A 106,809-nucleotide genomic window follows, 5' to 3' on the forward strand; every position below is an offset into this window, starting at 1 on the left:
TATGGCTCCTGGCAGTGTAAATTCACATGCGTGATTAGCTTCATTTCCATTACCTACGGTGGGCTTCATACACACATAGCAGATTCTTGCAGGAACGAATGCAGCATCTCTAAGGAAAAATGTTACTGATCTGGGAATAGATAAGCAATATGACCAGTGTTGCAATGTACTCTTTCTCTTATTCTCCACCAGCTCTTGTACTTAATATAAGAACCAGTGAATCAATTAATAGAAATAGTAAATCTGCTTATTCTTACAAAAATAGAAGAGCTGTTTATTTATCAAACAAAAGCCATGTTCAACATACTGGAGGAAAAAAAAAAGGTTTTCAAGATGGAACTGAGCCTCTGAAATGGATTCTTTCCCAAGTACCAGGAGAGCCAATTTCCCAACTGCTTATATTTCTGGTTCTTAATGCTCAAGTGTGTATGCACATTCTGGAATACAAACACAAACACAGCTCTGATGGAAAACCTTGCAAAGTTTCCTGGGAATTAGTGCTGTTATGAAATGCGATAGTTTTTCAGGTTAATTTCTGCAGAATGAGAAGGAAAAACAGAATTCAAGATTTGCAAAATATTCCCAACATAAAATGACCTCTTAATTTAAACTCCTTCACATTGCTTACTAACTCCGAATTTCAGAGCAATCCATGAAGACAACTGTGTAGCCACTAACATTACTGTTTCACTGTAGCCAAAACAGGCAGCAAGTGAAATTTCCACCTACCATAGAGCATATTCAGCCCTTGGCAACATTTGTCCTTTAAGTAAAGCACATTAGATATTGCCACAGTGAAAAAGACCATTATCTGTCAGCTTTGTATGCTGCCAAAACACTGTGACACATTAAATGAGGTCTTTTAATTAGAAGCCTGAACACCTACAGTGGATCAGTTCATCTCTAGGATCTCCATTTCTTCTCCCAAGTACAGTGCTAGTTTCTTGTAATTCCTTCTAAAGAATGTTGAGAGAAAAGTTGGTTTTAAGGGCTGATTTAACTTCTGAGTTAACTGCAGGGCCTGACTGTTAAATCCTGTCTGGAGCTACCCCAGTACAGCAGCCACACAATCCTCAGCAGAAGTTTGTTCCAAGGAAACTTGGACACAGTGCGCTGGAGCAAGTTCTATGAGCAGAGAAGCTGCCTTTGGAAATTTTGTCTTTTGCTATAATTCTGTCATTTAGCTTAGAATTTGTTTGGTTTGTTTTTTAGTTACATAAAATGTTTTTTTCCGCATGGTCATGCCACAACCAAAGAACCAAAGCAAAACCTGAGATAAATCACATTTTATAACTCCGAATTCATCATTTTGAGCCATTTACACCTGTGCTTACACAGGAGTCTCCTCTGTATGAACACAAACCTATGAAACACAGAGCTGCTTGAGAGGGTGATATGCGTGTGAACTCTCTTGTTCAGCTGCATGTTTTTGCTGATTCTTACTGATTCATTAATGCACCAAGTTGCCCACACTGAAGAAGGGCTGGCGGTGCTCGTCGCATTGCTGTCCTCGCTCTGAGCATTGTTTTGAAGCTGAGGGCTCTGCCAGGAATGGCGTGGGTCTGGCTGGCCAGCCTGGGGCAGACAATGGGCTGGGTCACCTTGGGGAAGGCACATTCCAGCCTTATTTCTGTAGCTTCCTATGAAAGAAGCTTATGAGTTCACAGAAAATCAGATAAATACAACTTTTGAAAGCAAATTCTTCCCAATTTTCTTATTTTGCAGAAATAAGGGGTGTGTGAGAGAGTGTTCTTAAACGTAAATTAACCATTACTCTGTCAATCACAAGATGATAAACCCCTTGTTCTCAGGCTTTGCTCTATTGACTTAGAAACTTTGTAACTCAATCATTAGTTTGTTTGAAATGCAATTTCAGCATGACATTTAACCATTCATTATTTTCATACTGTTTTTCACTGCTTTGTTGCAGACAAAGGTACTTCACTAAAATAATTCTTACACTGATGGATTTTTGAAGGAGAAAAGATTACAGTAACTCTCTCCAGACAGCATTCGAAAACTATGTGAAATTTACAGTGCCTTTGTAGTACTAAGAAAATCTAGAACAAGATGTTAAGAAAACAACCAGAATAGGTGTGTACTGTTTAAAAAGACACTTAATCAAGTATTAGAAAGGAAATTAGAAGAAAATAAGGGTCTATAGTTTAAAATAGTACTGGAAATTCAAACATTATGCCAGTGGTTAACAAAAGTACCCTCTGCTGGAGTAGCACAGCTGAAAAGCCTGCAGATGAAGCATATAAGAGCTAAATTATTGCAAGGCTTCATTTGCCTAGTGGTCTGTTGGATGATTTTGCCGATGAAGCAGTGCATCTTTCTGCCAACTACGTGATACTTTACTTTCTCAACAGCTCTCCCAAAAAGGCTGAGAAAAGGCAGGGAAATAGGGCATTCCCAGCAGGATGTTTGGGATGATACACACCTGGGATCCTCACAAGGTCAGACCAGAATTCATTTGCCACTGGCCACGAGCATTCAAGGAGCCCTGAGTTTAGATATACACAGTCTGCATCAGGTAAGTCTCTTGCTTAATGACGTGGGTTCTACTCAATTTATATTGCCAGCTTGAGGTGTCAATTATGCTTCTGTGGGGAAATAATGCAATGAGCCTATTAATGTTCTAATAATGTAATAATTCTATCGCATGTAAGTCTTTGTCTTACATAAGTCTATGTGTTGCTCTATATATGCACTTTGAAAAATTTAAGTTTCTAAAATATAAGCAGTATTTTACTATGTCAAAGATCATGGCAATGCAGCTTATTTAAACTGTCAGAGAGATACATCTTACTTACAACTATCCAGTAGGAGGTATGTGCAAAGGTTCCTGTGAAAACAAGTCACTAATGGTAAGCAAAAGCTTAGATACTGGATAAAAAAAATCTGTATTCCTAACTACTAAAATATCATGTTTCCAAACACGCCTTTGCCGTTGCCAACCTTACAAATACATTAAATAACACAACTCTTTGAAACATTTCAGACAATATATAAGCTCTTAGTCTCACAAATACAATTTTATCAGTCCTAAGGAAGGCATTTGTTTATTTCTTTAAGCACCTTCTAATTACAACAGAAAATGACACTCTTTCTAGACCAGAAGCCTAAGAGAGAAAGATTTTTTGTGAAACCCTTATTTAGGTTTGTATTAAGTAGTTGTGATCTTTCCTCTGAAAGATGTGGAATTAGTCTCTCACATTACGGATTCACAGAATAGTTGGAGTTGGAAGGGACCTCTGCAGACCATCTAGTCCAATCCCCTGCTTACAGCAGGGCTACCTAGGGCAGGTTGGACAGGAACACATCCAGGCGGGTGTTGAGTATCTCCAGCCTCGCTGGGCAGCCTCTTCCAGTGCTCTGCCACCCTCAAAGTAAAGAATGTTTCCTCATATTCAGATGGAACTCCCCGTGTTTCAGTTTGTGCCTGTTGCCACTTATCTTGTTGCTGGGCTCAAATGAAGAGCCTGGCCCCATTCTCTTGAAACTTGCCCTTAAGATATTTGTATGCATTGATAAGATCCCCTCTCAGTCGTCTCCTCCAGGTTAAACAGGCCAAGTTCTCTCAGCCTTTCCTCGAAAAAGAGATGCTCCAGTCCCCTCATCATCTTCATAGCCCTCTGCTGGACCCAGCTGCTTCCCAACAGAAAGGCTCTCCAATTACTTTTATTGGGAACCTGCTACTTGGGGGGAGGTGTTTTTGATTGTTTGGGCTGGTTTGAGGAGAGTATGTTAATCATCTCCTCGTAAGACCTGTGGTTTAGGTTTAATTTCCCATTACACTTTTCTGGGGTCACCCTGTGTTAATTCTGTATTTGTTTTTATATCAGTCCATCTACAGCAAGAAACAAATAGTGGAAAAAGTTAAGCTAAGGGATGGGAAATCAATGCTTGCTCCAAAGAATAAGTTCGCCTTGTCAGAAGACAGCAAAAAAACACAGAGTCCTTGTGTTGCTGCTCACCCCTACAGCAAAGCCAAGATGTGATTTCTCTTTTGAAGCTACCAACACGAAAGCATTCTAAAGATGAAGAGCACTTCATCTTCTAAATGAAGAGCACTGATAAAATTATTTGATAAGGACCAAAAATGCCTATCTCCATTCATTGAATTCATTGCATTCTTCTGTCAATCCAGCTCCACAGGTCCTGGCTTCCCTGAAAATTCCTGCTTTTTCAGAAGTGCCCTGAAGAAAATAGTTCAAAGGAACCAGCAGCACAAACCCATTCCAATCTCTGGTGTGACTCTGCCTTCCAGGTCCAACTGATCTTTGTGCATTTGTATCAGGGACACGAAATCTGTGGACTCCTCTAAAAACGATGTTGCTCCCTTTGGTCTGTGATGATACTTTATGCATGAAGAACTAGCCCACTGGAATGTCTGTGTCTCTGTTATTCCCATTATTTCCTAGTTGCTAATTATATGACTTACAAGCTTTTAGAAAGCAGAAAACTACCACCAACACATTTGTCTGAGGAACAGAACCATTCCCTGAGATTCCTATGTCCCACGGGAAGCCTCCTGTGCAATGAAAACACTGTATCTCTTTCAGCAATTTTCTGTATTTTGCCAGCATCTTACTCTGCAGAAATCCTGCTTTTGTTTCAGTCTGCACATTTGAGACAACTGCAGACTGCCCAGATAATCACTGCCTCCCGTTGCTCTTCACCTTAGCCAATGCATCCAGAAAGCGCCTTTGGCAAGAATGGAATCAGATTTCTTAGCAAGGTGCTCCATTTGCCCAAGGGCTTTCTAAACACATCCCATGCTAGTCTTTTTGAAAAGCTTTTTCCTCTGTAACATTTGCCCTTCTGTGAACTAGAGGAGTCAGTGTCCCCTCCTAAGCATGCCTGGGCAGCCATTCCCACTCTGCTGCTGCTACAGCCACCAGCCTGTCAACAAGCTCATCTCCATAGGGCACCAGCACAACCATGTTTTGCCCAGGCCTGATGGTGCTGGGATTTTTCCAGCTATTTGGAAACCAAGCTTTCAGATTTTTCCCAGGCTAATGAGTAACTGTGGGTGTTCTTATACATTTGCTTTCAAAACGGAAACGCTGCACAGCTGTAGCCATTGCCAGGATTCCCTTTTGACTGGTGCAGCCATTTATCCTTTAAAAACTCACACTTCAGCTGTAATCAGCTTCCACAGTTTTAAACCAGTCCTGCCTTGTTCTCACATCAACCCCACACCCACAGCCAAAGCATCCGTGATCAGCAGGCAAAGGGGTTTGGAAATAGAAGCAAGCTAAGACCGAAACAGGCACAAGACCCTTTCCAGACTGAAAAGAAAACCCAAATTGTATCATCCTACTGGTGACTGAAAGCGCTACATCTTTTCACCCACGTTCTGCCATGGTTTTGCAACATTAGCAAACTGGCAAGTGGGTTTCCTGTCACCAGAGAAAGTCAGCCAGCACCACACAGCTTCTGCTTCTCTCTGCTGATAAAAAAATCCTCCTCCCCCACCGACTCCAGGTTCACAACAAAATCACCCTGTGTGGAACACACTGCATATCCCTGGCTTCACTTCCAGATTGGCAGCCATCTGTAAATGAACCGGTTCTTCAATAGTGTTAGTATACATCAAGCTGTCGCACAGGAGGGAAGCCTTAAAACAAACTCCATTAGCATTTCTGGGAGGAACCGCTGCCTGCCATGAAAGCCATTATCCTCCACAGCTATACTTCTATTCTGATGGGAATATTTCTTTTCCTGACCATCTTGTCTTTCTTGGAAATCCAAATAATACGGCTGCTGATGTGCCAGCATCTGGAGGCAACACAGTGGGTTCACTGCAAATTAATTGCCTTCCAGCCACCATTTTTTTAATCTTTTTTAAAGATAATTTTCTCAAATCAAACCTGTATGTGTTTTTACTGCCTTTTTTTCCCTGTTACACATAATGATGATCATCAGATTTGATTCATCATAAAAACAGTGTGATGATGAGTTAATAGAAGGCTAATTTTCAGAAGCAGTCTTCCCCACTTGTCGGCGGGGGTGTATGTTCGCCGTCACTATCTCCTCTTGAAAGACAACCCAGGATAAACTGTTCTTTAGTTAAGAGATTTTTTTTAAACATCTGAGCCATCCGTTTAAGTTTAGTAAGTGTTCACTCACGCATTTCACAGCTCCTGATGCAGTATCTCTACGAAATGGTAGAGCATCCCTACCGAACCCCAACCTTCCAACAGCAGAACCAGGCCACCTAGGTAACCTGGCTTCAGAGAGGCTCTCACAGCCTTGTTTCAGATGTCCTATTGAAAAAGAAAGAAGCACAGTTGGTTTTGCTATTTCTCCTGAACAGGGAAGTGGCCACAGTCACTGCTTACAATGAAGATTTCCTCAACCTGTAAATAATACTATCAATCATTCTTCTCCCAGATTAGCCACACTGGTTTTCTCCTTGGAAATCGAGCATCAGATGGTGTTAACTTCAAGACAACTGGATACTACGTGTATCATACAACCTGAAAATAAAGGGAGTGGTTGGCATGGCAACTTCCTGAGCTGCCCTGGAGAATAGCAGAGTAAACAATAGAAGGACAAAAACCTCCTTGGTCACAGTAGTTGTGTGAATGCATCCCATTTCCAGAGCTGGTGCCATTAACCTTCAGTTATAACGCTCTCCAAGGAGCACTTCAGTAGCAAAGAGAACTATTGTAAGACTTTTTAGGCAGTCCACTGAACCAAGTACTTCATATCAAATCCTTCAAATTTCATTAGATTTCACTCATCACACATAACCCTGGAATGAATTGTGTAGATATAGGATAGCAGAGGTAGATTGCTCAAAAAGTGTTGTCTTAGGCATACTAAGATCTGCAACTTGCTGCCTGGATGCAAACTGAACCTTTGGGAAACTGAGCAAACATGCCTTTTTCATATCTGAGCAGGAGCTTCCTGCTATTCCCTACTTTCAGCTCTCTATGCCAGCTGCAGTACAATTCCTGTTCAAAAAACAGGAGCACAAGCGTTCTTTTTTCCTACCACATTCTCTGAAGATTAGCACCTTCAACCTAGCTACATTAGGACCATGGACACTGGGGGAAATAAAAATCCAACAGATTAATGAGACTTTCCATTTAGAGACTTCATGTTCAGCGCCTCAAGAAAAACATCCCTCATTTCTTTGTAAGCAAAGCTCACAGAAACAATTTGATCTCAGATGACCAGGACCTAGAGACCAGTTACCTGAGTAGCCTGCAACAATCCCCATCCTGAAGTAGATGAGTAAGGCTGCATCGCCTGCATGGAGACAGCTATTCCTGAAAGAGAACCTGCCACATTAGGTAATTTTTAGCAGAAGTTTCACACACTGTTACTAGAATGAGGGAGAACTTACATGAGCATTCTAGATGAAGTGCAGTACAGGTGTTTATACTCACTGAACAAAATGCAGATGTCCACAGATCCTGAATTGATATGCTGCACTGGCTGTCCACCCAGTAAAAGCTCCATATCAGCAAGCAGTTGTATTTGACTGCTGCAAAGTGGTCTTTATCCCAACTGGAATTCAGCAGGGTCATCATTAAGGCTTCTCCTTGTACCTCAGAGGCCAGCTCTGCTCTGCTCCGCTCCCTGCTAGCCTAGTCCCTGCTGATTTGTATTTACATTAACAGTTTAACTACGTAAACTTCTATTAGTATGCTCAGTCTCACTGCAGATTTCTTAAGATGCAGAAGCTTTACCTGAAAATAAGCCTAGAGAACCACCCGCACACACAGTTGTGCTGGTACTTTTTCATACAGAGACCCCAAGATCCACGCAGCAGCATACCAAAACCAACACATCCGGGCTAGCACCTTGAGATTACCACTTGTTTGTATTGAAATAAATACAATGTGGCAGTAAAGAGATTCTATCACGGCTTTGCCCTTATTTTTTTCCCCACATAAGTAAATAGATTCTATTTTCAATTTTAGGAAGAATACATTAACTGCTTCAATTCTTCCTGAACAAGTCAGCCTCATGTTTCATGGATGCAGATCCCATTATCAAATATTAAACTCCATTATCAAGTCAATTTTTCTTTTCAGTTTGCAGTTGACTATTCACTACAAACAAAACCCTGAGGCATCTGTTGAGTCATAAGAAATACATCACTGAAATACATACAGTGCAGAATTCATCTCTCCTATTCACCAAGCATGCAATGCAGTATTTACACACCACAGATGTCTTCAAATGTAGTTTTATTCCAGTGATCTATTTGCAGTCTTTACACACATTTCAAAACAACAGTATGCAAACATATCACAGGACAATACTTAAAGACTCTTTAGTATAATACTCCTTTATAAAAGGTTTTGACACAATGGAAAAGTCAGTCCAGAAAAAGCTCACATTACCAGGTTTCTTGATAAACAAAATTCCACGAAGCCCTGCAACCTGCATGAGGACAAGTATCCATCACAATGGATCCCTCTTCTAAATCTCTCTTTTAAATAAAAAAGTTTACATTGTTGTTCAGTAGACAAGTTTCTATCACGACACTGTCCATTTCACTTTGTGCTTTCCAAAAGGCAAGCATACTACAGAAATAAAATTCCCTACCCAAGAGGAGAGAGAAATTCAGTAAACATGGATTTGTTTCCCACTCCAGCAGAGGAATCTGAGTTCATTGAAGTTCTCACTATGGTGAAATCCAACACACCCTGCTCATAACTTCTTCTTCTTCTTTGTCTGCTCCCCAGAGTCTAGTTTACGTTTCTTGGCAGAAGCTGGTTCATCATCTTTTTCACCATCTTTAAATAAAAGACAGAGTTAATCAAGTCAGCAAATCATCCTCGTCTCAGAGCAACTGGCTTAGCCACATCTGAGATGCCTGGGAAAAAGACACAGTAGTATTATCTGACAACATCCTCGTTTATGGAATGTGGACAGAATAGAATGATTACTTGTTATTCCTACCACAGGCCATTGAGGATAACTAACAAGAGGCTTTGTTATGCTACTGTGCAGTACCTGTTCTAAAAAACAACCCTTATTATTTGAATAGGTAAGACAAAAGGTTAGAAAAACACATTTTAGAAGTAATGTCCAGGTCAATTAACAGTTTATCTTCTTAGTCTCTGGATGAAAGCTATGAGAAATGTGTAGGAGAAAACCCTAAAAAGCATCCAGAAATGGAGCAAGACAGAGACAGAAAAACTGCCCTGGGGAAGGACACCCCCAACAACAAAAGAGCAAGACAGCAAAAAAACCTTCCTTTGCTGACAACTTTGCTGGTTGTCAGTGAATACAAAACATTATCATGTGTTCTGAAAGCCCAGAATTTCTGCTTCTGGTTTTGTTCTCTTGATTGTTACTGGCTAGTATCTTTCTGCAGATAACATAACATCAGAAAACATCACATCACATAACATATAACATAACATAGCCTCCCTCCTGTCAAGTATCTCTTTACTTCTGAGGTTGCCATTACAGCTAGTACCAGGATGACAAGTGATAAGGACAGTAAATATCTTCCTCAGTAATCTGTCACATGGACATTTTATTTAACTCCACTCTTGGCCCCCAAGTTTTGCAAACATTATAAAAACAATCAGACCTACATCTACACCCAGGGCCAAGGCAGCAGCACTTAAGGAAGCCCTAACATCATTTTGTTTTAGCAGTACCATAACCGAGCCTATTTCATATAACTACAGCTCTAAAGACTCTTGAATCACAGAATTATTTAGGTCAGAAACGACCTTAAGACCACTGAGTCCAACCGTAAGCCTGATGCTGACAAGTTCCTTCCCAAAACATTCACCCTGCAGGATGCTCTCACAGACTAACACTGAGGTAAAGCCCTGCACAGCACTGGATTTCCACTGACTCTAAGCCTGTGTCCACCATCCAGCTCACATCCACCATTTGAACAAGATGATCATTGTAGGTCCCTTCTGATGGAACAGTTCCATTCTCCTCTAGTTACCATGCCCAGAAAACACTTCCTCCAATACAGGGAAAGGCTCTATAGTTGAGAAGTCCCTGCTGTCCCACTGGTGTTGAGACAGGGAGTCAAAATAGAGACAAAGACCCGCTTCTACTAACGACCCTGGACGGGGCGCAGGGAGGTTGCTGGAGGGGCTGTGCTGGTTCTGGGCACACCAGCACACACTCTGCACTCACCATCCCCGCAGCCACTGGAGCGGCCGGCAGCGCTTCATACAACCCCAGACTGGCTCGGGTTGGAAGGGACCTTAAAGCTCAGCCAGTTCCAACCCCCTGCCGCGGGCAGGGACACCTCACACTAGCCCATGTGGCCCAAGCAGAGCTCCCAGCTCCGCGCGGGGAGGGCTCCGCGCACAGAACCCACCCGCCTCCCGGTAAACACGCGTTCCGCGTCCCGGGGCCGGGCCCTCACCCGACTCGAGGTGCTCCTGCTCCTCCGGCGGCAGGAACCTGGCCCTGCCCGCCTGCCGCGGCGCGTCCTCGCCGTTGTCCTCATAGATATTGGACCACTTTATGGCCATGTCCACGCCGGGGGGCGGCGGGGGCTTCCTCTCGGGCGGGCTGTAGCTCTCGGGCGGGGGCACTGCGTTGGTCTTCCACACCTTGAACTCCTTGGGGGGCTGCAGGGGAGAGCACAGACCCATCCCGTTACACCAGCCCGCGGTGCCGGCAGCGCCCTGCCCAGCCCCGGAGGCCGCCCCCCGCCCAGTGCCTGCACCTCCTCGGGCGCCCGCAGGACGCGGCTCTCCCAGTCGATCTGCTTGTTGAGCGGGTTGTAGAGGAAGGCGGGCGGCTGCGACACCTTACGGAACAGCTCGTCGGGCGGCGGCAGCCTCGCCCGCCGCCCCGGGCTGCTCCCCGCCGCCGCGCCGGACCCCGCTTGCCGCTCGTCGGGCTGCGGCTCCTCGGCCTCCGAGTCCGAGCTGGAGCTGCCGTAGGCCGCGAAATAGCCCAGCGGGTCCCCTCCCTCCGCCGCCATGGCGGGGCTGCCGCCGCCACACCGCCCGCACGGAAACGGGCCCCGCGACGAGGGTTCCGCCTGCCGCCGCCCGTCGGGGCCAGCCCCACGCGTGTGTCCGTGTGGGAGGGCCCCGGTTTGCACATGGAGAACGGGATCCGGCAGCGGCAGGAGGAGAAGGAGGGAAAAGCGGAGCTCTGCGCGCCCGCGGGTTTCTCCGCTCCATGGATGCAGACACGAACTCAGGCATGAAACCGAGACAACCCCCCTTTCTCCTTTTTTTACACCTGCAGGCCCACGTAGAGAGAAAAAACACAATTTCCTTAATGTTCGAGCCGTGGCCAAGCCAGGGCAGGTAAAGCCACAACCGTCACCTCCCAGTGCTGAACCAGACGCGCAGGCTGTGCTTACCAAAACAAGGCTTCCCAAACCTGGTTGAAGAAGCCTGAACCGGACTTCCCTTGTAAACAAGGCCCATGTAAGTTACCACATCAGCTAAAATATATCTATGAGGAGTGTTCAGGTTGTTTACAGTCCCACGGAAGCAGGATAAGGTCTAAGGAATGGGCTTTGGTTATATAGGATTAAATCCTTTACTGTAAAGATGCTAAACGAGCTGATCTCCCATAGGCTATGCTATGATCATTAAAGAAACCCTCTACACAAAGTTCGATGAAAGCAATCCCACAAGGAAGCCTCCATGGTCCCTGCAACATTTGCAGGTCCTTTTCTAAATCAATGCTCCTCAGCACTCAAAGGTTTTCTTTCTCCCCCACTATCAAAAAAACAAAAAAAGTCTGACTTTAAGAATGAAGTCAGTGTATGCATGGCTGGAAGCAGCACTTCTTACAGCTTCAACAAGTTGAACAATTGAGTCATTTGAAAAAAAGAAAAGCAAGAATCAGGTTAGCAATACTCATCATGAACCACAGAAAGTGCAGTTAGGCAGCAAAGGCCCTAATTTCACACGCATGTTTTCCCTATACACTGCTCCTGAATGCAGCCCTGTGGGCAGAGGTGTTTCACATTAAGTCAGCCTTTGCACACCAAAGACAAACCTCTGTAACAAGACAATGAGAACAAAAGCCGCCTGCACACACCAACCCAAACCCGTGCATCCAGATACTGGCATGAACTGCTCTTACAACCTGTGCATGTTCATGATGAGGAGGGCAGACAGGAAAACAGGCTGTTATACAAAAGAATTTATTCCAAAAGTTGTGATAAAAATATTTCCATTTTTAAAAAAGAAAAAGCACGTTACAACCATTTGGTAAGATAATACATTCATTCAAAGCCTCAGGTAAGCAGGCTGCGTGCAGGAGCGATCCCTGCACGGTGCGCTGGTGGTTGGATTTCTATCTGCAGGGCAGTCTTCACCCCGAGCTGATGCTCTGTTTCAGTTAAGGCCAAGCTTGCTCACTGTCCTCCGCTGACAAGAACCCATGGAGGGACCCAAACCTGAGCACAGCTCTTCAAGTGGTTACAGTGGGTATTTAGACAAATCAAATTCTAGACATCCCAAGCACATGTGACTACAGTTCAAGTTAATGGAAGAGGGTGATTTAAGCCTTCCCTTAATTTCATGTTAAGAGAGCAAAATTTTGCTTACATATTTAGGCACTTAGCTTCCAGAGTACCTTCTGAACAAATCACTTTTGCTAAAGAGCACTTTCACCATCCAGGCAGCCTCATGACCTTAGAGGTATATAAGAAAAATGAGGATTTTTATAAACACTGAGCAGAAGCCCACATCTTTATCGAATGTAAGCTATTCATATACTAAGTATGGAGGGTAGTTGGACACTGCAGTTTATTTTAACCTACTTCCAAAACCAGAGTAAACATTATGAAGAAAAAAGACGCTGTATTGAGGTCCTGCTGATGGCCTGTCTCCACAAAGGGAGAACACAGCTTAGGAATACTACCTGGGTTTGAATTTGAATAGAATTACACGGCTATAAGCCCTGCCTGAGAGCCAAAATAATTTAAAGCCTTAAACAGAAACCTATCCTTTGATATGCTGAAAACATCCCATGACTTTAAAGTGTAGCACTGCAGAACACAACTGTACGCATTTCCACATATGAGTTTGTCTTTGCCAAGTAATTTTAAAGTGATTACAGGCCAACTTTGGAACAAGAAGATGACAAGAATAGAGTGTGAGAGGAATAAAGAATGTTACACTGTGTTAAGAAATGAGAACCTTCCCATGTTGAAATAGTTTAAAATGCATTTGACTCTAAACAATTTGAAATGTAAACCTGTCTATCTGCTTTTAAGAGTAGGTATCTGAAGTGCAACATTTCCAAGAGTCCTTCAGTATGGATGTGTTCTTGCTACAGGACTCTTCTACTTACCTACTAGGACAAAACATACAAGCTTTGCTCCTTAAGAGCATTATAAAATAACACTGTCTTATAGCCCACATGATGCTGTTACAGCAGTTTACATTCCTTTTCCAGTACTAATGAGAATTTAAAGTGCACGTCAAATCAGAAATCTCTAACAAATACACAAGAATAATATGCCAAGACTTGTGGAAGTATATTTGCCAACTCAAATCACTACGATACTGAGTGCCTTTTGGTTTACTAGTAGGACAAAGTTGAGACAATTACAAGACTTCTTGCAAATAAGTGTAACTACAGACTTTGATTTTCAGTTTGGGTTTTGTTTTGCAAATGGAGCTGCACACACCTATGTAGAGGGCAAATGTTTCTCTGTAAGGTAAATTCTAATTTGGTAAATGAGTTCAAGCTGTTTGGTAAGTAAGCTTAAGCTTTTAGTTCAGGAATTTATTTTTCAATACTCAATATCTTTCCTAACCATCTTTCCCAATTCACCTGTCACAAAAACATTAAGAAAAGCAGACTTGTTAGTTTCTGTAGGAAGAAAAAACCACATATGTTCTGTATCTGCAGCTAACTGTGAAATCTTAAATACACTGGTTTAAAAAATAACCTTTTGCTGGTATAATACCATGATCTTTTGGAAAAAAGCTCCCAGAGAACATTAAATCAAGCAGCTCCAGTCATCAAATTATTAAGAAAAAAAAAAAAAGAAATTACTCCTCAAAGCAGTAAATGGATTGTTGCCTCTGATTTTCCTAGTTAACAGTTTGAAAACATTGCTTTAACCTTTACGAGCCATCACACCAAGTTTCGGTACCATCTGAATGAACAGACAAAAGTCACTACATTGACTGTGGCTGAAGAGAACGTGACCTTAAAGGCAGAAAGCAATTTTCACTTGAACTACTACACGGTTCTTGCTGCTCTGCCTGGAGCTCTGGCGGGAGCGGGGGAGCCCCGGGGTCTCCAGGCCCTGGAAGGGTGGCTGAGAAAACAGCACTCTCTGCATTTCCCATCTCTGCAATTGGTAAATTCATTGAATGAAGAGAGACGGCAGACACAAATGCGGCAGTGCTGTAATCTTCTTCCGGGTGATGTATCTGGGTAGATTCTTTGTCTTTTGTTTTATCAAAAAAATTAGATTCATCAGAATATGATCTAGAAAGATTATTTGTTCCTCCATACAGTGAAGTCATACAGGTGCTGCAGCTCAGACCTACGACAAAAAACAAGAGACTGGAGTTAATTACAATGTGGTGCACTCTTAAAACTGTGCTCTGATTTAATACCAGTAAGTATACCTGTCAAAGACTTACTGTCTGTATTTTTAACATACCAACCTCTTCATCTCACCTGTGACATCCCAATATTATTGACAAATTAAAAATACATGCAGGTTATCCAGGCTGATGTGAATGATTTCGTCTATCAGCTATGACAAAAGCGTATCATAATTTAAGCTTCACTTTAGGAAGTCACTTTAGACCTCTAATCCATCTTTTGATAGATTTTTCTCACCGTGTTCTTCAGACTTCTGGAAGCTTCAGCTACATGGTTCTGCTCCAAAGTGGACTGCACTTAAAGGCTGTTTTACCTGAAGCTAGAGAAAACTTCAGGCCTTTCATGTCTAGGGTTAGAATGTACTTCTTCCTTCTTCTTTCTCTTCTGATGGGTGCGGAAGGGGAAGTAAGGGTTTTGGTTTAGAGGGCTTATACTATATTTGCCTTAAAATATGAGTACATATAGTCACTTCAAGCTTTGTGTGTCAAAAAAATCTCCCTGTCTGTTTCAAGCAACACCTGCATACCTTTACAGCATCTAACTCTAAGTTCTGGCACTGAAGGCACACAGGGGAATTCCCCTCAGGTTGCATTTGCTGGCTTCTCTTCTGATGAGGCACCGAGCTTAACAAAACCAGAGCATCCTGCCCCTGCAGTAAATAGCTTCAAGAGAAATCCAAGAACCACCTATTTTGAGTTCCTCATAGAAAGCAAAACTGAAATGTGAAGGAAGATATCATAACAACACGATAGGTTTTTTTTTTTTTGCAATTCGTTATTTATGCTGTGTTCGGATAGTAAAAAGACAAAGTCAGAACATATGCACTAGGATCTTCAACCCAAACAAAGCAGTGATATTTCCAAGAATGTTGTCCCAGACACTAGAGCAGAAAAAACCCCCAACCAACCAACCAACCCCATCTAAGAAACATGATTTAAATAACTGCTGCAGATTAATTTTGCAGACCCTCAAAATAAAACTTATGTCTTAGAAAATATTATTATGAACTTCTTACCTTTGAGAGCTTCAAGTTTTTCATTTTTGACTTTCAACACTACATCAGTTATCTTTTGTAACAGGAAGTTTTGTGTTCTTTCCCGTCTGATAGATTCAATCAAAACATCTAGTCCCTTTGGGTTCTCTGCTAAGTAGTCCAATAACTTCCCAGTTTTCTTCCTACTGGAAGATCGAGAAGAAATTTCTTCCGTGTCCTCTCTAGTGAGTATTTTCCTTGAACGGAGGTAATCAAAGTGTCTCTCAGCTATGATTTTATCACACAGGTAAGGACGCATCCTTTCTAATGCCTGAAAAACAAAACAAACCAGTATTAGCCAGTCTCTCCATTTATTTAGAAGCCTGTATTTGAAACCTGTATGATTTTGATACAGGTTCATGAAACAATTTTGAAAGTGTCCCCTCCTACACCGACCAACTTATTTTTAGTTATCAAAACAAAAATAGTCTTCCTCCACCTTGTTCAGAGGGTGCATACATGAACGTCACCAAAATGTAAATTCTGTTCATCTTATTTCGAGCTGTACATTAACAAACCTGCTTGATAGCAACAGAGAAACAGAATTAATGCATGTTCACAACTCTCTGGTTTCAGTATCGACTGTTCTATAAAGATGAGTCACAAATGACATCTCCATGCTTGAAAAACAAGCCCTCGTTTCACATAATACCACAAAAATTGGCAGTTTCTCCCACCAACATTTTTCAGTGTGTAGAATTACAAAAGTGAGATACTCACGAGCTGATTATTACCAATGTGAAAAAATATTGCCCCAGTGTCATTTGATTTAAAAGAAAAAAAAAAACCCCAAAATAAACCCACAAAAACTTGAGACCCAGAAGGAAAAGCACCTTTACATAAAGTCATGTGAAAAGACGGAAAGAAACAAAACTTCTTTCCTGAATGAAGTATTCAGATATCCTCCTACTTTTTGAGATTAGATTCCACAACAGCAGCATTTAAAAATTAACAGTTTTTAAATGACTGTTTGCCTTGTAGCCATTTACTAGCTCAGTAAATAGAAGCAGAGGAAAAGCTAGATATAAAGACTCACTTTAAGACAGATTATTTCAAACTGCAAATTCCTGCCTGGCACACTGGTGCTAGGGAAAGCACCAATAACTCTTAAAAAGCCACTTTTCTGGACTGCTCCACAAAATATAGCAGAGCATAAATGTGTTCTTCTAGTTGCTCGTTAGGATCCAACAAATACCAAGCTAACAGCCTGTGGTTCCACAGTTGTTAAAGAAAACATCGGATGACCATGCGTGGAAGATAAAGGAAAACTTTTGGCAGTAGACTATCACCACTAGATTGAATACAATGTAAACCCAAAAATGAAAGCTGCAGCTCCACGGTGGCCCATTTAAGTGCAAGAAGCACTCCCCCCTGCACAGCAGCTGCCTGTGTACTTTCCCTTGTCCTGGTGGATGAGAGGATCCAGTCAAGAAACTGAATCAGTGCTTTTTTCCCCCCTCCCACAGTCAGATTAATTACCCAATCCAGCTGAATGTGCAGTCACATTGGCACTACTGGTGGCATAACAACTACAATAAGAGCAGAATTGTGCAACAGTAAACATATCAATTCAGGCAGCTCTGGAAGAGTCCAATTCCAACAAGCCCATGATGATGGTTATGAATTTAGAAGACAATACAGATTTCTTCAGTTCCCATGGAAATCTTATCCTATCACCAGAAGGATCAATCAACAAACTCTGAAACGTAAGCCAGTCAACGCTTCAACATTAGAAGAATAGAGTTGTTATTGAATAGAAAGATTGTGTTCTCACTAACATCTTCCTGTAATGAGTCTTTCACTGTATTAAGTGAATATGTTCTGAATTCCCCTCTGCACTGTCCTCACATGTTATGAGGGACAGAAAGAGTAAATGGAATGGAAGCTTTAAATGTACTTTGCTCTGTATCGATGATTTTGTATGGCTCACTGCCTCCTTCACAGCACTTGAAGGTAAGACTCCAGCCTTTACAGTTCCTCCTCTACACAAGCTTACCCAGACCAAGTTATCCTTGTAAGTCCCCTTCCTGAGGCATGCTGTCACAGAATGCACACAGTACTTCTGGTAACACAGCACTTGTGTTTGAACTGATTCTACCACAGGTACATGAATGGCTCTGAAACAGCAAAGTGAGTTTGCACTGACCCAGCACTTTATCTCATGAAGCTGCAACATCTAAAATACAAGAGAAGCAGCTCTGAAGTCAGATTCATTGGACTGTATTTTGACGATAAAATTAACGTTATTTATTTCTACAAATGAGGCTTCCACCAAGTCCTGCAATTACTATGGGAGACTCTATTAGATTAAGGATGAAGTGACATGCATGCTCTTCTATGAGATGCAGCCATGAATTCGGTCACTGACACAGTGACATACATATCACATTCACATACTCATACATATCATGTTTATATATATGTCTGATTTATCTTGTTCTTTTATATAAATGTTTTTTGGTGTAACTACCAGATGCTACCTATTGCAGTATTACCCTGTGGCTCCACAGAAGCAAGCAGTAACTTGAAAAACATGCCTCACAAAACCATGACAAAGCATTTAAAGACAATTATGCATGCATAAAGCTAGCAAGAAACCATACCCGAACTCCAAACATTCTTTATTGTACTTTAAAAAGCACATAAAACCCCAAATATGTCAAAGACACTGTAAGTTTACAAACGGATAGTAATAATCGATAAACTGCCTTTTTATTTCATTATTAAACAATCTCTTGTTGAGGTTGGTTAGCACATTGCTTGCTTCTTAGGATAGCAAAGAGATAACTAATTCCGGACTGAATCAGGATGAAGTTTTCTCCCAGATTCCAGACATCAGTGAATAAATGTGGGGTGTGTGTGATTGAGAACAAAAAGCCTCACAAAATTATCAATACTGAATCCAAATACTCACGCTCTATGAGAGAGACTCTTACTAACACCAAGAGAAGCATGTGCGTTTGCAGCCGCTGCCCACGGGGCACCACATCTCTTACCGGCAACCTCCACTGTGCCCCCGTGCCCGCCGCGGCTGGCGGGGCCGCCGTGAGGACCAAGCCCCGGCTGTCCCGGCCTCCGGGGAGCGGCGGGGAATCCCGGCCCTGCCCGGCTGCCGCTCTGCCGCCTCCGCGCCGGCCTCCCCCGCTCGGGCGCCCGCTCCGACACGGCTTCCGCTGCCCCCGCCCAGGCCCAGGCCCAGCCCCGCCGCTCCGCACGCCGGCGCCGGGCACCGCGGCCACCACTTACATCCTTCTTCACCTCGGCCATCTCGTCCTCCGTCAGCAGCCGCCCCGCAGCGCCCGAACCCGAACCCGGCCCCGGCCCCTCCATAGCGGAACCCTCCGCCGCCACTGCGGGAAACCGGTCACGGCCGCGCTTCCGCCCGGAGCCCCGCCCCGCGCCCTCCCGACCACCAATGGGCCGTCGGGGGAGGCTCTACCGGGTTGTGGCGGTCCCGTAACCGGCTGCGGCGAGCGGGAGCGGCGGGGCTGTCCCGGTCAAGGGCTTCTTCCCTCCGTGCCGGGCCTTCGGCGGCGGCAGCGATGCCTGTTCCACAGCGCTGACTGAATGTGTGAACATTGGGTAGCAGAGGCGCTGTTCCCCGCTGACAGGGCTGGGCAGAGCCGGGTGTCAGGAGTCACAGCCAAAGGGCTCCGCTCCCTGCCCCTGCCGCTCACCGAGAGGTCCCTCTGAGTCGCCCGCACCAGCCCTGGTTGCTGGCGATGTAGTAGCATGCCTGTGCTCGCATCCCAAGTCCTTCCGTGGCGTTATTCCCGCCGCCTTGGGAATTGCTGCCTCTATTTGCTGTAGTGCATTTGGATTGCTCAAAGCTGTGTCTGTATCTCTGGATTAAACATCTAATACAAAGTAAATGAGTGTTTGTCTCCTGCTCGGAGGGCTGCAGGGTAGGCTGGTGTTTGCAAGCCGAAGTGCCTGTGCTGATCCTCCCTAACCTCCTAACCCAAATACATGCAAAGGTTTCAGATTCCCTAATGCTTCCAGTGAGCTGATTGTGGCACATCTGAGACAGAACCAGGCATCTTTCCAGCCCCTGACTCCCATCTTTGCTCATTTAACTAAACGCTTTACAGGTCCTCCTCTTCAAGGTGAATTATACATCATAGATGTTGCTGGCTCCGTTCAATACTGCTGATAAAAACAGCAATTGTGCATGCTGGATTTAGTGTAATTAATAACTGTGCTCACTGAGAGGTGCAGTTCAAAGCCACGCAACGTCCAAAGAGTTAGGCTACTGGATTCCTGAGCCACGTATGAGACAAACTGAAATGAATTAACTTTAGCCATCAGGAAAAGAGCATGTGGTTAGAGAATACAGGAATAGAATATATTTTAGCAGACTTAATGCCAGTAAACCCTAACAGGATTTAACGGTCCAGACAGCTGGAAGAAGACTGCTCTCAGCATGAAAGTGGTTTCAGGAGGTTAACATCAGTCCAGTATTAAGAAGTGAAGCTCAGTGAAGAGCAAGTTACAGATAATTTCTTTCAAGGGAGCAGGGAAGTTTTTGGACACTGCATTCGTTTTATGAGTGTGTACATATGTAAATGTCCATCTAGGCTAAATTTCTAGAGTAAATTTCCAAGTAAGCTTTGGAAACTGCTTACAACTCAGAGCTCTTCAAATCTTGCATGGTATTGGTCCTAGAAAATGTTATAACGCTGTCATCACAGTTTGTGAAGAAGAGCTTGGCTGGCTTTTCAGAGCCATGACTGGCTCCACGATTTCTTCCCCCTCTGCCCTTATTGATCACCCCATCTCCAGGCAGCCCATCCTTGCTTCAGAGTGGAGGCCTCCACTTCGGAGCTTCATATGTTTCCATCCCATTCTGCTTCCTGGTCCTTACCCAAGAGCCTGGGTCCTGCCTCAGAACCCCCAGCCCCTGTGTGGGCAGCAGGGCTCTGCACCCACAATTCCTTAGGGAGGAGAAAGCAAGCTGCCAGGCAGGGAGAAGGGAGAGTTTGGTTCACTTACAGATCCAAATCAGGATCAAGGGCCTTGCCCAAACTGGATGGGTATCTACAGATACCAATGGCAAGTTTTCAACTACAAACCTATAGCAATCGATCTACAGCTCATGGATTTTTGGGATGAGGTTGATGAGAGCATCAGAATGATGCAGGAGACTGACTGATGCTTTTTCAGCAGGAGGTACTTACGGTGGAGAGTGAATTTGTACATCCAAGGGGAGAAATCTCTCTTTGCTGAAGTAATACTCTACACTGCTTTTAAAGTAACAATTATGCTTTTGTTTTTGAAGGTTTTGATATCCTATGAGGAACTTCTTAATGTGGCAAGTGGGAGTGGCTTGTGTAGCTTTTGTTATTTTTAATATTTAATATTTAATATTTTTAATTTTTGCCATTTGGAAAGAAATTCAAGTAAATTGGTACCAGCTCTCTCCTGTAGATGTGGGTACACAAAGATGCATGTAAATGCAGTAATTTACTATATTAGTTGCACCAAGATAAATGTATCCACATTAGGCGCAGCACTAATTTAAATACGTTAGTATAAAAATCATACTTTTAACCAGCGTAGTTAAATCTAGATCACCCCTAACAAAACCTTTCCTCGTCCCTGCTTCTCCAGCAAGAAGACTATTAGATTGTGGTTGTTTAAAGTCCTACTGCTAGCAAAGCTGTAGAGTCTGAAAATGATGAATTTAATTTGGGTTTCTTAAAAAGTTGAAGCAACAATATCGAGGCCTTGAACAATCCTGGATTGCCACAAGATGGCACTGGAGGCTCATCAGCACTTCCACGAGCGTCCATGGAGCTTGGAATAACTGCATTGACTCCCGAGATCCTTAATCCTAGTATCATTACCTAATGGTAGTAGAGCACAAGTGAACAATCAGAGATTAGCCCCACGTGCAGTGTTTGTAGCACACAACAAGCAGTACTTAGATATAAAACACGCGACCATGTGTCACGTTAGCACAAAGCTATGTCTGAAGTGTAGTCACCTTTGTTGACATCTTGAGGGACAAAAGACACAAGAGCTACGTGAATAATTTAACCATAACGGCCGTGCCACTAAACCTTTGTAGTTTCACCTTTTGTAACTTACGGTAAATAGAGGAACTACAGACAAAATACCACACAACAATAACATCTGTTTAGTTATCTTGGGCAATAATAAAGTTGACTCACAACCATTGTATCTAGAATTCACAGGCAATATCCCCTCTCTATACATTATTCTTCAATGTAGAGTCTAAAATCATTATTTGTTTTTAATCAGTCGAGGTTTCTTCTAACGGGCTTAAAGATTTTAGCACTAGTGTCTATAATTGGCTTTATTTCTAGGCATGTAACAAGCTTCCGCATAAAAAGAGATGGCATGAAACAGTATTAAATTAAATGCATATGCTTTCAATTTCAAAATAAGAGGCAAAAACTACACAGTGCACAGTACAACTGACACTTTATTCCTTCATGATGGGGATATATAATACTGAAACTGCAAGAGTCACAAAGAAAAAAATAAAAAATCAAAGTGCAAACCTCTATTAGAACAGATTATGGGATGTATTGATGGTTTTGGCACAAAAAGTGGGGGAATATATACTGCAACAAGGTTTTAAGTTTAATGAAATGTAACACTTCTGTGTTCAGTAGTCATATTTGTGCACTGCAGAACAATACAACGTAGAACAGTGACTAACACGATTCACATGCAACTCTATTCAAGTTACATCACACGTCCAGTTAAAACTTCTCTGAAAATACACGTGAGGTCCAACAATACTTTATTCACAATCACTTAACAAATACCATTCTTTAAGAAGTCTTATCTTTTCAGCTTCCTTATTGATAAAAGCAAAAATAGAGAATCTTAAATAGTAAATTATTTTCCTCACACGGTTCCATGTGAACATTAATGTTTTTTATTGAAGCAATTTGGCTCTGACCTCATCGATATAATGTATAAGAAGCTGAATGAAATCAAAAGCCAGTTCATGCCCAGTTTGCTGTGAACAAACAGCATTCTGTGCACTGACTTTTTGGTTTTAAAACTGGACATAGTGTTGCCTATGAGCTTGGTACCTATCACATGGAAATCACAAAAAAAAGCAGAGCATAGCTTCATACAGTGGCATCTATTGAATACCAAATAGGAGTTGTATTAGCATGGAAAAGACAAACATACTGAAATGGAAGAATTCAAGTCTACCTTAAAAGGTACAGTATGCATTCACATTTTTGTTGCAGAGAGAGACACTGTATTCACATTCTGGTGAAGAAACCCACATATCACAGCTCTCCCTAAACTCTTAGCAAAGATAACACCCATAAAAGATCTATAATGCACATTGTAGCTCTTTCATTTGAACTGAACTGATTGACCAAAGGAAAAAAAAGAAAACCCAACCAAAACCAAACCCAAATACCTTTGATGAGTAATTCAAGCCCCATTTCTGAGTTATTAACCACCACAGGAACTTCTGCACTGGCCTGACAGTTATCATTGAGTGCTTTATGTGGGCAGCTATTAGTGTTCAGTGTCTCATCTCCTTTTTTGGTTTGGGATTTTATTTTATTATTTATATTAATCAAGGATGATGATTTATATCAGGCATCTGAGAAATGTTCTGGTGACAAGTTGTACAGGATGCCCATTAGATGCATATGTATCGCAGCAGAAATGTCCTCACAACTGAATTCTTCGTTTGGGCAACATTAAAAATAGTAAACAGCAAGAACAAGAAGCACTTGGCATGGTTTTAGTTTTAGTTTTTAGTACCATACTGCAAACACACAAACTGCAGTGCTCTTAATGTTTTTACTTTATAATGCCAGAAAAGAGTAACAAAGCAGAGAGGTGAGGGCAATCCCACTAAGCAGCTTAGGTAACTTTAGGCATCAGGCTAGGATGTTATTCAGAGTGTCTATGTTAGGAGGCTATTATATCTACTGAGACCAACAGAGAGAAAGGAGGTGTGATTTAGAGCACCTAAATTCTGTGCCTGAAGTTAGACAGTTTGAATACAACTTGAAATCGTCACCTGAAGGAATTCAGGAATCCCTCAGCCACTCCCTGGCTCATTCTGTATACCAAAATGCAGCCTTGAAGGCAAGGAAATCTAAATGGCAATAGGTGAAAGACCAACTCCTCTGTCAATACAGATGTTTCTCAGCTCTGAGATCCTGACTCCCCCTCTCCCTCCCATGGGGAGCCAGGGGAATTAATTGTCACCTATTCTATTGCTTTCGGGAACAGAAGATATCAACAATGTCCACCACAAATGTTTCCCTTTTCTGGAGTAATCCTCAAGAAGAGGAGTCACCCTTGCCACTCTCTGGATCTATACCTCCTGTTGACAGTCATTCGTCCAGCTCAAAAGAAGTCACTTGGAGCCAAAGTGGTCCCCTTCAGCTTCTCCCTCCTCAAGGAGGGATTGAGTTTAAGGTAGTTCACTGGGGGTTGAGATACACTGGACTGAACAGTGAAGGAGGAGGAGGACAGAAAAGGAAGACTCAAGTAGGATAACTGAGACAGCAGAAGGCAAAATCACTTGGGGTTAAAAAAGTGCTCATCATGGTATAAACTAGAAATGAGAGTCTGAGAAAGAGAGAGGTGAAAGGATGGAAGAAAAAAAACCCAAAAAACCAAAACAAAAGCACAACAAATTTTGAGAGGTAAATGGAATAGAAATCCCACAGCTTAACACTGTCCCAGTGTAGCTGGATGCTCTGGCTCCCTAGTGAGAGGAGGGAAGAGGACTGAAGGACATAGAAGGGGATGAGGCCCCAGGAGGTGCATGGAAAGGTCAGGAAGGATTCTGTTCCAGCTTTGTCTGACAGCTCCCACGGCTGCATAGGTTTTTAACAGAGTACAGCTTGTCCCTAGAAGAGCACAGTTAAATACTGCAGGGTCACTTTTTGGCACAAATCTTTAACATCAAGTAATTCTAAAATGCACCAAGGGAAGGTAAATAAGAGGTTCCCCACTGCAGCGTTTACACTGTTGGAGCCTGATCACCTGGGTCAGGCATAAATGATGGTGCATGGGAATGGAGAAGAAAAGGAGAAACATTAGGAGAACCCTTTGGAAAAGCACGCAGTCATAAAAACAGCACTTGCCCTTTGGCTGGCTAAAGACTTCCTTTGGGCCACGCTGTCTTTTCACATACATTATATTTGCTTATCATTGCTCTCTCCCTTGTGATATCTGGTGTCATCACAACATACAGCATACCCACAAAACATGAGATATATTGCCAGGAGGTTTTCTCCTCATTAGCCACCAAGATTAATTGAGAGATACACTGAGAAGTACCTACGGATATGAGTACTTCTGTTTCCTCCCTTATGACTACACAAAAAAGCATGCAGGTTTCCAAAGGATATCCAAGTGTGCTCTCGGTTAATACTGTTTGCTTTCCTGCAGACCATGTTGCCTGAGCTCCCCCTGCTCGCTTCCTACTGTACCTTAGCAACACACCACAAGTGGTTCAGGAAAGGTGGAGGAGATATCTAGGAAGTTGATAACATGTTCAGACTATTTGTCAGTCTCTGGAGAATTCCCACTACTGCCTCTGTTTGGGAATTTCTCCATCCTTAGTTTACAAATGATTTAACAAGAAGCATGTGAGTACAATGGTGTATGCTTCACTTTACTGTGGTGAAAATAAAGTATGACTCAGTGGGTAAAACATGTTGTGGAATTTGGTACGAAAAATGTATTTGTTTGAACTGAATACCACAGTAAATATTCATGCAATTAAAAAAAATAAGATGGTTATTGTTCCAAGAAAAACTGCCCCAAGGACAGATAAAGTACAAATGCCAATCTTTCAGGAAAAAATAGCTTCCCTTATTCATGAGCATAATCCAGGAATCGCTGTCCTTCAACTCCTTTTATCACCCTTTTCTTTTGAATTTTGCTATTAAGTGGCCTTCAAGAGGAGAAAACAGAGAGATAGATATGAATAAAAAAGTTAACAAAGATAATTAAACCCCTCTACATTTTAGATTACTTTTTCAGGTTTAATTTTTCCAATAGCATCTCAGTCTTTCATTTTTGTGGTCTGGGTTCTCCTTGGGATCTGGCCCTTTTAAAAACTCCTCTTCCATTCTCACCAAATTGAAAGTCACAGCATTAGCAGCAACCGGGATCTGAACTTGCAGGATGTATCTTGTGTGGCTGCACTACTCTGTCATTCAAGTTTCCCAGGCAGACATTGCACTTGAACGTTCCCGTTGGAGGGAGCTTTTTCCAAAGTTGCTACCTGGTGTCTGAAAGAGATTCCAGCCACAACTCTGCCCAGCAGCATCAACATGATATGGCTGAGACAGTGAGCACAGGCCACTGCCCACTTCCAGCTAGTGTACAGAAAGCTGCTCTACCACACAAGATACCAAGTTCACAAGCCCACTGAGCCTTCTTCAGTGCCCCTCTGATACCTTGCATCACTGAAAGTAAAGAGGACTAAGAAAAGAAAAGAAGATGCAGAGCAAGAAAGCAAGAGGAAAAAAAGACAGGAGAAGGGAACAGTGTAAAGACAACAGAGGTGCTTGAAATGTTAGAATTAGTTGGTTTTGATAAAATTTCCACAGATATGTTAAATCACTACAGCTGGGGGATAGCCACTATAATTGTCTTCTGCTAGCCCATGGGACTAACATACTTCAGAGTTATGTGCCCCCAACAAACCGTACAGCCACCTTAAATACCATCTGCAAGGACATCATAAAAATACACAAAGCAAAAAATTTGTAAACAAGGGTTAGTAGCACAGTGGTACAGTAGATTGTCAATAAAAACAATAAAAGTGTGGATACAGATTCGTCTACCTTGTGTGTAACATTATTGCCAGTTACAAGGGAGGGACTCTGTAAACTCATAATTCTGGAGTTTTGTTAATAAGCACAGAGCAACAGGTGAGTGACCCATCTACTTTCTCCAGTTCCGTGTTGGCTATTGGGATCAGCATGTGGTCCTTCAGTTTTTCAAATACCTGTTCAGGAAAGAAAATGGATGAGAAATTGTTACACTTCACACCTCTGCTTTCCCTTTTCTCTAAGGATTTACAGAATGAACAGGATTTATCAGCAGGGGCTAAGCCATCTCGTTATCTGTAATCAACACTAAAGTTTACAATGTACGTGGCCTTCTGGCTATGGGATTCACACACATCAATCCTGCAGTGAGGGGAACTGCTGGTACATCTAGTTATGCAGAAGAAGCACCAGGGGCACAGGAGACAAAGTAATTAAATCAGTAGTGGAGATGAGAACAGAGCCCGGGCCTCCCACCTTTTGCCATCTGGTATTTCCATGACCGGATACAACAGCCCGTTCTGGAAAGCACCCGGTTTCAATTCCCAACGACTTCCCAGCAAGGCCAGGATGCTAGGGGTCTCCCAGGCACCTCTCACCTTTGCACTCTCTGGGTACTCCTCAGGGGCTCGGTGCAGCAGGACATGGCCTTTGCTGGGAATGTTTAAGTAGATGCAGTTAGCGGCAGCATCGTCGGGCACTGTCAGCTTGTCGTAGCGGTGGTCACTCATCTGTTGCATGGTCTGCCAGAAGACACAAAGCACAGCTATTTAGACCAAACACATTAGCAGCCCTAAACAACTGGGAGAACAGAGCCTTCAAAAAAATAGCTTGCTGTGATTGCTAAGTCAGCCAAGGGCCATTTTGCTATGCAGCAAGTAAGAAGATCTCTTTTCATCTCTGCCCTTCAAGGAAAAATCTACTAACCCTAACTGAAATGAGCAGTAGAAAACCTTTGTGAATGGTTGCTGCAAGCAGCAGGATTAGGCAGGGCATGCAATAAGCATCTTCTGTGGGGTATTTTCCTTAAGGAATGCACATTGAGTATGCAAAACTCCTGCTCACATTGATGGAAACTATAGGTACTCAGCACCTTCAAAAAATAAAGCAGCCATCATTCAGTATTTATAAAGTGAGTGGGAATTAACACAAACAGGACAGGAACAGTTCCCAGCTTGGATATCAGCCCAATCTTCATTCTTTTCAAGGACTTCCTTTCTGTTTTCCAAGCAGTTACTCTTTCACTAAGCACCTGTGCTGGGGAGTGAGAAGGCACGTCTGCACTAATCCTCATTCCCAAGGGGACAACACAATAACCTCATCAGAACGGTGGAGCTGGTGGGTTTCAGAGGTTTAGTTTATAAATATAGGGCTTATACAAAAATTTGGATCCTGGCTGGAATTTCAGAGGCAGAGACTCTCAGCACACGAGGAGTATGAGAGCCCTTGTTTTGGATCAGGCTCAGCTCTTTAATAAGGATGAGAAAAGCCTTTTCCCCATTGTACCATTCCAGCTTTACACCAGCTTCACCCTGACAGAGACTGAGACTAAGACAGAAGCAAACAGCTCAAAGTCAAAACTTCAAGCCCTACTAAAAGGCTAAGCAAATACAAGTGTTCCAGTTTTTCTCCTAGCCCCGCAATGTCACCGCACACATTGCAAAAATGCAAACAGGAAGAAAAGGAGAAAAGGCTTTTCTTTTCTCTCCCCTCCCTTTCCGCTCCCCGGCTCAAAAATGTTTTCTTAAAAATAAACTGTTATTCTCTTAGCAAAATTTTTCAATTCCCTTCTCAGGGAATCCCCACAGATGCACAACACATAACAGAGCAGACTTTAATTTTATTCACAGTTAAGTTTAGCATGAAACCATTTGAAGGTCATTCATTTGTACTACTTCTCATTCATAAAAAAATACTATAGAGAACTGAATTATATTGAGGATCCTCAATACACTGGGAAGCAACGAATCAGCTCCAGCCTGCACACACCTACAGCAAGTAATTCCTTTCTAGGTCTGGATACATTTTTCATGCTGTAGCCTGAGTCATCCACATCCCACAGAGAACATGAAACTCACAACGAAGAATGCCATGCATTCTTGGGGACGCGTTATCAGATTGTCATTTCTTGTTCCTTCTGAAGTTATGAAACTCTCCTGAGTTCCCAAGGTCACATCTACCTCCATAAAAGGTTAATGTGTTTTTCTGGGGAAAACTCCTTGCACCTTTACTTCACCGGATGCGTTTTTATTACTGTGCTTACCGTGGTTGGCTTTCCCACTTAGCATTTTGTTTCTATTACGTTGCCAAGATGCAGTTTATTATGCTTCCCTTGATGCTGCAGACATCTAACAGCAGGCGACATGCCTGCACCCAGTGTGACTCTTTCTCCCTGGTAACCAGGGCCAGCAGACTTGTCCTCTACCTGCAGCTTCTCTTTTCTTCCCTACATAATTGTTTTAAGTCTTGATTAAAGAAATGTATTAAATCTGCACTAAAATACATGTATCAGTAGAGGAAAAGCCACCATGCCTGGATTTCTTTCAGCTCCCAAACACTTGTGCTTTCTCCAGTCCTTGTTGGAAACAGAATCCTGATGTTGTAGGTTTTCTGTATGAAGAGCTCATTCATCGGAAATACATTGTGAATCACTGTGAAACATTTCCATATGAAATTACGAATGGATTCTTAAGCAGAAGGGTACGGACACATCTCCCATTCTTTCACTTCCGCAAAATGCTGAAGTGAGAACACCAGCAGCAAGCAGAACTGAAGAACAAGTGACAGAGCTCTAACTGTGCCTCAGGAGCCAGCTTTGGGGAGCCTGGGAGGTGGTGGCAAAGGCACGTTAGGAGAGTTGTTTTCAAGAATGAAAAGTGCAAAAGTGGTGGCTGAATTATTCCAGAAACAAATGAGGAAAAACATGAGTGGTAAATTGAGATGAAGCAGCACAGGAGTTTGAGCACACAGCTGCAGGAGTGGGAATGGGATCTCTGCTAGCTTGAACACCACCGCTAGAGAGCATTTATTAGCAACTGGGGGGTTGACAATACAAGATTACCCTCCTCCTTGGCTCTTAAGATAAGAGGGAAATGGCATCTGCAAGCTTTAATCGCTGTTACAACTGTGCCTGCATGTTAAAGTGGTATTTCAAAAAGCACTTTGTTGAGAGAGCACCCAGGCACTAACACCCCAAACCTGCGCCACAGGCAGGCTCTGGATGCAGCAGAAATGCACCAATACGGTGTAATTTTAAAGATCCACAGGGTTTTCTGTATTTCTGCTATGTAAAGTCACTGGGGAAATGTAACTGGCCACATAGGTCTCCAGTGCAGAAAGAGAGATAAAAGCAAGGTCTTTTGATTGCATGTTCTATCAGATACACCCCAAAAATACACATTTTTTGGGAAATCACGAGTTTACAAAGACTGTAGTGCTCGCGCAACATGCCTGCGGAGGGCTGGCTTTCTGCCCACAAACACTGTACAACCAGCTACGTGAAGAGCCAGGCATTTCCCGCATGCCTAGTTTCTCTGGGAATTTTCTTCTGCCTGAAGAGGGTAATTCTTACTGCGCATTCTCTCAACCCTTAGTCATGCTTTCCTTGTGTTGAAGTCATTCACATAGCCTAAAATGCCTTTTCTATAGTTTTTTACAGTGCGTCCTCAGACAACTGAGGTAATGGATAAGCTCAATAATCCTAAATATGAAGCAGCATTATGCATGAAGGAAAAATGTGTATGCATTTAGGGCCTATTATCAGTGACAGAGTTAAGATGACCACATGCACTTTTAAAACAGGCCAAGCCTAGTTACAGATTTTCCCCCTTCATGGAGAAGGACCCAGCCTGAGCCCTGCTGCCACCCAGCATCCACATGCTGCAGGACAGAGAGCAACCAAACCCAGCAAACCTTCAATGCACCTTTATCTCCAACACCCATGAGCAAAAACAAACATACAGTGAATATTCCTCTGCCAGCATGGCAATGTATACTGCACTTAAAAATGCCCATTTGTGATGACAAAGAAGCGGATGTGTAGACTTTTGGGGTCTGATTTTTGGCTTGATTAGCCCCTGGCCCCCAACATTTAAAATAAAAAAATCAAACCTAAGCCCAAGTCAAACTCACGTACCTCTACACTCACAAGATCATTCCCTCGCCAGCTTTCAGCTACCCTTTCCTAAATCTTTCAAGTCACAGCACTCTTAAAAGAAAACTATTCACTTAAAACTATTTAAGATATTTTTTTCATCCCATCCCTTCTCTTTCTTTCCAAGCACATTAAAGTTTCACCTGTTTTACACTGATGCTTAAGTAGCATTTGCCTGGGGTACAGAAAATACTGCTGGTTACCCAAACCTGCCATTTCTTTTAAATGCTCACAGAACTTGGCAGAGCTTCTTTTTTAGTGCTGCGTAATGGGGGTCTTCAGACCATGTGAGAGATGACAATATCCCACTTCTGAATCTTAAGACAAGGACAGGAGGTGACTGAGATTTTGTATGTGTTTCCCGGGAACCTCAACTCATCAGCTGTCATACAGAGCCATACCAGCTACACCACTACCCCAGGAGTCTGTTCAGCTCGCTTTTGAACCTGTAAGCAAGGTAGCTTCAGAGTTCAGACACGTACTGTGTGAGGAAGCATTTCTTTTCCTTTCTTCTTTGAACTTGCCCCTTGCCTTTAGAGCTCCCCTGCTTCTCACACTAGAAGGGACAGCCAGCAATTGATCCTTGGTTGCCTTTTCCACATCATTTCTAATTTTACAGGCACCTATTATCCCATCTTAGTTGTTGCTTTTTCAGGTTATAGTCATAGCTGGCTTAGTTAGTCTCCTCAGGCAAGCTGTTCCAGGTATCTCTCTTCGTTGCACTTTTCTGAATCTTTCCAGTTCTACTCTACCTTTTTTTGGAATGAAGGGATCATGCATGCCAAGTACACAAAACAGCCAGCACGCAGATGCACCACAGCTTTAATCAGTGGCATAATGATGTTATTCATTAAAGTTATACGCAACCATTCTATGATTTGTTTTTCAGCTAAGCTGGCAATTTCAACAAGCCCAGGATCTTATTTCTATAGCAATGACCAGTCAGAGCACATTACTTCATATGTGATGTTCACATTGTTATTCTCCCTGCCCCTGCTGCACATCACTTTACACTTATCTACACTGAATTCCATTCATTGTTTTATTGCCCTGTCTCTGTCTATTAAGTTCCTTCCTCGCTTCTTCATATTTGAAGAAACAATTGGCACTGGAGAGAGAAAGCAGCAGCCTTAGGGTTCAACACAAGAAAGTGCAGGACAGAGTGGCGCTGGCAAGCTATGCCAGTGCTACACGCCTGGGTGGAGGGACTCAGCCTGTCATACCAACCATGCTACTCGACAGCTTCTCAGAGTTTCCTTCAAGTGCAGCAGTGCCAACAGTGACCATAAACAGTTGGCCAGCCTGACCAGAAGGGACAGAAGAGCAGAGCTGGAAATGCCAGTGATCTTGCTTGAATGTCAAGACCTATCAGGAGTGTTGCCCCTGAAACACAGACGGGCAGGAGAGACAACAGTGGATAGACTCAGTAGGAAGGGGACAAGACAGCCACTTTGAGCAGCATAAATCACAGTGGAATTATCTAAAGCTTCTTGTCAAGTACCAAAAAGTCTGCTAGAGATAGAGGAATAGCACAGAGCCTATGGATGCAAACTGCATTTGAGATCTGTTTGAAACCAGCAGTGCCCCAGTCTGCCATGGTCAATGCGCCAAATTTCTTAGCCCATACACAGCCAGAGCATTAGTCTGATTTCCACCTACCACCCACACTCTCAGCAGCTGGACTTTGGGCTTTTCCTCCCTGCTGCACCCTCTCAGTCATGTTTTCCAGAACATAGAGTTCTTTAAGCAATGTCTCCCACCCTGCTCCTCGTCTTTTCCTGGCGCAGGACACCTTTTGCATCACCGCAGATGTGACGGGTCCCATGTGCCATTCACGTGCATACCTGTGCTGCTCTGCCCCTCTGAACCACATTACATCACAGCCATGCTGTCACCCGCCTGCCAGCTCTGCCCAAGGACCGCTGCAAAGGGAACCACAACCTGAGGAGGGGAAAAGGAAGTGGCTTACATGTGCTATTGCGTTCAGTCAAGGCGGCGAGAGGACGAACATTCTGTCTTTTGGAACAGGAACCCAGGGAGAGAATAGTCAAAGGAAAAAAAAGCAGCAAAGGAATAGAAACATGAGTCCCCATTTACGCAAGTCAAATGACATCTTCTCAGCCTCTGACCCAGCTCCTGTGGCTGACAGCCCTGCTGGTGGTGACAAGTATGTATTGAAAGGGACACTTTCCTTGCCCTTTAAAAAGAAAAATAAACCAAAATAGACTAATCTAGTAGCCTCTCTTCTATATATACTTTTGATTCAGTATCTTCCAAAAGACTAGATTCTTCTGCATATATGCAACTAAACAGCACTGACACTCACAGTGTGTTTATTATAACATCTAACTTTTAATTTAAAAAAATCCTTTTAATTAAAAGAAAACCATGACCAGTTGCCTTTTTAAAGTAGCAGGTCATCTGGTACTCTGTGAAGACCTGTGTCCTCTGAGATGCTGTACACTCCTAACAAAGTAATGGAAAATCAGAAGGAGCTAAAAGGAAAATGCACAGAATTTATAGATTTTCCTATCATAAGGCTGAGAACAGCAAATTCACATTTTGTAAAATTGGGGGGCAAGTTGTCAATTGTTCTCTGGATTTTTCTACCCTTTCTTTGTTGCTGCATTACAGGAAAGTCATCATTCATCTGCACTTGCTGCTAATTCCCTACCTGATGTCATCCTCTTTGGGTTATTAATATTAGTAATCATTTCCACAGCAACCCATTGTGATATCGTAAACAGAGGATTATGACTTCATGTGGGGAATAAGCAGAGGCACAAATGATGAATTTTTAAGGAAGAAGAGATAATGTTTTCATGTAAACTTGTGCATTACTAGGAAAGACGGACACTACACAGACAATAGGAAGAGCAGATTTAGCTGAGCCTTCCCATGCTGCCCGGAGGTACAGGCTGCTTTCTAAGAACACCAGATAGTTGGAGTTTTCCCTTTGGTGCCCCTTCTGGAGGCACTTCTGTGGCAGAGCTGGGAACCCCTCAGCTTTATGCAGACACTATAACCCTGCTCTCATGCAGGGAAACAGTACTTGGCTTTTTAAAGCTGGCACACTGCAGAGACTTCAGTTATACAAAATGGAACAGGAACAAAAGGCATTTAATCACAGAAATGGGGGCAACTGCCAATGCTAGAACAACTCCTAGCACCCAAGTCTTTAAAAGCACTGCTCTGATCATAGCTTTGGATACAGACCAAGGGCCTAGTTGCTCAAAAGAGCCTCCTTTCTATTTTATCCTTATGATGTGGTTTCGATAAACCTCCCCTGACCTCTGTCAGAACAGCTGCATTTGCAATAGCGTCCTTCAGGGAATAATTTAGGGGATGAATGAGCAGCTCCACTCCCAATAGAAGATACTGAATGGGAGAGTTAAGAACAAGGCAGAGCAATCATGTCCAAGCTTTCATCAAAAGCGGATGGAGGGAGTGGGTGTATTCACTGAAGTCATGGTACTTGCACTACTGCACATATTCTGATACACTCCTGTCCACAATGAAATCCCATTGACTAATGAGGTCAGAACCTTGGGTTACCAAGGACAAGCTCAGAAATGCAGATGTCACCACTGCTCCAGGGGACATAAGGGGTTACAAGCTCAGCTGTGTTACCTGCTCTGCCTTGCACAGCAATGCAACTCAGCCCTGACATCTGCCACAGCCACGCTGCCTCTGCAATCAGCATCCAATTCCTCTGAAACGACCAGCTGAAATCCCAGACATTTCAAACGCAACTCCATTATCCCAGATCTCGGAGGGAATACTGCAGACACAGCTGGCCACAGGGATTAAGCTCGGGCCATATGGCAGTATGAGTGCTCTCCTCATTGCAGCCCTCAACCCTTGGAACCATGCTGGGTTTCCTACCTTCCTTCCAGGTCCTCTGCTCCTCTCTGAGATCCACCGGCAAACACCAGGCACCTGGCATTACCCCAGAGCAACAGGCTCACACCAAGGCTTTCTCTACCAGTCCCCTGGGAAGACCCTGTTGTCTTTTGGAGAGTGCCCAACATCAGAGCCTACCCAAAGCACAACATTTCCCAATAGGTGAGAACAACTTCATTAGCAGGCACTTGCTACAAATACAATACGTACTGCTTGCAACAGAATAGTTGAGTTTGCTAAAGCTGGGAACATGTGTAAACCCTCAGATCCTTTGGGATTGTTACCAAGTTATCCAAAGGGTGACATAGAATGGTTTGAACATAGACGAAGCTGCTTAAACCAAGGACTGCGTCCACCATCATCTGCTTCTGTTCAAGTCTTCACTCCTCACAGAAAGTGGAGGGGATCTGTGCTCTGTACAACCAACACAAATACCAAATGGCTTTTCAGGACTCAGTATAGAGTGAGGGAGCACAGCAACAGATGCTATGTCACAGTTCCTATTGTCATCTTGTCTAGCACTTGCCTTTGCTGTTGGAACCTGAACTGGATTACATCCAGGGCCAGTTCCTGCTCTTCTGCTGTCACAGCAAAACCCCAGGGCTGTGTCCCTCATTGTGGTAAGAGCCATGCAGAGCGTTCTCCTGCAATGCTGCCCCATCACCATCCTGCACTGCGGCCAGCACTGTCACACCCCAAATTCATCCTCACTCATGCTCACGGTAAAGGTCAGCGACTCCAACAGTGCAGAAGCAGAGCCCAAATGTGACATGCTTGGAAGGAAATCCTGGCCTCACTGGGGTAACAGAAAAGTAATCCCAGGCTTTACTGGCTCAACAGCCATGGCTAATGTTCAACTATGGAATTGCGTGTATGGAATTATGAACAGGTTTCTCTACAAGAAGGAATTAAATGTATGCTGAAAACAGCAGAGGGAAGTTAAAATTTCAGATGTAATAGCCGCTACAGGCCCTGGTACTTTCTGCAGTTCATTTGTCTCTCTCTTTTGCTCAGTTTCCTCAAGTGCCACTTTTCAGCTGCAGCCCAAATAAATATTCTATACTTGCCAGAGCCTGAAGAGGATTTCGCAGTTAACATGTCACTTCTGATTTATTATCTGCTTCTAGCATGTGCTCTATAATCCTAAACTCTGTGCACTCATTTCCTAGCTCACTTGCAGTGCTTTACATTACACACACCGCACTAAACTCATGATCAATTGCACTCTGCCATATGTGAACACCAGATGCAATTTCTTTTTCTATTTTTAAAGTATAGTAAGGACACATGAGTTGCACCAGTAAGAACAATGAAGGAAAATTTCTCTTTCAAACAAGATTGTTAGCAGGAAGATAAATCCTATTTTAAATAAGAAATGTTAGCACAGCATGATGTAGCAGTTCACTTGTTGCCTAACAAGACATGCTACAGAATGAAAACAACTCAACCAGAGATGGTTAAAGACAGCTTAATCATCTTGCTTGTATGACTACATTTCCAGACATGAAAAATGGCAACAACAAAGGAGAGGTTTAAAATAACAAGCTATCACAATAAAGGAGTGACATGCTGGGCCGTGCCAGACAAATGACCCAGTGGGAAGGTCAGGGGACCGTACTGCCACACAGACTGCGATGCGTAACGAGAGGAACAGCTGACAGCACTGCTATAGCTCAGCTGCCCTGCTAAAATGCAGGGAGCAGCTTTTAATTCCGAGTATCAGAATCCTACAGATCCTCTTGCAAATGCATTCCCACAAGAGTGCAAGAAGCCGATTACCAACTGACATCTTTTTCTTCAGAGGCAAGTGAACAAAGAAATCATTGAGGTCAAAAAGCAAGAATACAGACGTTAGAGGATGTTCATGATCAGCAGCACTGCCAACTCCCTCATTTCCGAGATGGATGTTTTACCTATTTATTTTCCAATAATTTCTCTGAAGAGATTTAGACTGGAGGAACAGCTAGAGGTTCCTCAGGATGAGAGTGGAGTTGGATCCAGCACACTGAGCAAGAAAAACACTCTGGGTAACTTCATATGGTTCTGACCAGGATGTGGTTGCCTGGTGTAACCTCTCAGCTCATTAGGAGCATGAGAAGGACACGTGCTATGGCACAACACTGCTGCTCCAGGCCTGAGTCCCTAACCTCAGCTGGCAGGGTGTGAGCAAACATGACCATCACACACATGTAAACGTGCTGCTGAATGTCCAATGCAGAGAAACACACTGAAAACTGACATAGTTGATCTATTTTTAAAAGATATCCACCAACAATCAAAGACTACTAGATTATCTTGTTCATTACCATCTTCTTTTAAAAACGTATCTGCTTTTTACTATACCTTGACTAATGCTGGTGTTTACTTGACACTTAGTTACCAGCAACATTTAATCAGCTTATCCAAAAAAATATTTTTGGCTATGATAGCTGAATTGATGCACTGCAACAGTGAGCAGAGCTGTGCAAAAGGCTTTAATCACACTGATGAGTTCTCAGATTAGTCCTGGCTCAAGTTCAAATAGCAGCTCTGAGCAACCAGTATTGTACTTGAATTTTGCTCATGTTTATAAACATTCTACACAAGTGTAGGGCTGTCTGGATATCTGCAAAGTTCATCAGGCTGCTGCTCACAATGCATTTAGAGTTTAAGCCTGAATATTTGGGATAGTGCGTATTTCACAGGGAAAGATGCAGGGCACTTTCCACCCCAGACTAAATCAATCGAACAGCATCGGGAACATCAGACTTCTACAACCAAAACCATTTGTCATTTCTTAGGGAAGACAACATGGGTGATAAGCTGGGAATGCGCTCCCAGAGCTTCATGTAGTGATTTCTAATAAGAGAGTAACTTTGACAGCTTGTTCAAATGAATGAGCAAACTTAAAGCCACTCCAAACTGGGAAGTCAAAGGACCATCCTCTTGTTTAAGAGCTCAGGCAGAACAATCAGGCTGCTATCCTGATTTACCCTTAATTGCTGCCAGGCTGCAAGTCTAAGCCAGCCAGGAACACACTTTCCTGGCCTCCATAATTCAACCCATCTCCAGCAGGGCAGACTGAGATTTGAAATGTTGGGTTTATCTTAGCTGGCAACTGATACATTTTAAATCATAAACTGTCGTAAGATTAAAAAAAAAAAAAGTAAAAAAAATATATCTATATATATAAAAAAGAAATAAACCCCCCCCCAACCTTGCTGCTGAGCTCTCATAGTAAAAATGATGCTGCTGGGAAATGAAAAGTCCTAAGATTATGCCCATGAGGAATATGTGTAAGCTCTGAAAAGCAAATGTGCAATGAATTATCACAGCATGGCAGTAAGGACAAGAAGTCTCTTGGGCCTCCGTCTTGCAAATATTTAAGGATGTTTTATAGTTATAAATATCACTAGCTTACTGAAGCTGAGGAGGTGTACAAGACATGCAGGATGGGCTCCTAAGCTCTTTGGGGGCCAGGGATGTTGATTTCAGAGTTACATATTATTTCTGTTGCAAATGCTCTGCCTGGCACAGATTCAGTTCAGTAGCTTTGGGCACCGATAGCAGTGCTGCTCTTAATTCACGCTTTAGAATCAGGGCAAGAGATGCAAGTCGGGTTGCATAAGTTGCATTAAACTAAGCGGATTTCAGAGGCTTTCTCACTAGTACACCAGAGCTATCTCCACCACTCCTCATTTATTATAAGGGACATACAGCTGGCTTCCTCCATGAGTTAGCGATCATGTTGTATCACGGAGGCTTCTGCACAGCCAAAGAGCAAAGCCTGCACTTAGGTTCTTTTTTGGCAAAAGAATCAGTATAATCATACGCTGAGAATTTAGGACTTTCTGCCATCACTTAGAAGTAAATTTTGGTTTAACCTTTCAAGTCCTGAGAAAAATGCATAAGGCAGCAGTAATGCTTTCAGACATGCTCTGGCTTACCTGCATCTCAAACCAAAGTGGGCAGGATGGTAGGTCCTAATTTACCTGAAGCTTCACTTCAGGTAAAGTCTCAGCTGCACTTTGCTGGTTTGGTGCCTCAGCCAGTTTCTGCTGCAAAGCATCAGTGCCTGCAGCTGCACTACCATGCAGGAGCAGAGACGCTGATCTCTCAGGTGAGCTGTCTCATTGCCTATATGCCTAATGAGATTCATGGCTTCAGGCGTCTCTGTGCCCACATCTCTAAAAAAAGCTTAATTTGCTGAGAACACACCCAGCAGGCAGGAAAGCCACTGAGCCCAGTGCAAACCACAGCAGCAATAAAAATTTCCCATTGAGGATGGTGGTGGTAGTACAGCACTGACCTGGTACACAATGGATTACTGGTTTCCAAGCCTGCCAAGTAAAGAGAGACCCAGATTCATGAGGCCTCTTAGCCTGAGGGTTCAAACCCACACCCCCAACTCTAGAGGAGAAGGTTCAGAGACTCAAATTATTGGCCAGGCTGGGATGAGACTACACTTCCTTCCTTCTGTTGAAGCCATGCAGTCATGAGACCATCTTGGGACCAGAGAAGAAAACGCATGACCAGGAAGGAACTTGACTTTGCAGCCAAGTGATGGAGAAAGGAGGGATGGGGAGTCCTGGATGCTGGTCACTGCAACTAGAGTTACTTCCCGATTTTCTTCCAGGAAGTCTACACTGCAAAATGCATACACAGGTCATCTTCATAACAGGGAGCAGACCCTTTTCCCTCCTTCTTTATGCCAAAACTTTTACTTCCCCTCTGGCAATTTTAAAAGCCACATTTCCTCTGGCAACATCTGAAGTAAATATCTCCACCATTCTGATATTTCCTTCCTTCTTCCTATCACCAAATTATCACCTTTTTAGTCAACAAAGTTGTAAGTAATAACCTGTATAATCCATTTATTTCCTGAAGATAGCTAAAGCCAAATTAACATCACTGTTCTCTTGCCCGATATAAACATTCTTTATGGTTTGCACACGAGAGACCCCGAGATGTACTGTTTCCTCTTTCACTGATCTTCATCTATTTTAAAATTCCAGCATTCTTGAGCAGAGATTAAAAAGAAAAATACCCAACAAGTTTGCTGTTTAGAAAATGTTCTTATGTGCCGTACCTTAAGGGCTTTCTGTGCAGCTTCACTTGATCCAATAGCAATCAAGTTTGGTCCAGCCATGCTGCAAAAGCTCTTCAGATGCAAAGAATCATGCACAGGGACTGTGGAGACAGCATAATCCTGCATGGAAGCAAAGAATGGTTGCTAAAAATGTTTTTAAATTGTCCTAGGCCCGTAATTCTATTGAGACATTCCATAATTAATTTTACTCTCTGCAAATTAACAATAGCCACATATCCCAGGGCAGTGTCAACTGTTTCAGTACAAGATACCCCTCTGGACCAACTTGCCTTGTCTGGTGCAATGGAGTAAAACCCAGAACATGTTTAAAAGATTACTATTGTTGCAACTGTAAAGAAATACATTAAAAAGCATAATTAAACAGTATGTTCGTAAAACCTTTCCAGGGACCAGCAATGAGAACATGTTGCCAGTATGTGAGAACACTATGAACATGAGTGTTGATATGCTCTCAAATAACAACAGCCTCCCAACATCCAAGTTACTTTTATGCAGTAATCTCACTCTTGATATGCAACTTCAGCATCTGTCACTTTACGGGAGGCTCAAACTTTCTCAGTTTAACTTGTACTTTACTTTTCTATAAGTCCTAAATAAAGCACTTGCATCTGACAAACATCTTGGTGAGTATAAATTTACATTTGTTCAGTGGATGATAGCTTATATTTCCCATGGCATGAATGAATCTACAAACCTTAAATGTGTCAGCCAGAATTTCTGCACCACGTTGATTTGTCCTCCTGGAAAGACCCACAAAAAATTCTCTGCCTGGAATGAAAAAATGAAGGGCAAAACAATTACAGCATTTTTTTAAAGCCATCCCCCAAAAAAATCACATCAGCCCCTTCATCAGACCACACACATTTTAAAACCAGTCCAGCTTTATAGAGGCATTCTGAAGCAATCTTCCATGGGTTGTCATTTTCTATCTTTCTTTTCTCAAGTTGAGTAGCAAAACTGAAAATTCAGCGTAGAAGAATGCAACCTGCAATTCTGAGCTGATAATTTAAAGCAATTATCTTTCTCCAGAAGACACATTTCACCAGAAGCATAAATAGCTTCCTCTTCTAAAGCTCTGCAACAGTCATTGAGTCAGGAAAGAGAACAGCTGGGCTGGATTAGTACAGCACTGATTGACCATTTCTCTCTCCCTCTGAGATTTCCTCTGGTCTCAAAGGCAGCTCTGCAACCACCAGCATCCTCCAGCTCCAAAGAAAATCAGTGCTAGATCTGCACTGTTTTAGAAAGGCCTCCCTTCCTGGTCTGCCTCTTTTGAGATCCTTCTTTCTTGGTGAACTAAGACAAGCAGCCAGTCTACTATGATGCTGATCAAAACGAACAGGCTCATTCAGCACAGGTGGGGAGCAAGCGTGTGTGCAGCCGATGTGAGAAAATGCCTAATGGGTTTAATGACACAAAAACCAGAGTCAGTATCTTCATCTTTGAAGGCAACCATGCATATAAGTTGTCTAGCAAATGACATCTGGCAGGCAACTCCACCACTTTCTCCAGAAACTGAAAATGCATTTTTCACTTTTGATTCATTTACCTAGTGACAATTCTCTGCATCAAGCTTCTACAAGTCCTGAAAATAGGCTGGATGAACTTAGCTGCTTGTAATAAGGAATATGAAACAACTGCAGCCAGTTGACTACTGAAAGCATTTTTCTTATTGGCACTTTACAAGCTAAAGTAAAATTTGTATGCGCAGTGCTGCTCTTTGTACTGTGTGTACTGCTACTTCATTTGTTCAGGCGTTGGACAGAACATTGAGGGTTGCATTGAAAATTCATCTCAGCTGCCTCCGTGACATTCAGTAAACAACTGATTTAACAAACTGCACAAATGACATTTTATTACGCAGACAACAGAGAACATGTGGTCTTCAAGGCAGTTGGAATAGGCAAACAGCAAATTCATTACCACTGTACCTGTAAATAAGACGTCTCCGCCATCCAAGGTAGCATTTTCATCTACCATCTCTACTATATTGAGGTTGAGACTTTCTAGTACTCTCTTCATGGACTCAACCTGTTTAAAAGAAAGCTGTTTAAGATACATTGTACCACTGAAAAACTTAAAAACAATACCAGAAATATATATCATTAATAAGAACTAAAGTCCTTTAATTTAGCAAGACAGATAGCAGGGTCCTTTGTGTCCCTGCCCATTGCAATTCCCCAACTCTCTCCAGAGGCCTTTGTGGTCTGCATGAGATGAGGTGTCAGGCAGCTCAAGTCTGATCTGTTCTCTGGAGGTTCCTCTTTCTCCAGTCACTTTACAGAAAAAGCCTTGGACAAGCACACTGTTAAAGTAGGTACCTCAGTTTGAAGTTGAATGGGACAAAAGCAGGTCTTTGTGCAACCTCGAGAACACTGATGGGTTAATGCTGCAATGCAGAACTGTACTCAGGAGCTTCCCGAGACCAAGGGACTCGTCCTCCCCATGCAAAATCCCATCTAAGGCTTTGGCACACAGACTGGAGTGAGCCTGCGGCATGCCCTTTACAATTATTAACGCTTCTTTTTGCTCCTCTTTCACTTGATGCTAAAATTACTTCAGGCTGAAACCTGGCACTCAAGAGTCTCCAGGCTCAATAGTAACACTTCATCCTTTTTAGTCTTGTTGCTCTATCTCCAGTGATCTTTAAAATTAGGCTTATAGGGAAGACTGGACCCACACAGCATTTTAAAAATAGATGGGAAACAGCTGAATTAATATTGGAAAACTGACAGTTATACAAATACAGCAACGTTTTATAACATCTATGTGCTAATAGCACAAAGCTTTCTTTTGCCTGTGAAGCCCAGTGGTTTTTACCATCCAGGTGCTATGTGCTTAAGAGCCATAAGACCCCAAAGAAGAAACCAATTGCTTAATATTGAGTAATAGCATTGCAACATTATATAAGAAGGTTCCCAATCCAAGAACACACAGACTCACTGTTTTGTGCTGACACGAACCAGACAAGCAAATTCATGACTGGGACACCCTGATACGTGAGTACACCAGCCACAAGCAGTTGGAATAAATAAATAACCCCATCTGATGGGTATATTTAAGGCAGAAGGCCAAACCACAGGAAAAAAATAGTATTGCCCAGCCTGTTGTGTGGTCACCTACCTCCAGTTAATTTACCACCCCCAGCACCTTCTAAAACCAAAACATCAAGAAGAGAAAGCCCTTCCAGGACACCTGCTGCTGATGGTCCCAGCACAAGCGGTTTGGGCTTGCAGAGGAAGCCAAGCCAGTAGCTGCTCTTGCTGAGTACCCACTCCCCATGCTGTTCCTGTCCTTCTCCCCAGTACCTTGTTCCCACCAGCTTGGAGCATCAACAGAGCTGTGTATGCTACTGCAGCAGAGGAGCACCCCTCCTGCTTTCTGTGGGGAGAGCCAAAAGCAGCAGCTTCTCTGGACCACAGAAGAACATCTGAGAGAGCAGAGAGGTGTAAAACCCAGGCAGCCTACAGAGAAGACATGAAGGTGCCTCATGTGCTGCAAGGCTGTTTACAGACCTAACAGGGCCAGGAGCTGTGCAACAAGCACTGTAAGCAAGATAGGCACTCTGGCTGGAAAAATCCGTGTCTGTTAATGGCTTAATAAACTTAATAGTCAGAAGGCAGCAAATTACTGAGTGGAGAAAAGCAGCATCTTGGCTATGTGTGACAGGTTGGGGGTACAAAAGCCCAAAGGTGGATCTGCTCATGACGAGAGTAAACAAGCACCAGTCACCAAGGCAGGTGTAGGATCCCTCTAGGAGGTGGGAAACCAACCTTTAACCCGAGCACTGCAACCATGCAAAATGCTTGTACCATTGGAGAAGCAATTCCAGCACAGCCAAGCAAAGGTGCCACAGAGCTTCCCAGGAGACACAGGCAGGGAAACAGCAGCACTTCACATCCCCGGGGCCAGAACGGCCAATTAATAACACTTGTGCTAGAGTACCAATTAAGCAAAGTGCCTAACTAATGAGAATAGTGGAAGGTAAATGCTGACTTTGGATTTGTGATTTGAGTCATATGGATGTTTTAATCACCAGCTGCTGAGTACCATTTAACCACCAGGCTATGTCAGAGATGCCTCGAATTGTTTCTTTATTTAATTTACAGGGCTTGATGCAGCTGTAGCACAGACATTAAGGAAAGTTATCAGAGCTAAAAGTTGTCCACAATCACAGAAAACTAGTTTAATTTGCTTTGTGATTGTTCCAGGCTTTGAAGATATTTATAAGATGCTCAAGATGTTTCCCCCCAACAGTTGAGCTCATTTTAGCTTATGAAACCAAATTTAAGTAAATAAAATGACTGCCATATAAATAGCTGCATCTTTTTCCATGGTGGGTGTTAATGGATTCAAGTCTACAGTTCAATGTTTTGCAGGGTTTTTAAGCAGCCAGTAGAAATTCCTAGAGTTTTAATTGGAAAGTGCTGTTCACACGTCTGGTGACATATGCTAGGAATATCTTTCAATATCCTCTGCTTGTGTAAAATAGAAGTCCCAAGTAACTGTTTGTTTCCTGTAGGCAACACCGGGAACTTCATTCAGTAGAAGCAGAAAAGAAAAAAGAACCACAAAATGAAATGGAGAAGATTGGAGGGAAGACTTGGTGTTATTAAAAGGCAACTGGAAAAAAAGAACTCGTAAATTCATGATTCTGGAAAACACAAAACCAAAAATGAACAGCCCATCTGCTTCTGCATATAGCTGAGTTTTCTGCATGGGGATAGCAGTGTCTTGCATTGCCCCCACCACATCATCTTTAAAGGCATTCTGCAGTAGTCCTGAGCAGGGCCTCCAATATAGTATGTCCACGGTACGTCTGACAGACGACGACCTTGGAAATAGTGTACTGCATCATTCAGAGTTTGGGTTAGTATGTGAAGTCCACACAAATAGCTTGAGTCTATATCTCATCATCGCAAAAGGAAATAGAGAGCTTGGCTCCATCCTTAAGCCTTCTCACATTGGAAGGACTGTGGCATTTTCCAACAGAACTCCTACTCCAGAGAGAAAACAAGATAGATAGATAAAATCTTTAGCCAAGGAGGGAGAAGTGATTGCTATCATCAAGCAAGAAGTTAAAAATAGGGATGCAGCAATGGGGTTTGATTTTATAAAGTCCTTTCTCCTCCTTACATTATCCTCCCCCAACAACCTCTTTTTCTGAAGGATAGTCTGATGAAATTTTACAATGAATGAAAGACTAATTCACAGCGCTAGCTTTGATGTATGAACAAATAACCACCTCTTGCTTTTTTTTTTTCCTTCCCCAGGACAGAAATGAAAAAAGGTGGATGGAGAAAAGTCCTCTATGAAGCCACAGTTACCCAGGAGACACCAGTAAAATACACAAAGCATTTGGACATGACCTGATCACAAGCATATTCACTATGAAGAAGACTCACTGCTTGCTTTTTTTCACAAGCAGCCAAGAGGAAAAGTCACCTTCCCTTGCTTTATCTCCTTTATTTGAAAACTAAAATCCCAGGTAGTCACAATTGTAGCACACAAAGAAAACACTCATCAGTATCCTTTTAAGATTTCTGTGTCGTATTATCTCAGGTCAGCTTAAGGTTTGTAACACGATATTGGGTTTTATTGTACATGTACCCATTAGTACAGCGGTTGAGTGTTAAAGCTTGTATGCTTTGTGTAGTGATATTTTTTCTAATAAGCACATTCCTGGTGTGAGACGGGATGTGTCTAATCCATAGCAAAGCTGATTGAGAGACAATGGGCTCCAGCCAGCTCAGCTCTGTTTCAAGGAAAGAGGACAATAACTACGTTTGACATTTATAAGAATCTAATTTCCTCATGCTTTAAAAATGGAGCTCATTACCCTCCGGACTGGTGCCTTCCACCAATTACTGTAACTGATGTGTGGGACTTCTTCCTTCTCTATATTAGTATCTGATGCACTCTAAACAGAGGCTGCTTCCTAAATTATTTACTGGTCTTCTGTGTACTAACCATGTAATAGGATTTATGTTATTGACAGTAAGAATTAAATTATCTTTTCAAAAGACAGTGGAAACAAGGAAACAAGAAAATGATTTTTATGAACCACAAGCTCACCCCTGCCAAAAGCAGGGCAGCTTTTCCCCTGGGGTGCCAGGAGCGGGCAGACTTAATATATGCAGAAGTTAAGACTATGATATCTCCAAGGTGACTATTTCTGGAGCCATTAGCTCTGAGTTCACAAAGTGCCACTATCAATATATAACGCATTTTTCAGCAAGGCTCCGAGTGATGGCTATAAATAGAGATGGACAAATCCAGAGCCACGAAAGGGTAGAATTCAGTTTTGCAAAACCAGATACCAGTGTTGGTCATGATCCAGGTTCTTGTCTGAATGTGCTCCATTTGGGGATGAGAAAAATCTCTCTCCTCTTGATGATAAGCATTGCCCTTCTGGGCTTGCAGAGGCTTCAATGAAAATAAAGCAGCACTGTATTAGTTTTGAGAAGAAAAACCCACTACTAGATATTTTCTTGCTTTAAGTAGGCCAGATACACACCCTAGTGTATATTGATCTCGAAAATCTGCGGGATGTGGGTTATGGCAGAGTTTCCAACTCTGGCTCCCAGTGTTGATAACACAAAGAGCCCTGGCTTTAAAGAGGTCAACAGGAAAATGATGGAAGAACAAGATGCTCCAGCACTGCTGTTCAAAGCATATCACACTGTAGGAGTGTGTTAAGTGCAAGACAAGTAAGGTCAGCTCTGTCCCACAAACAGCCTGGTAAGGACGCCCTGTTCTTGCATTCCCACCCCTGCAGCTGACAGGCCACAGTTTGCTTTGGCAATTGATCCCCCTTTCCAGCCACACAGGGTCTTTGTGTTTTTCCCACCACCTCCTCCAGGAAGGGGAGAGAAGGTGAAGACTGGCAGCAGCCTGGCCCCAAAGCAAATGGCCAGCTGCTCAGCATCGTGCTCCTGGATATGGGTGGATATGCTGCTCCCAAGGCACCTGGACAGATCACATCCAGACTGCTCAGAGTGATCCGAGCACGACTTCGAACTAGGCTGTGCATCATAACACGTGGAAAACTTAGAACACCTAGAAAATCCTTTCTGGGATTTTCAGTTGATCCTACCCTGCCACTCTCTGCCAACACAGAGCTCCAAGGCCAGGTCCTCAGCCAAATGGTGGGGCAGTTGCACCATAGCATCAGTCAGACTTGTAGAGCCGCGGTGGCTGTGCCAGAGCACCAGCACACAGCCAGCACTAATCTCTGCTGGCAGATGTGGTGCTCTTTCCAATCTGCTTAGACAGATGTGCCATCCAGTGTGCATGCAGCATGGCTCATCCTCAACCATTTTTCACCAAAGGAAGCCACAGGAGGGCTGAGAAGCAGCACTGAGGTACTCCCAAGCCATACCTGCAAGCAGAACGCAACTTGTTAGTTGCTCCTGATACACAGATCCCATGCCAACACTTTCAGGTTGCAGCTCTGAGACAGTTAGTTTCACCCTTGGACAAAGCTTGCACCAAGCAGGCACTGCTTTTGGCAAAGTTTGGGTAGTTTATGAACCATGGAGTTCAGGAAGTGGATAATTATCCCACTTGTTATTGCCCACACACTGCTAATTATGGATCCAAACCCACTTACTGCCCTACTACTGAAACAGTTGCAATGTGTATGCCTAGAGCTGATGTACTTTGTGCCAGATGTCCACTGCCCCTGAGAGTGAACCAAGATCATGGCATGTATGGCAACACTAGGGATTAATGGGGAAGGGGAAGCATGGGAAGAGCTGACCAGAGGCAGCACAGAGAGGGACTGGCACACAGAGGAGGAACAGAAAGTGGCAGGTGGTGTCCGGAGCTTCTTGTCGCAGAAAAGCTTCTCTGCCACGCAGGAGCCTGGCAGGTCTCAGAAGGTCATCTCCTCTTCCAGGTACATGCAGTTAAATACACAATTAATCTGTATGTTCTTGGAGCATATTGTGCTCTAATAGCTAAACAGAATCAAAGCACGTGAGAAGAACTCTACATGGCTCACCAGCAGTAAACCATGCCTGGGTTTCCCCTTTGTCTCTTCTACCACTTAGCCTTTAAAATGCAGGGACACCATTTCCCACAAAACAGGAGCCAGCAACCTGCTCACTTGCTGCAAAAAGTTGGGCTGAAATTTCAACCCACAGCAAGTGAAAATAATTTCAATTGGGTATAAAAAAAACCAAAAAAAAACCAAAAAAAAAAAATCACAGAAGATGAAAAAGGGGATGCTTAAAAAGATGGAGATTGAAAGTAGAATAGAAGGCTCACTAAGATCCACTAAGCATAAAATCAGGTTAGTGGAAAAGTTTAAGCGGCATGAATGCATTGTTACAGAAGAACAGTGGAGATTTTGCCGGATAAAGACGATGACATGAAATTTAAGTCGTACGCAGGCATGCTGAGAAAGTAATGTTCTAAATACTTTCTGCTTACGATTACAAAATGATCAATTGTTAAGTGTTGGACAGAGAAATATATTCCATTCTGCCTGGACATGCACAGCGGGCCAAGAATGCACCTGGATAAGCCAAGCATTCATTATCTCCCAGACACTCAATATCCCATAATACCCCCAGCGGCTGCCAGCTCCTTGTCCACCCTTGACCACACGCCATGTGCCCCATTTCACAGCTGAAAAGTATTTAAAATTCATGAAGCCTGCTGAAAGCTCAACTGTCACATTCTGCTCATTCCACAGGGTATGGGAAAACCGTGCAGAAGGGACATTTCAACCAGGGCTATTATGGCTCTTGAATAACCAATATTCCATTAAATTGCTAATAAACCCACTTGAAGATAAGTTGATCACAATCAAACCATACAGTAGCATTCCTTTCCTTTAACACCAAGTTGTCAGGTTTCACTCTGTACTGTACTACTGTTTCTGTGCCGTTTGTTTGTGCCTTGACACAGAGCATTCAAGATACTCACTTTGTCCCCAGTAATCTAAATGCCCTATTCTAAAGAGGCTGAAAGATCTTTGGCAAGGATAATACTCTGCTTATTTTAAGGTAGGGAACTCTGTTCAAAGGAAAATCTATGCTAAAAAAGTGAAAAATAATTATACCTCAACCAGAATATTTGGGGTTTTGTAACTTCTTGAACAAGATGCTTAGAATTTGAATGTGGTGGTAAATCATATGAGCACTCTCTGCTTCCCTAGCACCCAGTCAAGCTTGGTCTGGTCTGAATTTTCATTTGAGTTTACAGTTCAGCAACTCACTTCCTTCTCCCTCCAGCAAATCTTAGTTTTATCAACCAAAATAAATATTAAAAAAAAAAAACCAACCCAAAACCCCCCAAAAAAACCTCCTGGAAAAAACCTTCAAGAGTGTTTGTTTTGCATTAAAATGGATTTTGTTCAATTCCTCGCAGTTAGTTGTCAAGCTGCTAGTATGCCTGCTGCTGCCTTCTGATCTTGCTGTGTGTACATGTCATCATGCCAAGAGGACTCCAAATTTCAGAATTTCTAATACTGAAAAGCGTGTCAGTCTCCTTTTTGGAAGGGGATTTGAAAGCTTTAATCTTATATTAACTAACCTGATACTGCTGAAAACCACCTCCCACCCAAATCCATCCCAGCAAGGAACCATCATGATCACCCAGCTCTGAACTCTTCCCATCACCTCTCCGAGGTGTGTGGGAGCCAACCTTCAGATTTCAGCTCCACAAATGGCCAAGGATCATCATTGGAAAGATTCAGTCCATCTAGTCTGGTGAGGAGCTACAGACAAGATCCAGTGGTCATCACCAGGTCTCCATTGCCACATACCCAGGATGAAGGAGAAGCAATTGCTCCAGTGGGCACCTGTCCAGAGCTGCCTGGAGCCAACCCAGCTCAAGGAGCAATGACCACCATCGCAGGCAGCAAAGACTATTTTCCTTCACATTGAATTCAGTCAATAACTGGTCTTTCACTGAGGAACATCCGGTTGCTCCCGTGTTATTTTATAATAAGGGCCCCACAGGCAGAGGTTATAGTAACCCAGCATTTTTTTCCCCCTCTAATAATAGGTTTCTTTCATGCTCTCAGAGAAGTTGACTTGTCTGTCTTATTTTAGCTATGCTAACACATCCTGCAAGAGTGCCCTGAAGCGTCTAGACATATACAACAATAATAATGGCAGAATAATGTAAATTCTGACCATTTTCCATCTACCAACTAGTTCCAGCTAGGTTCCCATTGCCAGGTAAGAAATCCCAGTAGGATCACAGAAGTTTGCTGGTATACACAACACGGGATTAAATCCTTGAAGACACACCAGCAGTTTTAAGTAGTTAAAAATACATCTCAATATAAGCAGCAAACTGGAAGTCATCTATTTGAATAAATTGGCTATCACACTGCTAGGTGGGGCATTTCAACCTGAAAATAACCTTTAGCAATCTAATACTTTACTGACAAGTTTTAATAAATTCTTCAGCTTTAAAGAAAATCATGCAGAAAGTGTAAGCAATTATCCATCTCTGGCTACTGTTCCCTGAATTCAAGCTGACAAAAACCTCCTATGTGAGGTTTTTGTGAGCACACAACAAGGAGTGCTACTGCCCAAGAGGGGACAATGACCCAGCAGATGCAGAACCATGCCCTCAGCCCTGATGTGGGAGCACAAGAGCCTTCCCAAAGCCACTCCAAAACCCCGTCACCGCAACTGCTGTGAGAAACATGCGTCCACCTCATGACCAAGCACCAACTTCGAATGCAGCACCAAAAGTCCTGCAAAATTGTGAATTTGTTTATAACAGACATCTAAATGCTTGGAAAAAGAAAACAGCCACCTGCCCTTCACAGTGATGTTTCACTCAGACAAAAGGGATGCACATCCAAACTCTTATCTACAAAGCCTTGATCTGTGCAAAAATATTAATGAAGTACAAGACAAAGAACTCCTTTAAGGCCTTCCTTCATTTAGTTACCTTGAAGTCTACATGGGTTTCAGTGCATTGACATTTACACAACTCCTCCAAACCATTTCTGCAATAGGTACGAGGATATAGAATTTAAAACATTTTTACAGATGCAGCACAGCAACATGCACCCTTTTAACACTCGATGATGGATGAGAACTGATCAACTTTAAAATCAAAACCTGTATTAGAACACTTTTTTTTTTTTTTTTTTTTTAAACCAGAAATTGCTTAGGTGCTAATTCTAATTTCAAGTCATAGTGGTTTCAAATCTCAGAGGATGCTGCTGCTTTGGTCACCTGCAAGCATCATCAACAACTCCACACAGATTTGCCAGGAAAGCATTTATTTTCAGGTGGGAATTAGAAAGGCCAAACCTGAACACAGGACCTGGGCCTGTTCGAGACAGATGGCAGAGGATGAAGTTCTGGCCCTACAGAAAGAGAATCCCCTCCATCCAAGATGTCCCTTTACATTTTACACAACAAATGCAGAAATGCAAATGTCAATGTGCCTGGAAGAAAAGCATTTTAAGAGCACTAACAGATGCAAGGTGGTTGGTTGGTTTGCTCTTTTCCCTGCCAAACAAGCTGTTACACCCTTTTACATATCCTGAGACCATATTCTTTCAGAAGAGATACATACTGTGCTCAGCTAAGAAGTGAGTCAAATTGGGGGTGTGCTGTTACGTTTTCAAAAGAAATCAATTTCTGACATGTTTGCAACTCAGTTACTCTGCACTTTGCTACTGTATAAACATCTTCCACTTGTACATGCATAAAATACCAGTGGACTTAAACAAAGGGAAACTTGTAATGCGCAGGGACAGGGGAAAATAAAGGCAAGCAAAATAACAGCTAAGCAAAGAGTAACTATCCAAAGATTCTATTTAACTAAAGCTCTTCTAGTAGAACGACGCTGTAGATGTGGGACTCCTAACCCAATCATGCTCCATTAGTGAGGTGTGCCTCTTAAGGATCTTACTGCTTTGCAGTTACCTTAGGTAGGAAATCTCTCTCTGCAGGCTTTTAAATACACCTTAGAAATTAGGGTTTCACTTAAGGTATTATTTGATAAGAGCTACTCTGAATGGGGAGTAAATCCAGTAAGAACTCTTCCCGGCTACACTGCGCTGGGCTAATTTAATTTGATGCCCTGCATTTCCTAATTACAATTAGACCTCCTGTACCTGAGGCAGCAAGCACATGCCCATGTTTCACTGCATCCAAGCCAGTGCCCTTCACAGAGCAGCAGCAATGTTCCCAAGGGGTTACACATCAGAGCATCTGAGCCCTGCCCTCATGTACATGAGGCACTGCTCTTTGGGACACAGTCATACCATGACCCTCCCAACAGGTTTCATGTCTGGAACGATACCTGCCTGGCCCAAACCCACCGCTGCACAGAGCAAACAGCAGTGGCATGACTGACAGATGCAAGGCAACACTTGCCTTGCAAAACAACAGCCCACTTCCAGACTCATGTGGGAATAGAGAGCATGTCTGCTGGAATAACAGCTAAGAGTCGATGATACTGCAGACTCCAGTATTACTTTATAGTCAGCCTAATGGCTTTTCCTTTCTCCACACAGTACTACATACCTCCACTGCCATACAGATATAACGGGAAATACGGAAATTTACTAATTGTAACTAAATGGAAACTATTACCTCACCAGATGCTACCAACACCGTCAGAGGTATGGAAGTAGCCTGAGAGCTTGTAGCTGCAGCACTCCCAGACAAAGGTGATGCCAGAGCCTGTGGGCACCTGCAGGACATACTGCAAACAAAAGGTGAGCTTGGGGCTAGAAGAGCAGTCAGTCATGAAAGTTAATTGAAAACCACTTAATGCATTCCTACTACTGAGGAGCTGGACTGTGTATTTCCTTGGCTGCTGTTTTTCGTTTCTGTTGCTGGGGGCTCCTGCCCCACTGGAGAAGATGTCACTGCTGCATAGGCTGGCTGAGCCTCAAGGGCCACAGTCCCAGCCAGGCTAGCCCCGGCCCTACTAAGAGGGCTCAGTTGATAATGGGCCATGTCATTCAGAGTGAAAGGAGCAAAATGATACCTGCGCCATATAGCAAGCATGGGTGAAATTGCTGTGAGCACCTGGTCTATGGAACAACCACCTCCGATTGTGGCATCGAGCCATTAGTGCATCTCCTGCAAGCATCCTAGAGAAACAGATCCCCTAAAACTCACTAGTTACACACCCCCCATGTAAGGAAGGCAGCTCAAGTGTTCCTCATTCATTCATCACAACCACTGGGTTACACTGAGGAAGACCAGAGACAAGCATACATTATACAGCAAGCTTTTTAGCTTCTCCAGTAGGAAGGGTTGTTTGCTAGCTGGTGTAACTTCACAATGCATATGCTTACAGATCTATGGGTCAAGCAATAAAGTGAAAATCTGGAAAAATAATGACTGCTATATTCTTTGTAGATGTTAGAGACAAGTTTTAAAAACAATGCTGTCTACTGCTGAATGCTTTTGATGCCCTACAAGTGGTGAGTGCGTAAGGGGAAAGATAGAAAGCCTGTTTTCCTACCTGTTCTGGCTGGTGAACAGAAGTTATAACTGTAGTTGCACAGTAGTAAAGAGACACTGCAGAAACAGTCTGCAAAATCAGAGCAGAAGGAATATGATATTGTTTGGCCTGTGCCACATTCATCTTCCACTTCAGAGAAACATGTTGAAAAGAGGACAAGGTAGGAAACAAGTCTCCAAAGCACTGGAATACACCAAGTCTCTTCAATACTCACTTGTCTCTAAAGGAAGAAATACAGCTGCTTCTTCAGAAACCACTTGTTACAATGATCAGAAAGATTATGCTCCTGAAAAACCCAGTGCTTGGTTGGCAGATGTTAATTTATGAAGGCATAACAACTTGTTCAGAATACAGATATCACTCAATGCTCTTTCAGTTACAGATAAAGCGGTGAAGCTAAAATGCACCAAACAAGTGGCAGATTCCATAGACAAAATGGATGCCCCTAATAAGTAAAAGCAGTTACATAATGAACACACAGGATTAATAATTTTCAGAAGCTTTATTTTCACAAAGCTGGAATAGTTGAATCAAATCATTAAGCAGCTAATTTGCCTGCTAAAAATAAGTGATGCCCAGGAGCAGTTTTAAGAAAATGTCATTAAGTGTCCAGAAAGCTCACTCTTATATGTGAGAAAGAATGCTGTACTAGATTAAGGATCAAAGATAATGGCGAAGTTAATTGGTATAGAGTGGAAATTAAGTCAGATATAAAAGCCAAAACAATTATAACACGTAAGCTTGAGTGCAATATATCAGAAATTAAGAGGACTTATAAAAGCAAAAGAACCTAGTGAAAATCTCTGGATAGAATCAAGATTCATGAGAGCTTTTTTCTTTACTTCCCTACCTTGGGAACAACAGGAATAGCAACAGTGGTGCTGATTCATTAGTACATGAAAAGGGTGAAAATTACAATATTCACACCAAAGAGGTAAAAGTACTGAATAAATATTTCTGCTCTGCATAGGGGAAAAAGCCAGTTAAATATTCAGGTTGTATTACAGAGAGCAATTTTCATCTCAGCTGTTACACAGGAGGACATTAAGCAGCAGTTATTAAACAGCACTTTCAGAACAGCAGGTCAGGATGCTTTCCACCTAGGGAGAAGTCCTGTAGTGTTCATAGTCTTTCACAGCCTAATGGGCATGCCAGAAAAATTTGCAGAATGACTTACAGGGCTGGTAAGAAATTAAAGGATAAAAGCATACCAATCAGCATGTGTTTACAGAAAGTCAGTCTCATCTAGTTTGATACAGCTTTGGATGAAAGGATAACTCCGGTCAATAGCACTGATAGCACTGACGCACCAGGTTAAGATGTGCACAAGTGGACACTGCTGCTGGTATGCAAACAGAATGTTTTCACATGATGAGAATGTAAATCATTGCTGAATAGGTATATTCCAAACAGAAACCTATCTGTGCAGCAACTCAAGTTCCACACAAGGTACACAATCAATGGTCAGCAACCAAAGGAGCATTAAACTGTGAGCAAACCAGGTCACAGGCAGGGAGGACAGCGCTAGAGGGACAACTGACCAGCCCACACTGCCATATGGGCACTGTGAAGGCTGAGCGGCTGGCACGAGGACCTCAGGCCACAGCCAGAGGATGGGCCATCTGTTCAGTTTTGTGAACTGAGCCACCACAGAGCATCATCGTCTGCATGTGGGCTCTAACCATGACCCTGTGACCAAAGAGAGGCAAGCAGGGGAACACTCTGTAGAGTCAGAGATACACCATCCTGGCTCATGCATTGCCACAGCTGCTCTCCAGTACACATCCACCACATGGAGAACATCCAACAGTCGCGAAGGGCTTGGAGAGGAGCCACCAAGAGGAAGGCATCATTTCCAAAACCTCAATCAAAGTAGCATTCATGGAGCTCAATCTATTCTGCTGATCAAAGACATGATTATAAAAGCCTACAGTCATGTCTGCAAAGACCTATGCAAGGAAGAGAAATTCAGTAACGAACTCTGACAAAATACAGCACCTAGGAGCTGAATCCAAACCAGGAGCCATGGCTGATGCAGGGATAGTGGTCTTATTTTTGAAAGGAAGAAATTTACCATTTACACAACTTAGCAATGACTCTGTTAAACACTTTTCCTTCTCTGCAGCCTGAGTGGAGGATACCCATGCCTCCACAGCAAGAAGCCCACCCCCAATGCAGACAACATGGGTCTGGAAGATGATGGTGGGCAAAAGCCTGAAGCTGAGAACCTACTTGTTAGTCCAGGCACCAGAAAAGAGATGGACAAATTGCAACTTCACAACTTCTCCTCCTTGTTCAGTGAAGGGGAAGAAGATACAGAGCCTGCTGAGAAACTAAGGCACTTTTGAGACAGCGGGTAATGTCAGTGCATATGATGTTATTTGAGGAACAGATGAGTCTGAAAATCTTGACTAAACTTTTTTCTTTTACCTTGTTTAATTGCTGCCACACACCCCCATGCAGGCAGGAGTACGCTCGCAGAAACAGATGATGTACTCAGTTTACTACTGACAAATGGATCCATTTTCAGTTTGCGGGTAGTAAAAGGCCTCCCTGGAAAAGCTTGTGGCTATTTAGGACAGACAAGGCAGTTAAAGATATCTCATAGCACCACTTCCTCACTACTTCTGCTGGTGTACTTAGCAATAAGGAATATTAAACGGTATGGTCTTGACTGAAAGCACACAGCATCTGCAATATGTATTGCAGCACGTGGAGCGATGGGATAACTGGGGAGGAGCAGTGTGAGCAGCAGAGTTCACTTGGGAGGGGGCGGGGGGCAAGGCAGCTTGGGAAACACTGACGTATTGTCTTTCCATTACTAAAAATTACACTTTGTGAAATAGCATTAGATCATTTTAAGAGGTTTATATAAGGACACCGAAAAACAAGTCCTTTTGCAAATTCTATTTGTTTAATGTCTCCCTCCCCTTTCTATTTCCACTATGCACCAGGTTGTGAAAATCCAACATGCAATAAGTCTAGTGCTCCCAGACAGAAGAGACCAACCTCGACCCAAGTTAAATCTTCCAGCTGTTCCCAGCTCCTTCTCTTCTCTCCATCAGACAGGCTCATAGCAGTGCCTTAATTACTTGTTTAGGAAGGATGTGACATGTTCCAATTTAATACATTTAGCCTTTCTTAGAGCAAATGTAGAATTAAGCCTCAGTATGCACTTGACAGATCTCTTAGCAACTAGGGTGCAATCAGCCAACAATGGATGATTCACAGTTTTAGCAAGAGTGTGCAGAACTGCCTGCCAAAAGTCTGAATAAACTCACATTGCTAGACACTATGGTAAAATGTACCCTGATCTCTTTTAAACTATTATATCATAGAGGAAAGTTAAACTGCATGCATTCCAGCAGCTCGCCCGAGTCTGGAAATACAATTGAACTGCAACATCTCAATTTTATGATAACCGAGACTTTTCGGTGGTTATTTTCACTTAATTAGGATAATAGTACCTTTCAAGGGAAGCTGCTGAAATCCATCCATTTGTATAAATAAGGGACTACTCCTTCCGTTTCCGTTGCTCTGAAATGAGGAAGAGTCTGGAGGACACTAATGGGGGTAGTCTATCCAGAGTCACATTAAAGATTAAAAGATGGGCTTAATCCTAACCTGCTGCTGCCACAACAGAGACTAGATGGCTTGTATTTCTACAGCCACATTTTTGCCTTCATTGAGCATTTTCACTCCAAGCTTCAGGTTTTGCTTTGGAAGAGTTTCCTCTATGCTCTCCATACGGATATCTTCCTACACAAAACTAGACTCTAACAAACACTTTACAAAATACTATTGAAAAAATAAACAAAACTGGAAAAGCAGTGCTGGATTAGTACCGCGCAGCTAGAGCACTGAGTGATAGAGAACAAGCCACAGACCCTTCCCTTTCAGCTACAACCATGAATCATGACCAAAGCTTTTCCTGTGGCACACTGGGCACCATAGTGAAACCCCTCATGAGTAACATGGTCTGGTCCAAGGAGACAGGGATAGCCCTCCCCCAGCAACCAGCCTCATCTTAATGTGACTACAGTGAAGAATCCCTTTGGATCCCCAGCACTAACTGCAGCTCTGAGGGTCTGAAAAGCTTTTCAGCCTATATTATAGTGATTTATCTATTGCATCTGCTCATATCTTACATTTTAGACTGTTTATCATCATCCCTTTCGAGACATCCATTTTCACAGCAGAAGAGAACTGACATCATTGTCCTTTCTACTTTACTGCTTTAAGCTGTTGCTCACTCTGTACCCAATGGAACGAAACCCCATTTAGAAAATACAGACATCTCAGCCACCTTTCTCAGCCACCTTTTCAGTGGGTCTTGTCCTCCAGCTCTATCTGGGAATGACTCAGTGACACTTGGTGCTCCATCCAGGCCCCCTGCAAGCACTCTAACCCTGCATCACTCCCAGGAAAGAACGCCATGGTCCTTACAGACCAAGCGCAGACCCAAGATAATGAAAAGCTGCAGCATGCTAAATCCGTTTACGATTTCAGCGATGCACCCTGGCATTCCCAGCCACCAGCAGCCTGGGAATCACTCCTGTTGCAGGCAGGAGCCTTGCTCCAGCAGCCTCAAGCAGCCCTTTTCCAGGTAAAGCAGATATGCTTGGCTAAATAAGTAGCTTTCTTTGGCATGGGAGAGCGGGGCACCCGAGTCAGTTGGCAGACTTTACCTCTGAAAAGAGGGCTGTGGTCAGGGAAAGGAATTTGAACACATTGAGCTCTACACTGTCTTTAATACTAGGATAGTCACAGGTTTCCGCTTGTATGGGCTGACAACCCTTCAAAGCAAAAAGGCGGCAGCAGGGGAGGTACAGCGAGTGTTGGGAAGATTCATTAAGTGCAAAAATAGCACAGCTGAGTTTCTGTAAATGCACAAAGACAAAAGTTAGGCAGGTAAAAAGAGGAGTAGGTTCAAAGTAGAAGGTGCTTCTACATCTTGCTTTTGTAAAGAGAAGCTTCCTATTGACAACACTCAATAGATAAAACAGAGCTTAGGAGATTTTTCCATCTATTTCCATAAGGATTAGATCAAAGAGCTAAAAAGAATGTGAGCAGCAGGGCTGCAGGGAGCTGGGGCACAGGCGCCTTGGCCAGGGAGGGAGCCATGGGCGGGAGGGGGATCTGGTGGTTAACTTCAATCCAGCAGCAACGTGTGATCTGTGCCATGTACTACCAGCATCATCACATTCCACCAGCTAAAAAAGAGGGCTGTTATATCTAGAAACAAAATACACCGGGGACTGATTTCACCTCTGCTCCAAGCAGTCTATCCTGTGCCTGGATGGGGGCAGATGTGATGTCATTTTTCCACCCCCAGGTTGCTCTGCTGCAGCTCTTTTGGGAGCTCGGCTACCAGCTCAGCCACAGAGCATGTGTGATGGTATTTCTGCTTTGGGGAAACTTGATGTTACTCAGTGGCTGACGTGAATCCCGGCGTTGTACGAGGCAGCAGAGCAGAATTCCCTCGCTCCCTGTTTTACCCTATAAGGGCATTCCATGATGGTGCTGCAAACCTGTGCCTTCACACAGATTTTCTACAGCTGCTGCAGCACAGCAAAGCCAAGCCCGAGTTTGGATTCCTGTGTGTTGTGATAATCAGCTGGGGTTCGGAAAATCCTTCAAAAAAAAAAAAATAAAAAAAATCTAATGTTCTGGCAACTTAACAAGTCTTCTGAAAAAAAAAGAAATAAAATAACAGTTTAACATCTGGAACAAAAATACTCTGAGGAAGTCCAAGACCAACACAGCACAGAACATTTCCCCCCCCCCCCATAACTATTACTGTACAGCATTTCCTTGTCCCCAGTTCAGTGAAACTGGAATGTTTGCATCAAGATGCTGAAACATACTGGAAGTCATGCAGGAAGGTGGGAAGATAAAGAGCTATTCATACACTTGAACTTTTTTAATTTTCTGGGTTTTGTTTATTTTTATTAGTGTCCCATGGATTTCCTAGTCTTTTAATTCATCTTAATCTTTATCAATATTTAACTCTGCAGCAGAAATACTGCATACTTTGTTTTCCCATTTAACTCAGGAGTAGAGGGGGGGGGGAAAAAAAACCCACATCTATGGGAAGAAGAAAAACAGCTAGTTCTAAAGGAAACTACTTTTCCTTTTTCCACAAGATATCCTGGAATAGGACATCTTGTGTCATGGAATAGAGTCAGAGAGAAGGATGAAAGAGAAAGGTGGGCAGCAAGAACACCATGCTATTTCAGAGACTGAGCCAGGTCAACAATGGACTTAACTCTCAGCAGACATTACCTTGCAAGAGCAACTCCCTGCAGCATCGTTCACAATGCGCAAGTAACCATGTCATTACCTACACTATGTCTATACACACACAAATATGTACAAGATTGTTTCAGCTGGGGATGGGAATGCTTAGTGAACTTCTGAAAGCTAAGGGACATCTGCCATAATTTTTCCATATTTCCTGGAATAGCAATTTCCCATCCCACAGGACAGGTCTGCAAGAAACTGCCCAGGACAGAGCAGAACTCATATAACCCTGTGCTGGCAGAGATGCTCTGCATGACACTTACCTGGCTCACTGTACCACACCAGAGCCTTCAACAGAAACACACTATTTTTGCATTTCCTTTGTCTCTTACTGAAATCTGTGAGTTCAAGTCATGCCCTGAAAAGTCTTGGAGACCTAATTTTCCACCTGCCCACTCTGCCAGGGGGTGGCACCCGGAACAGCGCTTGTGCCTCGGACACTGGCAGTTTCCATTCATCTGTCTAGAAATAAGATGAAGAAAATCTCAGTTAAAACATATGGAGGGTTAAGCTCTCCAACACAGTACTTTCAGTATTGGCTATGAAACCCTGTATGGGTTTTCCTTGAAAAGGACAGAGTTGCTGTGTTTGGACAAGCTTATGGTCTGCCCTCTATCAGAGTTACTGGGGCTCATGGTACAGCAAATCAGACCCCACGTACCAATTACTGCAGCATTAAAAACAGCATGGAGCTATGTGCACATTGTCACCCACCAGGCTCAAAAAGATACTAAGGCCTCTGATGAACCTGTGCACACTCTCAGCTCAGCCAGAGATACCGGGTACAAGAGAGCTGCTCTAGACCTTGGATCCAGCAGGAAGTAAACCCTGTATTGCATGGATGATTCGTACACTTTAATCCCAGTGCATCAAGCTCTCCTGCAAAAGGGACTTGGACTCAGCAGAGTACAAGAGCTCAGCACTTGTATCATCCCTCCACATGATTATTTCTAAGGCATTTTGCTAACGTAACAGGACAGCAGAAACAGACTGTAGTATCCAGGTTTGTGAATGTGTTTGGGTGCACTCTGGCTCAGCAGAGGGGGGCGATGCCATGCAGAGCCCTGTTGTGCAGGAAGCCATGCAGACTGCAATGCCTTTGGACCCCTCTAGATTAACTGTAACAACAGACAAGTCAATCTAATAAGCCTCATGTGCAGGTACACCTCCCAAAAATGTGGAAATGCTGAGAAGAGAGGAACTCTGACAGAGCTGTAGAAGGCCCAGTTTCCAGAACCAAGGTGTTAGTGCATCTCCCCATTCCCTGAAATCTACATTGACATCAACAAACACTTGGCACACAAAACAACAGCTTTCAAGTGCTCTTACAGAAATGAATGACTCCTTCCCACACCTCTGCAGCTCAGGTGGTTCATGATCTGCTGTGGATAGACACAAAGTGGTATGTCCCTGCCCAGCCACCCAGGCAGAGGAAGCTATGGGTACTCCTTGGAGCCCCTCTGGGAGCAGGGGAGCCCCCAGCTCCTCACTTGTGCTTTGCCACTGGGGTCCCAGCACATGGCATGGCAGTGCCAGGGCACAGCTCTGCTTAAGCAAAGCTGGTGCGAGCAAGCCTGGCCACCAGCTGGTGGCTGCAGGAGGTAGAGAACCAAAAATGCCTTCAAATGCTAAGGAACCAAGTGAGAGCCACAAAACTCATGCTGTAGAAGAACCTGCACCACCTGTTCTGTTCCTCTGAACACAGAAAGCCCCAACCAATTAAGCAAAAAGCAAACCGGAACAGACGTGGAAAACTGGGACCAGAAGAAGTTAGTATTGATTTTCAGTAGGCTCCTCACAGAACAGGAGGTATGATCAGTGATGCTAGGCTTTCTGATAGCTTAGTTTTTCATTCAAGATTTTCCATCTTAATCAGAACAAACAAAACCAGCAGGCACTTCAGAAGGAGTACGAACAAGCTGTTTAAATGTAGCCTGGATTTTTTCCAGGCTCATGAGATTTACACTGAAATGTCCCTCTCCACGCAAGTTATGCCTCTTTTCAAATACAAGTATGACCCACCAAATCTTCTCTTACTTCAAGCAAAACCAGCCCTACCCTCCCAAAACCCCCCCCAAAAACCAAAAAACCCCAATGCACAGCTCTTCATCCCTGTGTTGAAGCAAAAGTTGGATCTACAACCTTACAGCATGTGTGGATATTCCAGTGGTACCACTGCACCATTTGGGGGCATTGTATAAAGCATCTCTCCAGTGCAGAGCTGACCACCACCAAGGACCCTGGCACAAAAGGTTTCCAGTGTCTGTGGAAGTGATTGTTGCTGAGCAGCTACTTGAGAAGACTCCTTCCCTATACAACACACAGCTGTGATACAGGGACAAAAACTAAGCCAAGCAGCTGGGGTGCAACCAGTGCTTGCATCTCAAGCTCAGGGCACCACTTCATGGATTTCCATTCTCTGTCTTCTGCATTGCTGTTTCCTCATTCCCTAGCAAGGACCATATAACTGCAAACCATAGAAGCTTTGCAAAAGGCTGCATGAGTCCATCCTCTACCTTTCGCGCTGTCTACAATAAACGTTCTTAGAGGGCAGCAGAGAACAGTGAAAGGTCTACCCTCTTGCCCACAGGCAAGGTAAGTGAACCCCACAGATGCACACCCACCCTTTCTCCGGGGCTGCAAAGCCCCCAGACACACACATAACCCATTCTAACACTTCACTATCCCTCCCCTTTTCCCCTAGTATCAAACCTGTATATTGCTTGCTGCATTTTAATCCCACAACTTCTTACCCACTCTCTCATAGCTAATCCCTCCCTTTCGGCAGCTGGCTGCCCAGGGGACACTTCTGCCTTTTCACTGTTACACTATACAGAATGTAATGAATCTTTAATTAAATGGGCTTGATGCGGAAAGTCATTCAAACTGGGCTTCATCAGCGAGACAAAACCCCAGCTGTCTTTCCTAAAGGATATAATGAAGCACAGTTTAAAATACCTGGAATCCAATTTTAGCACTACAGAACAACAGTTAGCATTCGTTAGGTAAGCAGGGAATGGCTGAAGAAGGAAAATCTCTAAAATCTTAAACAATCAGGCACAGTTTAAGCCATGCAGCTTTTATGCCAATTCCTTCATAAACCAGGAGCTTCTAAGAATCTAACAGGCTTAATGCAACCACTATCAAGAGCGCAACTGGTTTCACAGGGACTGTCATCTGCACATCCAAATTACAGAAAATCGGTGCAAGGGCTTTGGAAAAAGGCGCCTCTGGGAAGCTTATTGTAGCTCAACAGAAATGGAGTAAATAAAGCACGCATCATCAGCACATCCTCAACGTGCTTCTCATCCCTTTAGGATAAGAGCAACATTGGGAGCTTCTCTTGTTTAATCTGTACAAGAGGATTCATGCGCTCGGCGCTGAATGACTCTTCACATTGACTTCAGTGGGAATAAGCTACCCTGGATTCGGAAGAAAAAAAGCGTTAACAGAAAGTTAATGAGGTACAAACCAGGTTATGAATGGACCAAAGAAAAAAATGCTCCTACAGCTATTTCCTGCCCTGCTGTGATTGAATATATGCCTTTTAAGGCCTCACCTCACTCTCCCCCCCCTCCTTTCTTGAGGCAATGCTTTATTGTACCCCGAGACTTTCTCCACTTTTCTAATCAGTTTCCATTATGTCCTTTTCCTTTAAAGTCTCCCACTGTTACAGCTCCACCAGGAGCAATAATGCTGAAAACGGCAGCATAGACTGGCTACAGCCTTTTAAATAGTCTTGAAATGGAGCCAAGGTGGAATAAGTCTACTGGTCAGGGGGGTTAAAGCACCAGGGCTCTGACTGCAGTGCCTGCACCCCTGCTCCTGCCAAGGCAGCTCTGCACACGACAACATGGAAAGTTTTAGAGCAGAGTCTAGCCTCGGGCAAGAAAAACTCCTGACCTACAAGTTTTAAGAAGGATGTTATGAACCAGGGGGCTGGATTTGGCCCCCTTCAAACCAGAGGGAGACCCAAAGGCAGAGCAGAGCACCACACCGCAGCAGACCAGCACTCAACCCAGATGGAGTCTTCCCTATTTCTCCTCCCCTAGAAGGAGGGTGATGCACATTTGCTTCATGTACTCACTTCTTGCTTTTATGTTCAAAGCAGAAAACCACCACCACACCTCATACACATACTCTATCGCATCTAATGAACCATTTTACCTTATTAATTAATATTTTACTTCAAATATTTCTCTCTCCAGCACATTCCCACCTCACCAGCTCACATTCACAACCGGTAAGGCTCAGAGCTGGCTGGCAATCTCATGAGACAGGCTCTCACAAGAATTTCCTGCTTCTGGTTCAGCCAGACATACTGCAACAACAGACGCTCTCGCAGTAGTTTGGCACCTCCACTCCTTGTTCAGGCCAAAACCCAGGAATGCAAGTGAAAAAAAACCCACTTTTTAATTTTTAGCATTTTAAAATAGCTCTTCCCTCTGCTGCCGTGGGTGTCTGGTTGGCTTCCATGCTAAAAGACTGCTTCCACTGAGATTAACTGGATTTGGAAAGTACAGCGCTGAAGGTATCATCAAAAAATTTGCTTCCCAGAAAACCGCTTGGTAAGACACTGCCACAGCAAGACATTGGAGCAGTTTACTCCAAAGAAGCATGTGTTATGGAAAGAACAAACAACTGACCCTCCAAGTACACTGAAATAGGTTTTCCATGAGTCCCAAGGTACTTCCAGCAAGCATTTCTATCCAGGTGATCTAGCTGGTGAAAACACTGCATAGGAACCTCAGGCAAGACCTACAGATCTTTCATGTATATTCTTAAGAGTGCAACTTATGATGGATGGAGGAAGTGTTTCCATGTTTTCTGGTTTCACCTATTGAGCTACCATGCAAGTCTGCACTACAGCTGGTCTGGGCCACTTCTCAGTATGACTAATGTCTCGCAGTAAATACTTCAGATACTTGTAGGCTGCTACAGCCCCTTGTAGGATGCTACAGCTCACAGTTGTACTTCATCATAGGGAGCATCTTTCTAGGCATCACTGGGTAAATGCAATTCCCACGGACAGATCAGCTTTGGAAAAAGCCTTGCTGGAAATTCAGAATTTAGGCCACACACAGATATGCTCAGACAAATTGCCTCTTTTCACGCCAGGTTTCACCTGAACACATGCCCATGCCACTGGCATGAAGGACCATGGTGAACACTGTGGAGAGTCCTGGCTTCTTTCAAGAGGGGTGACCATCAGATCTTCTTCTAGCGGTTCACTGAAATGCAGCCTCCTACAGCCTATGCTGATACAGCAGCAGCCATAGCTTAAGATACTTTCAAGCACACCTTTCCTACCTCCTGCATGCCATGGCACAATCCCGCCTTATGCCTCATGCTTAGCTTTCTTACAGCACCAAAAACCGAGGAAGTGGGGGCAAGAACATCTCTTATGAAAAAGAAAAGCCTCACTCTTAGCATACAGGCAGCCCAGTTTTTAAGGATGAGTTTAGAAACAGAAGCCCAAACTTCTCAGTACAAGTGGCCATAGCTAGATTTGGCTCCTAAATCACACCTAGTCTCAAGAGGAAAGAGCCTGCGCTTCCCATTCAGGGCTTTGGCCAGGGGTCAGAGGACACATACCATGGTGTGAGCAGTTATTCAGGCATGTTAAAACACTTTAAAAAGATTCTGCTGCCGATCTCATCTACAGGAGTTATCACCTATACTGGTGTCAGTGCACGGATGGGGTTAATACCTCGCACCAGACAGGGTACGCATGACAAGGAAAGCTGGCACTGACAAAGCCACCTCCACATCCTCAGCTCCTCTGGAGTGCCTTCCCAACAAGCTAAATGAATGCATCTATTTTCTACTAGGTATAAAGGAGCAAACCTACAGAAAATCTCATTACTAGAGCAGTCAACACATATGGGAGGCATGTCAGATGCTTTATGAATCAGCAGTAAAGAGACAGCTTTCCCAGCCCTGCAGGAGCATGTGAAAAGCAAGGCACAAAGATTAAGTGTTCTTTAAACATCCATGCTCCACATGGATTTAGCTTGTTCTTAAAACTCATTGCAGGATATATTTAATATTGCTAATTAATTATATTAATAAAATATATTACTGTATTTAATACTACGTATGCAAGTTCTATTGTGCTATTAACTTTCACAGGCACCGCACTATAGTCTAAAAATCTCCTAGTCAATATTAAAGGGCAAGAAACACTTTAAAACTAAAGCCATATCATCTTGATGAATGTTACATTATGTCAGACTTTCCACTATTGAAAAACACGATCATGAGATCAGCTCAGGGAAATGCAGTCCATTCCATGTGTTTAAATATTTAACATGACTGTCAATATGTATTCTGCAAGGATAAAATTGAAATGAGTTTTCAGTACTTTTCATATCACTCCCAAGAAGTCCAGTTTGTTACCAGCATCACACTCCATGGCAGATGTAGGTATGCAGTGAATCTGCTTTCAGGAATGCAAAACAGGGCACTATTTTTAGATGTGGGCTCTGGATTTATATGTCTGAATAAGACCTTACACACTGTTTTATTAGCAGCCCTTTGTTTACATTCCATCCTGGAGAAATACGAACCTGTTTCTTAAAAAGTTTTAGGAATACTGCTGTGCTTTGGAGGGCTGCTAGACCTCTAGGAGCTCCCGTTAGGCTTCTGGTTGTGTGAAGCAGTCTTGTAAAGAGGGTAAGGAAACTAAGTAGAGTGGAAACTAGGTTAAAATCAGAGAAGCCTGGTGCAGAATTACAAGCAGTGCCTTTAGTCCTTAAGATGAAGCGCAGACAGAGCACATTTCAACCGCACAAAAGCTTTTGGTGGTTTCTGGTGGCTGCTGACATCTGTGCCAAGGTTACCCTAAGGATGGAGAAATAAGAAAGATAAAGCCATGCTCAGGAAATATCAAAGCCAGGACACAAAACAGCAAGCTCCATGAGGGACAGGACATGCTTGCAGCTAGCGGAGGGGACAGTCACAGTAGTATTTCCCCACCAGTACCACAAACCCAGCTGCCTCTGTCAGAGCCCTGGATAGCAGTCACCCTTCTTTGTATTAGTTTCACCTTTCTTGGAATTTACTGTTTCTACTCCCCAGTCATCCTGCATGGCCAGGACACAGTGCCACAGCAATCCAGGCAGCAGGGGAGCCATGGGTCAGGCAAACCCACTGGGAATGTTGCTGCAGCCAAGTGACTAGTACCAGTGCAAACAGAGATCCAGCACAAGAGCTCATCTTCCCTGCCCAGCAGGCTGTAACACCTACACATCCAGACTCCCATAGACCATTTGGTCAGGGCATCACCAATACCATGGGTCTGCACCAGGCTTCCATGCAAAGGGCTGATGGCTGGGAAGACTTTGGGAAATGTGGCCACAGAAGAGTGCTTACCACCCAACCCCGGCCAAGCCAGTTCTAGTCCTGTTCCTGTAAAAGCTCTCCAGCCAGCCCTGTGTGATGCATGGCTGGCTTGATGCTCTCCTGTCAGAAATAGCTTTCAGGCTGCTCACGGCATTACCTCAGATAAGATGGATGCCACTCCTGGCAGCCTGCCATTCCAACCCACCCAGAAATCGCTCCCGCTTCTGCCTTTTGCAGTTTAAACAAGACCAGCAGTTCTACTTCACGAATTTTTAGTGATTCAATGAGCTGTGAGGCAGGGGTATAAGGGCAGAAAAGAGGAAGGAGTGGTGCCTTTTCCAAAAGACTCCTTGCACTCTGAAAATGAACTACTATTTCCTATCACCAATGCTGGTATATTCAGGCTCGATCAATCTCTATCAGGCCATTAAGGAAAAGCCTGTCCATCATCTCTGCAGCACAAACTGGCATGTTATCAGCTGCCAACAACTGTCCCACAACATAGACGCCAGGGCCCATGGGAGTCTGTCCTTCCCCTGGCACCATTCTGCAAAGGCTCTTCTAGGACACTCTATTCCATAACATAAAGCCTGGCTCTCAATATGTTAAACCACTGTATGCCAAGTATTCATTGCTAGGCTTTTCTAAGAATAATTTTGCAAGGCTTGGATGGCAATATGTTTTCACAGCTGATGTGGAAAAGCTAGAAACAACATTTCCCAATGAGAAATCTCTGCTTTACAAAGTGTGCACTGTTTCTTAGGGTCAATCTGACTTGCTAAAGGGCAGGGTGGGGGGATGATTTTATACTATTGACATGAAATATCTCTGACTGTCTTAATGGTGGAATCCTTCTGTTTTCTGCTAACTAGGATGGATTTACTGTGGCAGGGAAGAAAAAGAAAATAAGACATCTTGATAAAGCCTGAACACAGGTTTCCCCTGACAGGTGGGATGGAAACACCAGCAAGATCTCCAAAAGGTTCCCTGGGCAACTCATGACCTTCAGGATCACAGCAAGTGGCTCATTATGAGTACACTAAACAGCTATCAGTATTACAGCTTATTTATAATACATGAACAGCTTAAGTGGGTCAGAGAGACCCGTATATCCAAGCAGCCTCACTCCAACAGCAGTCAGTACTGGCAGCTTAAGGAAAGAATAACAGAAAGTGGACAAGTACAGAGTGCTGCTGTCACCAATGTATTTTCTCCAGATTATTCTAAGAGGCAGTGTACATATTTCCAAAGCCAGATATTGTGCATCTGCATCAAAGTGTTAAACAACTATTGATGGATCTCTCTTTCATTAGTTGATGCCCAGCTGTACTTTTGGCCCCTGAAACATCCTGGCAATGAATCTGACAGTTCAGTTGTGCGCTGCATGACAAAGTACTTCCTTCTGTTTGAATTTGCTGCCTGGTTATTTCTCTGGATGTCATCAAGTTTCATACTATCATTCCTAAATCATTTTCTCCGCACCATTTGAGATATTGTAAAGCTCTCCTATTTCTCCCCTCCCCAAAATAGCTTTGAGCTGAAGACATTTATCTAATTAGCACCACTCCATACAGCAGCAGTCCTACACTGCAGCAAGGTCTTCTCATCCACCTTTTCCGCTTACGCTGCGTTTCCAGACTGGGTAACCAGAACCTCACACAGCATTTCAGGTCCAGATGAATAATCAGTAAAAGAGCCTTTCAGCAATACTGGAGGTATATAACATTTAGGAGTTTTGGAAATAATTCGTCTAGAAGGGACTGCCCTAACCCAGAGCCCTATGGCCAAGGCAAGCTGGTTGTTTTACAGTGTGACAATAAGGTCACATCCCAGAACAAGTGGAGAATTAACAAACACTTGCCTTAAGGGTCCTAAGAGATTGCTGCACAGGCACTAGTATTCCCATCAGAGGCTTGTAACAGATACCACGCCATGAAGTACTGCATCAAACTTAAGTGAATACCTAATGACTAGCAATAGCCACACCACCTCTTCTCTGTAGTCTTGGAAGAACATGAAATACTTGAGATTCATCACTTTTACTGTTTTAATCACAGTGATGACCAGCACACTCCACTATCTGGGTAGGTGAAACTCTGCAAAGTACTTGTGCTGTTTGCAAAATTAACTCCTGTAGGGTTGGTAGATTACTCTCACCTTTACAGAGAGGCATGGTCTGAAGTTTACTACTAAAGGTGTAAAGGATTTTAAAACATATAGCTTGCTATTTCTGGAGAACAGGCCAAAAACTCTCTCTAAAATACTTTTCTACCTTGGGTTTGCATGGAGATGACTATTTCCATGGCCACTAGTCTGTGACCCAAAGGACATCAACTACACTTTAGTGCAGAGACATATGCACAAAGCAGGATTCTTATTCTGTAGGACTGCCCTTTTTATGAGGTATGGGATTCAGCTTCCCTGACAGCTCTTACATTAAGCCTTAGAAAAAGAACAGAGAAATGCAAAAATCAATCGCAACACTGCCAATAGCATCCAATTATGTGGCAGTCTTCTTTCAGTTTGCTTTGTGGCCAGCTGGGACTGAGCTGAGACAGATGATTTCATCTTGCCAGAGAACTTTGGTTGGCATCCAGAGACAGAAATGGATAGCCAGTTCCTATAATATTAACATACATAAACCTTCCAGAAACAAGTTATCACAATTATTTTTTAAAGATAGTGCCAAATACTGAGTCTCTACTGAAATGAAAATGAATTCTGCAAGTCTTGAGCAAGCTATTTTTTAAGTACTTGTTTGGTTTTAGTTTTTTTACTCAAAATGACATAAAAATGGCACATTACAGTATGGTCAGCTGACTTGTATGTGATCAGTGGCCTCAGATGACTGCAAAACCTGACTCAGGTACATCTCAGCCATAAAATATGTCATTTAATTTTTCCTGAAAGAAAAAGCCTGTCTACTGCTAGAGCTGAGACTCATGTTCTTAAATTAGCACCAAAGGAAGCACACTGGTTTTATATGCAGCATTCCAAGTTTCACATAAAATAATTAGGACCCTCAAATCAGAGGATGCTTGGCAAGATGCAGCATTAGGGCAATAAGTGAACTCAATGAACTTGGTATCAGAATGTGGGAAGTACTACCTTTATAAAGCCAACTGCCAGTTAGGACTGCAAAGATTAAGGATTACCTGTTCCACTGGCTTTTATAGGCAGAGAACAGAGGTGTGCCCTGCCACTGGAGATGCCACCCCAGCTCCTGTTCCTCCCATGGTAAGTACAATACAGCCCAGCAGCACCACAGCCTGTGCTTTGCATAGGAGCATGGTGAGCAGGACATGTCAGGATCCTGGCTTGGGGGACCAGTACACAGGGGGTGCGGAAGGCCAATCTGGAGACATGAAGGCAAGAGAGGAACCCAGATGAACAGACATGGAACTGAAGGCAAGTTTGCAAGTGGAAGCACATGGGAGGCAGAAGAGGGAAAATGAAGATATATGCTTCTGTGTGTGTCCTGGCACAACACTGGGAGCAGCTGCTGCCTGTGCCACCAGTACAGCATAGGAAGCCTCATTGGGGACAGCGCTTTCCATACTAGAGCATCTCAGAAGCCAACAGGCAGAAGCAGAGCACACAGCTCTTCTGCATCACACACTCTGCTCCGCCACCCTCCTGAGATGCTGTCAGATCCCACAACGAGCAAGACAGCACTGCAGTCTATATACCAAGCCTCTCTTGTCAAGAGCGTAGGGAGCTGCAGGCTTGTACAAAGCATAGGATTAAAAAAAAACAACAAATGCAAAAGCTACCAGGCAACCTACACTGGGGATGTTACAAACCCACCTTTGAATCTCAAATCCAGAATTCCAGCAGTGGCTGTGGTAAACTAGTCTTTATAATGCTTTTAAGTGAGTCAGCTACCAAAGATGTAGGTTCAATTTGAAAGCCTGGGCAGAAATCTCTTGAGGAAGGAGCAGGGTAGCTCCAAGACACATGTGCCAGAGCAGCCGAAAAGGCTCTTTGCACTTTCTTGAGGAAATGCTTAAGGTTATTTGGAGTCTCTAACAACCTAGCATTTGCACTGAACCATAAGCCCACCAAGGGCTATTTATCACAGCTAAAGGAACAGTAATTAACAGGGTACAAAAGCCAACACCAGGCTTGCACAGGAATAATCAGTATCCACGGGAGATTAAAAAACAGGCATTTAATTTGGGTTCTGCCTTTTTAAAATCTTCTGGTCAGCAACTTGGATATCACCGAGAAAACTTCACACCACAATTGAATAACAAGGTCTAACTATTGCCTCTGCTAGAAAAGCATGAGATCCAAGTTGCTCCTAGACTGTCCTTAAAGATTGTTTTACAGTTCTATAGATAGAAACCAATTACAATGAATACAGTCCACTTATATTGATCTGACTAGAAGCTACTTCCTAACATTTTCATTAAATCTGTGATCACAGAAGCAAAATTGAAAATGAAAAAAAAAAAAAAAAAAATACAGTTCTTGGCATAGCCAATTCACCCAAAGTGGCAGCCCTATTAATGTAGGGTCAGAGCTACATCAGCAGTGAACTTTAAGAGAACCACCTACCCAAACCAAGAGGCAGCACTTGAACTGCAAAACAGGTGGAAGGCAGAAGTACAGAAAGAAATCAGACTGCTTCAGGAGGCTAACACATCCTTCCTTGTGTCTATCGATACTATCATTACATAAGCTCCCGATATAAGTCTACCTGATAAAGTCCAAATGATTGTGGGGTTTTCTTTTATAAACTACTCAATACTGCTTAAGAGCAAACTTAAGTACATTTTAAGGAGCTTTTCTCCTCTACTGCATCTTTTTAGTTAATTTATACACCAATACAAAACCACTCAAAATGAAAGCCAATGAAATATATTATAGAAAACACTGGTGCAGATTCTTACAGGAGTTAGCTACCCCATGATGAGCATCCCATTTGCTCCTGGAGAAAGCCTCCAAGTGACACGCACTTTGTGGAAGATCATTACATTTGGTTCTGCCATTTATATGCTCTGCAAAAGACAATCAAAAGCCATATTAAAACTCAGGTATACATCTTACTTGAAGTCTGACTGGTATTTCTCAACTTGTTTTCAGTATAACTGAAAACAACACACTGACAATATTTTGCATGCTTTCACTCCAATACTGAGGTTAGACTGAGAAGATGGCGAAAAGAATAGTCTGAAGGAGCATAAATATGGCAGTCTAGAAGGGAAACGTACTCAATAAAAACAATAGGACAAGAAGGTGGATAGGTACTTAGTGTCATTGCTAATTTTTGCCAACTTTCACAAAGTTTTTGCCTGTGTTTACCCAGCCACTGTTTAAGCATTAAGCAACACAGTAACCTCTGTGCTTTCTATCATAAGCTTTCTAGGTGGAACACTAAAGTTAAGTTATCAAGGGTAAAGCACAATAAGGACATGCAGAGGGGTTGGTGCAAATGTACAAGACTAATACAATTTGCTGTAACAGTTTAAAGAACTATGAATTATTTAAAGCGGTAATAAAACATTTAATCTCTTGCCCCTCTAGTGATCAGCAAGTGCTAATCCTCCATGGAAATGTGACAGATCTCTGCCAGTTATGCAGAGAGCTGCTGGTTTAAGTGATTAGACCAACAGCACCATGAACGGGGTGGGCATGGTTTAGTGGTGGACTTAGCAGTGTTTGTTAGATTGAGTTGAACTGTTATCTTGAAGGTTTTTTCCAACCTAAACAATTCAGATTCTAAATGCAGGTTCTTTTGTATTGGCATGTACCACAAATTTAAAACCCCCTAAGTCAAGCTCAGGAGCTGGTAGAGCCTTGAATCCGTTTCTCCTGTGCCTCGCTTTTTTAATACTTCACAATAAACACAGTTATCCTACAGAACAGTCTAGGTCTACAAAGGAAGCGAAGAAAAGCATCTAGCACTTGGCACTAGTTATGTAGTTATTTATTGCATAGACTTAGGTAATAACTAAACTCTTTTTACCTTCTGTTTTCTCAGAAGCCACCACCAACTGGCCTGAGATTCATCCCTGTAAGCAGTATGCTGTAGTACAGTGCAGGGTGCAAGATCTACTTCATATATGGCTGGGCAGCCTGGACAGAAGCTGTCCAGGGAGCAGGGCAGAGCTGAGCAGGTCAGGGTGAGGAGCAGGTTACCTGGCCCAGCACTGTAAGCTCTGCAGAAGCACTGCTGTGGACAAAGCCCTGCCACCCAGCATGTAGATTTGAGAAGCACCCAGAGGTGCTCAAAAGGCAATTAGGAGGCTTCTCCAATGCTTCTTGAGAGAATGGGATTTGACAAACATGCTCCTTTGCTGCTCATCCTATCTTCTCTGCTGAAGGACTGTCTATCCTCCTACACCACAGGAATGCAACCCTACAGGTTGTCCCCAGTGGGTCTTGGGAGAATGGGAAATAACGATACACTTGGGTGGAAGTTTCCTCCTGACAACCAAGGAAGAAAACAGTGATCTCTTCTGCAGCAGCTCCTGAAGCTTCCCCAGCACCGGCTATTCTTCCTTCCTTATGCAGCAGCAGAGAAGCGGCCAGATCATTGTGGGTGCATTTTGCTGAGCTTTTGGGTTTCCATCTATCTGCATAAGCAGAAAAGTGGGGGAAATGCTGTTTTGTGCTATCCCAAGCACATAAAGACAACTTAGGCAATAACAGCAATGTGCTGATGAGGGCTCTTCTCAGCAACTAACTCTGTTGTGTTCAGAAGATGACGTGAAGAGTTTATACTAGAGGAATAAACAATTCAGAGCATACTGCTGGAACAAAAGGTGATGGAACTGGCAACCTTACTAGTGATCACAACATTTCCATTGGAGTTACTCAACTTGAGCATCAAGCATAATGGTGACTGCACACAGCTCAACAAAACACCAGCTTATCCACATTAGCAGTCTACCTCTGGCTTACTTCAAAAGCCTTTACCTTTCTGCCAAATCCAACACTCAAGAAACTATGAATTTTAAAATAAGTTCAGAAGTTGATAACACAGAAACATACTACCTTGAAATAAATCTGACTCTTGCAAGCAAGTCATTAAATGCATGACTAATTGTTCTACTTTACTAAAAAAATACTGGGCTCTTTCCCAGTACTGACTGAACATGACCAAATTTAATCCACCTCTTTTTTCTCCCTACAATAACTTGTAGGGAGCAAGAACAGACAAAACCTCAGATTTTATTTTGGTTTGTTCCAGACAGACAATCAGTAAAAAAAATCCAATGGTACTGGAGGGGTAAGAAATAGTATCTACATAAGCCCAAAAGCTCAATCAATGCTATTGCAAACTACTGCAGAAATCTGCCTGCTGCATACAGTGTTACAGTAATTGACAACAAGCCTTCTTAATAAGGAGTCTAGTCAGTGAAAGAACACACTGCATCAGTTCTTAAATACTGCATTATGGGTTTTCAGTAGCACGAAACAGGGGAGATGGAGACAGTTCATGCATACGGCAGACAGTTTATAAGGCAGCATAACACACCTGAAACAGCACTGCTTCAGCTGTGCATTCAACCAGACTGTTGTTGTCTTTGGGATGCAACTTGGCAGCCCCTCTGTGCACTTGGACTTTCGCTGGCCTGATCCGGCTTCAGAGCCTGACCTACCGCATGCCTCGTGACAGGTTTCCTGGACACAATCCCTCCCTCTATTAATTCTTTGCAGAAATGGTATCCTACAACCCTGCTTCCTTCACTGCTCCTGCCTGCTCTGTACAGACATCCATAACGCAGTTGAAATCGGCAAGACAAGCCTGGCTGAGTCCTGCCTTACAGGGAGGCTCAGGTCAGGAGTGCATGCTCGGGAGTTGGGCTTTACGTTAACTGGGTTAAGCCAATTGTGCTGCTAAAATATTCATGGCTTTGCGCTTACACATTACATATAAAGAAACTTCACTTAGAGAAACTGGTGCTGTAGGTAGTCTGCATCCACCCTCCCGTCATCCAGTTGACCATACAAGTGATAATGCACTGCAACAGCCTTGGTTCACTTTCATACCAGGCTGACAAAGCCAGGTGAGGTAGGAGTGCAGTTTTTCAGAGGCAGTATGAAGAAACTGGTTTCACAGAGCTTCACCCTAATTTTCTAGCAGTGGATCCATCAGACCAGGTGCAATCCAGATTTAATGGTTGTCTGCTGCCTTGACAGTGAAGATTTCATGTCAGTTCTACTGACAAATGCCTGACTCCATGTATCCTAACATACAATTGCTTTCCTACTCACAGAATAATTCACATTGGAGGGGACCTCAGGGTATTTCTAGGCCAACCTCCCACTCAAGGGAAGGCCAGCTATAACAACAGACCAGGTTGCTCAGGGCTTTTTCCAGCTGGGTCTTGAAAACCTCCAAGGATGCACAGCTTCTCCAGGCTCTTGTTCCACTGCTTGGCTATCCCCTCTGACAAGGCTTCTCCTTATACCCCATTAAAACCTCATACTTCAATCCATGTCTGTTGTCCCTTGCTCTCCTGCCATAAAACTGAAGAGCCTGGATCCATGCTCTTCATAAGGTGCAGCCTGTGAGTGCCAAGTAAAGACAGTAATCACCTCCCTCAGTCTACTGGTCCTGCTCTCGTTAATACAGCCCAGGATCCTACTGGTTTTCTTTACCACAGGAACACACTGCTGGATCATGGATACTGAGCTGCCCAGACCCCTCCCCAGCATTTTTTCTACAGCTCTATCCCCCACCCATTCAGTCCCACCTAGGGAACCTTCCTTCCCTGGGTCAGGACTTTACATTTGTCTCTGTTCAAGTCCATAAGGTCTCTGTGGTTTAGCCCCATCCTTCAGCCTGGACCTCATGGGTACAGCATCTCACCCTTGTCCCCCTCACCCCTGTCTGGGGGACATTCACAGCTTTATACAGATGCCTCTTCCTCCTCCAGGTCAGCAATAAAGACATTTAACAGGACAGATCCTGCAGTGATTTCACTTGCCACCAGCCTCCAGGAATTATCCCAATGTGGAATTCAGAGACCAAATATAAACCTCAGAAAAGACCTAAAGAGGCTACTGATAGACACCCACCAGGATGAACAGGAGGGTCAGGAGCAGGCAGTGGACTCCCTCAGCTCAGGGTGGCCACAGGCCTCAGCCAGTGGCTGGACTGCCTGAGCACCTGCAGGTGGAACCTCCAGAACTATGGCTAGAGACAGCAAGAGCAGAGAAGCTTTGGCTACAATAGGAAACAGCCTCTTAGGAAGCTACAAGAAACACTGCTGCTTCTTGGGGGCCTCTTTCTGACGGCAAAGTTACCACAGATATTTGCCAAGATGCCCAAGGCACACGCCAAGCCCTCCACCATGGCATGCAGAGCTCTAGGCAAAGTAGTCATGTACATATTTCTGCTTTCTAAAAGCCTTGACTATCTTGCTGGTTTCAAAATGACATTCTGGTCACTACTCAAACAAAGCAGACTCACTACCTAAACACAACTGACTCGGTTACCATGCCTGGCTACCCCAGGGGATGCCTCGGACAGGAGAAGGACTAGGAGCAGACAGGCATCATTCCACACAAATGAGCACCTTCTCCCCCTCTCTGCAAGACACCGCTGTAATGATGTTCCCAGAAGAACAAATTGTAAATAATTAAGAACTACATGTTCAGACAAGCACTACATTGCAGTGCATTGCTATAGCTTTAAGAGGACGTTTGTTCAATTATTTTTTCTTTTTTACTTCACAGAAGGCTCAGGGGAGGGATTGCTCCATCATTCAAGAAAACTAATAAGGTTCAAATTATGCTTCAAATCTTTTTCTCTCCTCTCGATTCATGACTATGTCTAGACAAGTCACCCATGGAAAGAAGTAAATCCACGCTCATAAAGGGGAAACTGTGCAAATGGCAGCAGGAGTCCCAGAGCTATATACCAGTGAGTCATGGGAAAGACCAGTGAAAACTCACTTGGACTCTGGCTGAGAAACAGCTGCTTCTGAGAGAAGCATGTGGCAAACACACTTTCCTCTGATGCCATCACCTTTAAGGGGATTCAGATGTACTTCAAAGAGTAAGCACACATGGGTACATACAAAGAAGTGCACATGTACAAGATGTGTGCAGAATCTCAGACTGCTACATCGTTGGGCAAAATTCAAGTAAACTTTGTAATTGCTAAATGAAGGGCACTATATCAAAAACATCAAGTGAAGACACTCATCCATTGCACTCAATGGCCAAGAGCAACTACTGCTATACTACAGCTTGAAGCCCAGCTCTGTCCCACAAGCACGATACATGCTTGCAGATCGCAAGATGAGCTATGGTACCCCAGAGAAGATGGGAACTGGAAGACAAGAGAGTTATGTTAAAGCACACTTACACAGAAAGGCAGGTTGCCAGTGTAGTAGTTTCACAGCTTCTGAGTAAGGTTTAATTTGATACTTACAACTCATTGAGGAGGAGATAACTGGGTGGCACATCAACGCATACACTGTCTGAACTAGTTTGTGAATGGGCTGAGCATGTTAAGGAAGTCCCAAGAATATCTAAAGTAGGGCTCCTGCGGCTGCGCATCCTTCACACCTCTCTCCAACGAGGCAGCCTGCATCCCCCATACATACACACCTCTCATCACAGGGCCTGCAGCGGCTGCACAGGGAAGGCAACAGCAGGTTCAAGGACACTGATGCTAACGCCAAGTCCACCAAAACAAACACGAGCTCTTGCGCACAGGCAAGGTACGACTGGCTCAGGTACCAGTAACGCACTGCCTGGAGCCCAGCTCAAGTCGCGCATGTAATGAAAACGGGGCGTGGATGGGGCAGTGCTGCAGCAGGGACACACAAACCCGCACAGCCCACCGGCGATCCATCCCGCAGGACCAAGCGGGGCGCCCCGCAGAACGGATGAGTCACAGCTCACCATCCACTTGCTCTCAGGAGCACAGCACCGCTCCCCGACAAACGCCAGCGCCGCCGGGCTCCGCCAGCCGGGGCGGCAGCGGGAGGCCGGCAAGAGCCGCTGCCCAGGGCCCGCCGCGCCGGTCGCACCGCGGAGAGCCGCCTCTCCGTGAGCGACCGCTGCCGCCCTCCTACACCGCTCTCGCCGGGGCTGTGGGGCGGGCCCAGGGACACGCCCGACGGCGCGGCCGCCCCGACCCCACCTGCGCGGTGCGGGGACCGCTCCCACGGCCCCCGCCGTACCGGACCGGACCGTACCTCCTTCCTGCGGCTGGGCGCGCCCGGGCGGGTGAGGAGCGCCGTCTCCTCGCACACCACGGCCACGTCCTCCACGAAGACGCAGTCGGGAAGGCTCTCGTCGGCCGGCAGCTCCAGCACCTGCAGCCCCAGCTTGCCCCGCAGCACTCCCACGTACAGCTGATGCTCCCGCTCCGCGCGGGCGAAGTCCACCTCGGGGCCCGCCGCGCTGCGCAGCGCCTGCCGGCATAGCGACTCGGGCAGCGCCCGCACCACGGCGTGTGTGCAGCGCCCGAAGGCGGCAGGGCCGCCGCCCAGCCCGGCCATGCTGCACGGCGGGACGCGGAGCAGGGAGGGAAGGATGGCGAGAGGGACGGGCGGCCGCGACCGCCGCCGGCCCTGGCAGCTGATAAAGCGCCGCCCGCGGCCCGGCCGCGCCCCATTGGCTCCCCACCAGGCACATTTCCATGGGGCCGCCGCCAAGCGCGCTCCCATTGGCTGGCGGCGGCGGCCGGGCCGCGCCATTGGCCGCCCCCCGCAGGGAGCCGCTTACCTGGGCGGCGGGCGGGAGTCAGCGGCGATCTGCCGTTTAGCCCCGGAGCCCCGCAGGGGCGGCGGAGCCTCTACCTTCCGTGGGGCGGCCCCGGCGCTTGTCCCGGGGCAGGGCGTTGGAGCTGCCCGTGTGTGCCACGGGGCTCCAGTGCCACAACGCGGCTTGAGGGGCAGGGCGTTTGCACGTAGTAATTTCACACAGCTGTGTATAAACACATAATTACACTGACAAAACCCAAACACCTGCGTCGGATGAGTGTTTCTACACTCATTCGAGCTGGGTGCGGGCAGGGGTGAGGTTGCTCACCCTTCCTGCTCGGGGATGCCTCAGGCTGGATGCCTTTGTGCCCTCAGTGGCTGCCTGCGGCTTCCTGGTGGCAGAGCAAGCAGCCCGGTGGTTTATCCGTGTAGCCAAAAGAAGAATATCGCACGATGAAAGCAGTTCCAAATACAGATTCAAATAAGATAAGCCCAACCACATCCCAATTCCTTGTCATGGCTTTCTACATGGCCCAGCGTGTCCACCTTTTTCACACTGCTAAAGTTTCCACCTGTGTGGGGTAGAACGGGCAGCAGTGTTTTGCTCCAGGGGCAGAAACAATGAACGTTTTTCACCCTTTCCCCTAAAAGAAGCTCTTACTTCCCCCCATTTCATTTTCCCCAGGTTTTATCCTGACTTGAGGTTATCCCAGACGAGGGCCAGGCCTTTTCCAGCGCACGCCTCTGTCTTCCAAGCAGGAGGCAAATGAGGCGTTGGGTACCAGACATCCACGGACAGCACCAGCCCTGGGTTGCTGCTGCGGGCGCTCTCCCAGGTACCGCTGAGGTCTTTCCTCACTGGAGCGGACAGGAAGGGAGGAGCATCAATTTTCCTTCCAGCTCTTCTTTCACCAGCAGGGCTCTTTCAAATGCCGCCCTGGTCACGGATGGGATGCCAGCAGCACACAGCTCCATGTGCCCCCTTCAGTGCTCAGACAAAACCCAGGCAGCTGCCTTTTGGCTATCACAGACATCGGCACACGTTCAGCATGTGGGAATATAGTTAGGGAATAATACAAAGGAAATATCAAGGTGTGTTTCCAAAATGGCAGCTGACTAGATTTTCATCTGCGTTTTCCACAAGTTCTCCAAATACCTGGTAAAGGCTGCCTTTACTTAAGGCGCCTAGGGACAGTTATTTGAATAACTGTCATTCACCCAATAATGTGCAGATATTATTCTTAAACAAATGGACAGGTAACTGAGTTGCTATAATGTAGGACATTTCAAATTCTTGAGAAACCACTACAAGTGGTATTAGACTGATATAATGTGTGGTCCTCCCTCAGTCGTTAAAGCCTATTTCTACTAATTACACATTTGAGAGATGACCATTGGCACACTTTGGTTTGCACTTTGTTAGAGTGACTTTTAGCCAGAAGAAAAAGTGCCACTATCTTTCTGTAGTTAAAAAAAATTGCCAGGGTTCCTACCTGAAAAGGTATAGAAAATAATTGTTCTTGCAGCCAATGGATTGGAAAGTTCTAGTTAATACAGATTTTCTTTGCATCTATAAATACCTTACAAGCTTATAAGCAATGGCAATTTTTAGATCTCACTGAGATTACATGAGTATGTGTTCTGAGGTGATGCCACAGCCACCTTGTACTCATGCGATACACTGGTACAGTGAGGTTTGCCTGGAGGCATTGCCACCGGCTCAGGCTGACTTCAGGTGGCCACGGCTACTCCCTGAGAGCTGGCCAGGTATTGCTTCTGACAGCTTCCCAATACCTTTCTGCATTGTGGGAGACAAGGCTGGAGGAAGGAGGATCTCTTTATGAGATGCTGTGGTATGAGATAGTGGTATGCCATGAATACAGTGTGTTTTGGAAAGACAAAACATTAGCTATTTAGACAAGGTTACAAAAGTAATGACTACAGTTGCAGAAAAAGTCATCTGTATTTCCATAAATGTATAAAACAGTGCAGCTTAAACTCAAATGAAGATCTGTTTGCTGATTGTGATTGTTCTATTATTTACGTTGAACAGAAAGGCATCATTAACAATCTAGGAACAAGATGCATCTAAAGGAAAATTGTGTATATTTATAGTAAGAGTAACAAAAATTAACAAAATATCAGTTTACTCAGAAATTAACATTACATAATCTAATGTGTTCACACAGTCTTGCAGGAGTGCTGTTAAAATTCACCATATGCAGTAATAAAAAATGGGTCAGCTACAGTCATCCACATAATATTTATTGTCTACCTTGCTCTATATTGCTTGTCTACTGTGGATACTGGAGAGGGACTCTTCATTAGGGGCTGCAGTGACAGGACAAGGGATGATGGGTTCAAACTTAAGCAGGAGAAGTTCAGGTTAGGTATAAGGAAGAAGTTCTTTACTGTGAGGGTGGTGAGGCACTGGCGCAGGCTGCCCAAAGAAGTGGTAAATGCTCCATCCCTGGCAGTGTTCAAGGCCAGGCTGGACAGAGCCTTGGGCGACATGTTCTAGTGTGAGGTGTCCCTGCCCATGGCAGGGGGGTTGGAACTAGATGATCTTAAGGTCCTTTCCAACCCAAACCATTCTGTGATTCTATGATTCAATATCCAGTATTTTCCTGTAATTTTGCCCTGCTGAAGAGAGTAGTGTAAAAGGGCACAGCTGCCCCCCAGCAAAGAAAAAAGCTGTGTCACACTATGGAATTCATGCAGACTGATGAAAACTATGCTTGTAACAGAAGATGGACTGCAGACTACTTCAGCAATATTACAGAAAGCTGTATACAGAAAGGAAAAAATGCTTCATACAGAAAAGGATGCAAATCCAGGTGTTTTGTGACTGACACTACACAGAGTCATCTGCTGGCAGTGACAGTGAGATGGAAATTGCTTTGCCAGATGTTCTTGAGGATGCATATGTGAATAGCACATTCACTTTCCGGAGAAAAGGATAGATATTGAAACTGGAGATAGGCTTTAAAAGTTATGACAGAAGTCACAGATACATCGAGTGAAATTTCATCTATTTGACAAAGTCAGTAGCAGCATATTGGTAAGATTATCTTTTTTTTACAGCTGCGACTTGAGAACAGTCTGCAGCTGCATAAAAAAAAAAACACCACGCAGATGAAGGGAATCATTTCCACAAGGAAGGAGGCAAGCAAGGGACCTAAATTGTAGCAAGCAAAAGTATGGAAAACTTTGTAACAATAAAGAGCACAGTAAAAGACTGCCTGGGAAGAACATACAGCCTCTATACCAGGTGTTCTTAGGAAGTTAAAGAAATACCTGGCTGAAAAGTTTGAACACACTTCCCATCACTTTCAGATGCTGGAACATCACTGCTGGCTCTAAAGCCTTAATGGAGATCTCTCAAACTATTAATGAAATGCTACTTGAAACCAGAGACAGAGAAAAGCCAGGATAAGATGGCAACTGAGCCATTCAGTCACCAGTACATCCTGCTATGGCAATGGGAATCTGTACCAGAAAGATGGGGAGATACTGAATTTCACATTTTAAAGGAATATGGGTTAAAGTGATTTCTTCAGCTCCATGAAAAAACATGCAACTACTGCATAGCCAAATACCATTATTAATAAAAGCAAACACTGTTCTGGAGGAAATGCTCCCATTATGATCAATGGGTCATTCTCTTAGTAAAGGTATAGGATCAGGTCTTCCTTACAGCTGTGAAAAAGAAAAATGTTACTTTAATCATGCTTTAGATACACAAAACACAATTCAGAGTTTTTCACCCAGCTAGTTGACAGAAGTTTTCAATTTCTGCTCTACTACTGTAATACAAAACTCCACAGTGATTCAGTGAAGAAGTATTTATACTAAACAATTAAGTGTCTGGGCTCCTCATTTAGAGGAGCTAAAGACATTAGGCAGCAAGTCACTTCACCCCACTGCATAGACAAGCTCTGGAGTGTTTTTGCATTTTCCAAACACTGAACAGATTTTGCTCGCCATCTATTCTTTATGTAATAGACCTCTCATGGAAGAGGAGACCAACCTCTTCTGGATAGCAGAAATCAAGAGTGCATCTGCCATCCTGTAGATAAATCCTTTTGGGAAGCAGCATTTTCCCTTGCCTGAGTGGGGCCTGAGCTAGCTCATAGAGTTTTACTAGGCTCAGATTGATCCTATATATAGCTGGTTCAGAGGAACACAGTATTTGTTTTGTCTTCTATAAGATAATGAACAGGGAGTTTTCTCAGCTGGCATTTTGCATCCTCCAGAGAAGGGGGAATTTCCATGAGCTGACAGCTACGCAGTTGTTGGGTGACAGAGCTGTCAAAGGATGATTCTTTAAAAGTCAGCTTTGGCAGCATTGTTGCCATGAGACATGGCACCAAGGAGCCTGGACAACACGCAGAGGCGCAGGACATTCCTCACATTTATAGTCTTCCCACGTGTTTTGCTACAATAGGTTGCACTAGTACACCCAGGATCGACTTTTGGATTCAGTTGGCTGAACAAACAGATCACTGGGGAGAGAGCTGCAGGACTCTAGACTACCTCATGTGCTCCTACCTCCTCACCTTCACCGTGCCTTATGTCCTCTTCTGCCCTTCCTTCTCTACAGGGGAAAAGTCACTTGTTGAATTGTAAAAAGAGCATGAATTGGGTACCACAGGTTCAGATGATCACGACTGAAAATTGTGATTTTTTTTTTTTTTCCAGGCAGATTAGTACTGCCTGGAAATTTATGCTGAACTACAATAGTTGCCATCTCTCTTACAGTAAAGAGTAGAAAGACACCATTTGTTTCCCTGATGGACATCTTTCCCAGAAATATGCCAGAAATGCTATGCCAGGCAGGAGAGAAAGAGGAGACAGGGGTAGGATAAGTGCTTTGTAAATTGTTCTTGTTGTGGCTGCCCTGGGAAAATTAGACAGTAAGACTTTTCCTTCTATCGGTCAGCGTTTTTAATAAAGTATGCTATTTTATCAGCTTGGCAAGAAAGCATCAGCTCCAGCAGTAGAAGGGGGGATGGCTCATGCCATTCACACACAGCTATTGTTCAGTGGGTCTCATGGATCCAAAACCAGCTGCTGTGAGGTGTTCCAGGTGCCCCCATAGGCAGCATAAAAAGGTTGTCTGAAGGAAGGGTGGGATAAAGTCTTTGGTAAATCATAGCTGCTAAACTGGGCTGTGCTGATACAAAAGGAATAATGCATGTGCTGGTTTTTTTCTCCCCTTCAAGTCTTCCACCAAAACTATACCTTTATTCCCTAAAAAACGCTTTAAAAGTGCCGATTGATACAGGTTAGTATTTTCTAAACAACCCAAGCCTTTTGCAGGGTCACTGGAGTTGCTCTTTAATGTTTGTCCTAAGTCTTCATTCCCCTTTTCTATGGAGCTAGCTGACCAGCTGGCAGCACCCGCAGGTATGGCAGGCTGTCCTTGCCTTTCATTGCCTCAAAAGCCCTTGCAAGCTCAGCAGTAAGATGCAATGACATTTGGCTGTAGAATTTCTTGCTTTCTTAGCTTATATTTCCCATTCCTTCCAGGACCCAGCTGCCTGAGTATAAATTCACAGCCTTTCTTATCACTTAGGCATCTGTTGCCTTGATTTGTACATGTTCAGTGCATTTTTGGTGTTGACTTTATATGGAACTTGTTAAAGTGGAATTAGCTTTTATATCCACAAGAAAGAGAACATGGAGAGACATGTATCTCTATATGTCTATGTATGCACACAAGTCAACAACTTTGTGGTTTCCCTTCTATGCCTGCAAAGGACAAGGAGTTATTTTGCCAGCTTCCTTGGCACTAAGATTAGTGCTAGAGACAAACAGATTAATACATCACAAATGAAGCTACAAAATTGAAAGATTTACACTAGGCTTTTTTACTGAGTGTATTAGTATGTTGTCCTAAGTGTCAGAGTTAAGAAGCTATAAAATATTAAAAGATCCACAGATTTGCTTCAGTGTTAATGTTTCCATGCTGGTGGCAATAACTTTTGATGTAATTCTTCACAGAATAGATGTGAAATTATCTTTTCTTCTTCAAAAGGAAAGCTGTTTGCCTCTCCATAGGGGAACAATGGGTAGATGCTTCCACAGGAAGCGGGTAGTACACAGGGAGTGACACCAGTTGGAAGGCTTGAGGAGGCAGTGGGTGATCAGTTTGTTCTATTTGAACTTGTGCTGTTCCTTATTACTTAGCGTGAGGTTTCTGGATGCCTCTAATATGCCAGCTGAAAACAAATGAAGAAATCGAGCAGTTAAGGTGCAGTTCAGAAAGGGACAGAACTACTTGCCACTACTTGCCACAATTTCCCTGACAAGTAGTGCCACCGCACACAATGGGGACAAGAGGCAGCACAGAGGGCACTGCCTTCAGCAGATAAACCAGCAGATGAGGCACCCTTGATAACGCCTAGCAGTTGATGCTGAGAGAGTGCTGAGCTGAAGCTTCTATGGGAATTCATGGTCTCTTTTCTGAACATCAATAAGAAGATCAAAGCCTAACGCTGTGCATTTGCTGTTAGGATCGGGTACCCTTGTAGTGCAAAAGTTTTTCCTGATGTCCAATTCAAATCTCCCAAGCTGCAACTTCTGCCTGATTTATTCTCAGCACCTAATGAGAAGAATTTGTCTCCATTGTGTTTGTAACTGCCTTTCAAGTACCCATAGGTTGTTATTAGTTCCTTCTTAGCCTTCTCTTTTCCAAACCAAACAAGCCTAGCTCCCTAAGCGTCCTTCCATGCCATGTGCTTCAGACCCCTAAAATTACCTTCGTCATCCTCTGCAGCGCAATGTCCAGTTTCTCAATCTCTCTCTTGACCAGGGAGCCCCAGACTGGACACAGTATTCCAGATATGGTCTCACCAGTATCCATTAGAGCGAGATAATAATTTCTTACCGTTTACTGGCAATGATCCTCTTAGTGCAGCCCAATATGTTATTTGTAGACTGTGAAACTAGTTGGTTGGTTCCTATTTCATACGTACATATGTAGAGTTCATACATTTGCAAATCTCTGCAGTTCTCCTTGTTGACCTTCATGGAGTTGCTGCTTCAGTTGCACTGAAACCCAGTGCTCAGGTTTCACAGGGTCAGTCTAAATTCTTCCACAGATCAGCATGATTCAAAATGAAGATTACCACCTTAGCATATTCCAAGCACAAAGAGCAAAAATGTAGATCAAACAACAGCAACGTTCTACACATAATACAAATCCTCTTATCCTTTCCCTTGATTAGCAGGAATTCTACCAAAAATCAGCTCCTCCCATTTAGTTCTATGGAAATCACACAGCTGTATTCAGCTCCAGGAAACTATGCCTAGTTACACCAGTAAAAAATCTTGTCCACCTTTTCTTGTGTTGTCTTGAAACTGATGGGTACAACTCTTCTTCCCCAAATCCAGAGGACTTGTGATGAGCTCTAGATTAGTTTGCTACGTGCTGCAGATGTTCTGCAGCGATGCTCTTACTTCTGCTTGATCTGTTGATATTTCAAAATCTCTATCCTTCTACATTTAATAGCAACTTATTATTTTGTGAAAATCCAACTGCTTTGATTTTAGGAAGACATACAAACACTGGCAGCCACATTACTGGAAAGGAATGAACATTGTCTTGATAAACTGGTAGGAGAAGTCAGTTCACATAGTGAATATGCTTGCCAATACCTTTTCTGACCACACAAATTCTGTTTGAAACATGTTTGTGAAATCAATTGAAGAGGATGCCTTTCACAGTATAACTACAAAGATAAAATCAGCACTGAAAGCAGATAGCTGTCCTTGATTTCTCTGAAAGCAGTAACAGAAAAATCTATTTCATGCATTTTGGCACTTCTATTCCTTACTGCTATAAATACATATAGACTAGTACCTCTAAATGCTCATATTCTTATTCCATTCAGGATCAGAGAAGAAATACCACATGGTAATGAGCACAGTAAGTGGAGGTGGAAGAAATTCTATTGTGCATGTAGATAAAATATAATTATTTAATGACTATGGTCGTAGTTTCAGAGGATAGATAGATCTAAAGTATGATTATCTGCTCACTTTAACAGATGGGTTAATGACAGGAATGGAATTATGTACTTATTTATGCCTTTCAGTTACAAGTAATATAAAACAACTTTTTTTTTTTTATTTAAACAGCAGGAGGAAAAGCATTATCTTATTTATTTTTCACAAGAGGAAGATGTCTTTTTAAAGATAACTAATGGTTTCAGGCACTTCCACCTATGGGTACTTTTCTTTCAATACCTGAAAGTCAAAGGCTTGGGGAAGCACCTGGGAAAAAACAGTATTTGAAGTATCATAAGTAGGGCACACCACACCATGAGTCATTTCTCAGAGTCTCTCCAGAAACAGTGAAGGTGACAAGACAGTGCCATGTGGGAAGTGTTTTGTTACAAACAGTAGAACTGCTCTGCGTATAAAACAAGACTATAATCCAACATCGAAAAAGAAAAGGCATATATCAGTAACTGTTGTATTTTAACAGCTGTCTGAAGTACCAGATGACTTTTGCTGCATATATTGTCATCTCCTGATAAGAAAGGGAGATATACACGCACAAAAGTAATGCAGCAGTGACATCATGATTTAAAAATACTTTAATAGCGCAAGATGGAATTGAAGATCTACCCAACCAACAGAAAATGCATCATTTTCCTTTTTTAAATTTGGCAAGTATGAATCTAAAACTTGCCTTTTTTATCTCTACTATCTTATCCGCACACAAGGTTTGCCTTCCATTATAGGCTATTTCAATGGGATTAGTTATTGAAGTCAACAGGAAATAAATCACTGTTTCTAAGATATTTTTTTTATTTTTGGTCCTACTGCATCAAGTTAAATCTTTCTGTAACAAAAAAACAAACTAAAAAAATCGAGATACAACTAGTCAATAACCATATTAATCCATGCTAGGCATTCCTTTCCTTTTTTCCTTAAACATTAGTCAAGTACTGCTTTCATTTTAATTCATAAGCTAACACTTAACTTTACCCCACTTGCTCAATATATAACTATCTGAAGGCCAATTCCACCGTCATTTCTGTCAGTACAGTCCTTCTAGTAAAGTCACTCCACGTCAAAACATGAGCAAAATGAAAACCAACCCTGTGTGCATTTATGTTTCTTCCCATTTGGTGTATGAATAATTTTGCCAGAACTGGGTACATCTAACAATTTTTACTGTTGACTATTGATTATTTTTACTGTGTAGTGTCCAATGCCCCTGTGGCACTATATGATGGAATTTCCTACATGAATAAGTTGCATCTGCTGGATATTACCATTTGGCTAATTATCCATTCCTCAACAGAAGGGAAATCATTATTCTAACCTTTTTTTTGATTTCACAAAACCATACACACATGTGTATGCTGCACGGGCACACCGATCCCCATTACATGCACAATGTTAGATTGATTAGTTGTACAAAAATCTGTTTGTGCCTAATGATGCTTTTGCATGTTGCAAATTGCAGCAAGTCTGGTTTTCCATAGCTTTGCAAAGGTAATTCTACCTCCTCCTTCTCTCTTCTCAACCTTTTCCCCCAAAATACCACCTAAGTTCTTTTTCTAATTAAATTGCTACACTTTGTGTCTACATATAAGTTTTATCATTGTGCCTCTGTTTCATGACCTGCACTAGCTATGTGCCTCTGGAACAATGAAACTGCCAACAGGGCAAAAATGTGGCATTTAGCCCACGAAATTTGGAAGCTGCCCCCAAAAGAGACCATATTGATTATGGACATCTGTGTCTTTAAAGTAAAATGCAAAATCCACTTCTTTGATCTAGTCCTCTGCTCAGTAACACCACATTTATAAACAAACATGCATCATATAAAATAAACACTGCCTTGCTCTCATTGAGTACAGAAAGAAGAAGGCTCCTTCTGTGCCCATTTTATTTTTGGGAAGAAACTGGACACTACAGCAAAGAGACGCTTTATATAAAGAGCTAGAGACATGGAGATTTTCCAAGACTGTGAGCACACTGTGCACTGCCAGTGTGGTAAGCGAGGCAGTTTCTACTATTAACGCCTTGCAATTCTAGCCACATATTCAACTGAGCCCCCACCTGAAATCTGCCTATGAAAGCAGCTTTAGCGTGCACACAGCAGTGACAGGGAATGAAGATACACATCAGGCTGATGAGCACTAAGAAGTAAATTGTTTGCCCAGATGGAAATCAATAGCTCTCTTCAGTCTCTTCATTCTTTGGCAAGATTGGGAGCTTTGGATGGCAATTAAAGCTTATCCAGCTGCCAAGTGTCCTAATTACACACACAAGAAATCCCACATTTCCCCTTCTACCTGAAACATCCCTTGTGTCACATTCATTAAGCTCATTACAGTCAGGCCTCCTGCTGTTGCTAGAACTTAGCAACACCACCCCAAATCCTTGCCGGTACCTGGTTCCGTCACCGAGTGATCCTCCCGAAGCCCCACGGATGCTTCACAATGGCCACTAGCCCCTGTGCCGCACAAGGATTTTCACAAGACCTTTCCAGGCAGTGTCTCCCCTCTCTCACTCCCACCTCCCAATGAATTTTGCTGCCCACCCTCCCCTGCCCAGGGCATTTTCCACTAGTTATTGCCCTCCTGCCTACTTGTTCATCAGCCACTTGTTTCTTTTACTCCATTGAACTTCCCCGCATCCTCTCTATCCATTGGAAATGAAACCCTATCTTTCATGTATTTTGTCACTACAGTGTTCATCCATCCCCCTTTGAACTGAGGCAGGCCTGGGTTCTAAGAGGAAAGTGCAGATTTTACTTCCCTTGTAAGGGACAATATAGCAAAAATTTCTCATAAAGCTTCATAATCTCTTTAATTTTCCTGGAACATTTTTGGTGCTGCATAAATAAAAGTAACTAATGGACAGCTGAGCTTGAGCAGTGCAAACAGTTTCCAGGAACCCCTCCTAATGGTCCTTGACCAAAATATGTGTTTTTTTCAGAAGCCTTTAATAATTCAGGTCTGAATATAATGCAATTAGTGAAACTGTGCAAAGCATACTGAAGCAAAAAGCCACTAAAAGCTCAGGTCTCTTATTTTATCATCATGATTATCACTTTATTATGAATTAAATTGGGAAAACCCATTAAGAACCTGTGGATCCAAGAGCAGGGCCTCCAAAAGACAAAGGTAAAATAGCATCCCACTTAGCCTGAAAGCTCAAGACCACAATGCCCAAAATATTGTGCTGTATAAATCACCTTCTGCTTGCACAAAATGGTTAGATTATCTTAATTAAGCCGCAAAATAAGCTGAACAGCGTTCAACTATATTCACCAACGAACAAATAGGCTATGGGAGAAAAGCAAGGGTAAGGCAGAATCCATCATTCCTCTTGAGTCATCCATAACCTTCCAATTTATGTGTGAACTTCTAAGGAGGAAGAAGGTTAAAAAGAATATTATGAAAATTAAGGAGTATTAACTTGTGTTATGCTCTTTTTTTTTTTTTTTGTCCCTTTAATAGCACTTTCATTGTCATTTATCCTCAGCCTCTGCTGCACTGCTCTGGAAGGGCAGAGAGGCCTTAAAGGCAGGTATAAATGAATTTACAAGGCCGGAGAAGCAGAAGGGCGCCTTTGAGCTAATGAAAATGATCTCCATTTTCAAAGAAAGAAAAAATGTTGAACAGCTGGTACTACTGTTGATGTAAGAAATAGTTAAAAATTTCGCTTCATCTCCTGCAGTACAGTTCACCAATAAATGACATATTCATTCCTCTTTTAATACAAATAATTCATATGCACATAAACTATTGCAAATAAAGCCTGATGTGAGTCTTCCTTGAAGGTGAAAAAGACCATCTGTCCTTCATCAGCCAGGCACAAAAGGGATGCCTTGCTATTTTATAAAAGCTGCCAGTCAATTCTAGGTGTGGGATCATCTATCACAATAGGCAATGTGCCATCTCCCATACTGGTGAAGTACTCTGTAATTTGCAGCACTGCGAACATGGTTTGTAATTATATTTGATTGGGCCACAGCACATAAATTACACAGTTCTTACATTTAGCTGTTACCGCAGATTCCTGCATGGCATTAGCTCCTAGGGGCTTTCAGTAAGGATAAAGAGGAAGAGGGGGAAAAGAGATATATTCTGAACTTTTAAATAGACTTTCTTTAAAAAAAAAAAAAAAGGGAAAAAAGAGGTTTAGGGGGAAAAATTAACAATATCTATGTGGGGATTTATTATTATAATATTATTATTATCATCATTATTACTACTACTACTATTATTTTGTTGTCAGTTCAGTTGGATAACATCCCAGTAGGACTAGCACGAGAAGAAAAAAGACACCATTAAACACTTTTTTCTGGCAGTATCTCTCTAGGTATGTCACAGCAAGCCCAGTTTTCTTCTGTTTGCAATGATTTTTAAGCACAGTTGTCGGGCAATATTCTGGTCTGGAAACCAGCTCCATAGAAACTTATAACCTGTTACGTACACGTTGGGTGCAATACTTGGTCATACTTGCCATCTATCATGACAGACACTCACCAGGACACAAAGCAAGAAGGCCCCTCCTGCAGAGACCTCGAGGATGCAATTTGAGGAGACAGATCCTAGTCATAGCACAGGAGTACATACTCTGTGATTCCTCTGGGTTTACTGTCATTGAGGAACCGGCGGCTGAAATGGTGACGCAGCAAGACCATCCTCAAACACCGATCCCAGAGAAAAGCTGAATGATTGAAGATTTGCAAGTATTTAATCCATCTTGGCCTGGAAAGAATTTAAGAAGAATGAGAAGATTGAATCAGAACTTGAGTAAGCCTAAGGCTATCCTGACATGTTTGTGAACTAAATTCCCTCCTGACACTTTTCTATTATTTCAGTTCTTGGATCATCATTCTTTGCATGCTGGGACCAACAATGCCTTTTATTGTAGCCTGCCCCATTTTCCTCCTGCACACAAAGGAAAAGCTCCCTTGGTGAATGCCAGAGGCAAATACTGCTTTCTCAAAAAGTTACATGGGAGAACTATGCTTTGGCTTTTGTTGGCGTACTGTAATCTTCAGCCACACTGAGAGTAGGCTGAGTCATTCATAAATATGGCCTTTGGACTTTAAAGGTCAGCTGTGAAAAAAACCTGTTAACACAGAATCATCCTGGCAAACCCAAACATATCACAAATGACCCACTGTAACAAGCACTCCACCCATAACTACGTAACTGTAGACTGCTACTCCACAGGCTACAACAAGCAGTACCAAAACAGGAAAAGGTGATGGTGATAAGAAGGTCTTGGAAAGGTTTAGGAAAATCTGTGATGTTTTTCACACACCATAGCCCAGTGAAGTTTACAGAAATGCCTGACAGCTGACTGTGAGAATAGGTAGACTTTTGCAACAGGAGGCAAGCTTAGGAAAGAAGCAGTGACATGCAAAGGATCAGCTTGTGAATGAGAAGCCTTGCAGTGAAACCACAAGAGCCAGTTGTAAATAAGAGAATAACATTTGAGACACAGAAAAGAAGCACAAGCTATTTTCCGAACATAATGAAAAATTCAAAGTCTTCCAGGGGCTTAAGGGTATTTAAATGTAAATGAGCTTCCTTCACCCAACCCAGAATCAAGAGCTACTTAGAAATTGTTGCAATATTTTCTGTTGAGTAATCATAACTATTGAGAATCCAGTGTAGTCTGACACAGAGCTGTGAGCATGGTGTCTGGGTGTGCAGAGGATTGTCTCCCATTAAATAGTTTGGAAGTACTCTAAATGATGTAGCACCTTCACATCTGGGTTTTGTGTGCATCTTAGTTGAGAGCAATTTCCTTGCACATGTACCTGAACCCAGCACTCACTGTAAACTTGTTATTTTTATGAAAGTAAGTTAGGAATGCATAGAAAGAGTGGCATGGGGTTGTGCTGAATGAGACCCACACTAGATTTTAAACTTTATGGCTGGAGTTGGAGTTGATGAAAGGCTACAGGTTGACAGGCAGAAACCAAAGTCCACTCAGCCGACGCAAGCAGTTGTCTCCAGCCCCTCGCACTGTGCTCTGGCCACAGCAGCCATTGCCACCTCTGGGACACATCCCAGATGGCCTTGGCCCCTGCCAGCTAGCGTCAGCAAGGATGCAGCTCAGTGCCAACTGTTACGGAGATGTGCAAGATGGCAGGAGTCAGAGCGGGTAGGCAATGCTGAGCTGTGCAGAGCACTCATGTACAACGAATGAATCCTCGTGTTCCTCCTAACTCCCTTCCTCCCACTCTGCCCGTGTCAGCAGCCTTACCACCTCTTCTTCCACTCAAGCACTCTGATTTGGATAACTTTTGATTTCTCCATTTCCTTACCCCTTTGTCCTCCCAGATTAGGAGGCTCCAATATTTCTTTCTCTACAACTCCACGAAGTCCAGGCTGACCTGGTCATGACGGCAGCATGGTGTCTCTTCTGCCACCCTGGCAATCAGTCACCCCACCTTACTGGCTTAAAACGTTGATTTTGAAGCTGCCGAGTTCTGGGATCCCTCAAAACTGTAGCTCCTCATGCTCCATCAGGTTTGGGTTTCTCAAAGCAAGCCCAAAGCCAGTGGGAGCCACCCTAGGTGTCTCTGGCCTAGGTATAAACATTTTTACCATCTGCAGATGTACTCCTTTCTCCTCCTTTGAAAATCCAGCCCTGGTCTCATCAGACTCTAATACCATCTCTTACATATACATCCCTAGTGCTCATTTCAGGCTCACCCAGACTGATGTTTTCCTCTCTTTCTTATGCACCACCTCTCCATAAGGAAATATTTTGCTAATTCCACTCAGCTTACCACATCTTGTCTTTTAAATCCCTCCTCAAACTCATTTTTGCCAGCCTGCTTACAATGCAAACAAAGTAATGCCTTGTTGTTTGCTTTAGCTTCTCAAGAAGTTATGTCGCACTGCGATGGATCTTAACCCTTCTCCTGGGCACGTGCAAGCAGGGCTGCCAGAGGAGCTGGCTGGGCAACACGACAGGTTCCTGCACCTATGGGAAGGCTGAGGAGGAGCAAAACACTTTGCCCCAGCTGCCCTGCTCAGATGATGGCCACCACGGTCCCCGTCCAAAGACGGTGCCCAGACCCCAAAGCTGCTGTCTGTGGTCTGGCCCCTGCTCTCCAGCCCCTCTTCTGCCAGAAACACTCAGCTGTTGGCCTTGCTTAAATTTGGATTACCCAGCAATCTGTTCAGAAAACTTGTGCTATCTCCAATAAGAGAATTTCCCTTACAGCACTTAGCAAATTTCTGCACACTGCCAGTTTACCAAAGGGAAGGCTACTTCTATTTCCAAGTGGCATGAAAATGAATGGATTTAGCAATATTTGTTTCTAGTATTTGATAAATATTTACTTGCACTGATTAGGAACGACACTATTCCTGTGCCCAGTTAACTCTGCAGAGCATGATTAGCAGTATGTATCATTTCAGCTGACTGACTCTTAGACCAACTTAAAAAGCCAAAGATAGAAGCCTTCAAGTGAAGATATGAAGATGCAAAATGAAACAAGAAATTATACACATTTTAAAATACTTGGGCTACTGGATTTCTCTTGCAGATATCTAAATACCAAAATGTCTCACACCATATTGCTACCCTGTTTCTACATCCAAAAAGGCACCAGAGCTATTGTCATGGTTTCTATATTTGAGAGCTTGTTAAAGTTTGCGCTTGTAACCTCTGCAGATTATGAAAAGGCTTATCCCTAGTGAAATATGTGTTTAATTTGTATTTAAAGTCATTCTTGGAAACTAGACCTGCACTTACTGTATACAGAAGAGTGCAAAGGCTTATGGCTGACGTTTTCCTAAGCTTCAAATTGTACTCCAGTGAGCTAAGATCTTACTTTAACTTGCTTATAAGGATTTCTTTGCTATGTAGCTGTAATGTATTATCTGGAGTTAATGTCTTGCAAAACAAGGTATCAAAGACAGCAATTACAGAGCCTGTTTCCTCCTCTGCTATAGAGCAGCAGTGAGGAGCTGTGCTGGTGATGCCTGAGTGTGTTTATGAGACAAACTGTCATCAAGATGGAAAATGGGGGAAGAAGTATCAGCAGAAGGAAGATGAGTGAGGCAGTGCAGGAAGAGTGCTCAGCATCCACATAAGCCACACCATTGGATGGCTCTGGCTGGAGAACTGCAAGACATGTATGGCCTCAGTAATGAGGAACAAGATGAGCATCCCCACCAGGCAATAAATGAGCTGAAAATGAATAACAACTGGATACACACTGTAAAGCTAAGCAGAGAGGTACTGATACTATTTAGAGACTCAGTTTAGGCAATCTGACCCAGACTAGAAACTCTTCTGAAAGCATAGGTCTTTGTATTTTAATACACCAAAGAAAAACTCTGATTTATGCCAGCACCTGAGAGCATATGCTGGCATTTTCAAGCAATATTTTAAACTTGCAAAGCAAGGGTGATAGCCCAAGGACACAGAGGAAAACTGAGCTTAGGGAGAGCAGATCACCTTTCTGCCTTGAGCCTACACAGCCTGGTGCTGAACCAAGGAGAACTTTCCTAGGAAGAACTGAGCAGGAAGGTGAGGTTAAAATAACCAGCAGAAGAAAACCTGTGAGGACAGGATGGGTATGTTTCAGATGCCAGTAGGAGAAGCAGGTTAGGGCTGGGTACCTTCTCAAGCATTAATATCTCTGCAAGAATCTGACCTGAAACACAGGGTTCAGCACTGCTCTAACGCATTTTCTGCGTGTCTAGGTCTAGGGAAGAAAGAAGTCAAATCCACTTCTGCAACAGACCCAGGGTCTTCAGCTGGGACAGCTTTCCCACCTCTCCTGCCCAGTGCCCAGGCAGTCACCTCACAGCTCAGTACATGCAGGTACAGGATGGAACTTGTTTTTAAAAATCAGATGTCAAAAGGACACCTTTTTTTTTTTCCTCCCCAAATGGAAAACTCCATGTGCTAGAATCAAATAATTGAAAAGTTACTGAAACAAGAGAGTAACAGTTAATCCTGCCCAAAGGGTAGGTATAAATTCTCCCTGGAAAGGCTACTGCATGTGGGATTATATGCAGTGGTTAACCAAATATTCAAGGGACATTAATAATTACCATAACATCCCACCACTTACTCTGTCAAATGTACAATTTATGCAACAAGCCCACAACTTCAGAAGGATTTTGTTTACTTTAAAAATAGTTGGAAATACATTTCCAACCCACAGGGTTTTTTTCCCCAATACCTTCCTGTATCCACCTCAAAAAATGCCTGAAAGGCTTCTAGGTGTTTTGTACAAACACCTTTCCCAGTGGTTTTTCCCTTGGAGCCATTCATTTCCAACACATGGTGTGCCAGGGCACACAGCTCCCTCATTTCCCTGCTCTCCTGGCAGAGGTGCTGGCCACCAGCATGAGATGGCTGCTCCCAGCACCCATTCCCAGCTCCAGAGCCCTCCTGGTGACCCATCGGCTTTCACACTTAGCATGGAAGAGTCTCACAGAGAAGGCTGCTGCACAGAGATCAACCTTTATGCTGCAATTTCTAGAAAACCTAAGATTTATTAAAAGCACACTTCTGGAAGCAGAAATACACCTCTGGGAGTTGTAGATGGATGTCAGAGGCAAACAGTTCCCACCACTCTGCTACATCAGCACCATCACCCCAAGCACCAGAGGCATGCTGGGACATGGGAGAGAGTTCAGGCTTCTCTTAGCTGCTCTGCAGTTTCCACTGGGAGCCTGTAGCTGTCAGTGGGAAACCTCCCAATCCTTATCACTCCAGGCTGCAGTGAGTCAGGAAACTAAAATTAAGAGCAGCCTGGCTCCGGCCCCTGTGCTCCTTGATCTCCTGGCCTTAACACTGCACTGACATACAGCTTCTGCAGTGCCAGTGGCCTGCCTAGGCTTGTTGTAACCCGTAGCCCCATCATAGAATTATAGAATAGATTGGGTTGGAAGGGACCTAAAGATCATTTTCACTGATGTGTTAAACCATTAATTGAAAGCTTGGTCTTTAGGTTTGGTACATCTTTTATTAACTTGCTGCTTTCTTACCTACACTCTGGGAGCACCAGATGCTTTTATGGACAAGGGGTCAGGATAGACCCCTAATAATGCCATGCTTTTATAGCAGCACTTCGGTTTCTGATGGGATTTATTTAAGACTGTGGAGTATTTATAGTTAAGTGGAATTGAGCAATAGGATAAAAATAGATTTTATAAGTTAAGCTTATGATATGAACTGACTCAGTACCGGTAACCAAGAAAGAAGTAGTGCTTGGTGATATAATTTTCTCTGGTTCGTCTAGCTTAATAAACACATTGAGCTGAACTTAACTGGTCTGAGCTCGTGCTCACTGCCTTCACCTGAACTTTGAATGCAGTTCACAATCCCTGCCTTTCCCCAGTGCAGGCACGGAGCTAGCTGCTCCTTGTAGCATGGATCACTGGCAGGAATGGACCTTGGCAGCACAGGAGACAGCTCAGGCACCCATCCCCTGCCTGGTCCCTGGACATGGTGGCACCTGCAGAGCTCTCCTGGCCAACCCAATTCCACTTCTATTCCCACTTGCTTCCCCTTTGCCCTCACTGGCTTTGAAGCTGAGCCATTACTAAGCCTTACAAGGTTATTCTAAAAACCCGATCTCGCGGAGATGTGGGAACTGAAAGCCCCACTTTGTTCATATTTGTCTTCCCTTGGCTGAGTGCATGCCAAAGGACTATCATCTTGCTTTCCGGCCGAAATAGAAATTCAGTAATGCATACTTGGGGAGTTCTGTCACTGCAGTAATCATTTAGTAGTGACAAATAAGCCAGGGAATAAAACAAACAGATGGAAAATGGTCATCTCCATCCATGGACACCTGCTCTGGGATGCAGCCTGTAATGATCTATATACACTTCAGAGACAAAATTACTTTACCACATGTTGGAGAGTATCTGTTCAGATCTGGGAATGAGTTACAGGAAAGACATAATGGGTACCAAAAATGGCATCAAATCAACAATCTAAAAAGTACCTAGTTGTAGTTTTGAAAATAACAGATTATCTCATTCACAAAAAAGCTTTTGAGTTGAGAAACAAAACAAGGGTAAAAATATCCCTTAAAGAAAACTAATACGAGCCCCAGCACTCTTCACCCCCAGGATGAGTCACTGACACCACAAGCTTCCAGGGCTTATTCAAATGTGGGTTATGGAACCTGATTTTGTTCAAAAGAGGCATTCCTCTGACTAGGAGTATGGTGGAGTCTTCCATGCATTTAATTTCCACGCTCAGGCCTTAAGGCATTTAAACAGAAGAATTTAAAAGATTTTAAGGCTTCTGAAGCCCATATTGAATTTTGAAAACCTACATGCTCAATACTTTCAGAAGGCAAGGCCAACCTGATTGTATGCCTACACAAGATTTTAGGAGCATAATAATATTGGCAAGCATCCCAGTCTTAATATGGTTTACAGTAAAAAAAGAACTACCTTTGCAAGAAGATCTTTTATCTGTTCCCTCATCAAAATTAGCCTCATTATTTCTTTTTTATCCCAAGAAGTAGCAAAATGATGTGAAGAAAAGATTCTTCTATTCAGCAGCACCCTCCCAGCAAAAACTTCCAGTCTCCATCCTTCTGCCAGAATGTATTTTCATTCCTGTGTCTCAAAATGCAGATAGCCAAGAGCACTCTTACGTAGTAATGATGCAGCCTCATGCTATGATGTCACTATCTGGTAAAACTTCAGCTGTTTCAGTACATAAGTAGTTTTAAGACTGGGATTGCTGATCTTTATTTGTAGGAAGGCCAGATTTAGGTTTCCACAAACTGAATAGAAAGGATTCTCTTTCCCCACTCTACCCCTTCCCTCTTGAGTTTAAGGGGAAGTAGAATAGGTCCTAAACATACATTCATTCATAACCTTGTCATTCTGAGTGGATGTATGTTAAAATAGCTCTCTAGCTTTCCCCTCCTCAGGAAAAAAAAAAAAAAAGAAGCCTAATTAGATGACATAATGTGACAATTAACTTCCTACTTTTGAACAAATAGAATAGATATTATTGCAGCTTTGGACTTTGAATGGAATCTTTGATTTCCAACAATGTGTTTGGAAAACTTAATAATGGGAAGGAAACAAAAGCAGATGTAAACATGGAAAGAAAATTGAAAGCAAGTGGGCTGAATTTTGGTGGCAATTACATAAAACAAGTGTCAGCACACAGAATACATATAAAAGCCTTATTGCATGGTTTAACATCAATTATAAACCATCATTCCAAAAATAACTTTCCTGACAAAAAAAAACCACAACCCAAAACATATCCACAGGAGGAACAGAAGACTGTTATATAAAGGGAATCAGGGTCAAAAGAGAAGGTCCAAGAACAGTGATCTATTCACAAACCCTGAATTACTTCACCTCTTTCATGGAAAAATACAGGGCAAGTATAAGGCTCTCTCGCTTCATGTGGTTACAACTATAAATACATCTTCTGCTGACCTGCAGGTATTTACTGATGCCAGGCAGATGAAAGCTGAATTCTTGCCAGCCTTTTGCTACTTTTTTTGATAACTGGTACATGTCCATAGCCCTTAGCCACAGCATGGTTCAAAAATTACTCTGGGACTCTTACCAATGATGGTGGCTATTTTTATAATTCATTTGTCTGAATCTGTGGGATTTTCCCCATTAGATAATTGCTATTTTAAGATTAACTGGTCAGCCAACATGAGCCAGAAAGATGGGATCCAAACTTTGCACTGTTTGCATCACCATCTTGAGTCAGTAATCGGTAATGCTGTAAAACAATGCATTTTAGCCACCTGAAGCAAAATTGGCCAAACCAGCACCGTGAGTAGACCTGGCCCAAATGGAAAACCATTCAGTGTGTTCCAGATGCTGCCACTGCAATTTGGCAGGGAAAACTCGTTAACCCTGTATCAAGATGCAGACAACATCACTTCTAACCCACTGTATCAGCCACAGGGTCATCGAGAGCTTGGCACTTGACTTACCTTTGCTTGCAAAGTATGTCTCAACAGATGGACATCCCTGCTGCTGCTGGTCATGACTCGAGCTTTGAGCAATGCAGATTGTGAAAGAGTTCGGCTGTATGTGAAATAGATTGTTATTTTTCTTCCTGCACAGAAAGGAATGGATTCAGCATGTGCCAGATTTGCCTATTTTTTTTTTTTTTTTTGACAACTTGCAGCCCATTGTTTATCAAATGGCACCCTGAATCTTCTGTGTCATATTTTCTTTGACTTAAATACGTCTCTTTAACCAACACAACGTGTATAATGGCAAACAAACAAATACATTTTAAGTAGCGGGACTTCTGTGGAAACAAAGTTTACCACTTCCCACACACATTACATGCTAATTTGCCTAATGAAATAAAACACTTGCATATAATTCCACTGCTTTGTACTAGAGATGAACTCAGAGCCTCAGGCTTGATCTTTTCAGTGTGACAGCTGATTAGAAATATGTTGTAATCACCTCACCTTCTTACCTTTCTTATGGTTTTTTTTGTTTTTGGTTTTTTTTTTTTGTTTTTTTTTGGTTTTTTTTTTGAGAGAGACATGCTACATTTCTTTTTCCATTTGGCTTCTGACTTTTTTATTTCCTCCAACCGGAACAAAACAACAAAACTGTTCCAAAAAATTCCTGTGTCATCCTCCCCACTGGGGAGTTCTGGGGCAAGCAGATGTGGCTGAGGCAGATGAGCAGTGTCCCTGCCCACCCATGGGTGATGCTCTACTACACATGTTCTGTGCCATCAGTGAGCAGGAGACCTGCCAGCAGCTCATTGGACATGAGAAGGTTTTGGCCGGACCCCAGCGCACTCCAGGATGGCAACTCCTACAATTTGTTAATAGCTTGAATCATTTAGAGATTTCTTAGCACTGCTCCAAATCATTCTGGGGCTGCTTAACCCTCCCTGCTGCGCCGCTGCTGTGGCTATCAGAACCCATCTCATCCGTTCTCTCTGGAAAAGCTGTTTTAGTTTTTGCCTTCAAACAGGGAAAGCAAACAAGAAATCCCATGTGTGGTTAGCAAGGGTGGCAGGAGAGCCCTGCAAGAGTCTGCCAAGGGCAGGCAGCTACACAACACCCTACCAGCACCACCACACTGCTGCCTTCTGCACATCCCTCTCGCCCCATCTACTTGAACCCATCTGCAAAAAGAAACAAATCAATCCCTAAAATGCCTCCCTGTGAACTATCAGGCTATCCCAGGGGTCTTCAGATAGCTGCAGCCTTCCTAGGCTAACAGCTTTGCTGTAAAGGATTAATGCACCAAAGGGTTCAAATATTTATGAGCATCACAGAACGAGGCCAGGAGACATGCAGAGGGTGCTAGGGCTGTTACACTCATTTAGCATTTTTAAATGGTACCATCTCCTCCTAAAGACAACATTCATGTTCAAAAAAAACACAAACAACCACAAAAAAACAATGGAAAAACAACAACAACAAAAAAAACCCCAACAAAACCAATATTCTTTGGAACTTACAATTTTCTGTAGAGATTTTTTTCTTCAGGCAGCCAGGTGATCTGTACTTACAGAAGGTCTGCAGTGCATCTGCATTGTTGGTTATTTTAAGCACACTACAGATGTAAATAAGACCTCTGATGACTAAAATGGCGTGGGATCAATGTGTAAAGCTCTTTCAGGCTGTTTATTACAACATCTGAGAAAGCCTGGTTCACTTTTTCCTCTGCACAGGCAAGTTTCCTCTGCCTCTGTGTACAGCAACAGAGGAGAGAAAAACACTGGGAAAATGTTGGAAAATATGATAGTAAAACTGCAAACACGGACAGGTGGATGCAGAGGAGGTTAAATTCTCCATCTTTTTGTTTTTAATGGACTAGATTTGATATCAAAGTGCTGCCTTCCCCTCCTATTTAAAAGGAGCTTATTCATAGAGGCAGGAGGAAAGGATGAGGGGTGAGAGCATCAAAGGATGAGGTTGGCATTTCACTTGAATTCCTCCAAGCTCTATGGATTCACTCCGGTGACCTCTGCCTGCCTGCCTGCCTCCCAAACCCTCCCATCCCCAGGGATTGCAGGGACACCCTCCCTGCAAGCAGGAAAGAGCTGGCTCAGCACTGGGATGTGTATGGGTTCATCCCCAGGAGCAGCTCAAATGCTGTTTCCAGCTGTGACCTTTCTGGGCTGCAGCTGGCCACCGAGCTGCCCATTTCAGCTGCGTACGGCATTCAAACCACAGTGAGGTGGCCGGCTGGAGAGGACGGCTTGGGCAGCAGCAGGAAGGGCGTCAGTGACACCTCCCCAGCCCTAACCTGCCTTTGGAGAGGACATTGTGTTTATGAGGGCCAAGCCAGCGCTGTACCCACAGCCCTGCTGAGCTCACCATGCTGCCAGGGGCCGTGCGGGCCTACAGTTTCTTGGTAGGAACATTTGAGAGCAATTTGAGAGAAGTGTATCCCATTTGGAAAACTCTGTGTCACAGGGATGTTGTGCTCCGGGGAGGGAAAATGGAAGGTGGACATGCAGCGTTACGCAGGCAAGAGGAAAAGGCTTGGCAGCGGTCTCAGCTCCGCAAGATCTGAGCTGCTGCATGCACTGAATGGCGTCTGCCAAGGGTCCAGGTAATTTTTCCCTAGTGATACTCTCAAAGGGCTATTTTTCTTTTAAACCATGTGCTGTGCCGCACGGCCTCTCCCAAGCGCTGCATTACCATCTCCCATCACTCCCCTTGGAGCAGCATGATGGAGTGGCAGCAAAGCCCACAAGAGGAGCCCAGCCCCAAGTCAGCGCTGACCCCAGGCAGTGCCCCTGGTCCTCTCCCCTGGCCAGCCCCGCTGCCTCTGTACCCAGTGCAAATGCACACCCTCCCTCCGAAACATGTACACCCCCCCCGTTTCCTCTGCATCACAAATAGGCTGCAAAGCTGCCAGCAAGGGAAGAGGAAAGGACATCCCTTTGGATGCCCTGTCCCAGCACCTCTTCTCTGTCAGCCAAAAGCAGGGCAGAGCCCATCACTCGCCTGCAGTGGCAAAGGTCCAGCAAGAGCTGACCCAGAGGTGCTGGGAGGCACTGGGAATGGATCCGGCCATGTCTCCATGCCCGGGCTGCACACTCCATGGCAACCAGCTGGAGTGTGGAGGAACAAGGGCTGTTCAGTGGTTTTAAAAGGGGAAATTATTTTCCTGCCAGACCATCCCAGGCTTCTAGCACTCACCACACCATCTGACCATGGCCTACACTTAAAACATGCTCTCTGGCTCTTTCTCACCAGGGAGAGGATATGAATAACAAGCTGGTACAGCCTCCTTATAATTCCATATTTTTCTGGGTAGCAACATCTCTGGCAAAAGCATGAAGATACAGATGGATTTCAATGCTCAAGCACACCAGATGCAGGTTGGATGATGATGGACAGCTGGACATCACCTCCTCTAGCAGAGCCCTGGCCTGTGAAGCACCTCCACCTTGGGGAGGTGCAAAGGCAGGGTGACTCAGGGAAGACATCCGCCCAGTTTCCAGTAGCCCTTTAACCAAACCAAATGCTTGGAAGCACTCGTGGAGCCATAAGCAAGTTGTGGGCAGCGGAATTAATGAGACCTTATTTCCTACGGATTTATGTCTTGCGGTTGGACTTTCCAGTGTCTGAAGACCATATGAGCACCAAGGAGGCGCTTTCGGCGGTCATGGTGTTCACGGCCTCTCCCTCCTCCTCCCCGCCATGGATTCTTCCTCTGGCCTCTGACTGGACCTGTGCTCAGGCCACCAGCTCTCCCAGGGCATCAGTGGGCTATCCTTCCTCCCTCAGCTGTTCGCCTTCCTGGGCTCTCCCTCCAGTTTAATGTCTTGGAAACAAATACCTTCTTTTCATGGTTGGCTGGAATTGATCCAGTGGACTCAGAAACACAGGGCAAACTAGCAGGCAAAAGTGACTAAAGAAAATGCATTTACTAAGAAAGCCAGCATAACAACATTACAAAAACATTATACTGTAAAGCAGGAGCCGCCCACAGTCTTGAGTCCAGCAGCCACAAATCCCAGGGCCAGGAGGCACTGGGAACAGGCATGGACCGCACCTTCGAGTGCTGAGGACAGTGAGGAGGGAGGGAGCCGTGACAGGGGCTCCCAGTTACCTTCCTGGCCACCAGCACCATTACCTTCCTGAGCTCCACTGCATCCCCGGCAATCCCAGCAGAGCAGTCCCTGCTCTTCCTCCTCCTGCTGTGGGTGAGGATCAGTGACAACTGCTCAGCCCTGCCGCAGGTCACCCAGTGCAGCAACAGAGGGGTGAGTAGGGAAAAAGACAGTAAACCCCTCTGTTTGATATGCACAGCCGGGCAGGCACATGCTGCATCTCCCACATTAAAAGTGGATCTATTTTGCATATATTTTTACCCTCAGTGAGACTATTTATGTAGCAGTGGCAAGGAAACACCTCTGTGACAAACACCACTTCACATGTGCCTTTTGCAAGAGAGAGAAGAGCAGATGTTTCTCCAAGAAGATACACAGCAGGACAAATGGAACAAATCAAAGGCAAAAATGAGAGGCTGCCCATCTGGATTTACGGTGTTGGAGGCTTCATATGCCCTAAAGCTTTACAGTTTTTAGGAAAGACTGAAAACAAAGATTTTTCAGCACAGAATTCTAGTGAGCACAAGGTTTGCTATCGCAGGCAGCGGCAGAACTGCAGCAGCCACAGTGCAGCTTGGAGCACACCACCACCATGCCTCTTGTAGGAAACCAATTGTCCCTCCTGCAATTAGCGGCTGCAATAGGGCTGAAAGGCAAGAAAGACACAGGTTTCCCATGTGCAGACAAGGCATGAGATGGCAGCGAAGACAGCCACCAGCCTTCTGGGCTGAGGGAAGGGGGCTTGGACACCATGGTGCAAGGGAGAGCTCCTTGGACACCGCAGGAGCAGCCCCCAGCACCTCTGGGGTGGTTATCCAGAAGGCTGAGCCAGGCTGCTCACATCAGCGTGCACAGGAGAAGTGCTGGGTGTAAACAGGAGTGAGAGGGGCGCAGACTGGGATCTGAATTCCAGCCCGAATTACCCAATGATCTTGTACTTTCCCCAGGCCTTGGCTTCCCACGTGTAAAATGCAAAGGCACACAGAGGCAGCATTTCCCAATGACAGTAGTTTCATAAGAACATATGTGCTAAGACTGTACGGCACCAGAGACCACAGTGGTTTAAAAATAAATACCTTTTTAAGACAATGAAGAATAAATACCCATCACATAGACAAGTGCAAAATTAACTCGGAGCGTGTTGTCTGTGGGACAGGAATTCACTTTCCTGTCACACTGGTTTGCAGCAGAGCGGACTGGCCATAGTGTGTGATCCAACAGCACATCCATTGCTGGAGGAGGCGACCAGGACAGCAGGACACAGCCTCAGTCTGTATTTACATCTTAGTCCATGCATCCCACACCTTCTCTCTTTGCATGATAATCTGCTTCTCACAATATTTTTCTTCCTAAAACTAACATGAAAATGAGAGCATAAGAAACTTAACCTCAAACTGCTGTTTAAATAGCACCGAGTTACTAAAAAGCAAAGGGGAAGAAAAAAAAAGGCAAGCTGAAGATGCTATCATCTGGACTAGAAGACACTGACAGGCAGCAAGAGCCTTCCAGATATGCTGAGGAAAAGATGGCTCTCACTCACATCAACAGCAAAATGTCACTCAGCATCTGGATCAGGACTCCACACTGGAAATCAGCTTTCAGATGGGGGCCGACCACTCTCTTGTATTTACTTGTCTGTGCCTTAGCGACACTGCTGCTAACACATAATTTATTTTGCCCATTTAGGAGACATCCAGTTATCTCAATCATTTAACAATGTGTAAAATTACAAACACATTCAACTACAATGTGCTCCTCTTGCGTAAACCTCTCCTCTTGGCCACATACATAATGAAAACCCTGTTGAGTCAGTAATAAAATCCAGAAAGCTTTCAAGTCTCAGAACTGAATGTTCAAATTTTGTAGCTCACTTCCTTTTCTAACCAGACAGCAGGGCTGCCAAAAGAATTTCTGGGCGTTCAGCCCCTTTTGATATACATATACATACACACACACAAATATATATATGTGTGTATATATATAGCACTTTGCCGAGATTGGCAGAGAGCAGGCACTGATTGTTTTTATGTTTTTAACACAGTTATGAACAAATGCATTTGAAAGAAAAAAAAAAAATACTACTTGTTTTCATCTGACGGAACAGACAGCTCAGACCCGGACAGGGAAAACGATCAACTCCAGCTCTGTCAATAAATAAATATTTGCATTTCACTCCAGCAGAGGAAAAATGCAGCACTGATTTTAGGAACCAACCTCAAAAATCCGCGTGTGGAAATACCACCGCGCTCTATGCGAACAGGCCAGTTGCACAATGCAAATGCCTGATCTGCATGAATAACAGAGCTATATGCATGTGCATATGCACATGATCTAGCACACCATGTTTTTGGAGGCTAAGCCTCACTCCCGTGAAGAGCAGAGCATCCTCATCCTGCACTGAAGCTAAGCAGTAATGAGTGAACCAGGCCAATCACAACTGGGAAGTCTTCAATAGCTAAATCAGAGAGCCTTAAGATTACATTACACAGAACACTTGTGATTCCTGCCTGAAAGACCAAATAGCTTCTAAATCCTTTGCACTATTTATAACAACAACCACCACCACAATTACATTTCCTTCTCTTCAGAAGCACTGTCTGCTTTTGTATTTATACTGTAAGCAGCATATTAAAAAGGGGATCAAATAGATTTCACATATGTCAGTGCAATACAAGAGCAGGCAGCAGCCACGTGAAGGGAAGGACAAACATTCAACGAGTTTCTTATGGCATGGAAATACAAAGTGAAGTTCAAGTCTGAGAGTTTTCCCACACTTTGGCTAAGTACATTACCAACAGCCACTGCTCGCTACCACCAGACTGAAGCGTGATGGTACAGGGCATGGCACAGCATCCCCCAACACACAGGTACTTATACTGACGTGGGAACGAAAGACAACTGAACGTGAGACAAACTGGCAAATAAACATCAGCTGAGGAATTGGACCCTGTGGCTCTTCACTTGACAGGCAGAGCGAGGTCATCCCAACCTACCCTGCACTCTAAACTGGGAGATCTTTGCATCGCCCTCATGATGAAATCTTTCCACTGTCAGTGGGCAATGAGTCAGAATAGGGGAGGGATGCTGTTTACTGAAAAGCTCTTGGAACTAGAGGGAGGAAAAGGTAAATAGTGAGGAGAAGCTAAAGGTTGGTTCCGAAAACAAGATAAGTGAAACACAGACAAAATGTGGGAGTGAGGATGGAGGTGGAGGCATCAATACAGAAGTGAAGGTAGAAGGGGAGACAGAACCTCGAGAGAAACCTGAACGCAGGTAAGAAATAGCAGAAGGAACATAGGGGTGCAAATGGGAATGAAAGACATTTAAAATGGGAGGATGAAAGGCAGCAGGTTCCCAAGTTGTGCACGTGCCCTTTTTTAAAGGGAATGCATAGCCAAGATGACCTT

At 43.7% G+C, this 106,809-nt stretch overlaps 3 protein-coding genes and 1 long non-coding RNA gene across 5 annotated transcripts; all 4 read right to left on the reverse strand.

Moving 5' to 3' along the window:
* Positions 1-8,196: 8,196 nt before the first annotated feature.
* Positions 8,197-11,032, reverse strand: C8H1orf52 (chromosome 8 C1orf52 homolog). Its single transcript, XM_030493557.1, has 3 exons — positions 10,682-11,032; positions 10,376-10,583; positions 8,197-8,765 (listed from the first exon to the last, which is right to left on the reverse strand). Exons 1-3 carry the CDS (start codon positions 10,940-10,942, stop codon positions 8,680-8,682), a joined length of 555 nt encoding a protein of 184 aa, XP_030349417.1. The 5' UTR covers positions 10,943-11,032; the 3' UTR covers positions 8,197-8,679.
* Positions 11,033-12,108: 1,076 nt separating this feature from the next.
* BCL10 (BCL10 immune signaling adaptor) lies at positions 12,109-18,975 on the reverse strand. The gene is made up of 3 exons (XM_030493562.1): positions 18,836-18,975; positions 15,572-15,860; positions 12,109-14,491 (listed from the first exon to the last, which is right to left on the reverse strand). Exons 1-3 carry the CDS (start codon positions 18,917-18,919, stop codon positions 14,118-14,120), a joined length of 747 nt encoding a protein of 248 aa, XP_030349422.1. The 5' UTR covers positions 18,920-18,975; the 3' UTR covers positions 12,109-14,117.
* Positions 18,976-22,017: 3,042 nt separating this feature from the next.
* On the reverse strand, positions 22,018-78,673 carry DDAH1 (dimethylarginine dimethylaminohydrolase 1). Of its 2 annotated transcripts, none has more exons than XM_030494456.2 (6): positions 78,348-78,673; positions 41,471-41,570; positions 40,234-40,307; positions 39,519-39,638; positions 26,994-27,137; positions 22,018-26,573 (listed from the first exon to the last, which is right to left on the reverse strand). In XM_030494456.2, the coding sequence occupies exons 2-6, from the start codon at positions 41,559-41,561 to the stop codon at positions 26,457-26,459; spliced, it is 546 nt and encodes a 181-aa protein (XP_030350316.1). In that variant the 5' UTR covers positions 41,562-41,570; positions 78,348-78,673; the 3' UTR covers positions 22,018-26,456. The 2 variants fall into 2 exon arrangements, with proteins under 2 accessions (XP_030350316.1, XP_030350315.1); XM_030494455.2 differs by lacking the exon at positions 78,348-78,673 and adding an exon at positions 77,816-78,224.
* A 5,501-nt stretch (positions 78,674-84,174) lies between these two features.
* LOC115611473 lies at positions 84,175-91,060 on the reverse strand. The gene is made up of 2 exons (XR_003992594.1): positions 90,847-91,060; positions 84,175-84,549 (listed from the first exon to the last, which is right to left on the reverse strand). It is a non-coding gene; the product is annotated as an uncharacterized LOC115611473 (long non-coding RNA).
* Positions 91,061-106,809: the final 15,749 nt, after the last annotated feature.

The sequence above is a fragment of the Strigops habroptila genome, chromosome 8, assembly GCF_004027225.2.
Source record: "Strigops habroptila isolate Jane chromosome 8, bStrHab1.2.pri, whole genome shotgun sequence".
In the NCBI taxonomy this organism is placed as follows: domain Eukaryota; kingdom Metazoa; phylum Chordata; class Aves; order Psittaciformes; family Psittacidae; genus Strigops; species Strigops habroptila.

What these genes read in the sequence shown, in the direction of transcription:
- C8H1orf52 (XM_030493557.1), bottom strand. Translation starts at nt 10,942, where the DNA reads ATGGCGGCGGAGGGAGGGGACCCGCTGGGCTATTTCGCGGCCTACGGC. An exon ending in TCCTGCGGGCGCCCGAGGAG is followed by an intron (nt 10,584 to 10,681) that starts GTGCAGGCACTG and finishes TCTCCCCTGCAG; the next exon opens with CCCCCCAAGGAGTTCAAGGT. An exon ending in GCAGGAGCACCTCGAGTCGG is followed by an intron (nt 8,766 to 10,375) that starts GTGAGGGCCCGG and finishes TTTTATTTAAAG; the next exon opens with ATGGTGAAAAAGATGATGAA.
- BCL10 (XM_030493562.1), bottom strand. Translation starts at nt 18,919, where the DNA reads ATGGAGGGGCCGGGGCCGGGTTCGGGTTCGGGCGCTGCGGGGCGGCTG. An exon ending in TGGCCGAGGTGAAGAAGGAT is followed by an intron (nt 15,861 to 18,835) that starts GTAAGTGGTGGC and finishes TTTGTTTTTCAG; the next exon opens with GCATTAGAAAGGATGCGTCC. An exon ending in AAAACTTGAAGCTCTCAAAG is followed by an intron (nt 14,492 to 15,571) that starts GTAAGAAGTTCA and finishes TTTTTGTCGTAG; the next exon opens with GTCTGAGCTGCAGCACCTGT.
- DDAH1 (XM_030494455.2), bottom strand. Translation starts at nt 78,121, where the DNA reads ATGGCCGGGCTGGGCGGCGGCCCTGCCGCCTTCGGGCGCTGCACACAC. An exon ending in CGGAGACGTCTTATTTACAG is followed by an intron (nt 40,308 to 41,470) that starts GTACAGTGGTAA and finishes TTTTCATTCCAG; the next exon opens with GCAGAGAATTTTTTGTGGGT. An exon ending in AGTACCCAGAGAGTGCAAAG is followed by an intron (nt 26,574 to 26,993) that starts GTGAGAGGTGCC and finishes TTTCCTGAACAG; the next exon opens with GTATTTGAAAAACTGAAGGA.